This window comes from Peromyscus leucopus, chromosome 3, assembly GCF_004664715.2.
Source record: "Peromyscus leucopus breed LL Stock chromosome 3, UCI_PerLeu_2.1, whole genome shotgun sequence".
NCBI lineage: Eukaryota > Metazoa > Chordata > Mammalia > Rodentia > Cricetidae > Peromyscus > Peromyscus leucopus.
Genome location: NC_051065.1, coordinates 104,951,638 through 105,076,419, shown reverse-complemented (window position 1 = coordinate 105,076,419; position 124,782 = coordinate 104,951,638). Strand labels below are relative to the sequence as shown.

The window sequence follows — 124,782 nt, the reverse complement described above, 5'->3', positions numbered from 1 at the left end:
CTCTCCAGAGCCACCCTCTCCTCTGGGTGTCTTTTCCTATGATCTAGTTTTCCCTCTTGGCTCAGCCTCCTGTGGATACCCAGAAGCTCCGGTGTGACATTTTTACTGTCTCCACTCTTAGGTCAGCTCTGTCCTTTACCGCAGAGGAGCTGAGAGCACAGAGGCTGGTGTCCGGCAGTCTAGATTTTGCCAAGTCTGCAAGGTCCTTGTCTTGTTTCTCAGTTGCTGTCGCAAAATCTACTGACAAGAGCAACTTAAGGGAGAACGGGATTGTGCCAGCTCACAGTTCCAGGTTAAAGTCCATCACAGCAGAGAATTTGGGATGTGGAGAGGGGAGTCAAGGCAATGGGAACTTACAACGACTGGTCACATGACACCTGCAATTAGAAGGAGAGAGCAATGAATTAGCATGTGCTTGCTTGGGCTCCACTTGCCCTCTCCATTGTGTCCGGGATAAGTGGTCCCACCCACAATTAATTGGTCTTCCCACACCAGTCAACCTAATCAAGACAATCCCTCACAGATATTCCCAGAGGCTAACCCTAATCTAGACAACCTTTCACAGGTATTCCCAAGGCTTACCTCTCAGGTGTCCAGTTGATAATACTAACTGTCATGGTTCTAGTCCTGTGAGTGGGTAATTGTTAATCTCTATAGAGCTTCCTCTCCCATTTTATGAAGTTGATAATGGTGTCCACCTCATAGGGGTAAACTGATCAGTAGAAGTAAAGTATGTTGATCTTAATATTATTGTTCACCTGCTTGGCTCTAACACTTTATCAAAGGGCTTTTAAGAGACTCAATAATTTGGAATAACTGAACTTAACTAAAAGCCTACAAGCCCCACCCCATCGCTTCTTCATCTTTCTCTCAACTCCATTCTTGACCCTGGAGAGGGAATTACAGGCAGTTGTGAGATGTCCAACCTGGACACTGGAAACTGAACTTGGGTTCTCTGAAAGAGCAGTACATGCTCTTAACTGAGCCATCTGTCTAGCCTCTGTTGACAATTTATTTTAGACAAGGTCAAATGTAGGCCTGATGGCCTCAGACTCGATGTACAGCCAACGGTGATTTTAACAACCAACTCTATGGTCTCTACCTCCAGTGCTGGGGTTACGAGCATGTTGATATGGGAATATTGGGGTATCTTAGAGAATGATGGAGCCTTTCTCTGGATTTTAGAAACTCAACAGCTATCCAAACAACCCTGAGTCAGTACTTTCAGGTTCTTGTTTCAAGAATTCAAATAATGAAATTCACAGACCACAGAGCATGGGTTTTATATAGAAGTTTGTTATAGTTTTATAGGTAGTCACTTAAATGTGGAAGATATAGGAAGAGAGGAGACAGAAAACACACCCAGAGCTGCAGTATAGTAGGAGGGTCTCAGGGAATAGGGTACAATCAGTTTACTGCTTTAAGGGCTTTATAAAGGACCTCATGGCAAAAACTGGATGTGCTAGCTAGTTTTGTGTCAAACTTGACACAAGCTAAAATCACCTGAGAGGAGGAAACCTCAACTGAGAAATGTCTCCCTAAGATTGGGCTGTATCGGCCTGTAGGTCATTTTCTTAGTGATTGGTGGGGGAGGGCCCAGCCCATTGTGGACATCTTGTCAACTTTTCCAGTTATCTGACCGTCACAAGGCTGTCCCTGTTTCATGCTGGAGATTCAAAGTGCTTTATGATATTGTCAAATATTTCTCTGTTCTAATCACTGTTCAGTGTCCTAAAACCTGCAGAGATGTGTCTTTTGGTCTGCTTATCAACTGATTGAGGGCCCCATTAGCTTCAGGATGGGGCTGCTCAAGGTAAATCAGAGTTAGGACTTTCAGCCAGTCCAAGGGGGAGCAGGCAAAGGTCTAAGGTCAAGTTGATATTTAGCGAATCATGATTGAGTAAATCACACCAATGTAACAAAGCCTCCATAAAAACCCAACAGGACAAGTTATTGCAGGAGCAGTCAGATGCTGAACACACGAAAATTCCTGGATAAGTGCTGTGTTTGCAGCGACAGAGGGGATTAACCACGCTCCTCCACAGCTTCTCCCATCCCTGGCTCAAGGCAACTAGAGTCATATACTTACAATCCGCCTTGTAACTTCACTAAGCAGATAAACTCCTACTTCGTGGGAGCACTAAGGTAGGGCAGTACAATCAGATCGGCTGACAATCAGGCACAAAATAACTCTAGCTGTAACTTGATATCATATCTTGAACCATCACTAAACTGCTGAGCTCAGAGATTCCTTCCTTTAAAAGTTGGACACAGGACATTTCATCTGAAATCCATCTTAATGCTTCTCTATTAAACCTGAAAAGAATTTTTAATATTTAAGAACAGTAAGTGCCTGGGTGCTGGGAGGCAAAACTTGTGCTGAAATATCCAGTGCTATGGAATTGGAGAGAAGGCTCAGCAGTTAAATACTCTTGCTGTCCTCGCAGAGGACCTAGGCCCAATTCCCAGAATCCACATGATGGTTCACAACCATCTGTAACTCTAGTTCCAGGGAATCTAGCACCCTCTTCTGGCCTTCAGAGGCACCAGGCATACACACGATATACATACATTCATGTAGGTAAAACACTCATATGTAAACTGACAACATTATCACTCCATGGTACATTTTAGGGGAAGGTGTTTATTGTGTGTGTGTGTGTGAGTGAGTGAGTGAGTGAGTGAGAGAGAGAGAGAGAGAGAGAGAGAGAGAGAGAGAGAGAGAGAGAGAGAGAACAGCCAGAGGCATCTGGAAGAGTCCAGGGCAGAATGAACATGGCCAGCAGACGGGACCTGTCCAGAAGCAGGAGAAGAGAGAGAAAAGAAAAACCATAGAGGGAGAGTGCGGGAAAGCAGAGAGAGGAGGAAGAGGGAGACAGAGGGGGCAAAATATCAGGGTTATACAGAGAATGAGTAGCTGAGGATGTTGTGCCTGCGTTGCGAGACCCCCGAGCAAGACCACCACAGAGCCGATATCCAGTGCAAAACACACAGGGCCTTATTGATTACATGCAAGCTCTGGTTTGGTCCGCATCCAACACACTGGCTAGCCAGGTGAAGGAGGACGGCTCTCAGGGTGAGGGGTTATTTAAAGGGAAAAACCCCAACCAGGGTGTTACAAGCCTTGGCATCATGTGATTGGGTGAGGGTGTGTAACCTTTGAATTTACTGGTTGGGGGTTACAGTTATCATTTTGGGGGCAGGCCTGAACAAGTCCCAGGCTTTGACCTTGAGCTGCCATGGGGACTGGCTGGCCTCGCACATTCACATTGACCCATGCATATAGCTCTAAGCTGGTGAGGGGGTCCCAGACAGTAAACAACTGGCTGAACCTTGAACAGTCAGAGTACATGCAGAAAGGGAGCTACTGCAAGGACTATGTCTTTTGTTCATGGCCCTCCCAGAAACTGCTTCCTCAAGTCTCAGGAAACTGAAATTGAGGCTCGATCTCTGAGATAAGACTGAGCAGCCTGTTATGGCTGCTTGATCCTTTCAGAGACACCAGCCTTGCTACTGTCAGGCAATGGGATCCTTCCTGCTCTGCCCAGAGAGCAATTGTGAGCAAGTGACATGTTCTCCAGTGGGCTGTCCCAAGGGGCTACACTGGCAGAGCCAGGGGCTGCAGAGAGCTGGAGTCTGGTTGCTGCAGGCTGTAAAAACCAGAGGGTCAGGACTCCAGGTGCTTCGGCTGGGGATTCATCACTCTGGGCTTTAGCCCACGGTGGCCTGGATAGCATGCAGGTTCTGTTAGTGTTGCTGTCTGTCAGCTGGCCAGGGCCCTTCTGCTGAGTCTACCCAGATGGAAACCATAGGAAAGGAGATGCTCTTCATGCGTTGGTCTTGGTTGCTCTTCTTCCCCTGTGATGGACAGCAGCATACAGCAGCAGGTGGTGGCCGCTATGCGTGCAGCCGTGGCTATCAGGACCTGTAGCCCTGTGAGCGGTACAGCTCTGTGTGCACCTTAGGAATCTGACTCCTCCGCTGTTGGCAGCAGCCAGGGTTGCGCTCTTGTGTAGCCTGGCAAATCGAGTACTTTGTGCTTAACACAGTCTTGGCTCAAGATCTGGGACTCTTGGCCCTGAAGCCAGTTCTTGGGAACTCGTCCAGTGACCTGAGCCTGCAGTTTCTCTTCCCTGGTTCCTTCCAGCGTTTGGTGAGCCTCAGTCTCCACTCTCCAGAGTCTCTAGTCCTCCTCTTCCTGCCCTGGCAGCTCTTGCACTAACTGATCAGCTGCTTCTGGTGCTGTGCCCGCCTTGCAGGGTAGCCTGCTGACCACTCGCTTGTCACGGATGCTGCTGTTGCCTCTGCCTTCTCTCTGCTGATTTCTCTGTTACCACCTCAGCCCACACGACTGAGCACAGACGAGACCCCTTTAAAGAAGCCCTTTAAGGGGGACTATCCCAGCAGGGGAGGGAGCACAGGAGGATGTCTCCCTGCCACTCATGAGGGAGCCTGAGCAGCCTGCTTATACAGCTTGAGGAGAGCTATTTGGGGCAACCACAGCCTTGCCTCTTAGCACCAGGCACTGCAGTCTGTCTGCTAGACCACCAGGGCACATGCCTGTAGATGTAACCAACCGTCTTATTAAATAAGAAACACAGAACCAATGTAAAGAAGAAAGCCACGAGGTCAGAGCTCAGAGCTAAAACCTTTACCCTTCCTCCTGCGGTGGTCCTACCTCTCTGAACCAGAGCTACTTCCTGTGTGTTTGTCTTTATAGTCTTTCTATTCTGCCTTCTCATTGGTTGTAAACCCAAACACATGACGGTCTCATCACTGCCTGTTTGTACAGCCCTCCAGGTCTTCTATGGTATTGAGATTAAAGGCGTGTGTCTCCAATGCTGGCTGTATCCCTGAACACACAGAGACTTAACTAGCTCTGCCTACCAAGTGCTGGGATTATGCCACAAACGCCCAGCTCTGCTATGGCTTGTTATTAGCTCTGACCCCCAAGCAACTTTATTTATTAACATACAAATAAAATCACATTTCAGTACAAATAAAATACCACCATACGTGCCCCTTCCTCCTCTGGCTTAGTGGAGATGGCGACAGGGTCATCTGGAGCTCTCCCAGCCTCACACAGCCCTGGCTGAGGCCATGCCTTCGGGAGCTGGGACACTCAGATGGGCCTGGTTGGGAGAGAACTTGTATAGTTGTCTTAAGGTGTCTGTGGAATGTTCCAGATGGCTGGTGCCAGCAGAAGGGAGTGGAGCTGACAGTGCTTTTGTTCAGAGCAGCCAGGCATACTTCAGAAGCAAACTAGCTAGTTAGGGTGTCCCATTGTTTTTCATCGCAAAGTGTCTTTAGGTTCTGCTTATAGGAAAATGAACATGGGAACTTATCACCACTAATAGTGATTTTTTTTTTAAGATCGGTTTCTTTTCTTTCTTTCTTTTTTTTTTTTTAAAAAGATTTATTTATTATCCTCTGGGCTAGTGGTCCTGGAATCTATAAAAAAGCAGGCTGACACCAAAACTACACAGAGAAACCCTGTCTCAAAAAACCAGGAAAAAAAAAAAAAAAGCAGGTTGAGCAAGCCATGGGGAGCAAGCCAGTAAGCAGCACCCCTCCATGGCCTATGTATGCATCAGCTCTGCCTCCAGGTTCCTGCCCTGTTTGAGTTCCTGTTCTGATTTCCTCCAATGATGGACTATAATCAGGAAGTGTAAGCCAAATAAACCTTTTCCTCCCCGAAAAAAAAATTATTTATTATGTATATAGTGTTCTGCCTACAGGCCAGAAGAGGGCACCAGATCCCATTATAGATGGCCATGAGCCATTATGTTGTGGGAATTGAACTCAGGACCTCTGGAAGAGCAGTTAGTGCTCTTAACCTCTGAGTCATCCCTCCAGCCCCCAAAGACTGGTTTCTTTTGAATCTGGGACACATACCTAGAGTGACTTGAAAACTAATCATGTAGCCGAGAACAGCCCTGAACTTATGATTCTCTTGCTAGGATCAGAAGCACACAGCACTGTGCTTAGCAATTTTAACAGCTACCCAGGGTTCCAGGAAGATGATGCAGCCTCCCTCGTCTGCCCCAAGGCTACACCTCCTGAGTGGGGAGCCTAGCTCCACGGCTAGTGTTACAGCTCAGGTCCAGAGTCTGAGACCTTGTAAACCCAATATCACTCCCAGCACAGTGTGCACTCCTGCTTATAGATCCAGAAAGGGACATTTGCACCAATCAGGGCCACACTTTGGCTATCCTTCCATTTGAAGAATTCCATTTGAGTCAATCACAGCTTCCTGTTAACCACCAGGGGGCGCACATCTGAGCACCCAGGAGGGCGAACAGGTCCCTGAGGTCCATTTGGCGTGTAACCTGCTGAGAGCAGCCATGGAGGCCTCAGCTGATGGTGTCCCATTCAGCAGCCCTGGTCAAGGTATGGTCTCAGCTCTGACTCTGCGAGCAGTGTTTCTTTTGAGGGAACCGACTTGGTTCTATAGGACAAATATGTTTGCTCCAGGGTACAGCCCCTCCCTCAAGGCTAACTGCCTTCATCTGAGGGATGGTGTGCCTTGGGAGGTTGTCCTGTCCTGAGGGTTGGCCTGACATGGAGGGGCATTCTATCCTTCTGGGCTCTGCAGTTCCTGGATTCCAAAGTCAGTACAGTTTTGGGGCAATGACTATTTCCGTGCCTTTGAATTTGAAGTGGGATGTGATTATTATGCTGGGGTACAGAGGTGAGCAGCTGACCCAAAGGGACACAGTCACAAAATGAAGGCAGAGGTGCCAGACTGTCACCCTGCTGCTTCTCTGTGGGACCAAATGAGGAGCCAGAGCCTTTTTAGAAAAGCAAGTTTCTAAAGACCTCTTTGAAGATCTGAGGGGATGGAGCTGTATAGCATCTATAATGGGGTTTTAGAATGAAGACACACCTGTCTCTCACCTGACAGTTTGTATGTTATATTTCAGTGTGTTGGAACCCAGGGCCTGCACTCCTCTCCCGAGCCATAGACTAGCCCTTTGGTTATGTACAGAACAGTTTCGAGGCCTGTGCGGTCTGGGGAAAGTGGCTGGCTTCTCTGGACGGACATGAATGGGCCTCTGAAAGTTGACTGGCTGTGTAGGCTGCTCCCTCTCTGCAGGGTTTGTGGGTACACTGTTAGAACACCTATGGTGGGCTTTTTTGGGTCCTTGGGGAGGGGACATCTGTCCAGGTCTGGGAAAAGGGTGGAGGTCCTCAAGCCTCAGTAGTTTTCCATGACGCTGGCCTTTAGGCCTTGCTGTAGGGGCAGAGAAGTGTGTGGCTCTGCCTCAGCTGTGGTTGTAGCAAATCGCTGCACCCTTGGGTTTCCAACCAACCACAGAACCCCACCACCCATGGGGCCATGACGGGGCTCAACCAGTCATTCGTCATGTGAACCCTGCCTCCCTGGGAAGCAGAACCAGAACTCCAGAAAACAGACAGTGAGCATCATGGGCTGACTGGCAGCCTCCTTCCCTCCAGTGGTCACAGAGGTGGACATTCTCTTCTCTCCCGGACCCTGATACCCCTGTCACCTACCTCTTGAGCAGCTTTGTCCCATCTGTCGGACACTGCCGGCTGGGCCCTGGCCCACTGTTCTGTCTTCTCCCTATGCCGCCATGTCTTCTCTCTCTACAGGCCTCCATGCTGCAGGTCATCTGGCAAGAGCCCACCATGTCCCGTGTCTGAGTCCCACCCCTTCCTCTTCGCTGACTGGTGCCTCATGTCCCAGCATCCCCAGCTGTGGCCTTGCCACAGGCAAGTTGGTTCTAATATAAAGAAGTACTAGGTGCAGTTTCTAATTTCTATCCTATTCTTTGAAAGGCGCACGCCCACTTCTCCTTCCCTGGGGGCTCATCCGTTCCCTCATTGCTGTGAACCAAAGTTCCTGGAAAGAAGCTGGCCCTGCCACTGAACCTTCTGCAAGACTGGTGAGAACACGTCAAAGGCTCTAGGGAGGCTGAAACAGGGCAGGGCCAGAACCTAATTACAATTTATCGTGGGCCATCTCTAGCCTCTTTAATGGCCATTCCTTGCCCACCTCTGTGTCTGACCAAACAGCCTTGTGATTAACAGGAAAGCCCTTTGAAATGTGTTAATCTAACAGACCAACAGCTTCCATCAACCAAAAGCTAAGAGTGTCACCAGATAGCACCTAAGGTCTACAGCATAGTGTTGTGGAATGCTATTTTGAGATGTGTTACATTTGTTTATGCTCTGGAATATTTGTTTAATGATGCAAAGATGTGTTGCATTCTTTCATGTTGCATTTGTTTAACTCTGGAGCTGTGTTACTTTGCCTGTCTAAAACACCTGATTGGTCTAATAAAGAGCTGAACGGCCAGTAGCTAGGCAGAAAAGAGAAAAAGGTGGGGCTGGCAGGCAGAGAGAATAAATGAGAGAAGAAGAGAGAAGAAGGAGGAGTGAGAAAAGGAGAAGGAGAAAAGGACACCAGGGGTCAGCCACCCAGCCCCACAGCCAGCCACGGAGTAAGAAGGAAAGAAAGGTGTATAGAGAAAGGTAAAAGCCCAGAGGCAAAGGGTAGACAGGATAATTTAAGAAAAGCTAAACAGAAGCAAGCCAAGCTAAGGCCTGGCATCCATAAGTAAGGATAAGTCTCTGTGCATTAATTCAGGAGCTGGGTGGCGGAGTAAGAGTGAAAAACTGCAGCAGAGGCTTCCCTGGTTTGCTCTCACTTGCTGTATTAGTTACTTTTTGTTGCTGTGATAAAGCGCCATGACCAGGGGTGACTTAGTCCATTCATAGTGACGTACTTCCTCCAGCAAGACTGCACCTCCTAAGGGTTCTGTAGCCTCTCCAAACAGCGCCACCAACAGGGACCAGGTATTCAAATGCCAGAGCCTATGGGGACATTTTTATACAAACCACCACACCTGTGTGTGTCCCTAACGTTTCCCTCAGTGTATTTGAGAAGTGCCTTGATTCATGACTTAGTTCGGCGGCTATAAAACTTGATCCTCTTTGAGGCGAGAACTGCTTTATGTTTTATTTTGTCACTCCCTCTTCCCTCCCTTGTTTTTCATTCACCCCTTTCCAGCCCCCCCCCCAATTCATTCTCACCCGTTCTCACTCCTGATGCTCGTTTGTTTACTTCCTTTCCCTCTGCCCCTCCCCCCACCCATTCGTTCCCTCTCCCCATCTACAGCCCCAGGACACGGTATTTCCGGGGACCCCTCTGGACAAGATGGAACATGCACTTCTCACCTCACAACCCATGTAGGAGACAGAGGGCTGCCCAGAGGGCACGCCGTGTGTCATATCCAATGGCACAGGTGCAGTGAGGGAGAAAGCAGGGACAGGCATGGGGAGGCTGGCTGTGGCTGGCTTGGTGGGGACCCCTGAGGGGGCTGCTGTTCCCTAGCAGTCATAGTGATTAGGTTCTGGGGAAAGTCAGGCAGTCCGAATTTGGTGACACTCTGAAGGCAGAACTGTTAGGTCAGGGAGATTATGGGGAGCAAGGGGAGGTGCCCAGGACACCAGCGACAGATGTTCTGGACTACCCTTGGTCAGGAGGGAGCAGACATGAATTGAAGACGGGGCTTGGCCATGCTGGGCACCCACCACGACCGCAACAGAGCAGCAAGCAGTTAAGGCTGCCTGAGCACGGGGAGTGGGGGCGGGGATGGGGGCGGGGGCGCTTCAGCATGACCTCCCCGAGAACCGATGGGAGAAGATAAAATCCACGCGTCCAGTTGGCATTGGGCCCTGGAAGGGCTGCTGAGTTCACACCAGGTGACTGACGGGCCCATGACACTTCGCTGCTTCCAGCATAAGCCTGTGGTTCGCTTAGCCAAAAGGGGTGACACGCAGCACGCGAGGCAGACAGACACGCGTCTCTCCAAAAGCACATGGTTTATTACTGTGAGCTGTAGTGCACATCGGTTTCTTTAGTAGTTCTAAGCCAGTACAGGTTCCCCACTAGGAGTACACGTGGGGTGTGGCGGAGCGCGGTGACGGTGACAGACCAGTGAGCCACTGTGATCCCTAGATAGTTACATGAGCAATCAGGAGAGAAAGGGAAAGTGTGAGGTGGCCTAGGGGTGGGATATGAGCAGAGCCCTGTGGTATTAGAGCACCCCAACTGCTCTCGTGGGGGTCCCCAGGACACCGGGAAGCTGAGGGGCCCGTGGTGGAGGGAGGCTGTTTGCCTTGGAACTGGGGCTGAGTGGCTGAGACGCCCCACTACCTGCAGGTGGCACCCTTTCCTAAAAAGCTTTTCAGGCGCTAAGTCCAGCCTTGCTGGCGAAGGTGCTAAGTTCTTAAAGGTGCTTGGGTCTGGTTACCCCCTCCGTCACCTGGGGAGGGCTCTCATGGCCCCCTGCTGGCTTCCACCCTCTTCAGGAAAAGCCTTACGTGTCTTAGCATTCCTCCCACACCCCAGTCCCTCTGTGTCCTGGTGATGAGGTGACTACAAAGCCGCTTGTCGGGCTTCCTGAAGTGCCAAGGGCAGAGTCTGAACAAGGCTGGCCCAGCTCTCTACAGGCAGCCCTGCGCTGGCCCTGATTTTGTCATGCAGGACATGATGGATTCATGTCCCTGTCCCCTCTTTCAGGTTTCACAGGACAGCCCCAATTTCAGATCACCCCCCACCCCTTTAGTGTTAGAGATTCTTTAACCAGACACACATGCATTGCTGTAAATGAAGTCACGCATGAAAGCCATCAGCCCGGGTGCTGGCATGTGGTTTGGAAAATGGCATTGTCAGCATGTGCTTCTGGGAGCAGCCCTGGGTGGTTCCTGTAAAGTCACAGATCTGGGCCCGGGGCACAGTAGTCTGGAGTGGGGTCCTTTTTTTTTTTTTTTTCTCGATGGAGAAGAGAAACACCCCATGCCGGTCAGCTGCTGTCCAGGGCTCCCTGAGCAGCCGGAAGTGCTGACTGCCCCTCTTAGCCCACTTTTTATTTTCTGAAGAGACCCAGAGCTAAGAGGAGACACTGCACAGCTCCTGGGCCCTGCCTTCCCTGCATGCAGGGCTCATGCCTGCTGAGGGGGACGGCGTCCTCATGGCCTGTAGTAGGTGGCCAGCTTCTGACTGCCCTGCATGGTCAGGGTCACTGGAGAGGGCAGAGGGCCCTCCCTGGGTCCCAGGATAAACTCCAGAAAGGACAGGGCCTAGGTTGACAGGTGCCTCCTCCGAGACCACAGGGCCCTGGATTGTAGCTTCCTGGAGGATCAAGGGCCCGCTCCCCGCCCCCTGCAGCCGGGCAGTTCTCCCCTGGCAGCAGCACCCCTTCCCAGGGTCCTCCGTGCACTAACAAGACCCCTGAGGTAACAGCAAGCCCCTCTGTAAAGACGAAAGTGCTCCGAGAGGGCGGTGAGCCCCGGTTATTGCTGGCACTAAGTGAGGCCTGGGGCAGGCCTCTGGGCGGGCACCTGAGAGGTCAGGGGGCTCGGACTTCACTGCTCCAGGGCAGCCTCTCTGAGGCCGGGTGGGCCATCCTGCTGTGACCTGCGGTGGGGTGCGGAGGGCTGTGGTCCTCGTCGGCGGGTGGTCACTGAGTGCTCTTGCTGCCCTGGGCAGGCAGCCAGCACCATGGCTTCACGAGAGTCTCCCGGGCCACCAGAGGTAGCTGTGCTACTGGCAGGAAACTCCTAGCGGCTCTGGACAGAGGGACAGCCCAGGCCACAGTCCTCCATGCCCTGTGCAAGAAGAGCCAGCTAGTCCTCAATTAAGGGACTGGGGCCCTCAGCAGACTGGCCCCATGTGGGGTACCAGTTCTTCCAAAGCGGTCCAAGCTCCATATAGTCTTTACTTTAGAATATATCGTATATATTAAACACCTATCTTCAAAGCCACCCTCCTCAGCATGGAGTACTTAGCGACCTGAGAGAAGGGACCTTCCTAAATACATACCACATGCTGCGGGTCACCCCACTCCCAGCAGGGGGAAGAGCTGTGTGGGGAGAAGAGCTTCAGGGCCACCCTCCCTCCCAACAGCCTGGCTTTCATCTGAGACGCCGCTGACCAGGTCATAGGGTGGCTGCCCATTTTGAGGAAGTGCCTTGGAGGGGCACGTGAGCCTACTAAGGAGCTCGCTCTGGGGACACAGGCCACCTCATCACATGCCAGAGAACAGCCAGTCAGAGAGGGCTTGGGACAGGAGGAAAGAGACCTCTGATTATTGCAGGCTGGGACAGGGGACTGCAAGAGAGTCCCTGAACCCCATGGGAGCTGGGAGAGGTGGGCAGAGGCTGCATTTTTTTTTTTTTTAATTCAAAGGACATTCCAACACAGTCTCTGTGTGGAAAATATACTCCCTCTTTCATAAAGTGCCTACCCCCTAGGGTGGTAGAGCCAGTGGCCAGTAGCCTTATATATGACAAATTATCTTTTTTTTTTTTTTCAAAGTAAATTGCACTAGGGGTCCCTCCAATTTGTGATTCTTTTTTTTTTTTTTTAAGCCAGCCGGCACTGCCCCTCCTCTGCCTGCTTCCCCCAGACCACAAGCTGGTTGCCTGGCCAGTACGTTCAGGGTGGGCACCCGGCTCCTGTTGCTGCTGTCCTGTGAGAGACCCACGTATTTATTTCATGGAGGACAGAGTTGGTCACTTCTGGAAGCTCCTTGTGGAGAACGTGGTAGGCACCTTCATACATCTGCAATCAGAAGAGCCAGGGAGTTAGACCTGGTGTGGGGGACAGGCAGAGCACAGGAGCGCACAAGGTCATACTGATGAGCTCACTCGGCAATCATTCCCAATGGTCCCCCTAGTTCATTTTCAGGTGGGACATTGCCATGTTGTTTAGGCTAGCCCTAAATGTCTAGCCCTGAGCCATCTCCCTATCTCAGGCTCCTGGTAGCTGAGAAGGCAGGTATGGGTCGCCTCTAATCACAAATAACAATTTTCCAACAGTCTGGGCATTCCGTGCTGTTCCCGGGGCTCTCCAGTTGCTGGTACAGCTTAGATTCCCCAGAACCTTCCTGCCAGGAAGCTCTGTCCATCTTCACGCCCCCATCACTTCTATCACCCCCCCATCTCTACTCCCCTCCTCCCCACAACCCATAGCAGTGGCCCTTGGCCAGGTCTTCAGGGGTCTCGCTTGCCCTACCCAGAGACACTTGATGTTTGGATAACTCTGGACTTACCAGCAGCGTCCAGAGGCAGATCAGTGGCCCTCAAACACACTGTGGTTCTGTTCTGTCCTGGTCAGCTCCCTCCCTTTCTGGTGGCTCCTATAGCTCCAACAGTCTAGTAACCGCTCATGGCTTAGAAACGTGTACTACGAGGCTGACGAGGATGTCCCTCCAGTCAGCCCTCTTCGGAAGTGAGACTTACATACTTGCCGTTTGCCTTAGGATTTCTCTCTGCGGTCTGCTGGGGTCACCAGTCTCAGAGGGGCACTGCAGCCTCCTTGCTCTTACAGGCCCAAACCCCAGGAGCAAGCATCCTTGAGTACTGTGTGGAACAATCAACACAGCCATTGCCCCCGGTCCCTGACTTCTCTGTCTAAGAGCACTCAACATGCCTCTTCTAGTTTCAGCTAGTCGGTGGGCTGTGTCCTGACACAGCCACCTCACTGCATTTGCCCCTGGCCTGCCTGTCCTCCTGCTCTCCCTCCTCACTCTCCCAGCCTTGGGAATCATAATTTGAACGTTTATAGTGCAGGCTTAGGGATTTGCATGTCCATAAGAGCTTGCCACGCTTAGCTTTCTGAGCCTGGCTCATTTTGCTTTCCAGTACATGTACCATCCTCCAGAAGCCTCCATGTGGCGTGGGCACTAGCTCTCGAGGTGGGATTGTGCTCAGGCATCTCGCCTCTGAAGGCGACGTGCTTGCTTCCTCACCTCGGCTGTGAACGCTTTATCTCATGAGCTCCTCCCCCTGGGCCAGCCTTGTTCTCACAGTTGCTCCCTGTGCCAAAACCAAGAGCCTGCCATCCCCGCCCCTTCCCTTGCTTGGTCTGGAATGTTCTTCTGTGGCTACTCTCCCTGTAAGTTTTTGGATTGCCTGCTTCATGGGAGGGGAGTGCCCAAGTATCCCTCTGACTTACAGACCCTGAACCCTATCCACAGCTATCCCGAGCATCCATTTTCTCTTTGCTCACCTACTGGGGTACGGGCTCCAGAAGTGGGGGAGCCTTTGTCAGGTCGTCCTCGGGACCTCCACAAAGTCAGAACTCAATAAACAGGAGTTGCAGAAGCGATGGATGACCGCTGAGTGAGTAAAAAGCTGATTCTCCTGCGAGTCTGGAGCTAGAATGGGACCCTGCCTCTGCCCCGCCCCCCATGAAGCAAGAGCTCCACCACTGAGAAGCCCTTGACAATTTGCAAAGACACGAGTCTCTGCCAGAGTGCTGCAGGGTTGAGAGGGACTGTGGACTCAAGTCCAAGGACCTCAGTTCAAATACTGACTCCACCACTTTTGAAGCGTCACCTGGCTGTTTTTGTAACACAGTGAGGATATAGCCCAGATCCTGTGGCACCCTCACATCTGCCCAGGTCAGGAGCCCAACAATGTGGGCAAGGGGGTGGGTATGCTTCAGTGTCAGGGTTCCACATTGACTAGTACCCAGCAGGGCCTCACCACCCCAGTTGGGGTGCCTCTTAGTTCAGTGGGACAAAAGGTAAGTCTATCTGGACCCAGAAAGCATCTGTCTTGAAAGCCACCGAGTGGTACTCTGTTCCCTATGTCAAACATGTCCCATCATCAAGTTGTGGCCTGTCCTCAGGGGCTCCAACCACAGAGCCAACCCCTGCAGATGCCCTTGCAGACCAGGCTCGACCAAGTGCCCCAGAACCTGTGCTCCCTGACCCCACGGTCCCTGCGTGTCCTGAGGCCCCAGGACCCGTGGACTCTGAGCTGTGGCAGGTGCAGAGGGCACTGGGGAACTGCAGTGAGCCCTGCAGCTTGGATAAGACATTGTCTCCTGTGCCCAGCTGCAGCTTTCTTCTTGCCCATACCATCGGGTTAGTTTCCTCCTCTGTGAGGTTCATTTTTGTGACGCCACGGGCTGGGGCCCCAGGTACTATCACAAAGTTCATTTGCCTCTAACCTCTCACCATTGCTTCGCAGCCAGGCTGGCCCCCAAGACCCCTTGGGACATGGCCTCCTGCCCCTTACCTTGAGTGTCTTGTCCTGACTCCGGGATGATTCCATGAGCAGGTAGGCACCTTTGCTGTCACACAGCCGGTCAGCAGAACCCTGCAGCAGCAGGAACGGCAGCGTCAACTTGGGCATCGCACGCTCCACCCTGGAGACGGCGTTCAGCAGCTGTATGCCAAAGCACACCTTCACCCCTGCGCGGCAGATGAGTGGGTCGGAGTCGTACAGGTCGACCTGAGAGGAGGAGATTCTGTCAGCTTGTGGGCTCCTGAGAGGGTGTCCTGTGGAGACTGGCAGTGTGTTCAGCTCCTGGAACGTGGGTCTGAACTGTGCTCAGCACCTCTGCACTCGGACCTGAACGTGTTTCACACACAGCTCTGACTCGGCACACATTGGGGGAGCGGGTCCAGGATCCCCAAAGTCTGAGATGATGCTCAGGCACCTCATGGAGCGTGATATATTGTTTGTGTAGAGCCCACACACACTCTTCCCTGCGCTTCAGTCATCTCTAGATGCTTATCAGATGTAGGCCAAGGTCGGTGCTATAGAAATGCTGGGCTGTGCAGGACAGATAAGAAACAGCTGTTCGGATTCTCCCATGTGGAGTCCAAGGAAATGGGGGAGGGCTGTCCACATAAAAGTCTGTAGAGATTTTCTAATACTAAGGTGGATTTTTACAGATATAATCAGCAACATAGCCATGCATGGCGACACATGCTTATGATCCCAGCCCTTGGGAGGCCAAAGTAGGAGGAGCTTAATTTCAAGGTCACATTGACCTTGTCTCAAAATATACATATAAAACAAAGTACAAGAGCCCCATGCCATCTACTCAGGTTATTTGGCATGAGCAGCTCTGACGGTGCTGAGGCGTTACGGCGTGGGGGTGGGGTGTTTGTCCTCCTTCCCAGGGCTGTCTCTATGTGGAGTGATGGGCATGCAGACAGAAGGGCTGGAAAGCAGGGGCTGGAGCAGGAAGTCCTTCCCCTTACCAGTCTCTTAGGCTCCCCGGAATAGGTGTGAAGCCGTGACACCCATTGCTTACTTTTCTCCCTGCAGACAGACTCTGAGCAGACAGACTTTGAGACAACCAGATGGAGGGACCAAAGTGAGGAGAACCGAAGGCTGCTGGGCCTGATTCAAGCTGGGGGTCTCTGAGCCCCGACTTAAGATCACCCACTTCTGTTGCCTGGATGGTGCTCCCACCCCTCCAAAGGCTTTGGCCCCAATTCCAGACCCATGTAAGGAGGGACAGGCTGTCCTGCGGTCACTCCGACATCCTGGATCCGAGCCCCTCCAAGCTGACCATTTGTGATGAGCTGCACGAGACGGATTAAACACTTCCTGCAGCTGAGCTGGCGAGAACCCCACAGAGCCAGGCCATCTGTTCGGCAGGCCAAGAGAGGACTCGAGTCTGACGGAGCAGTGCAGGGGCAGTGTGGGGACAGCTGGCCATGAACCCAGGCCCCCATAGGTCTCTTTCAGGGTCTCCAGGGAAACTTGGAAGAAAGTTATGGGGCCACCAGAAGAGCCCTAGGCTTGAGGTCGGCCAAGTCTTGCTGGTAATAGTGAGAGTGGCAGCAAGGGCTGGGGTACCTGTCAAAAACATGCCTTGGGCATAACCTGGTGTTGGGGGTACCGTTCAGGACCCCATGGGTGGCAGACCAACAGTTGCCGTCTGAGCTCCTCCTACGGGTGCAGTGCCTCACAATGGAATCAAGGCTCTTCTTACCCACACGATACAGGAGAGGAAACCAAGGCACGGAGAGGTCCAGAGGCCCACTGGTATCAGTACCTCAGCTCCTGCTCTCCTTATAGAGCCCTTGGTATTGGGCAGGGCATATAACCTTCCAGCTAAAGAGCACACATCTCAGCCTCTCTTACAGCTAGGTGTGGTCATGTGACCAGATCCTGGCCAATAAGAAGCAAGTAAAGGAACTAGCCACGTGCTTTGGGTCAAGGATTTGCTTTATTCTCTAAGGAGTGAGAGCAACTACTAAGGCAAGGGTCACACCTAGAAGGGTTCAGTAGCAGAAAGGGTGTGTTGACTCTGAGAAGGCGTGGGGCAGGGGAAGGCACCTGATCCCTGTCTACCATACTGCGACTTGTGAATATGTTCATGCTGCATCTGTGCTGGTCTCCTCCAGGACCTGGGGATAATGGCCTTGGGGGCTCCAGCCCACCTGCTGCACAAGGTCCACTATCAATATCCTTCCAGAGGCTTCATCCTGCTCCCTGGAGTGTTCCAGTATGCTAGGTCCCAGAGGAGTCTACTCCTGGGTTTAACTGCTTCCTGGCCCCGGCCACTTCCCAGATCTTGGCTTTGTTTCTATTTCCAGGTCGCATAGACATTGTTTACACACTGGCACCTTCTAGGGAAGGAGCACCAACCATGCCAAGGCAAGTCAGATCCCAGACAGAACTGTAGCAAGGACAGGAGGGAGGGAGGGAGGGAGGGAGGGAGGCACACGTGCCACTCAGGGAGATCGAGGGAGGCTCCAAATCCTTTGGTCTGGTCACTGTTTGCTTTTTTCCTCTCTTGTGGCTCTAAGGGTGGAGGTAAGGACTTCAGGCATGTCTGGAAAGAGCTGCACTGAGTCAGCTCGGCTAGCATTTTGGAGATATTCATGGTTGTCAGGGCTAAGGATGGGATGAGCATGGGCGGGGAGTGACTGACTATGCATTTATATAGGGTCAACACCTGGCTGGACACCTTCCTTCCTGTTGTGGGAAGTAGGGTCCATGAAACGTCTGTGTATCTCTCACAGCTGTCTGCGGCGCACAGTGATTTTAATAAAAGAGCTCTCTCTGTGTTTTGTGTGTGTGTGTGTGTGTGTGTGTGTGTGTGTGTGTGTGCTGACAGCTTTGTTTTTGTTCCCAGTGTATTAGTGTCAAGTGCACTCCAGCCAGAGACGAACCTGAGCTCAAATTCTGACTTCAGGAACTGCTGTTGGGTGAATGATTTGCTCTCTTTTGACCCAAGCTTCCATAACTTCCAAAGTTACAGGGGGACAGAAGGGGCTATGGTGTCCAGAAGGTGTGGAAATAAGGTTATTGCTTCAGGAAGCTCCACAGGGAACAAGACTCAGGACCGGCCACTGTAAAGTGGCACGAACAGTGTTGGGTGGGCCGGAGGACTGTGCCACAGCAAACCCAAGGAAACCTCTGTGGTCTTCCGGCCAAGGGAGCCGCCTGCTTCCCCCGACCCCACCTTCTGGCCTTTCCACCGTGCTAGCCCCTAGCACCTGGCTGCAAAGTCCTCTCTCTAGTCCTCCACCATCCTGAACTAGCTAGTCAGGGGAGCATTGTTGTTGGGTGCTTTGAGGCTTTTCTAGCTGTAGGGCACCATGGGCAATGTGCCCCCTAAGGATGAGCCTCGAGACTCCCGCTGTATGCTACTGGGTGGTGCCTCTTCTCATCATTTCCTTGGGTGGGTAGAGCTGCTATTTTTAATGCTCAGCACAGGTTCAAAGACAGCAGGGAGGCAGAGACTCTCCCGAGGAATGAATGTGGCTCTAGCCACTTGAAGGCTGAGATCTTCAGGCTGCCCGGCACCTGTTCCATGTCCCCTGAGGGAGACATCTTAAGCTCTCTAGCTGGCCCAAAGGACACAGGTGGCAACTGGGAGTTGTGGAACCTGAGAGCGGTCCTTCACAGCACCCTCCATTCTCCATAAGACCTCAGAAATGAGTTGCTGTTCTTCAAGAGAGGGGCTGGAATGACTTCATTTTCCTTTCTTCCTCTTTGCCTTTTGCGTAGGAAGATGGATAAGCTGCTGTTCGGTGCAGATTCCCAAGGGAAGCCCCTCTTTGTCTCTCCTTGATTGGGCTCACCAGCCAGCACCCATCCAAGCTCAACAACACTGAGCAACGTCCCAGCCTCTTACCTGTCTCTTACATCAGCTGGCCTCATAGCCTAGGGGCTCTCCACCCTCCTGCAGGATAATGGCATTATCTGCCCCCTGACCCTGCATGTGCCCCAGGGTGGAACCTGACCAGGAAGCCAGAGTCTGACTGCTTAGGAAAGAAGGCTAGGCCACTGGGTTGTCAGAGACCCCACTCTGGGGTAGGGGGCCAGGGTCTTTGGGAGCCTGTGATTCAAGCTCCTAAGACAAGAAAGGAAACCGAGGCAGAAGAGTGGCAACCAATTTGCTTAGTTGTCAGGGTAATTCTGGTATCTTCCACATGTCCAGGGTTGCTCCTTCAAGCCTTCAGGTTTTCAGGCTCAATCCACCAGTGGGAACTCCCAGCAAGTTCTCAGGCTAGCCCAGCAGTGGGAACTCCCAGCAAGTTCTCAGATTAGCCTAGCATTGGGAACCCCAGGGAAGCTTCTCAGGCTAGCCCAGCAGTGGGAACCCCAGGGCAGCTTCTCAGGCTAGCCCAGCAGTGGGAACCCCAGGGCAGCTTCTCAGGCTAGCCCAGCAGTGGGAACTCCTAGCAGGTTCTCAGGCTAGCCCAGCAGTGGGAACCCCAGGGCAGCTTCTCAGGCTAGCCCAGCAATGGGAACCCCAGGTAGGTTCTCAGGCTAGCCCAGCAGTGGGAACTCCCAGCAGGTTCTCAGGCTAGCCCAGTAGTGAGAACCCCAGGGCAGCTTCTCAGGCTAGCCCAGCAGTGGGAACCCCAGGGCAGCTTCTCAGGCTAGCCCAGCAGTGGGAACCCCAGGCAGGTCTTCTCACACCTATGACAGGGGTCTGTCAATTACTACCTCCACGATGCAGCACCTGCCTTCCTTTCTTTGAGCCCAGAGTCTAGATGGGGCTAGCCCTACCCATTTCCTGGACAGATCCTGCAGGTCTTACACAGCAGACAGTCAGCCTGGGATGTCTAAGGAAGTGGCATTGCCTTGGCACTTGGGTTGCTTGGGTAATAAGGCTAATGGTTTCTTTGCCTTAACTAGGGGACAGCCTGGATGGGGATAAAGCCAAGCAGAGGGGCTGGTCGGGGAGAGACAGAGAGAAAGGGCAGACTCTTATAGAGATGTTGATCCCTGATCCAACTCTGCCTGAAGCCTTCAGTTCCTGTTACCAGTAAATGCCCTCTTGTGCTTAAATCCCTTCGTTTATTTTTTATTTTTATGTGTACATCGTGAGTGTGTGGGTGCTGGCGGAGGTCAGAAGAGGGTGTCAGATTCCCTGGAGTTGGAGTTATAGGCAGTTGTGAGCCACCAGTGTGGGGTTCTGGGAACCTAACTGGGGTCCTCTACAAGAGCAGGAAGCTCTCATAATCACTGGGCCATCCTCTGGCTCCTTGAATCTCTTTGACTTAGGTTTCTGTCACTTGCAACCAAGAGAGACCTAACCATACAGCGTGTCCTCCATCAAGTTCTCTGGTTGTCTGGAGTGGTGCTCAGATTCTCCACCTTCCCCTAACCCCTAAGGCAAGGACAAAACTTCTCACTGCACTATGTCCCCATCTCCCTACCACCCAGAAATGGGAGCAGAGTGACTAGGAGCCAGCTGAGTTCAGGTCTCACTGGGCCCTCCCCGCCTTCACCTGCTTATTGTTCCCAACACCTCTCTGTCCAGCCACACCCACCTCCGACTTGTTCCGAGACAGCACGCTGGAGTCGATGCGCCCCAAGGACATGTTTGGCAGGACAAGGTTGAGCACTTTGGCAGCAAGGACCTGGGCAGGGAGGCAAAACGAGAGTCATGAGTGCAGGCCATCCATACTGGAGGGCTAGGGTACCACCTGGGCAAGGAGCTGACACCCAAGCCGAGCGCGGTGGCCTTGATGCTCAGGACTCAGGGATGCTGCTTGATGCAGGGCCCTGACACAGGGCTGCTTTCCTGCTGGTGCAACCACCGGGTCTGTTTTCTGGCTCTGGATCCTGTGCAGACATAACCACACAGCAGATGTAATTGTGAATTACTTTTGAGAGCCACTGATGGGGCTGTGCCCTTGAATGCACCCCTTCCCCCAAGGCCCCAAAACGACACAGCGGAGTCAGAATCATTGGATCAGTTGTCAGCAAGCGAAGGAAGCAGGGCAGCTTGGATCAGAGAGAACCACTTGCATGTTACGTTCTACCACATGGAAAACAAGCCGCCACCAGCCTGAACAGGAAGTCCTGTGGCAGAGGGAGGGAGGGAGCCCCCTGTCTGGTTCCCAGCTCCGTGAGCCAGGAACACAGGCTGGGACCTCAATACTGAGCTCTGTTGGCACAGCTGCCAATAGGGACCCTGTCATTCCCCCAAACGAACCATAGGGGAGGTTAATACCACTCTGTGTGATAAGCCTGGCATTCTGTACATGCCCAGTGAACACGATGAGCCTGACTCTGGCCTCAGCCCAGCCCCACTTTGGATCTCAGATATTCCCAGGAAGGCAGAAGACCCAATCTTGCACATCTGCCTTCTGAGAGAGACTGTTTAATTTCACGTCTGCAGCAAGTGCAGACACTCGGGGCGAAAGAAGCTATTTCGAAAGTGAGCTGTGAAATGCTGACATCAGAACCCTGGGACCCAGCTGGCAGAGGGTGAGTTCTTAGCAAGTGTGGAGGGCGCTTGGCACACAGGTTGGTCTCTTGATAGTGGGTGAACTGCTTGTGCACAGAGAGCCTCTGTGCTAGGTGGCCCTGCCTTTTGATCTTTACTACATCTTGTGAGTAGGGCTTAACCGTCATCCAGAATTTGTATAAAAAAAAAATTATTGGGACAATGGAGTCTTGGCCTCCCAGTGGTCAGCAGGGCTGAGTGAAGACACATCTGTCCTTTTTGTCCTGTGGCTTGGACTGTCCCTCCTTTCTCTGCCTGTCTCTCCATGATAGCACCTGAGAGCTCTAATTCTTCTTTCTGATGATCACAGCATCCACTGACGTTCTCCAGATGATGCTGTAGCCAGGCCTCCCCCAGGCTCATTCAGCCAACCTGACTTCTCTGTACTCATAGTCAGCCACCAAGGACCAGGCAGAGCAAGGCCTGATTTGCCCCTAACAGACCCTGTGCTGGAATGCACTCTGAACTGACTGTCCCTAGAGGGTACTGCCCATAACTCCTACCTCTGAGAATATCTTAGCTAACTGCACTCTGAACGCACCTTGGTATCCCAGCCAGCAAAGCTCACTGGTGTTGATTGCTGCTGCTACTACTGTGTCAGGGTGCCAGAGCCCTGGACTCCAATGGTGGACAGTCCAGTGTAGACACAGGAGGACTCTTATCTGAACACCACGTGGGGTGTTAACAGGTTTCACTCTGTGAAGCCACCTGGGTGGAAGAGTTGTGTATGAGTGTGTGTGTGTGTGTTGTGTGTGTGTGTGTGTGTGTGTGTGTGTGTGTGTGTGTATTAGTGTATTTGTATGAGTGTGTGTGAGCTGGGTTTTATGCAGCAGCTCAGTACTTAAGCTGAGAGGGAAGGGCTTAGGAACTAGGAATGCTGACAAACACTTGGAGGAAACATCTGTAAAACCCAAGAAGCAGGGGCTTTCTTGGGAGCCTGAGTTCTGGAGCTGGGAGCTGTGCTTTTCAAAAGCTACAAAATCTAGGGATGAAGTGAAAACAATCAGTAAGTATAAGGAAGCTGCGGGCTGCAGCCCTGTGGCCTTCCCTGGACTCAGACTGCAGCAAAGGGGTTGTTCAGGGCCACAGCCTCCTTGAGCATTGGAGTCCAGCAGCAGTATTGCTATGGGGAAATCTTTGCACTATCATAAAGTTTCATGGAACTGACTTCCAGATACTCTGCTCTTCTCCACAATTTCTGGTGGGCTGATGGTTGGCCCACTCTATCCCTGATATTCTCAGAGGTTGCAGCAAGGTCCCAGGCAACAGGAAGACAGGTGTGCTGATGCCACTGTCCCAGGCACTGCCCCCTTCCGCTCGATCCAAATGACTTTTTGCCCACCCTCAATGCCACAGCCACAAGTCAGGGACAGCTGGCTACCCACTGCAGAATCCTTCCTGCCGAATGGACGGATCAATTGACAGATCACTTGATCATCCAGCCTGCCACCGCAGGGAGCATCCGCAGTTGCAGTGGCTGACTGTGTATGGTACAGATCAGTGCTCTCAGCTGCATTCATGGGGAGACAGTGAGAGGGGACCAGTTAAGAGGGACAGCAAAATAGAGGGACGGAGACTGCCTCAGCACTGAGGAAGACCGTACAGTGCCATTTGCCCTTCGACAGATCCACCACCAGACCCCTCTCTTGCTGCCATGTCACCTGGTCCCATGTGGCCCTGGGCACAGTCCTCTTCAGGACTGCTCAATGCACAGAGACACCCCAACCTGCTGCCGGCCCCTCCCAAACCAAAGCATCGATGCCTGGAGGTGCCGAGGCCTCCACCCCGGGGCTCTCAAGCAGACACTGAGGTTCAAGATGGAGACAAGGACTGGGATGGCTGGGGCCACTTCTAGTTTCACAGGGGGCTGCGGAGGAGGGGCCCCGGTGCCAGGGAATCTGCCTCCAGGGGAGAATTACAGGGAAAATAATTCTTTGCCAGTCAGCAGGCTTCTTCCTCCATTAACGAGGAACATTTGGGCAGCTAAAGAAAGCTTTTAAGGAAAACTGAGGGGTTGAGGGAGAGGTCACTACTTTCTGAGATGTGTTGCTTTCAAACGGGCTGTTCCCCCACAGAGATGAACAGTGGACTGTGGTCTCACCTCCCTTCCCAACATAGAGGCTGTGTCCTGGCGACCTCTTTATTTCCCCAGCAGCCTAAAGCCCAATGGGGAGATGTGGTGGGAACACTCCCGGCCTCAGCTGGCCTGTATTGGGGGGGGGGTGCCAGAGTAGCCACTGAAACACAGTTGCTCCTGCCCCCTGGAGTTCCTGTGCTAGCCCTCGGGATGGGGGAGTGCGCTGCTTAAGCACCAGCTCCTAACAATGAATGTCCAGTGCTGGCTGTGTAGATGAAGATGCTGGTGTCCTAGCAACAGGACCGGCTGCCTACTCACAGACATGGATGAGGGCCATCGCCTGCAGGGATGCAGCCTTTTGTCCGGGTCTGCCCCACGGGATGCCACCCAGAGAACAGAAGTGTCTCAGTCTATCGGTGGCTGTGGGAGACCTGGGTACAAGCCAACCCCGGGGAGAGAATGGCGATATCAGCCCGGGGGCAGATGCCCCATTCCTGGACGAGCATGGGAGGGAAAAACTATGGAAGAGGGGTTCGCATGTGTGGTGAGGTGACCGTGTTAGTTGTCAGTTTGACCGAATCTAGAGTCACCTATGAGATGGGCGCCTGGGGTGTCTGATAGGGACCGTCTTGGTTATTATAACTGCGGAGGGAAGACCTGCCTACTGTGGGCGGGGACATTCCCTTTCTAGGATCCAGGGACTGCATAATATGGAGAAAGGGAGCTGAGCACTACTGAGCACTGGCAAGCAGGTTTCACTTGATGCTCTCTGCTCTGTGACTACAGATGCAGTGTAAGCAGCTCCCTCAGGCTCCTCCTGCTGCGGCTTCCTCACCATAACGGACCACAACCTGGATCTGAGCGGGAGGTAAACCCCCTTCCCTCAAGCTGCTTTTGGTCAGGATGTTTTATCACAGCAACAGGAAAAGATATGAAGGGCAGTCATGTCTGAGGACCACTGTCCACAGACACCCAGGACACCCCAAGAGATCTGACACCTGGCAGAGCCCAGCAGATCCCGCCTGAATCTCCTGAAATCTCCTCACCGACCCCAGTGCACAGAGTAGGAGTCATAGTCCAGCCCCTCCTGCTGGGCAGGCTCCCATGCTAGCCCGGCTCTGGTCACCAGCTTTCTAACCCTGCAGAGTAAGTTCTAAGTAACATTTCTAATAGGCCCCATTCAGAGGGGAGAGCGTCTTTGGACAACCCCATGGCTTTAAAGAGATGTAGGTACTATAGTAGCTGCTTCCACCAAGGACTCAAGGCAGGCAGAGGGCTGTTCCTGAGACACAGGGCATCAAGCATCTGCAAGAGGCCCTTCCCCACCTGACTGGATGAAGGACCAGAGGACTGAGCTGCAGACGGACCAAACGACCAAGAGGCGTAGAGAAAGAAGGCATGCCAGCAGATCCCACACCCGGAGGAGCGAGGGGTCAAGGTTCCCAGATGGCTCCTAGAAGCAGCTGTGATCGCATCCCTAAGCCTCAGATACAGTAGCAGGCCAGGCTCCTGATTCCCCCAGGACATGGAGGGTGGGGTCGTGCTCACCCACAGGTGGAATGCATATGGTATCCAAGCCACTGCCACTTCAGCTGTCTTTTCAATAGTGCGCTTCATGATCTTCGAGCTGCTCTGCAGGCATGGACACAGCTGTGGGCCCAGCTCAGGAAGAGGAGACTATGAGCTGCCCACCCTCCCCACAATCCCAACAGGCAAGTCGGACCCAACTTGGTCAACTTGGGTGTAAACTCTGGGGCTGAATCCTTGAGAAAATCTCTAACAACTTTTATTAGCATATATTAACATATAGTCATTATAAGACCTGTTGGATTCTGTAGACATCCCATTCATGTTTACCATGTATTTTGCCCATATTTACCCCATTTTCTCCGTTGCACTTGCCCCCCCCCACCCCGTATTCCTTTTTCTTGCTGAGGCCATTCCTTTCCCCCAGTTTCCACTTCCTCATTATATGTGTTTGCATCCACATGTGTATGTGTGGTACATGCATGCCTGTGTGTATGTATGCATGCATATGTGCATATATGTATGTGCATATGTGTTTATGTTGCATGTGTATGTGTGTGTTATGTATGTGAGTATGCGTGTGTGTGTGTGTGTGTGTGTGTGTGTGTGTGTGTGTGATGCAGGTCTCATACATGAGAGGAAATGTGACATTTGTCTTTCTGGGTCTGGTTTATTTCATTTTACATAGTTATTTCCAGGTCCATCCACTTTCCTGTGAGTGACATAATTTTGTTCTTTGTGGCCGAGTAAAACTCCTTTGTGTGAACACACCATATTTCCTTTATCTGGTCATCTGTCGACAGGCAGCTAGGCCGGTTTCATATCTAGGCCACTGGCTGATCGCAGCGGTGGACTTGGGTGTGCAGATGTCTCTGTGACAAGCTGACTTGGATTCCTTTGGGTAAGTTCCCAGGAGGTTCACGTGGTAGCCTGTTTCTTCATTTGTCAAATGTGGACAGTAAAGCCCACCTTGGAGATTCCTGGGGTGTTTCTCAAGACGGGACCCCTGCAGCGCTTGTCCCTTGATCCTTGCTGGTTAATCCAATGAGAAGCAAACAGCACCCCTAGTGGAGACTCTGGAGAAGTGTGGGGCCTGCAACTTCCGTGCTCTTTTGAGTCAGGATCTTACACAGTAGCTCAGGCAAAGCCTTGAACTCACCACCCTGTCTCCACTTCCAGAGAACTGGGATGGCAGGTGTACACCCCCACAACTAGCTCTGTGGCTGAAGCTCTGAACCCATGACGCAGCCCCTATAAACAGGAACTCCGCTCCTGCCACCGAGGCTGCTCTCCTGATGAACAAGGCCTGGAGGAGGGGGGATGGCCTGAGTCCCTGTCACACCCAGGGGACAGTTCTGAATCAACTGCAGTGCCCATCACCGTAAACAGTAGAGATGTGCATAAATGCCTTTATTGATCCAAAAGGTCTTAACAGCTCCTGCCTGTGAAGAACTTGCTGTGAGAGGTAATTACTGCCCCTTGATTCTGCCGTGGTTCCTGAAAGCTGTCCAGCGTTCAGGAGGCCACAGGATGGCCCATCTGTGATCTGGCAAGGCTCTCTAGGGTCACTTCGGATTGTTCTGGGCAGGAATGCATCTCTCTGGGCAGTTGTTCAATAGAAATATAAATGTCTTGTGCTTCTCCAGTGATTCGGGGCATGCTCTGATGATTCCAGGGTAGAGAGCTTGCTTTCAAGACACAAGTCTAGAAATCTGAGCTCCCAACTCTCAGAGAGCAGGTGCTCATGGGACTGAGGGGGAGTCACACCTAGAGCTTATGGTGGCTGCCCCACTGGCCCATGCAAGGCCACTCACCTGCAACCCCCCTCCCCCCATATTCCTTCCAGTCCACTGGAGTCCAGTGACAAAAACATGCATGGCGTGTTCAGATGGGAAGTAGGATCCGGTCCCAGGAAGATGACCTCGGTCATATTTTAGGATAGAAGGGGCTCCCTGGTTCAGCAGTAATCAAGCTGACCTTGAGGAAGACAATGGACTCACTTCCTCTCCTGTGAATTAGGAGTCACTGCCTGTCCTTACAGGTGGTGTGGGAGAAGCAGTGCTCTGAGACAGATCTCCTGGAGGTAGCCCCTCTCCATACTTTAACTAGAGGCCCTGCAGAGCCAGAAAATAGGGCACCTCAAAGCCCTGGACTCCAGGGACCTCAGGCAGGGGGAGATGGTTCCCACTGATTATGGTCCTGGCAGCCCCAGCCAAGCCCTGCCTAGGAGTTCTGCCTTCCTTGAGGCTCCTAAGAAAAGAAGGGATCTTAGAAGATACTGAGACTGTTGGGGAGAGCCAGGGCAACAGGAGCTGAAACTTGTTCTCTGCAATTTTGGTCTTTAAATTTCTGCTGCTGCCGTTTTCCCTGTGAAAGCACTTCCTCAGCAGAGAGGGCTGGGCGATGCTGTCTTTGTCCCTAGTCTCTTCCTCAGGCTAAATATATCCCAGCTTGTCCGACCGAACACAGCCTCAGTGGAAAACGCAGATGGTGGTGACTGGGCATCCTCCCATCCCAGGGGTGAAGCTGGTCACCTTCGCACACCCATGTGCAAATGAAGGCTGATGTACTATCTGGGGACCAGCTGAGGTTAGGGTGCTGGCTGGAGGATGTAGTCTGAGGACACATGATTTCTCTTCCTCTGTTGGGTTTCATTGTGTGGGTCCACATTCATGCACCGGAGGCCAGTGCCCACCACCAAGCTGCATGTCAGAGCCAATAAATGAGCCTAGAGATCCATGTGGCTCGGGAAACATTCACAGGACACTGTGGGGAAGCTCCTCTCCACCCCATCCTCTAATTCTGAGTCCCAACCTCCTCCACCCCTCAGAATCCCTTCCTGTGAACCCCACCTCACCCCCACAAAAGAGAACAAGGTGGCAAGCAGCCAGTCAGTCATTAAGGCTCACAGGAGCAAGTGACTGGAAATGGGCTGACGTTTGCTTTTCTTTTTCTTTTTTAAAGATTTATATTTATTTATTATTTATAGTGCTCTGTCTGCATGTATCCCTGCAGGCCAGAAGAGGGTGCCAGATCTCATTACAGATGGTTGTGAGCCACCATGTGTTTGCTGGGGATTGAACTCAGGACCTCTGGGTGAGCAGACAATGCTCTTAACATCTGAGTCATCTCTCCAGCTCCTGATGTTTGCTTTGCAGGGAGCTCTAAGCTAGGATCTGTCCCCATGGGAGACTCTGTTCAGATTTTGATGGGGAAAGACCACCAAAACATATAATTAAAATGACAAAACCACACCAAACCCCTCAAAGACCACGCAGACCAACCGAAGGAACACGCAATAATATTCCCCAAAGTACGTGGAAGAACAAACGGTGTGTGTGCACACCAACTGTATCGTGGAAGCTAGCTGACAGCCTTGACTGCTGACCCAATCCCCAAGGCAGGCTTTTCTCCATACCCTTTCCTATCTTTTAGCATTTGAACTCTATGAATTATTCTTTACTATTTAAAATTACACTGAAAAAAAAAAAAAAAAAAAAAGATGTGGTGATCCTCTCTCAGGGAGCCTGTCTGAGGACAAGGCCGTGTGAAGCTGCATGCTCCCAGCAGGTGAGCCACCCTTTGACTGTGTCAGGCAAAGACATCACAGGCTGAAGCCTGGAGGCAGCCACAGACTGGGACGGGGTTGGCCCTTGGCAGGCCAAGGGAAATCTAATTTGTCTTGGTTAATCAGAGGAGACCTGTGTCTCCCTAGAGACCCCGGCTCCTGATTTGACAAGGTGATCTATTAGTACCAATCCTGAAAGGTCACCAGCTCAGAGGTGAGGCCACTGCTGGTCCTAGGTGGAGCCCCAGGGGACCCTGGGAGGAAACCTTGGCGGCCCTCCTCTGGGCACAGCTGCTGTGGTACACTTTATTTAAAAAGCTCTGTGGATTGTCTCTAAGGGAAAACGTGCATTATTTTCTCTGTGAGGGGCAGATCCCTGGGGCTCACATCCACCACTCAACGGCTAATCCTGGCTAAACTACCTCTTCCCAAGCCTCAGTGTCCCTCCCTACCCCTAGCACACTGGTCTTGCCTCTTCCCTGGTCTGGGACTGTGTGGGTGAACACCCAGCTCCCACTTGGCAACTCCTGACACAGTTTGGAGACTTCTTGACGCACTGGCCACAGGTCTCCAGAATGAAGCCTTCCCCTCTAGCCTCTGCCTTGCTTACTCTGCTTGGAAAAGTGCCCTGGACTAACTTGGTCTTGGCTCACAGAATCACAGTCACCGGGGCAGATGTGGAGAAGGCCACACAGCTTTTGCCCCTTCCATGATGCCACTGTACTCAGTGCCTTGTGTGCTGCCTGGGACCACAGACAAGTGCCAGGTTCCACCGACTGGGTCCCGAGACACAGGGGGACATGAGGCGCTGTCATCATTTGGTGGTGAGAGAAGAGGCTGCCTGGAGCACCTGGACCCGGGACACATCACCTCGCCTTCACTCCCCTCCAAGCCTCCTGAGAGCTGGCTCAGGCCACAGCAGCCTCTGCCAGGGCTGGGGCACTCCTTGGGTGCTCCACTCTCTGTGGGGTTCTCAGGCCTCCCAAGGACAGATCTGCACCGAGGCCACCTCAATAGTCCCTCGGGGCTACTGGCTTTGGCTCCTCTCTCCGGGGTGGGGGTAGATTCAGTTCTAGGTGCCTCGTTGCCTCATTCACCTCGTCCAAGGGGGTCAGAGCTCTGGCGACAACGGCAGACACTGATCATACGCGACACATTATACCCAGATTCCAAAACGATGCGTGCATCCACCCACCCGGTCGGGCTGGAGGAGCTCAGGGATGGAATGGAGCCGCCGGGGACAGGATCCTCAGCTGCAGCTCCATTCTGAGTTCGCTTTCTGCTGAGGTTGGCAAACGCTCGGTGACAGACGCTCACACTTGCGTGGGACTTGTCAGCAAACGTGACTCTGCTAGCTCGAGAACGCCTGTGACCTTTCCTCCTCTTAACTTTGGCCAGTACAACATGCACAAACAGGAAGCCTTCTCTTTTGTGTTGGGGGGGGGGGGGCCGGGGGAGACACACCTGACGTCAAACCCTCACACAATAGTGTCTGAAGTTCAGGACCGGCAGTGGGCCCTTTGACACAGACTCGGTCTGTGAAGGGATGCACCATGTTCCAAAAGCTTCTGGGTCCATAAAGACCGCAACATCCTCTTACCTTGAAAGTTGATGCCGATTCTGGATTGGCAAGAACCAGAGGCGAGATCAGGACCATGCCAGAGAAGTGGGTTGGTCTCTCTGCAGCGGCGAGGATGGCGATGGCACCGCCCTGCAAGGTAAAATGCACAGAGTGGCACCGGCTTCTAATCAGTGTGAGCCCGACTCCCTCACCTGTTCCCATGCTGGCCAAGAACCCCAGCGGGGACCTGGAGCAGACTCCATCCACTGGCACATCGCTCGCTCCTTCCTTCCTTCCTTCCTTCCTTCCTTCCTTCCTTCCTTCCTTCCTTCCTCCCTCCCTCCCTTCCTTCCTTCCTCCTTTTTCTTCCTGTTTCTCTCTTTCTCTCTTCCACTCCCTTGCTCCTTTCCTCCCTTCTCTTCCTTTTTCTCTATCCCTCCCTCCTTCCTCTCTTTTCTTCTATCTCCCTGTCCCTTTCCCCTTCCCTATTTTTATTATTATTATTATTATTATTATTATTATTATTATTATTATTTGAGACAGTCTTATTCTACAGCCCAGGACAGCCAGAGATTCATGACAATCCTCCTGCCTCAGCCTCCTGAGTGCTGAGATTACAGGAGTGAGCCACCGTGCCTGGCTCTGTGGGGTTTTTGTTGCACAGTTCTCTTCTCTGCATTTTCCAAGGGCAAACATTTCAGACAGACACAAAGAAGGTTCCTGCGTGTGGGTCACAAATGGAACAACACATTGCTTTCTAGTCTCAAGCCCAAAGCTAGCAGACGCACAATTCATCTATTCTGACAAACTTCAAATGAGTTGTTTCCTTTTTTCAGGGGAGAGTCCAATTATAGTAATGGATGTGTGTGTGTGTGTGTGTGTGTGTGTGTGTGTGTGTGTGTGTGTGTGTGTGTTCAGTAATGATTCCAAAATTCAAGTTCCACAAATAATACCCAGTACTGAGTGAATGTGGATGGTGCAGGAGGAGGAGGTGGCAGAGGCAGTCAGTCTTGTCTGTTTGAAGCCCAGAGGAAATTGATAGCCAGACGTACAATCTCCAACATTTACAGGGGCCAGGCAGGCAAGAGATGGTAAAGACAGAGCCAGGCAGAGAGGAGGTGCCCTGCAGAGCAGCCCCCTGGGTCTAAGCAGTTCTCAGCCCTCTGCTGCTGGCCAGCTAGCTTTCCTGCTAGAAGGAATGGCCTGGGGGATGCTGGGAGGGGGGTGTCATCTGAGATTAAACTTGGTTGGTTCTTGGAGCTAGGAGACCTCAACAGGAAAGGAACTCAAACTGCTTTTAGGAATGCTCCATGAGATGTTCCCACTCACTGCTATCCCTGCAGCCCTGAGCATGAGGAATGGACTCCAGGACCTGGTTCAACTCCTAAGTGCTGGGAGTGCAGGGGACTCCACAGATAGAGTGTGTGAAAAGGACATTCCATCCAGGCCGAGGCAGAGGAGCAGGAGGTCAGGTGACCCTCTGGGAACCAGGCTTGCTTTGAATTCCTCTCTCTGTGGCCTGCTTACCATGGAGTGGCCCAGGAGGAAGACAGGGACCCCAGGGTAGTCCTTCTGAACGGTGTCCACATGCTGCAGCACATCTCTGACAAACACTTGGAAGTCCGAGACCACCATCCTCTCTCCTTCGCTCTGCCCATGGCCAACTGGAAAGAAACGGCAAGAGAGGTTTAGTGCCACCCACCCTCGAACGTCACATGTGCACCACATTTAACCCTGTCCAGTCACGCCTCTCCTGTAAGCACAGAGAGCTTAAGGAACTTGCCTCATCGTGCACAGCGAGCAACACCAGCCAACACCCTTCCTTGGAGGCAGTTTTTTCAAGGAAGAAGTGGGGGACAGGAGGCACACACAGAAAACACCTTAATGAGGCTCAGCTGTTTCCCTGCATCCCCAGCTCCTTGGTCCTTAGAGCTGTGTCTCATTGGTGGCCTTTGGCCGGGTGTGTTCGGTCTCCTGTCTGCAGCACCAGGAGATCACACATCAAATCAAACAAGATGGTCAAGGGTGCTTGACAAGGACCTCAACGCAGCAGCAATAAAACCAGGCCCCATCCTCTGCCTTTTGGGTTTGTCAATCTGTCCCCCATCCTGGCAGCTCACCTCCCCTTTCTCCTCTGCTTGGGGTCGCTGCACTCCCCCCCCCTCCGCCCCGCCCTGGTTGTGAAGGGCATCAGTTGCTATAGAAACGGCTGCTGGCGGCAGTGGGGAAAGTTTGGAAACTCTAAGATGGACCAGTTTACAGAGAAGGTGCCCGCGCAGGAGGCCATGGCTGCACCAGGCTGCCAGGAGCTGGCAGTGTTGCCCACAGAGCCTGGGCCACCTCTTCAAAGGGACTTGGCAACCAGGGAGCAAAACCACCCTTTCCACAGCACAAGTGGGGAGAGGCTAGCGAGCCCAGAACCAAATGGCTGTCCAGACCCAAACTCAGACCCCTATTTGCCACTGAGGTCCCTGGCCTCCCAGCTACTTTTCTGCCAGTGTGCCTGGACAGCAGCCTTCCCACCTTCAGAGGAAAGCCTCCAAGTCCCCTGCCTATCTAGGGTGTCCCCTTGTAAAATGTATTACATCTGCAGTAGATGTGTGTCACAGAAATTGCACCACACCAACCATTTCTAACCAGCTCCAGGGTGTTTACAGCATTTTGAAAGTCTACTATCGACCACCAGGGCATTGCCATCTTCCCAGTGGCCTTTGCGCGGCCTCCCTTATCCCCTCCTCCCGTGCTTAAGTTCTAAGGCTAAGAGTGGTCCTAGGTTTGCAGATGAGGACTTTAAAAGGTGATTCAAATTAAAATGATGTGACCTGATGTGGCTGATGTCCTCATAGGAAGAGGAAATGTGGATGTTGACACACAGAGGGACAGCCATGACAGCAAGACAGTGTCTGCAAGCTGAGGAGGAGCCCAGGGGAGCCCAGACCTTCTTCATCTTGAATTTCTAGCAGCATGGAAAAAGGAGTGCTTGTTTTGTTTTGTTTTTCAAAGATTTTATTTTTAAAAATTCTCTCTCTCTCTCTCTCTCTCTCTCTGTGTGTGTGTGTGTGTGTGTGTGTGTGTGTGTGTGTGTGTGTGTGTAGGGAGTGTACACCTGCATGCAAGTGCCCTTGGGGTTCAGAAGAGGGTATCAGATCACCCCAGAGTTGGAGTTACAGGCAGTTGTGAGCCACCCAACATGGGTGCTGGGAACTAAACCTAGGTCCTCTGCAAGAGCAGCCAGTGTTCTCAATCAATGAGCTGCCTCCCGGGCCCCTTAGTTTTTATTTTCAGGCAGACTCACCAAATCGCTGGCCTTGAACCTACTCTGTAGCCTAAGCAGTCCTTGAACGTGTGATTTTTGTACCTGACCTCCCAAGCAGCTGGAAACAGAGGCATGAACCTCCGAGTCCAGTCTTGGCTGTGTTTTCTATGTCCATTCCTTAGATAACGCACCACATTAATTCACACGTTCATTTTTAAGGCAAACAGTTGCCCTTCAAAAGATCAGTCTCGTGATTCACAAATTAAAGCCGAGTAAAGTTGTGAACATGGAGCGGGGTTCCTCCCAGCCCCACCTTTTTCTGCCCACCCACCCATCTTCCCCTAAATTTTAGCGTTTCTGCCTCTTTGCAACCCCCTGCAGACGTGAGCCTGGTCTAAAGCCTTTTCCTACTCTGAGGCAGCATGAGGAACCCACCTGCAGCTCCCTGCAGAAAGTCAGCCTTGAGATCAGGCCCCTACCCAACCTTTTCCTCAACTTTTCTGTCAAATGTCAAAATTCAAATGTATAAGAACTTTGGAAGAATATTTCCATAAGTATCCACATTCCTACAATCTTTACCCAAAAGTCATTGCCATTTTACTTCCCGTCTGTACACTAAATGTCAGTTTGGAAGAATCTAGAATCACTCTGGTGTGGCTGTCGGGGGTTGCTTTGGTTACATTCACTGAGGTGGGAAGACCCGTCTTAACTGTGGGTGAGATGTTCCCTGGGCATGGGATCCCGGACTGAATAACACGGAGGAAGCAAGCTGAGCAGGTGATGACGATGTCCACTGCTCTCAGCATCTGGCTGCAGATGGGACGCGGCAGCTGCTTCAACTTCCTGCTTCCTTGTCTTCCCCACCATAAGGAACCATAACCTGGAACTGTGAGCCCACAGAAAGCCTCTCTTCCTTAAGCTGATTTCCCCCCCCCCCCCCGACCGTTTTATCACAACAACAGGAAAAGAAGCTGAGGCAAAAACTTGGAAGGACAGTTGAGTCATTCAAGAGTAAGTCACAGATTTTAACAGCTGGGAAATCTGGATAATGACATCAACACCCTTGACCTTTAGACATGGCCTCGAGCCCTGAGGCTTTCCATCTTGGACCTATTTGGGTTGGTATTCCTTTCACATGAAATCACTCAGCTCGGCAGTGTTTACATAAATGCGGTATTCTCCATGGTCCAATCAACCGCTCTGAGTCCCCACACCCGGTTCTCAGTCATCCTAGCAGAAGGCACAAGATCAACTTCCCTCAGATCCTAGATGGTGATGCCGCCCTGGCATTACAGTTCCTTTCCATTTGAATCCAGCCTGTTTCTCCATTTTATTTGTTTCCCCTGATGAGTTCATGATCTACTCTGTCACTGAGTGGTATCTTATCTCTGCCCTCTACCCAGCAGAGCTCACATCCCACAATCCCTCTAAATCATCCCGTCTCCAAACGAGGCTGGCTTTAGCTTTGTGCCTCCACCCATCCCACCACCTTCCCCTGCCCCTTGGTTATTGGACGTCAGCCTCCACGTGACTCGCAGGGTTCCGAGCACAGATGTGTTCCTTGTTCTAAGCTACCCATGCCTGTCCCCTCCTTTTCCTGACCAGCTTCCCAGTGGGGGTTCCTGTGCTCTCGTCTCCCCCTTTGTTTCAGAACGCAGCCCTCATGTTCCAGCCCAGCATTCCTGACTCTGCCGAAGGCTCTCGCTGGCCCTGTGGCCTGCTAGCCAGCACATTCCAAGCCACTTGCCCACAGTTCCGAGACATGCCCACACTTTTCCTGCCCCGCCCCTCTGATCAGGCAGCCCATTGGTCTTGTCATCCTGGCCAGAGATTGAGCTCTTCGAGGCTGTATTTGCTGGAACCCTTCTTAAGAGGAAGGAACACGCACTGTCCACCTATCCATTGCTCAGGGTCTGCACAGGCCTGGCAGGGGACAGGTGCGTGATGGACGTTCAAAGTACTGTAGGAAGAGTCTCCCTTGCCAGAGAGACTCGCTGGTGTGTTTTCCCTAACTGACCTGTGAACAGGATCCTCTGAGCAGCAGCCTCTGAACTGCTGCAATGAGAACTCCTGGCTTGAGCTAGCTCTAAGCTGCAGGCATCCTCCGGGATCCCACGTGCAACCACCACACCCAGCTCAACCATGCTTGCCATTTTCATTTATCATTTCTGTATTTGCAGGCTTTGCTTATCCTGGAGGGCTTGGCCCTGCCCCTTCCAGGACTGGCTGTTACTGGCGAGGTAACCAGTTGCTTGTGGGCTAGCCTTTAAAATGCACCAGCCTGCAGGAAACCACAGCCACAGCCACCACCCTTATCGGCTCCTTACTTGGGGATCTCCTTCCTGTAATCATCTGTAGGCAAAGCGTCAGTTAGGGACAGCCCCAAGCCTGGCAGCCTTGAAGTTATCCTACCCGGCCCATCTGAACCCTGCCCACCCTGGCCCAGCCCTTTTTGTGGAAGCCACAGTGGGAGCTCCCTCTGCCTCCTGACTTCCTGTGGGACCCTACATGGCACATGCTGGTGTTAGGTCTGTGTGCTGGGATTCCAAACTCCTTCCCATAGGCCTGTGTGCAAAAGAAGTTCACCAGCTCAGGGCGTAACCAGAAAGCCAGTCATCCTGTTACTGCCAGAGGAGGAAGACACACTGCCTTATCTCCGTCTACTCAGAGAGCCGCTTCTACCTAGCATCCAGTTTCTCCCAGAAGGAAAACCCGGTAAAGACAGCCTCAGCATGGGAAGGAAGACCCGACCCCACAGAAGCACCTGAGATGTGTTGGGGAGTCTAGGATTCACAGATTTCTTTAAGTCCATGCTACTCAATCCTTGTAAATTTGTATGTCAAGGATCCTTCCATTTGGCAGCTGAGAAAACTGACCCTGGGAGGCTCAGTATGGAGCTCCAGCTATTGGTTGGCAGGAACCTGGGAGCAGGCCGTGGTCTCCCAAGCTAGTGTCACAGCTCAGGGCCAAACCAGGCAGGAAGTAAGAAACTGGGAGATGGGCAGCATTGAGGATGCAACAGGACCTTGCACGCACTAGGCATGGACTAGACCACTGCCTTTCATTTTTTTTTTTTTCATTTTCATTCTCAAAATGAAAATTTATTCCATTGCCCAGGTGACCTTGAACTTTCTGTCCTCTTGCCTCAGCTCCTAGGAGCTGGGACTACCAGCCTGTACCACTAGCCAGGTTCCTCCTCCTCATCTCCAGAGCCTGCAGAGTGCAGGCAGGGAGGCCGCTGGGAATACCCTGTAAGCTTTTGTGCATTTCTGTGGGTCACCATGAGTAAGGGCAGAGGGGATGAGTAGAGATGGCTCCTGGAATGAACTACAGCAAACGACAACAGAGACTCACTGTAGAGCCACTGGTGATGAGCCCTGGGGCTCTGAGCTGCTGGCCAAGTGCCCCTGGGGCATGTGTGGGACCTTGAGGACAGGGTAACTGGGTATCAGAGCTTTAAGATGTCTGATTGAGCTGGAGGACCATTTGGTGGGAGGAGGGTGAGGAAGAGTATTATGGGAAAGGGTGGATGGAAGTCCTGTGGCAAGATCACTGACCTCCACCATGAGAGGTGGAAAGATGACAGATAGGAAAGATGGGGGAGAAGGAAGACAGAGGCCAGACATACCTGAAATAACTGAAATTCCCGTGTGAGGCCTCCCTGGGTTTGGCAGACTACCCAGATCTCACTCTGGAGTTGGCTGCTTGACTTGGTGGTTGCTCTGACTCTTTGCTGCTTTCCCCCAAAACCAACCTTGACCTTGCCTTACTTATACAAGTCAGAACAGAGACAGTGTGTGTGTGTGTGTGTGTGTGTGTGTGTGTGTGTTTGTGTGTTTAATGGAAAATGTAGGTATTCTAGTAGGCTCTCCCACCTCCAGAGGCAAGCCTGGAGCAAGAAGGGTCCCTAGGTGTCAGAATATATTACTTAAAATCCACTGTCTTCAAAGTGAAGGCCTCATCCGCTGACTATGGGACTCTGCAGTGGACCTACCTCCTTTCCCGGACTCCAAACCCAAAGCTCCTCTGCTGGGCATCTGCACAAACCAGTGTCTCCTCATCTCTCACCTCTGTTCTTCTAAAGGGTCCCACTGGACTCTGCAAAGTGGCCTGTCTCCATCTGCCACCAAAGCCAGTGCCACGGACAGATGGAAGGGCTGATGGTGGAACAGGCTCTGGGCTTGGCCTTGTCCCAACTGGACAACTCAGAATAGAGAGAGCCATGTGCCATGGGCTCCCTTACCAGGCTGTCATGTCTGCGTACTTCGCCCCGGCCCAGGCCTCCTGTCTGGGTTTATTTTGGTGAAGTCCACAGGGCTGGGGCAGCACTACAGCTAGCTGGCCTTGGCTTCCAGAGACCATCTGGTTGTCAAGATGACAGGCATTTCCTGCCCCTACGGTCTGCATTCCCAGACGTCCCACAAGAACAGCAGGCACCAGAGGATGGGATACTGCAGGACACAAGATCAAGCCAGCGAACTGGTCCTGAGAACTTCAAGGGGGACCTAGAAGAGATGGGTATGGGACTCCTTCAACCCCAAAGGACAGTGAAGTCCTTTGTCCACGAATATTACAGTGTTTGAGGAGCACAGGGGAGACTTGAGTGTGTCCCTGCTTCTAAATCTAAGGGTTGCCACAGACTCATGAGTGTCCCAGGGATGTACCCACTCCACAAATGCATGGTGTCTCATAAGCTTGATGTCCAACCTGGCACTTCACCCCCACCCTGAGATAGTCATCCAAGGGAACTTCCTGGGCATTGGCTACTAGGACTGAGAATAACTCACAGGCTGCAGTTGTCCCTGGGGCATTTAGACACCACAGCAAAATGATTACTAGATGACGGCCAGGAAAGATAAAGGGAAGATGCACGGGGGAAAATCTCAGAGGAAAAGCATAAGCAGGTAAAAAGCCATCAGAGAGAACTGCAGATGTCGTTCTCCATGTTAGAGAAGCTAAAGTAAAGAGCCTGTGGCTCAGACCCACGCCTCTGAGGAAGCTCGGGGAACAGAAGGCAAAGGAGCCAGCCATGAACTTCCGGTCACTTCCTATATTCGTCTGTTTTCTGTTATTGTTATGAAAACCAAGGGTTTGTGTCATCTCACAGCTTAGAGTCCACTATGAAGGGAAGTCAGAGAGGGAACTCAAGGCAGGTACTGAAGCAGAGGCCATGGACAAGCACTGCTTACTGGCTTGCTCAGCCTGCTTTCTTATGCAGTCTTGGACCACCTGCCCAGGAGTGGTACCATCCACACCAGGCTGGACCGTCCCAAATCACCATTAAGAAAATGCCCCACAGACTCGCCTTATGGTTCAATCTGATAGAGGCAAGATCTCAGTTGAGGCTCTCACTTCCTAGATGACCAAAGCGTGTGTCAAATTGACAAACAAACAAACAAACACTATCTGGAACACTTCCTTGTCTGTAAATGGGGAGATGTCTACATATGTCATAGAGCCACTGGGGGACAGGGCATGGTGGTACACACCTGTGCTCCCAGCATAGTGGGTCTGAGGCTAGCCTGGGCTCCATACAAACAGATACAGTCTGTGAAGCAGTAAGTGAAGGTGCCCAGCCTGGCTGGCATAGAGCAGGTCTCCAACAGCGACAGCTTTTGGCCCCTTCACACTGCTTTCATTCATGAGTCATGTTAGTGGATAGCCTTCTCCCTGGTCAATAGTCTCCTTTCTCTGGCTTGCATTTCAAACACATCAAGTATTTTCCACTTGTTCAGCTCTCCAAAGAGAAGAGAGAGACGGCCCCTGTGTCGTCTGAGTCCTTGGTCACCCTAGCAGCCTTCTCAGATCCACCTATCAGCTCTATTCCCTCACAAGAAAAGTGCCTGACGGATCGCAGAACAGATCTTTACGGGTTTTTCCTTCATAAATATCACTAGATGAGCTGTATTGTCCACAAGACTACAGAAATTCCCAACTAGTGCTAATGTGGTTCAAGTTTAGAATTGGTAAAACATAATACACAAATGAGAAAATAAGAACACAGAAGCTGGACCAGGGCATGTTAGCACACACTTTTATTCCCAGCACAGGGGAGGCAGAGGCAGATCTCTGGGAGTTCAAGGCCAGTCCAGTCTATCAGTTAGTTTCAAGCCAGCCAGGTCTACATAGTGAAATCCTGCTGTCATTCACAACAACAACAACAACAACAACAAGGATGCAGCAGCTGGGACTGGGTATAGTGTTGAACACCTGTAATCACAGTACTTGGGAGGTAGAGACAGGAGGATTTCTGTGAGTTCAAACCAGCCTGAGCTATAATGTGAGATTCTGTCTCAAACAAACAAGTAAATAAAAGTACAGAAACCCAAGTTTAACCCCAGTTGAAACTGTAGTAAATGTGGCATTTGAAAAAACAAGGCAGGCTTGAATGTTCCCAACACACACACAAAAAACTATATTTATCTGAGGTACTAGTGTCTCTGCTCCGATTATTATGCCCTGTACCCATAATCTGCACCACTATGGACAATTGCTACATGCTAATTAAGAGTATTAAGAGACGATAGAGCTGGGAGATGGCTCAGCAGTTTCAAGTGTGCACTGCTCTTAAAGAAGACCCGAATTTGGTCTGTAGCACACACAACTGCCTGTAATTCCCGGCCTCTAGGGATCTGATGGCCTCTTCTGGCCTCCAAGCTCACCTGCATTCAGATGTTTATACCCACAAAAGATGACACACACACAATTAAACATAGAATAAATACTTAAATATATATTAACGAAGGGCTTGTATTTCGTGGTGGAGCACTTGCCTTGCAGGTGTCAGGCCCTGGGGTTCATCCCCAGCATCACAAAACACAACTTCTACTAATACTATTAACCAAGTTCACTTCCAAAGAGGGCACATGACTTTTGTCTTCTGTAAAATAATTACTTAAAAGGGGCAGGGTGGGGGTGGGGGGCAAGGGAGATTTCACACAGCAAAGTAAATTGCTTTAGAAAGAAATGCAGATTTGATATGGCAGTCCAGATGGGAGACATCATGGCTTTAATAGTTTAGTAGAACTTTCAGAAGGCCTAGGAGATTCTGGCAGCTAAACCCAGTGAGGTCAGGGCTATCACTTTTTCAGTCAGAGAGACTCAAAGGACTTTCACATGAAAAGCAAGGAGACCACAGGCAGGGCATGATGGGAAACAGAGTATTGGGGTTAAGGTTAGAGGTCTCTATGGGGCCTTGGGCCGGTGACTCACAAAGCCATGCCATGGATGCTGTGAGATTAACAAGCAAGCGAATGTGAGGTGGTTATTATGATGTATGGCTCACAGTAAATGCTCAGTACAGTCACCACCCTCCTAAGAGTTCCTGTGAAGATGTGGGGCTCAGACAAGCCCTGCATGTTCTGTACTAAACTCAACTAAAAGTAAACTACTCCTGTCCTCCATAAGGCTGGGTGACATCCATGGCCTGGGCAGGTCTCCACTGTAGGAGGAAGGAGCCTGACATCTGACTACTTATGCTTTTAAAATCCACAGGGGGAGGGGGAAAGCATCCATTTTCAGTGGGTTCACATATATTGTATATCATATCGCACACAACACCGAAGGCTCAAGAAGTCTGTTCTCAATGGTCATAGAGGTGACCCCCACCCACCCCCACCCACCCTCACTTTGAACTGGAGATTAAGCCTAGGACCTCGACTACTCTGGCAAGTGAGCTACTTTTGGGTTATATCCCAGATATAAAACAAACAACACAAACCAACTGTTTATTTTGAGACAGGGTCTCAGTTACTTGCCCAGCCTGGCCTTGAAGCCACTCTGTCGCCTAGGCGGCCTTGAGGTTGTGACTGTCCGGTTTCAGCCTCTGGAGTGCTGGGAGTCCGGTTGTACATGGAGTCTGGTGCTCCATGCCTCCTCCTTCCCCTCTACCCCCTTCTTCCCCCTTCTTCCCTGCTCTCCTTCTTCTCTGAGGTGCCTTGAACATGCTAAGCAAGTGCCCCGGCCAACACTAAGCCACAGCCCAAGCCCCACCTCTCTTTTTTTTAAAAGGCAATCTATTTCTTTGCCATTGGTATGGCGAGCGAGCTATAGAATAAATAAATATGACCCAAATAATGGGTCATGGAATACTCCCAGCTTTGGGCCATCTGACCTGAAGTCCTGACGCAGGCAGACCCACAGGACTGACTGCCTGAGCCACATCAAATGCCCCCAAGAGTGTTTTGACAGAAAATCCTGCCTACGCACCTTCCAGCTCCAGGCATGGCCCGGTGACTGTTTTGATTGCTGACTCCAGCCTTTAATCTCAGTGCTTTATAGGAACCAGGACACATCCTGTGTGTCCTTTCTTCTTTCTGTGGTGACTTAGTACTAAGCTTTCAAAACATCCGACGTCACAGTTTCCAACTAAGTTTTCCATTAAGGTTTGGGGTGTCTTCTGACCTTCTGCAACATTCAAAAGTGGAGGTTCCAGGAGCAGAGGGGGTTACCCACCAATATGTGAGCCACTAAAACCAGCAACAAATCAAAATGCGAGGGGTGCCATATATTCCTTTTTTGCCACCAAAAAAAAAAAAAAAAAAAATAGCAGTCATCAGAGGACACATTCAAACAATACTACAACCAACATCCTGTCAGGTTCCAAGAGCAGGGTGTGACTCAGAATCATAGATCAATGGGATAGGAGAAGGGGGTTGGTATACAGAAGGCAAGAACTGTGTGCCCGTGTGTGTGGCCGTCCTTCTTGCCAGGGCAAGGGATGTTGCTTAAGCAGGCAGGTTGCTTCTCTCTCTCTCTCTGGCTGAAAAACACGCAGATGGCAGAAAGACCAAGGCCACAGCTTGTCGGCCTGGAAAAGGATTTGTTTCCCTCAACAAAAGCCATTTCCTCCTCTCTGTCTGCTGATGGTCCAAGTTTCTGTCCTGGGGCACTCGGCACAGCCCGCTTCAGTCTCTCCATCCACCGACTGAGGTGCCTTTGCTGGGAGAAAAGTGTGTGGCCTTGGGCATCTCCCCACAGCATCCCAACACAAGCTCGGATTTACAACAGAGATCAAGGCAGAAATTAATTTCTTTACTAATTGACAACAGCTTGGGAAAGGTATAAAGATGCCAGAATTCAGCATATGGGCTATGGAAACACATCTCGACTCAGATTTTTTTTTTTTAAGCTGTTACAACATGCTTTATAATGTAACCAACTAAAAGGCTGTTATCGGTGCGCATTTTCAGAGTCGTGCATTCTCAGAATTTCTTATTTAGAGGATTTATTTGAAAACATCCTACATTCCACTGTATAAATAAGAGGAAACAACATGACAAAAAAACGTCACAACTGCCATGCTTGGTGTCTAGCAGGACCAGCTCCCTTTTGTGTCGTGCTCTAGGATGGCGGTTTGGAGAACAAGGGAGACAGGATCTGTGGGATGGGCATTCCCATCCCCACGTGCCATGCACGTCCAGGCCTCTCTCCCATTAGGCCTCTCTTTCGTGGAATGGTGAGGCTCTGGGAAACCGTGTGGGCTGGCCAGAATCACCCCAGAAAGCTATCCCTTTGGCTCACGTCTCTCAATGGGAGTGGCTCTGGCTTCGGAGCCAGCAGCAGCTGGGAGGTGGAGAGGCGTGTACCGCTAGAAACTTCCAGGATGCGACACACCAAGGAATGAAGTCTGCAACAGAATAACAGGATGCTTGAAAATCCCAAGTGGGGCTGGAGGCCAACTGCAACATTTACTGTGAGCAATCCCAGCGGCTTTTAAAAATTCAGGAATATATTTAAATATATATATATATATATATATATATATATATATATATATATCACAAACAGAACTGAATGGGGGTGTCAGAGGAACAGGCAACTTAGCATGACCCTTAGGCGACTCACATTTGCAGGGTGCTTCTTTTAAAGTGGTTTCTCGATGGCCATTATCTGTGTCAGGAGACCAGCTAGAGACTATGTTTTGAATATCTGCCCTATGCTGTGAAGCCACTGACTGGCAGTGGCTGGCAGGGCAGCAGAAAGAATATAGGGTTTGCTGTGAGATGCGGGTTCCATCCGCACGGCCGCCTTTTCGCTGTGTTACTTGACACATTTCTTTGCCACTGAGATCCTTGATATTTCTTTCCACCAGTGACAAGTGACATCAGGGGTGACTGTATTTGTTTGACAGATTGTTCAAAGGGTTAAATGAGAAAGCGCCCTCCACAGAGCACCCTGCGAACCTACCTCAGCGTTTACTTCCTGCAGGCAGGACTGAGGAAGCCTGGCCGAGCACTTCTGAGTTCCGGCTGTGGTGGACATACATAATCCAAAATGCGATCTCACTGCTTGGGCCAAACCAGTCTTTCAGCGAGGTCTGGACCCAGAGCAAAGCCCAGCCTCAGGGCACCGTTTCTATGGCAACCCACCCTGTGTGCAGGCACAGGCAGAGCAGGAGAGGATGAAAGGGGAGGGGGTGCTAACCCTTATGAGACTGAATGGGGAATGTAAACTTTTGCATATCATGTCAATGAAATCATTTTGACTTTTCTAGAGTAAGGGACAGAGACTCAGGAGCCAGGAGCTGAGAGAAGAGGCAGCCCAAGACTGGAACAAGAACATTAAGTAGCCAGGAGCTAGCAGCCCACCAGGGCTGACAGAACCAGATGAGATGGGGGACCCTGTATGGTGGGGGTGAAGCTGGATCCAGACGGGTGGTAGAATCCCCCTGACCTTCCTTCGGTGGAAAACACAAACCACAGCTGTAGCCGTAAGCACTGTTTCTAACGTGGACACGACATGCACGTCTTTCCTACTTTTCTGGAAGTTGCTCCAACCACTCACCCTAACACTGCTCTGAGCACCCTAGGTTCCAGGCACTGCCCTACTAGGTACACATGCATGGCTGTTCGGGTATTCTGCCCTGTCTGAACCTCTTCTCGCCATTTTCAAACAACCTGCCTCCCCCCACCCCTGGTCCTCCCTCCACACTCTTCTCTGGGCACCCAGAGGACACAAACCTAGTGCCGTCCCACCTCTGCTGCCTCTGGTTCCATGACACCACGTCTCACTTGACTATTCCCAGGGTGTGGACAGTACCAGGAATTAGGCCAGAGAAAATGAGGCAGCGGTCACCAGACAAGAGTTCACTCCAGGAGGTACGGGCCTCAAGTCCAGGTCCACTCCCATACAAACCCACCTCAGCTCCATCGTCTCACTGAAGACTCCAGATACCACATCAGGGCTGCAGCCTCTGCCCCCTCTGGGGTCCCAGAGGAGGCCCAGCCAACTGAACCCAAACAAACAAGGCTTTGGTCACAACCCTGGAGCCCTGGGGCCTGATCCTGAAAACCAGCTGGAGCTCTTATCTTGTAGAGACACTTGAACTCCACAGGGGAGGGGCCCTGGGTCAACCACTTTGATGGAGTTAAAAGTATCGGGGCAAGAACAGGGTGTCTGTCCTCCGTGCTTGGGTTTTGTTTTCCCTCAATGCTGGAGATCAAACGCCTGGCCTCACACAGAAGCGCTGCTGTCCCTGACAAGAGTCGGGAGTAATCTGAGACAAATTCACACTGGGTGGGGGTCCCCAGGGCAGCAGAGTCCCTGCTTCAGTTTTCTCTGTCAGCAGGTGGTCTCCATAGCATTCCCATCAAGATGCATTCCCATTTTCTAATCTCAGAACATTAAAAAAAACAAAAAACAAAAACAACAACAACAAAAAAAAACCTAGAGGTAATGCAAACATGAAGGAAAATGCCCCAAACAGCAAGTGGAGGCTGGACCCCAGGGCCTCATAAGGGGCCATCTGTCCATATTGTGTTCTCTCTCTCTCTCTCTCTCTCTCTCTCTCTCTCTCTCTCTCTCTCTCTCTCTCTCTCTCTCACACACACACACACACACACACACACACACACACACTTACACACCATGGCAAATTGGACGATTAAAACTATCTTATTTCTTGGTCATTCCCCCCCCCCCATATTTTTCTATTCTAAAACGAAGTGGCAGTTTCTCGTTAGCGGGGGATGTGTACGTCTAACAGGGCATGAACCCGAGGGGCCATCAGCCTGCAATCAGAGCTGCTGGGTGGCTGTCACCGGAGTCCGATCATTTGTGCACTGCACTGAGGTGCAGGCTGTGGCGAGGTGTTGAGCATATGAAAATGAGCCAGCTAAGTGAATGTGAGGGGAGGGAGGGCAGGGGAATGGCAATCAGCGTCAAGAGCCCCTTAATAGAGGCAGGATGCTGCTGCTGGCCTGGATTGAAGCCATCAAGACAATTCCCTAACTGCCACAGAGGCATGCCTGGGACAGAAAAGGCAATTATCAGGAAGAGTTTCAAGAGACACCTCTTGTGATCTCAGCCACCCCGGCAAATGCATCATTGGGCATTTGGTGGGCTGACTGCAGAAATGGCTCAGGCTTTGACCCCCCACACCGCCCCCCCATACACACTTCTCTGCAATGTGCCCCAGCAAGGCTAGATTGGAGCTTGCAACTTTAGCCTAAGCCAGTGGTTCTCAACCTTCCTAATGCTGTGACCCTTTAATACAGGTCCTCATGCTGTGGTGACCCCCAACCATAAATTATTTTCGTTGCTACTCCCCCACTATAATGTTGCTACTGTTATGAATCATAATATAAGTATCTGATATGCAGGATGGTCTTAGATGACCCCTGTGAAAGGGTCATTCGATGCCCTAAAGGGGACAGGACCCACAGGTTGAGAACCGCAGGGAATGTAGCATGTTCAAGCCTCTACTGAGAAGGACTTGAAACTCTTGTGTGGGCTCCCAAGACACTGTTATGCCAGCCCGGGCCCTCTCTGGTGATCACAGGCGCCCCCATTGGCACTACCCTGTCAGCAAACCCAGGCACCCCAGAACACAGAGCTGCCCCGCCCAGCTGCAGCTGACAACACACATGTGAAGGCCTGGCTGAGACCCCCAAATTATCCATCCAAATCCTGATACAGTCACTCACTCATGGCATCAAGGGCTAGATAACTAGCCTCCAGCTACTAAACTTTAGGGGTAGCATGTTACACAGCTAACTCATTAGCTTACTGTTGCACAAATAAACTGTGCAACATCTCATTCTGGAGAATTTCATTCTAGACTATGACAGTCTGGCCAATAGACTATCCTCCTGTGACGGATGTCTGGGGTTTCTGATCTGCAGTGAAGCCTTTCAGAAGTCAAGTGCAAGGGACCGTACGTGGCAAGTGGTCAACAGGCACTGTTGCCTACTCATATAAAATCGGTATGCCTTTTAAAAGACAATGTACCTGGGTGGGATCTGGCTACCTCTCTGGCGACTGACCCTGCCGCTTCCTCAGATGTTTCTGTACACGCTCACACCCCTCTCTGACCTCCATGTAATCCTGCTAAGTGGTCTGCTGCTGCCTTCCACAAGCAGATCTACTTTTCCCCTTAGCTATATGTCTTGGACACCTTTTTTTTTTTTATAGCAAAATCACAACTGAGCCAGACATGGTGGTGGACACCTACAATCCCAGCCCTCAGGTGGCGGAGGCAGGGGGGCTGCTGTGAGTTTGAGGTCAGCCAGAGCTCCACAGGAAAACCCTGTCTCAACTCCTTGTTTTGAACCATGGGGAGATGTAAGCTTGCCTTGGTGTGGCTGGCTTCCTCGGCTGGTCAGCGTGTGAGCCATTTCCAAAGGTTCGGTAACAGAGGGGCTCTCCAGAGCAGAAGTGGAGAAGAAGCATCAGTAGCCGGGGGATGTTTTGAAGGGAGCCTGACAGACATGCCTCCCCCAAATGCATGGATCAATGAACAGAGGCATCCACCCCAAGCCCACTGAATATTCGTGTTTAATAGGTTTGTCTCTTGACTCCCACTTCCCTCTGGGCTCATCCCGCCTTTCTGCACCCACCCCCACCAGCCTCGGGTAGCACAGCTTATCAAGAAAGACTGCTCTTTCCAGCTTTAATCTAAGAGGAATACATAGCCCATGGCTACCTTTTTTCTTGTTTGTTAAATTTTTATTATTATATATGTGTGCATGATGTATGTGTGGTGGTGGTGGGGCATATGTCATATGTGTTCAGGACAGAGGACAACTCTGTGGAACCTGTTTTTCTCTTTCCACTTTCACATGGGTCCCAGGAATTGAATTCAGACCTCCACAGCAAGCACCTTTACCTACTGAGCCAACTCACCAGCCCTGCTTCGTGTTTTAAGATTTTCTATGGAGGCCCGGAGGCTGGAGTTTCCTGTGTAGCCCAGGCTGGCCTTTGAGCTTACTGAAGTCCTTCAGCCTCTGCCTCCTGAGTGCTGGGGTCACAGGTGTGCACTACCATGCCTGGCTCCAGCCGCTGCTCTTTGCCTTGCTCTGTCCATGGTTGATTTTTTTTTTTTTTTTTTTTTTTTTTTTTTTTTTGACCCAAGGCTCTTGTATTGAAAAAGGATAGGAATTTCCACTGATGTGTTACACAATGAACAGCAGGTGCCTGTGGGAGGAAGATGAGGGAGTGATGGTAACAAAAAAGGAGGCACCCACTCAGAAAGAAAACCACAGAGGAGGGGAACCAGAGAGCAAACCTTGATGGCTGATCCTGGTAGCCAACTTCACATATCTTGGAAGAGGAATTGCCTCCATCAGATTGGCCGGTGGGGCAGCGTGTCTGCGGGGCATCTTCCTGATTGCTAACTGGTGTGAGAGGGTCCAGCCAGTTCCATACCCTGGGCTGGTGGGTCTGAACTGTGTAAGAAAGGTAACTGAGCCTAAGCCGGACAGAGCAAGCCAGTAAGCAGCATTCCCTGATGGGCTCTGCTCCAGTTCCTACCTCGAGGTTCCTGCCTTTAGCGCCTGCCCTGGCTTCCCCCACTGGTACATGCAAGCTGAAGTAAACTCCCTAAGTTGCTTTTGGTCTTCACAGAAGCTGAAAGGTACCTAGGACACAGCTCTCCTTGTGTTTTCAGATATCACACAGAGGACAGGTGAGTCCTCTGCTCCACATCTGGATAAGGACACGTGCTCAGGGCAAGCCAGGGTCTGCAGGCACTGAAGATGAAGGACACTGTCACCTCTGGTGGTTCCAGGATAGGATGCCTTCACTTTACATTCTCTCAGAACACGCTGTGGGGTTGTGGCCTCCCCGCAAAGTGACCTGGGACCCTGAGTTCTCACGCTGCACGGAATCTGCCTGTATTTCTAGAAAACACAGCAGAGCAGGCTAGTGAGCCCCAAGGACCTGCTGGGTCTGCCTCCTCAGTGCCAACTTTAAAGGGAGGCACCACCACGGTGCCCAGCTTTTTCATATGGTTGCTCAGACTCAGGTCCTCGGGCTCGCCAAGGAGGCAAACTTATACCATCTGAGTCATCTCTTCTGCCCTCCCCAGCCCCACCCTGTGGCCTTTTCTACACTTCTAGGCCACCCCAGGCCTCAGGGAAGAACTGGTTTACAGTTACCAGTAGTGTGCAACCTCAGAGAGGAAAACACAACAAAAGCTGATTCAAACCATCCAGGGGAGGGCCAGACCAGACCAAGACTGCGCTCACAGTGTGGTGTCTCTGAGAGGAGAGAGGATACACAGGGAAGGTTTCAGAACTCGTGCATGGCTCTCCCAAGAGCAGGACAGACACTTCTCCCTCACCAACCCACTTGGTGGCCTCCCATGCCCAGGAGGGACAGGGAATGACAGGTATATGTTATAGGGTTTCTTGTCTGTTGGTTTGTTTTTCCATAGGGTCTCATAGGAAGCCATAATTGGTCCAGAACGCCCTAGGTAGACGAAGCTGGCCTCAGACTCACAGAGACCCACCTGCCTCTGCCTCTGCTGCTGGGACTGAAGGCGTGTGTCCCATTACCACAACAGCTGTGGCTGTCACCGGGCTTTTGAACAAGCTCTAAGCACAACAGCTGCTTTGGAATGTATGTAGGTGGAGGCATGGCCACAGGGTGGAAGCTCTCCCCTGGGAGTGGGGGCTCAGCCACTAGGGTAGAGGCATGGACTAGCAAGTGGAGGCACAGCCATGCAGGGAGGGGATGTCCACAATGGCAGCCCTCACCACCCTGTACTCAAGGTCACCGAGACACTAAGTCCTACTATTGACAGAGAAAAGGAGGCCAATGGAGGAAATTTTCAGAAAGGCGTCTTAATTAAGCAGAGGGACATCACCTCTAGTTTGAAAAGTGACGGTGACTTAATGGCTTAAACTCCTCTACTGTCTTTGGCCAAGATGGAAACAGGGGGCTGGATGCTCTCAGGCGGCCGAGCAGAGGAAGAAACTATCTCCCTGATGACGCTGTGGAGGCATCATCCTAGGCCGGGTGACACGGGTCTTTTTAGTCGCTTTTGAATGTCTAGGGTCTATGAACACTGGCAAAGTGCCAAGGCTTGCGTAGAAGCATACGTCTCGTCTTCAAACCAGTGTCACCGCAGGGCAGGAGCCCAAGCCGGCTGGCCCTGCCCCTTCAGTCCCTCTCATGAAGATCACAGACAGCCTCCTGCACAAGCGCCCTCTGCCCCTCCGACGCCTGACCCACCCAGTGCTCTCAGAGGTCCTGTGTAATACGTCCCTCGGGGAACTGTGTGTACCAGACTGCCCTGTATTGTGCTCTGACCCCCGGCCTTGCCACATCTAAGCAATTCATGCTCCTCGATTCTCTCCAGTGACAGAAACCAACTTTTTTTCTGGTTCAACTCACAGTTACATACAAGAGCAGCTGTCTGGGCAGGAGCTACGGTCACCAGGACGCTACCTATGGCGGTCTGAGTAGGAACATCCTCCGTAGGCTCAGCTATCTGAACACTTGGTCCTTCTCGGTAGGTGATGCTGTTTGTGGAGGTCATGGAGCCTTTAGAGAGTCCAGGCTTTCTGGAAGAAGTCCATCGCCTGTGGGTGGGGGTGAGTTTGCAGCAACAAAAGTAACCAATGCACCCCCTTCAATGATGACAGAGGGGGAGATCAGCAGCGGGGCAGGCCCTCCCGTCTTCTTCATGCACGCTCTGTTCCATCACCACAGGCCCTCCCTGCCCCTCCCCCATTAATGTGGCACGTGGCCACGTGACTTGTTTTCAGTGGGATGTGAGCAGAAACAATACAGTCTGAGCCCCAGCTCGGGGAAGCACCACTGGGTGACTCTGTCACCCTTAGTGGCTTTTGCCATTGTCCCAGAAAGAGCATGACTCAAGCCACCACTGGTCCAAGCCAAATGGGAGACACAGAGGGAGCAGGACCAGCAAAGGCTCAGCGCTGAGCCCAGGCGAGTGACTAAGTCAGCAAGACAAAGAAGACATACCTGTTGTTACAGAGGAATTTGTTACACAGCGTCCTCCTGCTCGTGACTGACCGAGTCAGTCAGCAGAGAGCAATCTACTAATACCGACTCATCTCTAATTGCTTCATCACCTACCCAGGGTTCTCTTATTTGTTAGAAACTGCTAGGCATGTCTCAGCTGTGCCTTGCAGCATGCATGGCCTCACTGTGCAGCCGGAGCAGCAACCTAGGGCCTTCCCTGGGGGCTGCAGCTCACTCCCTCAGCCCTGCCATTTATCTGACACAAAAATCACAATCCACAATCCGAACTGTAGCTCCTCTTGGGTGCAGATTGCCTTCCCACCGTCATCACAGAGCTAAAAAAAAAACAACAAAAAAACCCTCAAGGAGAACCACTGTGAGTCGGGGAGCCTCTGTGACACAGACATAGGACGGTCACACGGACCCCTCTTCGAGCAGCTTTTGAGCTCTCTTGAGTCACTTGGTACCCAAAGCATCCTCTGACAGAGCCAGGTAGTAGACCCGAGTCTAAGTGCAATGTCACCTAATTAAGCTGTGTCAGCAGAGAGCTGGATGAGCACCACCCACACACGTGTGAACCTGGCACGTGTTAGTCAAGGTGTGTGACACTGGCCTGAGGTCCTCTGTTCCTATTTTATAGACGGGAAAAAATGAGGTTTGTTGGGCCCCGGGGTGGTTCAGTTTCCCATCACCCCATCCCATCTCCTACCACGTTCTCCTTTTCTCACCCCGTCTGCAGTATCTGGATTGTTGCTTTCCTGAGCCAGGCAGCGCCCCCATCCCCCCTTCACCTCCCCCCCCCCCCCCCCCCGTGAACCTCAGGACCATTGCACTGGCTGCTGGCTCCTCTCATCTCCTTCTGGGCTTTGCTCAACTGTCACCGTTTCGCGGAGGGGCCAGAAGGAAGGACGGTACCCAAAAGGCTTTGTCGTCCCTGGTGCTGTTTTCCTTCCTGGCTCTTATGTCAGTGGGAAGGACCCTGAAGTCACATCTTCCAGCCGTGGCAAGGGCTGGGCTTCGCGCCTGTCAGGAGCCTAAGGCCGCCTGCAGCCATGGTAGGTGCCCAGGAAATTAGAGAATGAAGGAGGCTCAGGGTTGGTGCAGGAACCTGCAGAGTCACAGCGAGCCCTGTTCAGCGTGAGGTGGCGCCTGCGGGCCCAGCCTCTGGCAGCAGCCTGCCTGCACCTGTAATTAACTAGCAGTCCGGCTTCTCTCTGCTGGCGCTCTGAGCTGAAAGACACCGTGTCAATCTCACCTTAATAGCTCCGTTGTAGGGAGCGAGGAGGATGGGGGAGTCACCTACAATTTTCTCTTGCTCTTTCAAAAGACCGTCATTAAAAAAAAAAAAAAATCAGATATATATTATAGCAAAACAATGGGAGAACCGGTCAGCCTGCCATGTCAAGTCAATGACAAGCATTTGTTGGAAAAAGTGCAAAAAAACGCTCTGGCCGTGAGGGCAACATCATTCTGGGGGTGTGGGGGGGGGGCAGTCCTCGAGACTCTTCATAAGCCCCATTGCAATGAACCAGCCCTGTTTATGGTCCCAAGATGCAGTGTCTGGGGAGCTCAGAACCATCCGCATCTCTCACTCCGTCCCCTCGCCCCTCACAGATATGGCCAAACATCCCAGACTGTGCGCCGCACACCCAGTACTCTGCAGAGCTGGCGTGCCTCCTTCTGGACCACGTGTCATGGGCATCAGTGGTTGTCACTGGCACCCAGGGTCCCCTGCTGGCTGGCAGGGGTGGCACTCCCAGGAATAATTGAGGTCACAGAAACAGCACCTCTCCACAGAGACGCTTCGCTCCAGGGGACTGATGACCCTTGGTTCTGGGTGGGCCCGGAGCATCCATCAGTGCCGTCTGAGTACCCCACAGACGCTGTAGCCCGCCCTGCCTCTCCATTTGACTCAGGGCTGCAGAATCTCTCCCCCTGCCTCCCGAGAAAACACAGCAAAGGATTCCTCTCCTTTTTTGGTAAAGAAAAGTTTCTACTGAATAAACACCCTTAGCTTCTCCCAATCTGCGCAGACAAGCAATTGCTAGAATAGTGCTACATGGCCCTGTGATTCTCTGATGGGGACCCAGGAGCTGATCACCCCTGTGGCTCACCGCTGTGGGTCACCGCTGTGACAGGCCTCACCCTAGACACCAGGTCATGCCCGAAAGCCACAGCCAGCCTGGGATATGGGTTTTGGAAGCCAGGCAGAGTCCCTGGCAGACTTCAACATCTGCCCTGCTGGGTTTGTGTTGTGCTGTCAGAGCCTCAGGAGGAAGTGCCGGGCCCGTCACACAGATGGCCACTAAGGCACAGAGGCCCTGATGCCCCCATCAGCAGAATCAGATACCAGAGAGCCTGAGTGTCAATAGGACAACGGGTCCCCCTGGGGCGCAGGCCATGCAACTGCCATGGGATACAAAGGCGCCGAGGAGGAGGATCTGGGGCGAGGACTAGCTTTTCCTTCCGGAGATGGGCCCCGCCTCTGTCTCTGCCCCCCAGCTGGGCTCAGGTGCCACCTCGGAGAGTTGGAACATCGACAGAGCCTTGGCAGGAGATGGGGAGCTGGCACCACACCTCACCAGACTGCCTGTCATGAGCTATTCCTGGAGTTCTGTCACATGGTGCAGAAACCCAAGGCCACTTGCTTGAGGACGGCACCCAAGCCAGGCTTCTCAGAGGCAAGCCCTTCGCGGGGAGCTGTGGCTTCTACACCACAAAGCAGCTTCCAGAAATCGATTATAGCAAGGTGAAGCAGTGTGGAGATTTGAAGCTGGATTTGCCACACTACGGCTGTGTCTCCTGGGACAAGTTACTTAAGGTCTCTGAGCGTGCTTCCTGAGTAGGGATATTGAAGGAATAAACAGGCTGATTTGTGGACAGAGTAACTTGTACCGTATGATGGAGTTTCCAGTCAGGAAATAGTTGTTGGGTTTTCTTTAAACACAGGCCATCTCTGACCCCAATTTACACTCACAGGTGTTTGGTTCACAAGTCTGACTTTTGGCACAGCCTGGGAGAACCCTCAGCTCCAGCAGCTGCCCTCTAATTTAACAGCGGTCACTTAACAGCGATTAGTGCTGGGGGCCTGGAAGGCAGAGAGCAGCAGGCCTTGGTCACTGTTCCCAGCACGGTGGTGTCGCTGGTAGTGAAGGAGGTGGCCCTGAGGCCCACCGACACTGAGGGAGCAGCTGCAGCGTGTGGGAGGCACCCTGGAGGCCGGTGACTGACTTCCAGGCTATGCTGAGCCCACCGGGCAGCCGGCTTCTCCCACAGGCTCTGTTTCCCAGAGCACTGACTGGGGTGCTGGCCTGCACTGGGGGTGAGGTGCTTGTAGTGGGGTGAAGGTCTCTCCAGGCTTCTGCTGTACCATCCTCTATGGTGCCAGAGCCTACACAGGAGCTGTGAAACCCTGAGGACATCAGCCACTCGGGTTGCCTGGGGGGCTGCCTCTAAATTGACTGATGCAGGCCCGAGTTAGCAAGCGGCTTCTCAACTTTCTACAGGCATGCCTGCGTTCATACTGAGCAGGGAGAGGCAGCTCATGCCAGCCTGGACTGTCCGTGATCCCCATATGTCCTCCTCAATCCCATCTCTGGCAGGGACCCCCTAGGGTCAAGCTCCCTGAAGGCCTTGAGTGAAATCCGTGCATGTCGCTTCTCTCTCAGATGTCCAGTCAGGCACTAAGGAGGGCTCATGGCACCACAGAGTGTCACACCTGAGCCAAGGGTCCTCTTCTCACCATGGGAGCAAGAGTTGTGGCCCTAGGAATGCAGCTGCACTGACAGCTGGTCCTGCCTTGACCTGCTGGTCCTTCTCTCCTCCTCCTCAGGTGGAGACAACGATCCTCCATCTGACCCCCAGTCAACTTGTGGAATAGAAATCAAACGGAAGCTCTGAAGACCCGCAGAGCACACGTCACAACAGTGCTACCTCCAAGTTGGTGACAATATCACCAGAGGCCTAGGAAGCACCCTGCCTGCCCAGATGGCAGGCTGTTCCACTTGAGGACCAGCTGGGTACCACCCCACCCCCTCTCTCCAGCCCTCCACTCGCTCCTGCTTGTCCTGAGTGTTGGCAGAGGCCCAACTATTTATTTTTAGTTGTGGATGGGCTGGCCACTTCCTGGTCACATGTCGCAGTCTGGGCCTTGCCACAGAAAGGCTCAGCTCATAAACACCCTATCCCCCAGCAGGTCTTCAGTGTGCACCCCACACAACCATGTGGGCTCCTCAAGGGTGTGTTTAAACAGAGCCAGCCTCAGCATGTTCTTTCAAAGTTCCTGTGAGAGGCTCAGGGCCATCTGCAGCAGAATCTTGCTAAACCTTTACTTACCAGAGGGGAAGGCAGCTGTGGAAAAGCACGGAGCCTGGTGCTCATACCCAGGGCCAAACCTGTGGCTTCAGTTGTTAGGGACTTGAAGACCATCCTCACCCCCCATAGGATGAGAGGTGGGGGTGTTCCTTGTGGATCTACTCTGGGGAGGGAGCCGTACACAGAACAACTCCCCCTGACCTACCGGAAGTAGGGATACAGGGCCAGGCCTTTGCCTGGTGACAGGGAACAGTGGGATTTTCTCCCAGTTTGGGCCTGGGAAGCTGCCCCCCACCCCATCACCTCAGCAGCTCCTCCCCACCCCACCCCCACCCCGGCCTCCTCCTCCTCAGCAGTGCTAGAAGATCACACTGTGCCCCACTGATTGGTGACTGAGGACAGACACATGCTCCACCTTCTGTGACTGTCTTTAGGAAAATACTCAGAATGTAGAAAGCAGCAGCAGCAGAGTCCAGGTCCTCGTTACCTAACCAGGATGCAGGGGATTTAAATTTAGACAGTGTCTGTGCATGGTGTGGAGCCAGCTCTGTGGCGCTGCTGGGGTACACGTGCAGACACACCCAGAGGATCTTCTGAGCCATCCCAGCAGCCAGGGGACAGCACAGTGCTGCGGGAAAGGGCCCCACGGGGCACGGGGACCTACAGAGCATGCGTGTTTTGCCTGTTTTTAATTTGTATTTTAAGATAGGGTCTCACTCTGTAGACTAGACCAGGCTGGCTTTGAACTCCTGATCACCGCGCTCTGGCCTCCCGAGTACCGGGGTTGTAGGTGGGCACCACCAGGCCACCACAAGAAAGCTGAAGCCCGGCCCCATGCTACACCACCTCACTCCCTCACCCACGAAGCAGCTGACCAGTGCCCCACTGCTATGGCTGCCCAGCCTCCTCCAGAACGAGGTTAGCTCGGATCTGGTCAGCACGGGTGGGCCCAGAGACACACCCAAGAACTCAGCCTCTGCTTCCTAAGGCTCCCCGTAGCCAGACTGTCTGATGAGTTTGGGTCTCCTCTAGAGACCTATGGACTCTGCCAGAGTGACTCCATGTTGTTCAAGTTTCAGCTAACTTCATCTTGTACTTTGCCAAATGCTCCCCGGGCTCCGCCGACCACATCCTGCTGAGCAGAGCATTCTCACACATCTGTACTTGAAGTTTTTAAGAGGTCCATTGTTTTACAACATAAATTGTTTTAGTCAACTGAACCGAAACTTTTTAAACTTCTGCCCCTGGCCTGCCTCTGGGGTGATGCAATTGTGGTTTTAGCTTTATAAACCCTCCCCTCCCCCTCTCTGGAGTTGAGATGTCTTTCTGGGATGAGCCAGCTCTTCCCACCTAACTTTATCTAACGACGTTCCCCGTGTCTTGCGTGGACACTTTTGGAGGCCGAGTGAGATTTCTGCCACTCAAGGGGGTGGGCCTCACTCTGCACCTCTCTGGCTTGGTGACATGTTACAGAGGAGGTGACCCCTGAGACATTCCAGGTCCCTGTAACTCTCATACCAGGGCCAGACACTTCCAGAATGACCACTGTGTTTCCTAAGACCCAAACTGACCAAGTCCTCTGGGCCTCATAGGAAATAGGTTTTGACATTGTTATCCGGGTTAGTCTCTAGTTCTGGAGTGAGTACTGACGGGGACCCCTCCCAGCACCTTCCTCTAGGAGTCAAGACACTGAGGAAGTCCTGGCTGCGAACTTTTGCTTAAATCCTTTTCTTACATCTATCTCCTTGGATGCCTGAGTGAGTGATTACACAGTCCAGCCTGTTTATTCTCTCTCAGCTATTGTTCTGGGTCTTTCCTTTTGTCATTGTATTTTGTCAGAGTTTTCTAGAGGACAGAACTTATAGAACAAATCTCTCTTTCTCTCTCTCTCTCTCTCTCTCTCTCTCTCTCTCTCTCTAGTAAATCCATAATAAATCCATAATAAATCATATAAATATATATGTGCATATAGCATGAGCACACATACACACACACACACACACACACACACACACACACACACACACACACACAGGATTTATTAGAATGGCTTACAGGCTATGGACCAACTAGTCTAACAATGGCTGCCTATGAATGAAAAGTCCACGAATCCAGTAGTGTTCAGTCCACAAAGCTGGATGTCTCAGCTGGTCTTCATTCAGTAAATGCCAGAATCCCAAAGAAGTGGGCTCTAATGCCAGTGAAGGACTTGCTAGCAATGTGAGAGCAAGCAGGCAGAGAGAGCAAGCTTCCTTCTTCATGTCCTGCATCCAGGCTGCCAGCAGAAGGTGTGGTCCAGATAAAAGGTGGATCTTCCCACCTCAAAAGATTTGGATTAAAGATATGTCCTCCCACTTCAAAGATCCAGTCAGATTAGAAGTGGGCCATGCGGTGATATTTTATTTGTGTTGAAATGTGGTGATTTTTTTTTTTTTTTTTTTTTTTTGTGCTTTGATAAATAAAGCTTGCCAGCTTGCCTGGAGATCAGAGGAATAGGAACAGCCATTATAAGTAAACAAAGAAGTCAAGCAATGGTAGCACACGCCTTTAATCCTATCACTTAGTGGGCAGGAATCTGTCTGGATCTCTGTGAGTTCAAGGTCACACTGGGAACAGAGCCAGTTGTGGTGGCACACGCCTTAAATTTCAACACTAGTTAACCTCTGAGGTCTGGAGGTCTGTACAGACAGACAGGAAGTGACAGAGCTGAGCAGGAAGAGGAAGTGATGTAGCTGGACACAGAGAGTATATCAGAAGGCAGAACAGCAAGGTATATAGGTGTGGGTAGACAGAAAGTAGTTCACATTTGGAAGCTGCAGAGTTGGTGAGGTGAGGTGAGGTTAGGTGGTGGCTTTCCCTATCTCCATGATCTTTCCCAGGCCTTCACCCCTATATCTGGATCCGTGTTTTTTTATTTAATAAGACCATTCATAAATTCATCTACAGGGTCATCCCAGCCAGGTGGTGGTAGCACACACCTTTAATCCCAGCACTTGGGAGGCAGAGGTAGGCAGATCTCTGTGAGTATGAGGCCAGCCTGGGCTACAGAGTGAGTTCCAGGAAAGGTGCCAAAACTACACAGAGAAACTCTTTCTCAAAAAACCAAAACCAAAAAAAAAAAAAAAAAAAAGGAAGTGGGTCATCCCACTTCAAATGATTTAATTAAGAAAAAAAAACCCTCACAAGTATGCTCAGCCATTTGAGTTTTAGTTAATTGCAAATGTAATCAAGTTTACAACCAATAATAGCCATCACAGTCCCTTTCCCTAATTTCCCTTGGGGACCAGAGAACCAACTCACTCTCTGAGTTCACTTTGGCTTAAAAGCAACTGGAAGCTGACCCATGGTCTCCTCTCTTCTTTGGGAAGAGTTCCCCTGCCCTTGTGGCCTATATTCCATGAGTGGTGCCAGCCTCTTTGCTGACATTGTATTAGTGAGTCTGGTAAACTCCAAGTCTTCCCCCTCAGCCCGCTTCTCACTTGGCTCCTCCTCCTTTTCACTGTCCACACCCCTCTCTGATCTCAACCCCTCTCAACCCTGGCTTACGATCCTGCCTGGAGCCCAGACCTAGTCAGCTCCTGCCCCGTTCTCCTAAGGGCTTCTCCAGCCGTCTGGGAGTGGGCCATGCAGTCTTGAGGCTGACCCCTGTATGGTAAGGGTCCCAACCAGGGCAGGACAGCCTGGTGTGCAGGGCCCATGGTGGCTGTGGAAGGTACTGGGGCAGGAGCTGCAGAGGGGGCAGCTGCTAAACAGTCCTTTCCCCTTTCTCTACCCGTGGGGAGACCCCAGACATCCTGGCAGTCCTGCCAGCTGGTGAGTATATAGGGCCCCACCTCAGAGTGGCCAAGGGGTGTGTGGCCAGTTTTTTTTTGGGGGGGGGGCGGGGGAGAAGAGTCCCTTGGCTGCATGGCTTTGGCAGGAGACTGGAGATAAAAGCTGTGCTGGGTCCTTTCTCCTGGGTCTCCAGCTGAGCTTCCTTTGAGATTGGATGTTCTTTCTGTTCTTGGCTCGCCTTTGCCCTCTGCCTGCTGCCTGCCTCTGTTTCGGCCCCATCAAGCCTGGGTACTCTTGCTTTTGTTCCCACCAGTTTCTGGGGTCCTTAGGTGTCTGTTTTTTAGGATTTTCGGTTTAATGGCCTAGGTTACACAGGTACTTATACATTTAAAAGGGCCAAAGCGAAATATATATATATATATATATATATATATATATATATATATATATATGGTTTGACCCACTGAAGAGCCAAGATCTCGCTGCTTTACAGAATCATTATGTTATCCTGCAACTTGCTATCTTTTTAAGAGGGAGAAAACTTACTAAACATCTGCAGACGCACATAAAATTGGTTATGGATATGTAGATCACTGGGTTCAGTCTTACAGAGAAATAAATGCCTTTCAGGTGTGGATGATACTGAAAAACTGTCACATGCTGATTCAGATCACTGAGGAGCTGGCTCTGCAGACAGGATTGGACCTGCCCGCTTCAGACCAAGTACATTTGTCTTAGTGTCCTCCAAAGGCCCTGTCCTGCTGCCCCGACTCTGTGACAGGAAAAAGGAGAACAACAGAACAGCCTGGGGAGTTGGGGGGGGGGAGCACTGTGCATTTGAGAACAGCTACAAGGCTACTGTTGCTCATTTCATGTTATAAAGATGCCTATAACAAAACCAGCTAATGAGAGGCTCATACACAGAAAGGATAAAAGGGGTCCCATGCCTAAAAACTCTCAATAATAACTCCAGCGTAATAGCCAAATTCTGTGAGATGCTGTCAACATCAATGATGGCTGTGATAACCAACCACATGCTGCGTAAGTCATAAAGCCTGTCTTATGTTTTCTATAAGGTTTATCCAGAAACTTACAAGGCCAATGGTTTAACAGTGCATACGGAGGTAATACTAATGTATCGCATTACCCTATGTTCAGAATCTGGATTCAGCCTTTTATTATTAAGATGATATTGCCTAGAAATCTCTAAGCTGCACAACTGCCATCTTCCTAACTCCAGCTGTGCCTGCGCAAAATAATCACAACCGGGCTTATTAAATATTAATATTCCTTTAGGAAAGGAGTAGGTAGGCAAGGTCACTGGACCCTCACCTGAGTGTCCTGTCACTAATGTAATTTATCCCAAAACTGCACAAAGCCCCAAGGTTTTCTGGAAAAAGTAGGGTTTACAGGCTAGAAAAGTAAGAACAGAGGGGGTGTGTCAACCTATGCAGCTGTGGGAAAGCTGCTACACATACTGGGAAAAGGCCTCCAAAACAGATATTACCTAAGTTCCTACCCACTTCAGGGAAAACTTCTTAGAGCCAATGGTTTTTTGTTAATGTTATTATGCCTCATGGTATTTATTTATTTTTAATTGTTTAATCAAGGGGGCTTTATATGTAAAGGTTAAGATGTAATTACAGATGTTTAGCTCTTTGAGTGACCCCAACCTCTTCTTGGCTCTTGCTCACAAAAATGACCTCTCATTCAAGGTCATTGGTATTGCTAAATCTTACTGAGAAGTAAACTTTCTCTCTCCAGATCAGTGAGACCTTAAAAAAAATGTTAAATTATTTCAGATGAGATAAATTATGTAAATAAAGATAAAGACAAAACCATAAAAGCTTGAAGTCAAGTCACAAAAGGTATGAATATGCTGTACAGGGTTTATTGGAGATGAGATTTAAGGTTAAAATGTTTAATGCTTAAAATCTGTTAATGTTCCCAATGTTATAATGATATATTTATGTAATAAAAACTGACTTGAAAACGCCTGGTCTTTTATGTCTTTGCTAACTTTGTTAAACTTTAACCATTTGGAGATGCTGAGTCATAACAGCAACTGTGGTTAACTGTACACCTTTTTATTCTTAGAAACATCTCCTTATGAAACCCCCCTTCCTGTTCTCTACTGTAATTACATTTTTTTGTGATAAGATGAGCTACTTATTATAGTAAAGGTCTGTTAAATTGAATTAGATTTTCTAACAGTGCACTATGAGTGGATCAGGAAAATGAAGTTCCCAGTTATCCATGGACTATATATTTGGTTTAAAGTTTGTTTTGGTACTAAAATAGCATCAGTTCAAACTTTGTAACTTTCAAGACTCAAAATCTTAAAAAGGATAAGTAGTGTATAAAAATCCTATCCTGTGAGAGTTAATAATTTATCGTAAACCATTAAAACAAATAAAAAATAAAAGTTAATTATCACTCACCCTATAAATGACTAAATGCCCTTAATATGCCTAGAATTATGTTTGTGGTCAAGTGAAGTAAAAATGTAATTCATTTACAGGGTGAAAACTGGAGAGAGACAACAATTTATATCTCCTATTATATATCTTCTGCATATGCTATCAAAGTTAAGCCTAAAGCAGGTAACTCAAAAGAAATTTAAAAATTTGTTTAATATAAAGTAATATTTAAAATCCAGTGTTTTAAGAACTGGTTATGGAAATTTTAATACGTGAGTAAAATGGGTAAATTCTATAATACACTTACATGACAGACCATCCCCAAACTCAAGAAGTACCATCTTCCTAGTTTGGGACACGGGCCCCATCAGAGTAAATGGCATGCTAGCCTCCTTTCAGGACAGGGAGGCACAGGGAGCTAAGACTTGCCAGAATCTGCTGTCTCTGGCTGCGTAGGCCTGGCTAGGAAGCCTCCTCCTTATCTATGGGGAATATAAATGACTCCCCACATCTCACACAGCATGGGTAGGGTGGAGGGGAGGGGAGGGGTCATGAATTCTCCCACCCAGTGGAGGGTCTGCATCCACGTCCTAATGTCTCAACAGCAGAGAGGTGGAGATCACTCTTCACTGTCTCCTGAACATGAGGTTGCTGTGAACAGGGGGGCCTGTGTCCAAGCCTGCTGCCCAACTGCTATGGGAAATGCTATAGCCATGCTCTTTACCCTGGCTTCCAATTCTCCTCCCCTTAGCAAAGCTAATCCCAGGGCTGAAAAGTCAACACCTGGTTTTGTAAGGAGTCCCCAGGGGAGGTTTAAATAAAAGACAAGAGGCTCTGCCACCGGGCACAGCTGGCTGAACCTGGGCTCTCACTAAAACACTGTGTTACAGTTGTTATCCTGTGGCTCCACCACATCCGGCAGAGCAATGCCATCTGAGGGGGAGGCCTGGACTGTGGATCCACCCAGACCAGCCTCTCCAAGTCACTCTTCAAAGATAATGGGGGGTGGGGGAAGGCAGCTCATCAGCCCTGCCCCCCTGCAAACCTGGAAGCCAACAGGTCTATGCATGGCTGAAGCTTGATAATGCTTCCTGTAGGGTTAGTCACACCGGCTCCCCAGGCCTGGACTCTGACTCAAGAATTGTTACTAGCTCTGCTCTATCTGGGAATAATAGGTCTGTTTAAAAAACAAAAAACAAAACAAAAAAAACCCCACCTCATTTCTTTAATGAATTATGGCTGGCTATGCATCCAGATAACAGCTGGTCCTTGTAGATGACATAAATATTTTCCTAAAAATAAACAGAGCCTTACAACTCCTGCAGGAGGCTGGAATCTACTAGCTGCTGAGAAGGAGAGGCCAACCATTGCTGATTCCATAGCTGGCTTGATAGGAACCACGGCTGACCACCTTAGGGGCCTCGCAGGTCCTCTGCTCCTTCTCCCCCATGTCTAATGATCGGCCCCTCCTTATTAAACTGGCGGCTAAACTCTGTCAAACAATGAACAGCATTTGTTAATATTTAACAATATGGACCTAAGGGCCCAGTGTAACCCCTTGTTATAATGAGTCAACGATTTGATTCTTCCTGAGACCAGTGGACAATGCCCGGAGTGACTCCATTTTGCCCTAGCTTCAGCCAACTCCATCTCGTGCTCCACGCAACTGCTCCCCAGCCCCTGCTAAGCACATGCTGCAGAGGAGAACACTCTCATGCAGCCGCACCTGCAGCTTTGGGAGGCCCATTGTTTTATAACATAGAACAAATTGTTTTAATCAACTCAACTGAAACTTCTGCCCCTGGCCTGCTTCTGGTGTGTGTGATGTAATTATGCTTTTGGGTTTAGAAACCCTGTCCTCCCTCTCTCCTGGGTAGAACTCTTTCTGGGATGAGCCTGCTCTCAACTTCGGATGAAGGTCTTGTCACCTGACTAATCACCTGACTCTTATCGAGTGGCATCCTGTGTCTCAAGTGGATGCAGCACCTGCCTGGACATGTCCAGCTGTATGACTCTTACCGGGCCACCCAGCCCCTGCTCTGAGCTCAGCCCCCCAGAGTCCTCCCTGCCCCTTCTCTCTCATTGCTCCCCCATTCTCAAACTCATCCAGAAATGGAACCCCAGCTGTGGGAGAGTTGGAAATGAGGGTAAACTGAGGACAGTGTTCCTCATTCATGTCACAGATGTCCTTGTCACACCTGGCCTCGGTGGCCATATCTCAGTGGTGAGGGAGGAGACAGAAAGTTAAAAAGAGAATCGGGTCCAACACCGGAGAAGCCAAGTTTAGCTGGGAAACGAACACATGGCCAGGACACTAAAAATACAGCCTTTGGTAAATGCCGTCCTCAAGCAAACTATGGATGTGAGAGTCAGGAGCAGGTGTGGGGGTGGGGGTGCTGAGAGAGGTGTGAGCTGGACCCCACTATGCTGGCCAGAGCACAGGCGTTTCAGGGTGGCCGGGCCACCGGAGAGGCTGCTGCCCAGCCACAGCCAGTGCTCAATTCTCAAAAGTTCTGACACTTGCACGAAGCTGTGTGTTTGGGAAAGAGCCGGGGCACCCTGGTCAGGCACCCCAGCCATCACCAGCAACTGCGTGAGGTGAAAACAGGAATCCATGGCGGGGACAGCAGCCAGCATTCTCCCTGACCCCGAAGCCTTTTCTCTGGGACATCCTGGTGGGCACGCCGCCGCCGCCGCTGGCAGAAGTTGGCCAAGCTGCTGGCATCAGCACCATTCTCCTCCCCGCCGCCTGGGCTGGTTTAGCCGTCTCCAAACTTTGGCCACACCTGTGGTCAAGCCCACGCTTTGGCACGTCGCCCCTGCAGTGGCCTCCATCTCACACGTCCTTGGGAGAAGAACCCCGTCTAACCAAGGGGCTTTGGCCTGGCCTTGTCTCTTCCCGCTGAACTTTCCCACTTCTGAATGGGAGCATACCCAGGGTGTCTGGCTCACCGCACTGTCACCAGCTCCGGGCCCGCTCTGGGCTGAGAGGCCTCATGCTGTCCTTCTGAGGACCCCTGTCACCCCGCCCTCTGCAGCTCCTCCTCATTCCTCACATTTTCACCCTGTGTTTGGCTATGACTTCCAGTACTCAGCAAGCCTTCCAGGCAGCACTCTGGTTGAGGTTAGCAACCCCTCCCCGGTTAGGCCTCTCTCGACTCAATGCAGAACCCACCTTTGACGTGCCCTGGGGAGAGAGCACCCTTCTCTTTTATGGATGGATGGATGGCACATTGCTCCGTCAATTCTGAGGGCCTGGGGGAAGGGAAGCAGAGGAGCTGCCCCGGCAGGGGCGAAGGGGCAGCGGAGTCGGGGTGGCTTCTCCAGTCTCCTCCACCACCTGGGGGATGGCTCCCTGTGCTGCACACTTGGCCCCTGAGTGTCAGCCACAGGCCTGGTATGTAGGGTACACCGACTGAAGGATGGGAAGTGCTAGAAGAGCCGGGGCCACACCAGGCCATAGTTAAGTGCTGAGCACTGCTGTGGGGCATGTATTTCATGAGCTGTGTATGTGCCCCTCTGCCACAGCAACTGGACCTTCTCCAACGCGGTCATAAGTCACACCAAGCAAGGTCTGAAAGGCTCCTTGCCAAGATAATCAGGAGTAAAATAACCATTAATGAGAAAAACCATCGGGGGCTGGAGAGATGGCTCAGCGGTTAAGAGCACTGGCTGCTCTTCCAGAGGTCCTGGGTTCAGTTCCCAGCACCCACATGGCAGCTCACACCTGTCTGTAAGTCCATTTCCAGGGCTTCTGGCAACTTCACATAGACATACGTGCAGACAAAACACCAATGAATATAAAATACAAATAAATTACATTAAAAAAGAAAAATCATCTGTGCTATGACAGCTCTTATTTTTAATTAAAACTCAAACTCCAGGGTTCAAGTGATTCTGCTGCCTCAGCATCCTGGGGTGGGTGGAGAACAGCCCCCAGCTGAGGAATCATGTAAGGACCCACTGCGGTAGACACCCTTGCACAGACTTGAAAGGGCAGGCACCGTAAGGACTACCACGTTGTCTAAACCGGTGACATGGCAATGGTTTGGCTGAGGGGATGGTTTCTACTGCAGATGTGAGGGAGAAACAGGCAGAGGCATCTGGAAGATTCCAGAGCAGAGACTGAACACGGCCAGGAGAAGCAGGAGCAGAGCAGAAGGTAAGAGAGAGGGAGGAGAGAGAGGGAGGAAGAGAGAGAGAGGGGGGGGAAGCGGGGCAGAGCATGGGGAAGACAGGGAATGTGGGCAAAGGAGAAGGTAAGAAAGAGCCTGGCTGAGAGAGCAGGGCTCTGAGGAGACCGAGAATCAGGGAGAGCCTGTGAGCCAGGGGAGCTTAGGGCAAGGAGAGCTGGGAAAAGCAAGCATGCCAGCATGAACTCTGAACCGTGTAACGGGTACTGAGGGAGCCTGGAGGCCAGCCTGAGCTCTGGTATGCTAATAGGCACCACAGATAGCCATTGGTCCCTTCTGCCAGTGATAAGGAAAATGGCTCCTTTGGTAGAGGAGAGTCTGCTTCACACATTCCTGAGGGATGCTGGCTTTTGTCTAGCCGCCAGGATTTGGGGCAATGGACTTTCCTCTAGACCTGACACACATGGCTTCCAGAAAAGGGGTCAGACCCCTCCAAGCCTAATAAGGAATCACCAGTCATAGTCAGTATCAGAAAGGTTTCCTGGGTTCTGGGCATGCTCTGTGAATTAGTGAATTTAACTCCTTCCTAACCTGCTACTGACCCCAGGGGACTGAAAGAGACTTGGAGTCCTCTGCTGCAGAGGGCGAGAAAATAGGCTGATCTCCTCAGGGTCCCAAAGCCAGTAGTTTAAGGGAACCCACCCTGAGTCTCCTAGATCCCAAAGTCTGTGTTTCTCCTCTACACCTGGATATAACCCATAATATGCACAATAATAGATATAACCCGTGATATATAAAAGTATTGTGGGTATAACCCATAATAGGCAAATCTTTCTCAGTTCCAGAACCACAGAGAACATCATCTCTGGAGCAGACATCCTTCCCTACTCAATCTTTCTTTTTAATACAGGACCACATGTAATCTGGCTTTCCCCCCCCCCCTTCAACAAGTGACTCATTTAAACACTTCAGAAACTGCCTCTTCAAGAGCCCCAGAGTGATTCTGTTCTCTTTTCGCCAGGAAACCTTAAATATTTTCATCTGAGGGACCACATGAGTAATTCTGGACTAGTGACTATGCCTTCGGGGTAAATTCCGCTTGAAACACTACCAGACAGAAAAAACACTTGGCAGCTCCCACAGCCTCCGGGGAAGATGGCCTGTGCCCCCACCTCAAGCTCCAGCTGTCAGAGCCCAAAATCGCTGCCATCAGACACACCCTGCAGGTTCCTGTCACTCCCATGTAGCTGAGCAACAGGTACCTGACTCATGTGCATCTCAAGGCTCACACTGCACCTCTCCTCAGAATCACTCGCTATGCGTGTGTGCTCCAACAGAGTTGACGTGGCCAGGTTCGGTGGATACAGGGGATGAAGACACTTGCCACCAAACCTGACACCCAAAGCCCTGGGAACTAAGTGGTGGGAGGAAAGAACTGACTCCCAAAGTTGTCCTCTGACCTCCACGTGAATGCCATGGCATGTGTGTGCCCTGGCATGAGTGTGAGTATGCGTAAGCACAAATAAATGCAGTTATTGTAATAACAACAACAACAACAATAATAATAATAATAATAAAGTTTGTGCCAGGCATAGTGGCACACACCTGTAATCCTAGGACCCGGGAGAGTGAGGCACGAAGCTGTGAATCTGAGGTCAGGAAGGTCTACCTAGTGAGGTCTAGGCCAACCACCACCGTGACAAAGGGTAGGGCTGGTGACACAGGGATGACAGGGCGGTGAAAGCCCGCAGGAATGGTGCCCTCCTGGTGGGCCACATCTGTAGCCGGAGTCTTTCTGCCTTGCCCACAGTCAGGACAAATCTTTGTCACCCGCCAGTCCCACAGCCGCTCAGACCCAACCAAGTAAACACAGAGACTTATATTGCTTACAAATTGTATGGCCGTGGCAGGCTTCTTGCTAACTGTTCTTATAGCTTTAAGTAACCCATTCTACTTCTTATACACAACTAGTATCTTTACTTCTTATGAGCTTATTACTACTCTATACCTCGCCCCGTAGCTGGTGGCTTATCGGCGTCTTCACATGCTGCTGGTCATGGCGGCGGCTGCAGCGTCTCTGGTCATTGTGGCGGCTGCAGCGTCTCCTTCTGCCTTTTTGTCCTTTTATTTCTCCTCTCTGTTAGTCCCGCCTATCTTTCCTGCCTAGCCACAGCCGATCAGGTTTTATTTATTAACCAATCAGAACAACTTGACATACAGACCATCCCCCAGCACAGCCAAGTGCAGACCATCTCAAACACCTGCACTCAGGCCCATGGTCCTAATCATCCTCTATACGGACCCGCTGGGTAAAGCCACAAGGAACCCAAGAAGGGCTCCCACAGGACATACAGAACATCCCACAGCACACATCACCTTCCAGGTCAGAAGCAGCAGGAGGCTTCAGTAGCTTTCCTGCTTCACTTTCAAAACACACAAGAAAGGTTTCCGTTTAGAACCAACAGAAACTGTCACTCTGAGGAGCCTGCAAGTAGGAAAAACAGTTCCTCTGGGTAAAGGCAGTGCCTAAAGTGTGATAAAGAGAGAAGGGCAGAGGACAAGCCTTCTGCTGGCTGTTAATCAGTCCCTTAGTCCTCACAGGTACACACAAGTACTTCAGAGGCCCAGGTAGGGAAACGGAGGCCTGGGAGGTCACCATCATCAGGCCCTGTGAAGACTTCTGTAATTCCCCAGCATGGCCAAAGCCCAACTCAAGCTCTGCCACTAACTTCCCTCCTGAAGTCTGTCTGTCTCTTCTGTCACACTGATGCTTTGGGGTCTCACACCCTGCCACTGGGGACACCTCCACCTCCAGCTCTACCCCACAGTGTATCCACTCACTGCAGACCCTACACAAGGCTTCCTGTGGAGACCTGACCAGCCTCTGGGCTTTGGAACCCACCTGCCAGATCAGCCCTCTCCCAACAGTCTCCTTTCTGGATCTCCCCAGCTGCCCATCTTGGGCTCTTTCTTGGTCATCCTGACAGACAAGATGGAGCAGTGGCTCTGTGAGGTCCCCAGGGAAGGTTCTGGAAGTCAGCTGGGCCACAGTAACAATGTACGGTAGTTTTGTTGTTAATTTTTAGACAAAGTCTTACTATGTAGCTCAGATTGCCTGGAACTTGCTATGTAGAGCAGCTGGCCTTGAACTCACAGAGCTCCACTGACCTCAGCCTTTAGGGTGCTAGCATTACGAGTGTGCACCGTCCCCTCCCAGGGCATGGCAGTCTTTGTGGTGAGGTTTTTGGAAGGAGCCCCTTTCTTTCTGAGACAAAGCCTTGCTTTGTTGGGCTGGGGGCTCTCTGCCTCCGGGGCTTCTTTCTTTACCACCATCATGGTCATGCGGCCCTCTGTGAAGCTCTGCATACCGAGTGCCACTGTGTATGCACTAATGTCCCATCTTAGGAGATAAAGCAGGGAGGCTCTGAAAGTCATCCTGAGGTCACCCAGGCAGCAGGCAGCAAGGTCAAGGTTGCAGGGGCTGCCAGCAGTTCACACACCAGAGAGCAGCCATACAATTCCACATCTCAGAAACACATGGGAATGGGATCGCAGACTGCACGGTCCTGGAGGGCTCCGGCCTAGTCCTCACTGCCCCTCATGGAAGGCACTGACTGCATGGGTTTCCTGAGTGGGCACATGAACCGACTAAAGAGATTTGAGACCTTCCGAGTCCTCAGGGCCTCTGTTTTCTAAGACAGAAAGCGGTTCCCCAAAGAAAGTTTGCAGCCACTCAGTTTAGCTGTAGAAACAGAGCAACACCAGCAATCTGTAACTTAAGAACTTCGGAGCCATGCCAGCTCAGGCAAGTCTCAGCTGTTAAGAAAGAGCATCCGATGCTAGATGTGGTGGTGAATGCCTTAAATCCCTGTGCTGGGCAGGGCAAGGCAGGGAGATGCTGAGTTCTGGCCAGCCTGGACTACATAGCAAGGCCGTGACTCAGAAAAAATCACATACATTACAATTCAATGTTTAGGATTCGTCAGTTGCCAAGTAGCTGAACCAGGGGCCCTGAGGGTACCAATAACCGCTAATGCTGGAATACTGTGTCCCTGGGGCCAAAGGCCCCAGCTTACCAACTTACGAAGAGGAGAGGCTTACTTGGGTTCCTGGTTATGGAGGGTTCAGTCAGTCTCTGGTTATGTGGCTTTGTTTTTTGTCCTATGGGAGGTAGCACGTCATAGTGGCAGTGTGTGATGGGGCAAAGCTATTCACCTCCTGGCTGGACAGCTAAAGAGAGGCAACCCTTATTCCCACCCATGACCTCCCACTATTCCCCGCCCTTAAAAATCCCCACCTCCCCCAAGCTGAGGACCAAGCCTTCAACACATGGGCCTTTAAGGACACCCTGGAACCTAACAATAGCAAACACTGTACCAGAATCTCTGTTAACAATTCCATCGGCTCTAAGAATGGAGATAGAGCCTGCCACCTCGGGAGGCTGAGGCAGGAGGATTATGAATTCAAGGCCAGATGGTACTATATATGGAGAAACCAAAACAAGAGCGCCCCTTCCATTTATGTGACAGCTTTATCAACACTCTAATTCAAGACGACATTTCAACATTCCATTCTCTGATGGGGAAACTGAGGGTTAGCACCTTCCGCTAACTTGTCTCTGTTCACCAGCTGGTGCTGGGCATGCCGTCGGACAAGTAGTAAGTTACCACAGAATGAAAGCCTGGGATCCCCACCTGAACCCGCCTAACCCACCTCCTCCATGAGGCATCCTTTGAAATCCAGCCCCAAACTCTTCCCTGCGGCTCCTCAGCCGGCTTCTTCTTCTTCGGACATGTGCTGAGTCTCATAGACACACAAGGTGTCCTTGTACAAGTTCATGAGCTCAATGGTTCCCACAGTGGGTCCCGGGCCAGCAGCACTGGCATCATGGCAGCCTATGCCCATTGGCATGCATGTGCCCAGATCATGACAGGCTGGCTGAATTTGAAAATATGGGGGTGCTGGTGTCCCCTGAGTTGCAGAGCTGGCCTCACTCTTGTTTCCTCATAGACTCAGCACTGGCGATTTTTCTCGGTTTTGCCCCCGTCTTATGGATAAGCCAACTCTGGCTGGCAAGGACTTCATCTCTACCAGGGAAGAGGCAAATAACCACATTTCCACACAAATTCACATCAGAGATTTACACAAAACTGAGGGTCTGGATATGTGCAATTGAATAATGCAGATGGACAAGAAAGAGCGGGGTAGGAAGGCTAAGTCGCCAGGGGGCTGGCGGCTCCTGATGCTCTGAGGACGGCAGGTTCAGGTTCCCTGCGCCTCATCCTGTTCCCTGTCACCCCAAGTTGGCCGGGCCTCCACAGCATCAGCAAGCCACGTCCTCTGTTATTCTCACTCTTGTATTTACTAAGGCGTGAAACGGTGTCAACACATTCTCAAGCATTTCTGACAGACATGGATGACTTGCAGCTGGCGGCCACCTCCTTTATTAACAGAGCACATCTCAGAGAGGCCCGAATCAGCGCCGACCCCTGCATGGAAACCACCACAGGTCACCTTCGGGCTTGCCCCTGAATTTTCTCAGTACTGTTTATATCCACGCGGGGCCCACCCCTGAGTCATCACCAACACCCACGGTCATTCCCTCAAAACTTCCTCTTTTCTCACACCCCAGCTGAGGGCTCGGTGGTTTTTTGTTTTTTTTTAATCTTCCTTTAGCACTTTCCCTCAAATATTTGCAGATAATTAATTCACTGTTAATTTGCCGAGGATGCTTTCTTTATATTTTGTAAATAGAAAGCTGGGCCCAGCAAACTCCCTTAAGTTTCCTTCCTTCTTTCTACCTTAAGTTTCCTTCCTTCTTCCTTTTCCCCTCCGTTCCTTCCTTCTTTTCTCCTTGCCACCTCCTTCCCTTTCTTTCCCTCTCTCTGTCCCTTCTCCCCCCGCCCCTTTTTGGGGGGTGGGCTAGATGGAACCTAGGGCCTCCACACGGTGAGCAGGTGCTCTGACATTGAGGACACCCTGGCGACATGTCTTTATTTTTAACAGCACTGCTGGGAAATGCTTTCGGAGTGAGACATGATGGCCATGGTCTAGGGTGCCATGGGTGGTGGACCTCCCTCCTCCTTACGCCAGATGTCCGGGATGCCTGCGTGGAGGGCCGAGGGGTTTCTAGCGAGTCATGGGAGCAGCTGCAGACCCAGTGACTGCATGCACACCCACTAATGGCTTTCTTACGCTATGTTTAGAAAGTCACAGGAAACTCCCTTCTGGTGCCTCTACCTGCGCAGAAGTGGCTGGAATCCCCCTACCTCTGCCTGCCTGCACTGCGTCTCTCATGGATCCCCTCTCCTCGGGAGGGAGCCTGGCCTCCAGGCTCAGAGCTCTTCCCAGCAATAAGCAGTCCTCCCTGCTTACTGCTCCACAGGGATTCTTTAGAGGCCTGAGCTCAGCAGCCCAGGGCTCGGCTCTTCTCTTCTGCCTGCTCCTCTCTGCTTAGACTCTGGGGTCCGGCTACATCAGGAGATGCATGATAGTGCAGATCTGAGAGACTTTGTGGCCTCCCCTGCCCTGGCTCTCAACCAGGACAGCCATAGACTCACCTAGAGTAACTAAGACGTCTGGGCTGTGCCAAAGACCAAAGACAGGAGGGTCTGAGGATGAGGGAGGCAGACATCACTCTCCATCCAGGCTCCCCAGGGTTTTCAGAGGTAGCCAAGGCAGAAGCAGGGTTCCCTGTGGTCAGTATCCTTCTGTGCTGGCTAATTTTATGTCAACTTGACACAGTCTATGGAGTCATCTGAGAGGAGGGAACCTCAATTAAGAAAATGCCTCCATAAGATTGGGCTGTAGGCAGGTCTGTAGGGCATTTTCTTAATTAATGATTGATGGGGGAGGGCTCACTCATTATGGATGCAGACACCCCTGGGCTGGTGGTCCTGAGTTCTATAAGAAAACAGGCTGAGCAAGCCATGAGGAGCAATCCAGTAAGCAGTACTCCTCTATGACTTCTGCATCAGCTCCTGCTTCCAGGTTCTACCCTGCTTGAGTTCCAGTCCTGACTTCCTTCAGTGATGGACTGTGGTGTAGAAGTATAAGCCAATTAAGTTCTCTCCTCCCTAACTTGCTTTTGGTCATAGTGTTTCATCACAGCAATTGTAACCCCAACTAGGACACCTTCCTTTTCCAGTAAGATCCTACTCGTGTGGTATGACCTGCTACCCTGCCCAGCCCTGCAGGATCTGGGGATACCTGTGTACCTCAGAGACACTGGTCATTGCCTTGGCATCCAAATATCAGGTTCTGTGGTTCCCCTGTTCAGGACACACACTCACATCATTTACAAGCTCCCCTGGCCCCCAGCCACCGGACCCACTCCACAGTGGTGGGTCCTGACAGTGATCAGTCCCGCTCCCACAGATACTCAATCATTTAATGTGAATTACAAATTCCTCTGGCCATTCAACAAACACCAGTGATGCTTCCAGTGCCCGGGCTATGTGTAGATGATTGGGGCGATTCTGTGGCTGAGAGAGGGACCAATGAACAGGATGATGAAATAGTCCGTGCTTGCCTCACCTGAGGGAACCCATCGCTCCCAGCATGACAAGTACCACATGCTTTTGGAGAAGGGCTGCTGGACTGGGGGGCAGCCCGGGCTATAAGTCACTGTGCCAGTGTACCCCTCTTGGCACAACACCCTATCCAGAGCAAATGTACAGTTAGGAGCTTTGAACCCATATTACTGTTGACGTTTGTAATAGCTGTCCCCTCCGATCTTATAGAAAAGTATGTGGATGGATAACATGAAAAGACGGTCTTGTGACTTAGTAGAGCATCCTGAATGCATCCACAGTAGCAATGCAAGTGTGGCTGTGGCCCAGAGAACCGCCAGCCATGACCATTCTCTCCCTCTTTCTTTCTCAGGCTCCCTGCCTGGCTTGGATCAGCAGTTGACAGTTTCGTTTTCTTGCCTCCCTTGCAGCTAGCTATCACCATGGAAGCAGGGTCTGGCCAGTGGGATCCAGCTGGGGCCTGCTTCAGCTCTCTGAGGTAGGCCTGAGCTTAGTCCCTTCCCTTTTCTGGCCTCCTGCTCAGTACTCCTTGTGGGAGAACATGTGGCTGAAACAGGGCCCGTGGGCGTGAATACTACAGACAAGTAACACCTGTGGGTCAAACCTCTGGACAAGGTCTGGGGTGTTTACAATGCCTTGCCGTTCTTGCCCTGCCTGACTCTGTGGCACAGGAAAAACCAGACTTCTCTTCTTTAGGCTGTGGTGGGGTTTCTGTCTTTCACAATGGACCCATATATGGTTCCAGTGCAAAGGGAATAGCATCCTGGGTTACCCTACTTTAGTTCCTCCACATATGAGATGGAGCTGGTAACCTCAATCTTCAGGAGGAGTTTGAGATAACACCGGGAAAGTGCCTAGAGCAAGGCTGGCAGGCAGCATCAGTGATGGACAGCATCATGGTTTTCCTTCTGGTAATCTGTCCAAACCCACCAGGCCATTTGGGAAAACTCCAAAGGCTAAAATAGAAAAGCAAAGCTAAATTTCTGTCTGCAGGCAAGCTGAGAAAAACGGACCGATAGATAGCCACAGCTCAGCCGCGGGGGATGCACCTGATGAGAAGCCAGCAAGTGGCTGAGCAGAGGGAACTATGGCATCATTTAGAGACACCAGCACTTCTGCAGCTAGCACCGTGGAGGGCAGCGCTGAAGCTGCTGTGGGTTCTCTGTCCAGCTGCTCCATCGAACGTCTCCTGTCTATGCCTTCACTTTATCTCCCCCTGGCCTCTGCAGGCCTGAGACGACCCAGCTGAAGGCAGCAGGTCCAGGATAAGAACCTCCCACCCCCAGCTGAGCTGTCTCTGTTCAGAGCCTTGGGGACATGCCCATTTGGGGATGCAGCACAGCAGCTGGTCTGCCCTGCAACTTTAAGAGTCCTGGAGGAAAGGTCGTCCCCCGTCCCCTCCCCCCCCCCCCCCGCCAACTCCCCCCCCACACACCGCAGCTAGGTCCTTCCTCTAGGTTATCTCAGCAGTCTGACAGTATCATGGCCCACGTGGAAGGTGAAAAGAATGAAGGATGGGGATGACCCGATAAGGTTCAAGTCAGATGGCCTGGACCGCCATCCAGAGGGGAATTGGACCCACTGTGTTCGAGGCTATGCCCCTGTGTCTGGAGAGAAAGCACAAGTGTGCATACACACACACACATGCTCAGTTGGGTTCATTTTTTTTTTTTTTTTTTTTTTTTTTTGGCACATGCAGCAGTATTTCCAGTGTGTCATTCTGGGAACTTGGAACAGGTGAACACAGCCACTCCCGCCCTCCATTTAGAACATCACAGAGCTCTGCCTCAACTTCAGATTTATTTATTTATTTTTGCTGGCAACATCAAAAAGTGGGCTGCTTCTTTTCTCCCTGGACTCTGAAAAAAAAGAATCCTTCAAAAATGGTTTTTCTAAGCACCTCAGTCAGGCAATATAAACAAAGCCTCCCATTGACTTCATCTGGCCTAGTTTATCTGATAAGCAGGCTGCTGCTGAGCTGTAAGACAGATGCCTAAGATTCAGGGTGCTCAGTGCAACAATTCTCTCACGATGTCCCCCAGCACATAGCGACAACCACAACTGATTTTAATGGAGACGGATGCAGCAGGACAAAGCCTTCCTGTCTTGGGATTTTCTAGTGAGCAGAGTGTTGGGCTTAATAATGACAGAGTCCCCACAGCAAAGGCCTCGGGGATAACCCTGGAATATTATCTCCCAAACAACAGTCTCACCAATATAACTAGGGCTGACTGCAGAGCAGCAGAGAACATCGCGGCCATAATGGGGAAGAATTTAGTTAATAATCTCAATTACTGGGACATGTGCATACATCTAGCTTAAGAGGGGCTCCTGGCAAATCAAATTCACAGATCTTTGTGGACAAAAATCACCTAGCAGCCTGTCTATCTCACGTGAGCGTCTCTGTGTGTGGCTGTAGCTCTCTCTCCAGGAGACTCAAGCCACTGCCACAGCTCCCCTGTCCCTCCTTCCAACGGCATCACTTCATTATCCACTCTCATATCAGAGAGACAAAGTGGCATTTCTGGATCTGGGCAGTGGCAGAAAAGCACACTGGACTGTGGGGAAATGACCACGCTGTCCCTGGGAGCCCAGCTTCAGAGGCCAAATCTGGAGACTTTCCAGCCACAGGAACACCACAAAAATAACTCAAGGGCTGCATCCTGGGTTGGGGGTATAGCTCAGCCATAGAGTGCTTGCTGACTCTAGTTCAAATCCTAGTACAAGAAGGACTGGAAGTTGCATACTGACCTGGGCAAGAAGCCCAGCACTGTTGGCAGTACAGGTTTTGTCATGAGAAAAAAAAAACTTTATTTAGCCTGGAGGTATCTATGCACGCCTGTTTGTGTGTAAGCCCGTAACCTGTACATACATGTGTGCATATGTAAATGTGAATGCATGCATGTGTGTATCCATATATGTGTGCTTGCACATCAACACTCCCACACACACATGGATGGTAAGTGTGCATTGTGCTGATGTGTTTACATGTGCACACCCATTTGTGGTCACTGATCCTCACTGTCAACTCACCTGGCTTGAAAAACATCTAAGAGATGATCACAGTACAACTCTGGGTGTGTCTAAGGACACTTCAGGAGAGGATGAACTACGTGGGGAGACCCCACTGGGATGTGGGCGGTGCCATCCCCTAGGCTGGGAACCTGACAGGACAGAAGGGGAGGAAAAAGAAGGCCCTCTGTACAGACTTGCTCTCTCTGCTTCCTGGCTGCTGTGAGCTGCTCTGCTCTGTTCCACCATGAGGGACCAAAACCTCTGAAGCCATGGGCCAAAACTGTTCCTCCTAATCTGTAATGGTGCTGTGTATGCACAGCTGTGCAAACGTGTGTGTGTGTGTGTGTGTGTGTGTGTGTGTATACACATCAGTAACAGTGCTGTGTATGCGCAGCTGTGCATATGTGTGTATACACATCTGTAACAGTGCTGTGTATGCACAGCTGTGCATATGTGTGTGTGTATACACATCTGTAACAGTGCTGTGTATGTGCAGCTGTGCATACGTGTGTGTGTGTGTGTATACACATCTGTAACAGTGCTGCATATGTGCAGCTGTGCATACGCATGTGTGTATGCATACACACGCATGTGCAGACATATTCAAGACTTTTCCTATGTGCCCAGCTTGAGGCACTTTATAACCCTCTGCTGGTTCACATAAGATTAAGATTTGACTTAAAGCCGGGCGGTGGTGGCGCACGCCTTTAATCCCAGTACTCGGGAGGCAGAGACAGGCGGATCTCTGTGAGTTCGAGGCCAGCCTGGGCTACCAAGTGAGCTCCAGGAAAAGTGCAAAGCTACGCAGAGAAACCCTGTCTCGAAAAACCAAAAAAAAAAAAGAGACCACTGTATTCATATTAGCCGGGCGGTGGTGGCACACGCCTTTAATCCCAGCACTCAGGAGGCAGAGCCAGGCGGATCTCTGTGAGTTCGAGGCCAGCCTGGTCTCCAAAGTGAGTTCCAGGAAAGGCGCAAAGCTACACAGAGAAACCCTGTCTCAAAAAACCAAAAAAAAAAAAAAAAAAAAAAAAAAAAGATTTGACTTAATCTGACTTACTGCATCCACCTGAAGTCCTGTGGGAGAGAACCAGTGTCCACCTTGAGAGGAGGCACTTTATAGTCGTACCCTAGGACTCCTTGGCCCAGGCGGGCTCCTGGATAAACAGGCCCAGCTTTGGTTTCTCAACCACACTTCCAACAAGCCTGCATGCAAACTCTGATGTGATAGTGACTCCTGGCCAGACACACTGTCCCATTCATATAACCACATGTAAATTTTAATCCAGAGAACAGACTCAGACAAGACGATGGCGGCGGCGGCGGCGGGGTTGGGGGTGGGGTGGACAGGACAGGACAGAACAGCCAGGGGCCTTTCTACCAGCCTTTGTGGTACACCAGAGGTACTCACCATGGTCATGGGCAAACACCAGCATGTCCAGCCCCTTCAACATCTGAGCCAGCTCATCATAACGGCCGCAGTGCTCTCCAGCGCCATGGGACACAAAGATGAGGGCCCTGGAGGATAAGAAGGGAGCAGTTAGGAAAGCCACAGATAAGGCTGCTGGAGCAGCTGGGGAGCTCACACCCAGCCAGCAATGAGTCAGAACCCAACTCCCAGCAACCCGAGCCACCCAGGAAGCCAGGGCTGGTGTTAAAACGCAGTTCCAGAGTTGATGGGAGGGAGCCCACAGCCTGGCCCTCTCTCTGGGTGGGCGCTCAGCAAATGTCCCGCCAGGAAAGCCAGTGCCTGAGAGGTTAATGGGAGCTGACCTATGGCAGGGTCAGGCAGAGAGCTAGCACGCACCCAGGACCACTTGTTTCTAGGTCCCCTTCAGGTAAGGAGTTCCTGCCCATAATGATGACAGGGGAACAGTCGCAGGCGCCATTTTACCCGGCCCCCCTGCTGGCCCGTCCCTTTGATTACGAGTGTGAGAGGGCTGTAGTCCTCTGTTGTCATTGTCTGTGTTGTTGTCTCTACAGAGGACAGCGGAATCCAGAGAAGCTACCTGTCCAAGCTTCACAGTAGGTTAGTAAGATCCCAGTCAGAATATGTCTCCTGGCTTTCAGGTCTCCAGCGTACTGCCACAGGACTCAATACAAAACCCACCCAGCCCCTCCTGCCCAGCCCAGCCCCCACATTCACCACAGGGTGTGGCAGCATTGGCCACGAGTTTGCCTCCTGGCTTCCCTGCCAGCAGAGCTCAGCTCTGAGGCATGGACCTCAGAGCTACCCCAGCCTTGCACCCTGGGCCAGGCCCTACACCCAGGCTGGGTGAGCGACCAACCCACTCAAAAGCTGTGTTCTTTCCACAATCCCTCCCAGCCAAGCCATGCAGGCTGCTACCAATGTGGGTCTGTTTCACCCTGCTTCATATTTTAATCCTTGGGAGAACCACCTTTGGCCTATGTGTTTCCCGCCTCTTCCTAAAGACACAGGGGACCTGCTTCCCCGACCTGCTGTGCTCCATGGATATGCAAGCTGCTGGGTTCACTTGGGCATCAATGGGCAGTGACACCTGCCTGCTTGACATCCCTGGGGTAAGCAGACAAGTGTCTTCCACATTTCCCTCAGCTGCTGGGCAGTGTGCCTGGGACCCCAACATCCTCCATCTTCATAGGGAATCCACTTCCCAAGGGATGGCTCAGGGGTGCCCATCCTTGGGACTGTGGGCTTCTATGGTGACTCAGCCCATGGTTACTAACAGAAAAGTGGTCAAGCTGGGTTTTGCAAGACTGTCATCTCCTTACCAGGGCCCGCAGCAGAGGACGGACTCCAGAGGGGTCATTTGGGGTCGAAGAGAACAGTGCAGGCACTATTTCCATGCCCGTGATCATATCTACTCCTTGGTCAGTATGTGACACTTGTTCTGCACAACTTCCCGTCACTCCAGCCACTCCTGGCCTCAGCCCTGTCTGAGGATCACAGGGGAGCATCTGAAACCACTGGTATGTGGGCCCCCCTCCGGAGATCCTGGGTTTGATTGGTCTGGAGGTGGAGAGGCTCCTTATGGCTCACGCACAGCCAAGGCTGAGAAACACCTGCTCTGGTCAACGGTCACAATGTTGCTCAGAGGCTCTGTGAGGCTCCACAGAGGTAAAAAATGCAGCCACTGTGGACACTCAACAGCTACTTCTAAGGCACAGCATTTCCGGGGTGCATGCACAGCATTCCCAGGGTGCATGCTAGTTGAGCCATGGCTTCTCGTCTGTCCACTACGGCACGAAGCCTTCAGGAGCTTACGGCTGTCACCTCTTGGGAAGGAACTGCCTGCACGGCTGCCCACAGTGACTTCTCTGCATCTACCAGCTCCTCCACAGTCCCAGTGGGCATGCTCAGCCTTACTCTGTTACAGGAAGTGGGCTATTGGTAGCTCCAGGTTTCAGATCTGGCACGGTCCCCATTTTGACAAGTTAGCATACACACACATACCATGCACACATGCACGCACATATGTTCTATGTTCACTGGGTCTGTCTGTCTGGCTAAGTGAAATTAAGTCAGGCTGCTTTGCTTAAAGCTCTTTAGAGATCTTCTCCGAGGCCAAACAAAGCCTCGGAAACACCGTCACCGTCCTTCTCTTCTTTACTGCTCAGGAGCCGTCTGTCAGCTTCCTTCCTGTTCCCAGACATGCCAATCGGGGCACGCTACCAGATGCTTAGCTGGGGAGGGCTCGTGTCTGACCATCTCCTTGGTATGAGAACACTCCCCATGGCTGGTGTCTAGCTATGAATGGATGTCCCCGGACACTCAGTTTGGAAGATAACCCGACGTTCCCTCTCCCAAATAGGTCTGCGCTGGCTTGCCGAGAATCCTGCCTCTCGGCTTCCTCCGTCCTGAGGTCTCTGAATCAGAGGTCCCCTCCAGCACGTGTCACCACTGTCTGTCACTTGCTTTCTTTTGTCTCCTCAGTCACCTCTGGGCACGGAGGTCCTGCCTGTCTTTCTACTGTGGTCTCCCCAACTAAGATGTCAATGCCTGAGGTAGCAAAGCCGGGACCTGGCACCTTGCAAGAGGACTCCTCCAACATGCCTGGTTTGGATTTCCCTGTCACGGCAGTCTCAGGTTTAGAAAGCAAGACAAAGCAGGACCTGCCAGAAGCCCTGAAGTTAGCCATCAACTGTACCCGTGGCCCCCTGCCCTCTGGCTTTCTCGGGGCACTGCCCCTCTACATACACACCTGTGGGTGCCCCTAGGACTCCCTCTGTATGCCCCACTAAGCCTGGCGGTTGTATGCCCCGGCCCATGGTTCTTCTTTTTGTATGATCATTTGAAATAAAGGGCCAGCCCCTAGCTCCAGGATTGCTAGAGGCACATCCACAGTCACCCCTCGGAAGCATCTCCTTCGGGGTTTCACAGAACACTGGAACTGAACTTCTGCTTGGAGGAATCTGTGACAGAGCTTGAGAAGCTCAGACATACAGTTAATATCATCCTGGAGGCTGGGAGGCCGGCGTAAGAGCGACCCAGCACTGCGGAGCAGTACCCTCTGGGCCCACAAGACGGGGGTGGTGCTGAAATCAGAGGAGCACTCATTACCCGAAAGATGCCCTCACAAGATCAGGCCTCTGACCATTTCCTTCAGACCCTCACCCAAGAGCCTATGTCCTTCCTGCCATGTCCACACGGCTGCATATAATGCTGCCCCAGCTACGTGTGGTCTCGGCAAGTGCCAGAGTACAGAGGGGGAAGGTTACCTGAAGGGGGGACGCCATGACGCAGCTCCCGTGAGGTCATCATTCACAGTTGGATGGGACTCCGGGGTGATGCAGTTGTTTTAAGGTCCCCTATACACCTTTAACTTCTCACACAAGTTCTAGTAACTCCCATAAATTCACTGGTTCTCCAAGCTGGAGTCTGCCTCTTGTGGATACCCTACTTAGATGATTGTTCACATCTCCCCAGGAAAAGTCAGTGGGTTTTGGTAACCACTCATGATGCCGGGAAAGTCCTCTGTGACCCTCAGCATGGATAGAGAATGGAAGGGGCTCTTGCTCACAAGACAGACGTTACCACGGTACCTAACATGGCTCAGAAGTATGGCTGGGAGCTTGTTAGAGCTGGACCCTGGGGACTTTGAGATAAAAGCATAATGTTGCCCCAGCCTGCACACAGCTTCTTAGTCTAGCAGGAAAGATGCTCAGCAAGAGGGGACATACATATACACACAAAGAGGGAGCAGGCAGGGGAGTCCTACTTGGTCTTGATGGATTGGCCTTTGAAGGAAGGCCTAGGACAGAGTATCTGAGGAGCAAAGTCCAGGCCTGACGAGAGCTTCCCGATTATGGGGACAGGTGCACCAAATCCAGGCACAAGAAGAAGGCCCAGCAGCAGCCAGGCATTGCTCAGTGGTGGTGGTGGTGGTGAGAAAAGAGGGTCTCCCAGGTGGGCAACATGGGGGAGCTGGGAAGAGAAATGGTACCAAGCAGGGTGGTGACCTGATATGACTTCTGTGCTAAACTCTCAGGGCTACTGTGCATCATGGAGCCAGGAGCCAGGAGCCAGGAGGATGCTTGTCAGGGAGCTGATGCAGCCAAGCCCTGAACAGGTGCCAAGGGAAGCGGTCCAGTGCTGCCCCTCCTCCCCTGGCATCCCATATCCCCAACAAAGGACCAGAGCTGAGCATCAGCAGAGCTGTTTGTGCAGACAAGGCAGGACCCACAGCAACAAAATTTAGGTTGCAGAAGAGGCTGCACAGATCCTTTCCCTGGAACTTCCCTATGGCTGCAGCCAGACGGGAGCCAGGCGTTCAGGGGGAAGGCAGTGGCTGTGGGAGGGGCAGCCGGCCCCAGAAGCAGATGGCCTGCCTGGCACCCAGCCCTGAGAGGAGGGGCCACCCTGGAAACCATTTGGAACCTGAGATAAAGGAGGCAGAGGCTCAAAGCTTTTCAGAATGAGTGAGCCCTCACTGGGTGGCATGGCTCTTCCTCCCAAGCAAAATGAACTCGCCCATTCCTAACGGTTCAGGTGGTCTAGTCTTGCTGAGTCTGTTTGTCTGCTTGTGAAGTAGAGATGAGGCCACCAGCACACACCTCAGATGGCACTGCCGGTAAATGAGACGTAGGTGTGCAGCCCGTATGCAGTAGGAAAGCCTACGTTCAAGTTCAGGGCTCTCCACAGCACATTCCTAGACCTCCATAGACCTTGATTTCTACACCTGTGAAATGGGAATCCCACAATTTTTGAGATGGAAGGAGATAAGGGCTCTGTGCTGGCTAGGTTTTTGTTGTTGGGTTGTTGTTGTTGTTGTTTTGGTCAACTTGATACAAGCTATGGTCATCGGAGGGGAGAGAGCCTCAACTGAGAAACTGCCTCCATAAGAGCAGGATGCAGGCAAGCCTGTAGGGCATTTTCTCAGTGATGTGGTGTGGAAGGTCCCAGAGCATTGTGGGTGGAGGCACCTCAGGCTGGTGGTCCTAGGCTCATAAGAAAGCAGGCTGAGCCAGCCATGACGAGCAAGCCACTAAGCAGTGCTTCCCCTCCATTTCTGCTTCAGCGCCTCTCTCCAGGTCCCTACCCAATCTGAGTTCTCGCCCTGGCTTCCCTACAAGGGACTGTGTGGTGCAGGATGTACGTCTGTCTTTATAAACCCTTTCCTCCCCAAGTTGCTCTTGATCATGGTGTTTTCTCACAGCAGTAGTAACCCTAATTAAGACAGGCCCAGAAATGAGCCCAAAGGCTCTGAGTGCCCTCAGTCTTTGAAGTGTCTCCTCTGCCTCGGCTACCCTGGATGGTAAAAACCACCTGTGACCACAGACCTGTCACATTCTTATCTTCCCGCACCAGTCACCTGCTCCCCGAGGCTGAGCAAGACCCCTGGGAAGACAGGCAGGCAACAGGCAGCAAGCACAGCCATCTGGGGACACAGAGCCCAGGGCTGAGAGAACCGGGACTCTCCCTTCTGTTCCCCACAGGACTTTGGGCTTGTGGGCCCTGCTTCACTTGCTCCGACTATCTGCGGAGCAAGGCCTGCTGCCCCCTCCTAGCACTGGGCGGGGAGACTGGGCTCCATCCTGCCCATCCATGTGCTCCAGGACATCAAGGGGAGACACAGTAGGATGGAAGAGATGCTCTGCTCATTCATCAGGACAGAGGCACAGCAGAGGGAATGTGGAGGCAGAGGGACGCAGCGCCCATTCCTACCCGCAAGCCACTCAGGCTGGGGAAGCACAGACACCCTGAATACCATCCATAGTGCCCCCAAGGGCTTCCCCTGAGGAGGGGCGGTGTGTGCTCTTCCTTCTTGTATGTCCCTAGCACCCCACTCACGTAATTGCCTGCTTCATCATTCGCCTCTTACATTGCAGCTGCCAAATCTTACGGCTGTAAAACATGTAAAAGATGCATCTGCTGGTCCCCAGAGGGCCTGTGAGAGTGAGCTGGACCCCTTCTGGGCTCTGTTGAAATCCAAATTTAACTCCTATCCCCTTTGGGGATCAGGAGGGCTGGGCTCCTCCCTGCCTCTGGCAGGGCTTCCCAGTAGAAACAGGTCAGGAGATAAGGACAGGCTGGCACCTGCCAAGGGCCACACAATGTAGAAGAAATAGAAATAAACATATCCTTTGCCATATGGATCAGTAATGCCGATCTCACTGAGATGTGCGACCACTGATTGAGGAGCTGTGGGGGAAAAGCCCAGCATCATGGCCAGAGCCGAGGGATGGGTCTGTAAAACAGCCATGCTGACAGCCGCATCTTGTCTGGCTGGATGCTGGTCTAAGAATATCATTACAAGTTAATTCATTGAGCCCTCAAAAAAACCACATGAGGTTTTGGTCTCTATTCTTCAGATGAGGAAAGTGAGGTTCAGAGGTCTAACCAGCTTGCCTAAGCTCACATAGCCAATAAGCAAGCCAGAGCCAGAGAGACTTGCAAAGCCTGCCCTCCTGACCACCATGCATACAAATCACAAGACGACATCATACATGTGGTCATGCCACAGTTGGTGACCAGGTGAGGCTACAACCCTCTCCCCCGTCCCTGCCTTACCACTTACTCCTCTGGCCTCCTGTCCCTGCTCTCCCCTTTCCCACCCTGTCCTCCAACCACACGAGACATATTGGCTCTTCAGTGCACCAACTCTATCTATGCCCTCTGACCTGCTGTGGGCTGACCTCTAACCCTACGAACACTGAAGTCCTCAGCAGCTTCCCACACTAGCTGATCACTCCCTCCAGGGGCTCTAGAACCTCTGTCTTTATTTGATTCATTCAGCACTGTCAGGACCTGGTATAAGGGGATCCTTTGTTCCTTGAGAAGAAAGACCACACTCCACAGATTCATCTTGATATCTCATACCCTGGAGCATGGCCTCTGAGCCATAAATGCCATGTGGGTGGATGGATAGACGAATGGGTGGACAGATGGATGGATGACCAGATACGAGCAGAAGGATAGTTAGAAGGAAGGTTGGATGGATATATAGATGAACAGATGGATAGAAGGATGGGTGATGAATGGATGGATAGATGGATGGATAGAACTCTCAGAGCACCCCCTAGAGTCCTGGAGGCCTCTCCTACTGCTATTTACTCAACTATGCAAAAAAGGGCCCAATTCCCTTCGGCCCCTCTGTCACAAATGGCTCCTGTCACCATAGATGACCCTGTTTACCACACAGACAAATACTTCTATGGAAATCTGAACAGAGTAAATGAGCAGGTGGGACCCACAGGCATCAGGGCATTCAAGGCAAGTGTGAAGCTGTGTGGAGATGGGGGCTGGAGCAAAGAAAGGCAGAGAGAGACCTTAAGGGCTGGCAGGGAGGCCTGAGATTTTGCAAACACGACAGGAATTACATGAATCATCTGATTGAAACCCAACCTTCATGTCTTACTAAAAGGCAGAGGCGTTTTTCAAGAAGAAAACAAGATTGCAATGATAGCAAAAACCGCAGCCAGTTTTCTGAAATCATTCCACCACTTAATACACTTTCAAAACAGCACTTGAAACCCACAGCAGCCTGGCCTCGAGGATTCTGCCTCTAACACTCCTGTCCACCCAAACTGCCACCAAACACTGACACAGAAAGCTGAGCAGGGTCCAAGGCAGGGAAGTCAGCAAGGGTCATTAGAGAAGACACTGAACAGTCACCCTGACAATGGTGCTAACAGGTGCATCCTGCTGGCCATAGACGTCACCCCTCTACCTACATCTGCATTGATAGTGACCTGGTTCCCAGCAACAGCTGTGTGAGTCCCCATGCCCTTTGTCCACTGGAGAGCGCAGCTGAGGTCCCTGTGTATCTCCAGCCTAGTGCCCAGTAAGTCAGCAGTGGGTGCCTCAGCATCTAGTGAGGTGCCCTTCTTCTCCCTGAGATATGCACACACTGTCCTCACCAAAGTGCTCCCAGAAAGAGAAGACAGGGGTGGTTGACATGCATCCTGCCTTCTGGGCTGGACAAGACACCCCAAGCCTCCCTGGAATCACTGAAATTCTAGAAGAGTCTATCCATGGTGCTAGAGTGCTAGAGAATGCTTGTCTCCTCTCCGCCTCCTTCTCCCTTGGTCCCCAGGGTGATCTGCCAGCTCGCTGCAGTTCACATTCCATCTCCCTGTGATTCCACATGGCCTCAGGTGGCTGGCTTTGTATTGTTACTGGAAGCTCCTGGGCCTCTCTTGATTATTTCTACATTCAGCAAGGGGTATTCTGACACATGGGCGCGGTGCCTTGATGGATGCTAGTCTGATGAATGACATCACTGTAGACTCCTCTCAAGACCAGGGAACGGGACACTCATCTACTTGGGTCAACTCGAAACTCACAAGACTAGTAGAGTCTCCCTTCTCACTTTTTAGAGAAATCCTTTATGCTGCAACTGATTTGCTTTTTGTCAAAGGAGAGCATGAGTCTCTCACCTTTGCTATACCAGGCCCTGGAAGGCACTCACTAAAGCCCCATCTGTTTCTCTCCATAGAGCTCTGTACCTGTCAGTCTGGCTTTCAGACACTTATGTGGGCTGGGCATGAGCCAGGTGGGACTCTGCAACACACTAGCCCTGGTGGCTCCCATCTAAGAAACAAGGCCATCAGTGTGCCAGGTGACCTGCACCTGACTCAAAGTCCAGCTGCCCTCAGTGCTACCTTAGCCTCCATCCGCACCCTATGGTGTCTGGGGAAGCACAGGGCAACCAGACTAGGTAGGCATGGCGGCATCAAGGGGGTGATCAGAAAATGCAGGTGGCTTGGCTCTTAATAAACCACAATTATTAAAACACTAGAAATCCAGGTATGTGTTACACCAAATACAATTCCAATTTTAAAATGATACCGTGTCAAATGCTTGAGTATATACCAACTACTGGGGTAGGACTTCCATGGGCACAGTTCATTTCCCCATTAGGAATTCCACATGCTTGAATATGCTTTAAATAAGGGTTGTCCCCTCTGAGGCCACAGTGCCAAGGAGATGTTAGTACTATGTTCCTTGATGCCTGCAACTATGAGCTGAAATAAACCTCCTTCCATTACAAAATGTCCAGGCTTTGGTATTCTGCCGCAGCAACAGGAACCAGACTAAGGAACCATGGGGTCCTTGAGATGTCAGGTATTCTGTCCCCGTTTCCTGACAGCTTGTTCCTATTCCATGGAAGCCAGGCCACCTGAGTTGTGCTGGAAGTGACTGGGAAGTTTCTAAATGTCCTCAAATGAGATTATTTCATAAGCAGACGCTGCAATGCTTCAGCCCAATGCCCCTCTTTGAGGCTTTGGTGTTGAGTAAGCTTCCTGGTACTGTAACAAATGTCTGAGGTAATCAACTTATAAAGAAAAAAGGTTGATTTTGGCTCACATTTTGGAGGTTTCTGTCCACCGGCTGTGGCCCCCACTGCTTTCAGTCAGTGATAACACATCACAGGAAGAAGGCAAAATAGACCAAAGGCATCTATTTACCTCATGGCCATGGAATGACAGAGGAAAAGGAAGAGCTGGAGTCCCACTATCACCCTTCAAGGGCATGCTCTCAGCCCAGAAGACCTCTCACCACCATCCCCAGCAGTTCCCACAGCAGGGGGCTGAGAGAGGTGGAGGAAGCCTTCCCTTCTCTGGGGGGACATTGATTCAAACCATAGCAGGTGCCTTTGGATTTCCAGTGAGCTCTCTCACCTTTTGCTCACTCTTTGAGATCAAGGCTTTAGAACGGGAGGAGGCGACAGCAAAGGCTGATGTCCAAATCTCTCAGCCCCAGACAAACCAGCCTTTGGAGCAGCCCTTAACAGCTATTTCAAATCTAAGTCAGGAGGAGTAATTAATAACTCCTGTGAATTTATGAAGTAAAAAAAAGCATGCCACCAAATCCCCAAATATGCAATTTTTTTTAAATGCACACACCCACTCACACTTAATTTATGTATGCTTGAAAAAGGAATGTGGGTCACTGCAGAAAAATAGAGACAAACAAAGAAAAGAAAATCTACCCACTGTGAGCATCAAGATCTATTTCCTTCCAGTTTCGTCCTTGCTATATATATATTTAAATTTGTTTATAATATTTTATGATTCAATTACATAGTCATAAGTAGAAATCATCATGTAATTAATTGTAATTATGTTGTGTGTTTCATTTTTGGCTCCTGCTTTCAATTCCTTCACATCATTCCATGAACATTTTCCTGTGGAAACAGCATCATTACTTATTTCCAGAGTTGCTGCCTCTGGGGACAAAGGAGAGAACATTGGAGAAAGCCCCCCCTAGCACGGCATTAAGGAGCCCTGGGGGGCGGGGCTAGAAAATAGTTAGATTACTGAGATGTGACACCTGAGTCACCAGAGCGGACACCACTCACCACAGCCTCTTGAACTCAGAACAGACATCACTAATCTCTCAGAGCAGACCTCACTAATCTCTCACAGCCTCTTAAGCTCAGAGCAGACATCAATAATCACTCACAGTCTCTTAAACTCAGAGCAGACCTCACTAATCACTCACAGCCTCTTAAACTCAGAGTGAATATCTCTAGGCAACCACAGCTCCCTTTCCTATCCACCTCCTATCAGACAGCCTAGGAGCCTTTTTCAGCCCTGTGCTCCAGACAGCCATGCGTTGCATTCCTGCGCTGGGCCCACCTTTGAAAAGGCCCCTTTGAAGCAGCTCCACGTTACAATCTCCCCTTAGGACTAAGTGACGACCATTGCTCAGAACATCCACCTCTAGCACACAATGAATCCACAGTCAGGCCTTTTGTATTTTGCTTGGCCCTTCACTAAAAAGCTTCATGGAACAGTGGGTTAGGGCCGTGGAAGCCAGGGTCTTGTGGTATCCAGTGGACAAGACTCGCCCCCCCCCCCCCCCGCATGACTGGCAGCAGGGTCCTGTTTCATTTGGATCCAGTCCCTCCCAATTCCTAGGCCTTCGGGACATAAGAACGCCATCATATTACATTCGAACCAACCGCGGGCTGCAGGTAATGGGCCCTGTGGTGACCGTCGCGGTGTCTGGTATTGTCCATTCCTCTGAGCATGGACTTCAGTAGAGCTTCCAGCCCACCGGTAATTACATTCCAAAGTAGGCCCACCCTGAAGCCGTTCAGCTAGAAAATTACAAGCCACTGCAAGGACGTGCTTCCATTTGAACGAGCAAAGGCAAATTCAGCATCCAGCAGCCTGAGGTGCCCAGCAGCTCCATGCATTTTACCACATGACCTAGCATGCTGCCAGCATCTCTCAATGAACATTTAACTCACTCCCCACCATGGTCTGCCTGCCTAATCTAGCCTGCTGAGCCTGCAGGTTCTGCAAAGCTGATGGCCCTCCCCACCGCCCCCCAACCCCCACTCTCAGCTCTCCAGAACTAGCCCCAGGAGGCCTGCAGTCAATTGGTATGCCTGCAAGCAGGGTAGCAGAGACCACACCAGACCCACAGTCCCCAGGCATGGGAGGCATACTGGGTCACACTCATTCCTGCCACCATTGACTGTGTGGTACCTATCAACACCATCTCCCTACCCACTTCAGTCTGGTCCCTGCTTCCTTATGGAACACCACTTTCAGGGTGGCTACCCACTAGGATCTTGGGACAGTCATTCTGATCTCTGATGAGCCCTCCTCATTGGTTGCTCCACTACTCGTGGCTGTCCTGGGGAAGAACCAGGTACAGCCCCCAGTCTGGCTTTCTGCAAGCAAAGGAAATCCCTAAGATGCCCAAGAAGAGCACTGTGTCTCCCAAGAAGTATTTTATCCTGACTGTCCCATGCTCAATCCAGGATTACGCTGCACACAGTGTGCTTCCTGAGCTGAAAAGTTGACAGTAGGTCATGGACCAGCCTGCCTCCATCTTAGGCTTGAAAGCCATCTTACAGTGAAGACAAACTAGGTTTCTTCCTACTTAAGATTAAGTCTGTTTCTCAAGGATTGGGCTATGCTGCTCCCGTAACCTTGACTACAAATGGTTCTGTACTGCCTATTCCAGATAACGGCAACCATGTCTTTGTTTCTAAAAGTTGTTATAACCATCTTGCCACCCTACCTTTGTTGCAAATGTCATTATAACCATGTGTTGTTATGACCAACTTATGTTGTGCTCCTGTAACCCCACTTATTTGCCTGACAGCCCCCCACATTTGGAACCCCCCACCACCATCCCTGAGCTATAAAAACCTTGCCTTCCTCACATCCAGTGATGGCCTCTTGAACCCTGCCTTAGAGGGAGGCAGCCCATGTACACGAATAAAAAAAAAAAAGCTTGCTTTAATTAATTTGGCCATGATGATTTGAGTCAATCATTGAATCTTTGGGATTAACACAGGGGCAAAGACCTAGGGCAAGAAGATGGAGTTTTAGGGGCCGCAGAGACAGCTCGGTGGTTAAGAGCACTTGCTGATGTTCTTGCAGAGGACTGGTTCCCAGCACCCACAAGGCGGCTAACAATCATTGTAACTCCAGCTCTAGAGGATCTGATACCCTCCTCCAGCCTCTGGTACACGCATACATGCAGGCAAACACTCATGCACATTAAATAAAAACATTTTTTAAAAGGTAGAGATTTAGCACAATGCTTTTGTTAAAGCTGTAATTCCTTATCTACATGCCTAAAACTTTACAAATACCCTAAAGCATTTCAGATTAGGAAAAACAACATTAGGGTATCAAAATTCAGCAAAGAAGATGAATCCAGGGTCTTCTATATGCCGGGCATGTGCTCTACCACTGAGCTACATCTCCAGCTCTCTGTTTACTAAGTTGGCCAGGGTGGTCTTGCCCACCCACAGCCCAACCAGATCCTGACTTCATGATCCTTCTGCCTCAGCCTCCCGAGTAACTAGGCTTACAGGTTTGTACCACCAGCTCAAAATTCCTTATGTAGCCTAGGAGAGTCAATGTGTCCCCAATCCTTATCTCCAACTACACACAGGTCATTGTCCCATAGACTGGCAGGCCTATGTGATTTCTCAATGTGAAACAGCCATGACTATCAAAAAGTACAAACAGTCCAGATACCCTGCTTGAATGAGCATGACGCAGTAAACACCACCCTCCATGCCAACTGAAGAACGACACAGGCCCATGCACACAGGTGCCTCTGTCTCCAGCTGGAGCAGCCGGGTCCGTCTTCTGTGACAATCGTTTTCCTGCTTTTCTTCAAAGTCTCCTCTAGGTATGTAGGTAGATAATAACATGTTTAGGGCCACCTGTATTTAAATTTTCACACCCAGAGACTTATCACAAGGGCTGTTGAAGCCAGCTTCCTTTTAACATGCTTTGGGATCTTGTGCATACTGTAGCACATTTTTTAACATGGGGCAGTATTCACTCTGTAGGAACAGTCTACAGTTTCTCTCTCCATCTTGCCCTCTTGGGACACATGAACCATGTCCAGCTGGGTGTGATACAGGTCCATGGCTCTAGACATTTTTGTGTGATTTCACCTCCTGGTGGTGGGGGCAAGGTTGGGACATGCTTACCATGGAAGAATCAGAATGAAGGTGCTTGCTTTGTTAAAAACCAGGGTGTAAAGCTAAAAGGTTATGAAAGAAGGTTTCTTAACACCTTGCTTGATAATGACTATCCCAAAGACTGCCAGAACCACAAGCTTCCACAGTGGACTGACCAGCCTCATGCAAAAAGAAATCTTCAAGGATTTCTGCCTATCAACTGTTTGTTCAACCTGGAGCTGATGACACATGGGTATTGGTCATTGTGACCAAGGATTATTGCTTTAAAATACCTAAGGTAATCCTCATTCTTATCTTTAAAAATGTGCCCTGTCTTTGCCTCCTGAAACACATACATGGTCCCACTGTAGTGTTCTGTTCTTCCCAAATAAATGCCGGTATCCTCTCGTTGCTTTTTATTTAAGGTGAGGTGTAGCAGAATGGTCCATGTGACCAGGCCCTGACAACGGCTTTCTAAAGAGCACCAATTTGCACTGCCGAGGTGAGCATGCCCTTCACTCTCAGCATCAACACCCAATGACACTAGACATTCTGCTCTGATAGTTGCCCCCCCTGAGGACAGTGCCACATGTGGTCTGAAGTCCCATTTCCCTAATGCTCAGCGAGGTGGGGCATGCAAGAGTCTTCGGGGCCATGCTATCTATCTAGCATTGCACTATCCTGTGCATCCCAGATCTTGGCCTCGGGTACCCTTTCTTTCCTGTGCCTGGTGAGCATCCACTCAAAGAGCAACACCCAGGGCTCTGGGTAACAACATTCCCCTCCATCTCTCCCAGACAGACCCAGACTCTCTTGCCTCTGGGATCTCATGCTCCTGGGCTTGTTAGTACCCATCGCCCTGGCTACCCTGGCTATTCCCTGTTCTTCTTCCTCATTCCTCACTTCCCCTGTACAGGATGATTCTGGGCCCAGAGCAGCTGCTCAGAGTGCTCCTTGACTGATTTCATGAGGTGCAGAGAAAAGTGCTTCTCCCAGCAGAGAACAGCTCAAGTAGAAGGAAGCGTAGATTAGATACCTGGGACACCTTCCCAGGTCCGCATCAGCGTGATACCCACAATGAATTCTTGGGCTGCCCTGGAATGGACAGTATGCCTCCTTAGATCCTGTCTTGGGATTTTAGCTCTGCTTCACTTTGAAACCCAAGTCCCAAGCTCCCGGGTGCCCTGTCTGGACTATGCCTTCTTCTCCCCTCTGTGCCCCAGGTCTGCCCTTCCAGAGCCCACACTTGAGTTCAGGGCTTCCTCCCCACAAAGCTCCTCCCCAGGTCCTCACAGCTCCTGGATTCATTCTTTCAGTACCGGTGCTCACCGCCATCCCTCCTCACCAGAGCACACAGCAGCCTCCTGACTCTAACCCTTCCCTGCTTCTCCCACTCCAACCCAGACTCCCACAACTCCGGCTCTCCACCCAGCACACAGCCAGGCATGGCCAGCACTCAGCTCTGCTCTGGCTTCGCTGCGGCCCTCCCCCACCTAGCCTGCCCTTCCCACCCTCACCTGCACAGAAGCCGCCTCCCATCTTAGAAGGTCCTGCCACTTGCCATCCTAGGTTCCTTGGCCACTGAGGCCCTGCAAGGGGGAGGGAGGAGGCTAGTGGTCCACAACGAGCAAAGAGGGTGGGCAATGTGTCCTTGCGGGGGGAGGGGTTGGGGAGGGGAGGCAGCAAGGCGCACCAGAGAGAAGCTCGGGACAGAGCGGGCAGGAGGCGAGATGTGAAGGACCAGGAATTCTCATGGCGGACTGAGCACCTCAGGGCCATGCAGGGCCTCCTGCCAGCTGCCCCCAAGTCCACAGACCCAGGACTCATTCAGCAAATTCTTGGGACATCACAGAGTGTGTGGTGGAATTGCCAGGGACCATGAGCTCTGAAAGAGCCAGAAGGGAAGGAAAACCAAGGGAGCATCATCATCTTAAAATCAACCTACCATCCCAGAAGATGTGCCCAATCCTGCCACTGTACACACTGTGGGGTGCCTGACTAAGGTGACTTAGGAAGAAAAGGGTTTATTTACTTCACAGCTTTAGAGTCTGAAAAATCAAACAGCGTGGTGCAAGCCCTGGCAAGGGCTCCTGGGCTGCCCCACATCATGGCGGCTGGTGATGGTGGGAGAGGAAAGTTTATGTCTCAAGCCAGAAAACCAAGGGCTGGTAATGGCCGGGCTTGCTCTTTTTTCATCTCTCTCACGAGAAGGCTCCAGGAGTCCCATGAGAACTACCATCCTAGAGCACACCCCCACGGCCTACCTCTTCCTTCCACTACCCCGCTGGCCCCCGAGCCTTCAACACGCAGACCGTTGGGGTAGGTAGACTCAACCAGAGAAGCCCTCAAACACAAGCCACTTTGGCGCCGACCTCACAGATGGGGACACCGAGGCTCAAGAAGGGACGATTGAGTTGCCGGTAGGCACAGGAGCTGGAACCGGAACCTGGATCCGCCTGGCCGTGACTTGGTGCTTTGATTGCTTTGACCTGGGAGATTTACCAGTTCTCGCCCACACCTGTGGCTCTCTGCACCTGCCCTCCCATCCTTAGGGTGAGTGAGAGTCTGAGGGATATAAATGTGTAAGGGGCATTTATTTCGGCGGTCTGTGTCGACAGCTCTGTTCCTCAAGCCCTTCCTACAGTGAGGCATATGCAAATAAATGAGAGCAAAGGAATGATCAGAATCCATAAGCCAGCTCTGTCCTGTCTCATGGCTGCTGTCCCACCTCCCCACCATATCACACAGACTCTGCCCACCCCAAGGTACTGCAAAGGAAAGCCTTTTGGTATTTATTAAGTGAAGAAAATGCCCACATGCATACAGGAGAACAGTGAATTCATAGCACTTTCCTGGTGGCAGACCTTGTCACCAAAGAGGAGAGGGCCCTTTGGGTAGCCTGCCCCAAACCTGGTTTCTCCTCTCTCCCATTTGCTAGCCTCCTTTGTAGACAGGTGTGACCTCGAGACTAAGTGCTGACAGCGAACGGACTGTGAGCCGGAGGAAAGGCATGGTTTCCACAACCCCTGCTTCCATGCTGCCGAGGACCCGTTCATTCCTTTCACCATGGTTAAGACCAGCTGTGGTCTTTGGGTCATACCCTAAGGAATGGCGGGCCAACACAACAGAAGGAAACTGGGTCCTGAGCGAGTACACGGGACAGAGGTATCTTTCCAATTTCAACAGTTCACCTAGTGAGATTCCCTCAGGTGTGAAGGAGCTAGTGTACCCAGGACCACAGGCTTTCTGACTCCTGACAACGACAAGTGGCTGGCCCTCTGTTACCTCACATATGACATGAGGGTGACGGTAGACACTGCATTGGGAACTACAAGACAGGAAGCACACAATGACCCTGGCAACCGCTGTGTCCCTGTTGATGAAGCCCTGGCCCCTGTCTCCCTGAGCCAGAGGAAACAGCTCTCATGCTGTCACATGTGATGAGTAGCATGTCTTCCTGCACAACTGGCCTGACCATCCCTTTATCTGTTCCAGTGCAAAGCACTATCAAGTGTGGGAGTAGAAGCTACTCACAGATGGGTCTGGGAACCAGCGAGAGCTGGGCTTCACCCTGAGGAGCCTGAGCACTGCAGCTAATAAGAGAGCCCCAAGAAACCAGAGCTAATCAGACCCTAGCTGGCCTCAGTCGATGAAGAGGAGAGGGGAGCAGAGGCAAGGGAAGAGGAGGGCAGGGGAGGAACCCTGGGACTATGATTGGGGGGTATGTCTCCTTGAATCTTGTGTGTAAACATGCCGCCCTGCAGAAAGCTCCTTAAGTAAGAAGGCAGTAAACAACTAAAACAATCTTCAGGAAGCCCCTGAAACTGACCAGACTCACTAGGCTCCTCCCAGTCAGAGCAGGCAATACAAGCCAAGAGTACCTCTCAGACGGAAGGAGGCTGAGCTGTACTGCAGACTCTCAAAAGCTTCAAGGATTCCTGAGACCAGACCAGCTGCCTGGAAGAGCTTTAGGCCAACTGAGGCACCTGGGACACTCTCCGAGCTGCCTGCAGGCTGTGCAGTGCGCTCCAGGTTCCCAGCTTTGTGAGCTGTCACTCATACTGGGGTGGGCTTGGTGAGGCAGCTGTCTTTGAGTCGCTTCTGCTGCTGTAAGTGACCCCTCACCCATGTTCCTGTAAGCAATCCCAACAGAACTCACTGGTTCTCCAAACTGGGACTTCGGTGGTGTCCATACTTTGGTCTGTCTTGGGATCCCTATCTGGGGTGAGCAGACGTGTGTGTGTTGTGTCTCCCCAGGAAAAGGTGTGTCACACAAGAGTGAGGTACTGACTGGGAGGGTGGACACGGCTCCATGCTGGTGTTCAGTTAGAGGAAGCAGGCGATTAGCTAGGGCAATGGGGTGGGATGAGCAAAGCTTAGGGTCCAGAGACAGGGATGCTCCCTGGCTCTGACCCAAAGCCCGAAGCAGAGGCAGCCCTTGACCCTTGGCCTGGAGCCATAAGCCAAGACAAGCCTCCTGTTTAATAAGGTTTGCAGCACACAGTGCTGCAGGATTAGCCACAGCCACATACTACCGAAGTTAATTAAAAAGGGTGATGCTTCAGAGTAAAGTTCAAGTGCAGGCAAGGTTTCCTGAAGCAACTATTTCCTCTTGAAAAGATAAAAATACATACATATATAACATTGTCTTAAGTGCAATATATGTTCTAATATGGCAAACACATTTTTCAATTATATATATATATATATATATATATATATATATATATATATATATATATATTCCTTATTGGAAACAAAGCCTCAGGCAAGTGACCAGAAGTCTGCTCTGACCCCAACTGCCACCTGACACTATGAGCGGGAGAACCCATCCATGTCACCAGGCCAAGCCCTACAGCTCTCAGCCCTTTATTTCCCTATTAATAAAAACTGGCTGAAGGGCTAGGGATGTGACTCCATGGTGGAGCCTTTGCCTAGCACGCTCGAGGCCCCGGCATCCATTTCTATGACTGAAAGGGGAGAAAATGAGCCACCGAGGACTTTGTCTGATCAGGAACTGGCTTAGGCTCTAAGAACGTGTTTGAATTAGATAAAGATCTTACTGTGTGGGACGTCACAGCCAGGAAGAGGAGAGCTAGCAAGCTGAGTGTGTTAGGATACAAGGACGCTGTGTCCTGTCCCTCAGGACACAGTGCTGCTTCCTAGAGTAGCAGAGACACCAGAGTTTAAATTTAAAACGACACAGTGGGTATCAAGACACAGAAATTAATTCTGTGGCGGGGAAGGACTGTCTGGCTCAAAAGCACTAGGAGAGAGGATTTAAATGCATTTCCCCACAAAGAGACTCTTAACTGTTTTAGGGGAGGGTGTCCCCACCTTGAGTTGAACACTATACAACATATACATGCATCATGTGACATCTCGTAGTTTTCATTTCTTAGTGCTTTAACTTTAGAAAAATAAAAACAGCAAAAAAAAAAAAATTTAAGAGATTCCGTCATGTGTCATTTTACAAGCAGTCCGTCTGAGACAGACCACAGACATGATGGTGTCCCACAAGGAGGCATCACTCAGTGCCACGGTAGCCATGTCTCTTTTGTGAAAGTACCCATGATGAAGCCAGCTAACAGGTACTTCTCAGAACACGCTCCGTTTGTTAAGCAGCACATGGCCGTACCAGGTCTGAGAGTTTAGTCAGAGGCATTTCTCTCCCTTCAGGGTCCACCTAGTCACCATAGTAAAATGCAAAAGGCAAGGAGTGGCCCTAGAGTGCTGGGGCCCAAGAGCTGTAATACAGAGAGGAACTGACATCCGGGTCCCCTCATTAAGCTTAATTATCCTCTCCACATTTCTTTCCTCCTGTAATCTCTGAGAGGTGCAAAAAACACGTCAGTTCCAGTGAAGAGAGATGGGTAATTGCCTTCCATAAATCAGAGTTAGAAACTTCTCTGGAAATTATTCATCTTCCAGTACCAGGCGTCTCCTGCCTCAAACCCATTCAGTGTGTTTTGGGGATGCAACCTCCAGAAGTGGTCTGTCTTCATCGAAAGTGGCTGTGCAACTGACTGAGGCTAGGAGACCAGCCCCCTCATTAGCATGTGGGGTCTCTTCAGAGGGCTCACCAGGGCCCTGGCTGGTTCCAGAAAGGACCTGATGCCACAGGGCTCCTCAGAGCCGCATCCAGATCGATATCGGGAACTGGCCTTCTGGGAAATCACTAATGGGCTGTGGAAAATCACGTGGTGCATTAATGAAGAGCTTCACAGCTGTCCTAGGATCCCGAAAAAGGATAGCCAGAGGCCAAGTGTTTGTGGGACTGACGGGCCCCAATGCCCTTACAGCTCTTTCCCAAGCCAAGCGTCCTTCTTGCTGCATGGCAGGAGAGTGGCCCTTGCTTCTAACGGTAGCTGCCCATCTTCAGGCTAGGAACAAGGGGTGTCCTGGCCCAGCTGTACCTCATTTTCACCAGACACCGGCCAACCTTGCAGCAAACCACAGCTGATGTGTGACGTATCTGAGATGCTTCAACCCGTATGAACCACATGGGAAGAGAACAACGCACTCACGCGGAGGGCAGCTTTTGAGTGGAGAGAGCTTTACGAGGCAGAGCAGAAAGAAATTTGAGGCTCAATCACTTGGAGGGCTCCTGAGCTCTCCATTTTGTCTCGCCCATGTAATGAATCCATGTGGGCAGAATACCATCTCTCGGCCTATAAGACGCCCACAATGGGCTGTATATTGATAGGACATGCAATGACACTGCCACACAGCAGAAGAATGCTGTTTATGGCCAGGTTCACCCAATGCCTAGGCTCCTAGAGAGAGGGGATGGTGGCAGGTGCTAACCACCAGCCTGTCTACTTTCTGGATGAAAGGCCTCGGGCTTGGGGGAGTCTCACACGAGTCCCCGTGCTGAGCTGGAAGCCAGCTCCAGGGTTGCCTTTGTTCCTGTGGTCACCTATTTATGGCTGCCCTCTCACATCCTGCATTAGAATACAGTTTATTTTTAAGATTTATTTTTAGTAATTTAATTTACGTGTATGTGTGGGGGTTCTGTGCACCCCAGTGCGCTGTCTGCAAAGGACATGAGATCCTCCAAAGCTGAAGTTACAGGTGGTTGTGCACCACCCAGTGTGGGTGCTGGGAACTGAACTCTGTTCTTCAGCAAGTATTCCTACCACTGAGACATCTCTCCAGCCCCATTATTTCTTTTAAAAATAGATTTAAAGGGGCGCGCGGGGTGGGGGTGGGGGAGACAGAATATAAAAAGCAAGCAAAGATGTTGAGCACTGAATCAAAACAGCTGCTGCAAAGGTCACAAACAGGCAGGTGAGTGCTAAGGTCAGGGCAAAAGCCACGTGGAGCCATGTGACAAAAATGATGTGTAAGGGGCTGGACGGGAGTCAAGCCTACCAAGTGGCCTCCCTCGGTGACCTCAGTGGGCCGAGGAGCCAGAAAGCCTCTTTGCCAGTGGACCTCAAGGTCTTGGGACCTGGCTCAGCTCTGGCCAGCAGGTTCCTGTCCAGAACCAGCTCCAGTGTCACCTCTGCTCAAAGCCCACCTGGCTACCACAGCTATCAGCCGGCCCTCTCTCCCTCTGCTCGCCCGCCAACCCCTCTTCTCACAGCCACCCTCTCCTTTGCCGGCTGCCACCTCCCTGGGGACCACTCCCCTCCCCGGCCACTGCCACCTGTTTGCATCTCCATGTGTACCTGAGCAAGCCAGGCTATCCCCACGGCACCGCTCTCCCACTAGGGATTGAACTAGTGCCCAACCTCTCAGAGTGTGGGGCATCAGCAGTCACTGCTGGAGCCAGGGAGTCTGCCCACTTATCAAGGGTGTGCGGTGAAAATGTTCAGGAAAATACAGAGGTGGTTCTATGAAACCGCCCCAGAGAAGCAGGTGGAGGAGGAGCCTCTGGAAGAGGAAGACGGGACAGCAGTTGGGCCAAGCCATCCTCAGGAGGCCCTGGGAGGAGGTGGGTTGGAATCTCTGGATCTCTTGGCCCCTGGAGGCCATCCCCACCCCCAGAGAGGACAAAACATCCAACACAGCTCAGAGGAACGCTGGGGAGGGCGGGTCTGTGGGACACAAGGACAGTGCACAGATAGATGCTGCCTGGCGGTTCTGCCGGGGAGGCCGGCCCAGGTCACAGAAGCAGTGCACCTCAGAACCAGGACAACAGGAAAGCAGGTACTGAGCCCCATCTCTTCAGCAGGAGGCTCCCTGCCATCCTATAAGAAGGCGCTGGGCTTCATCTTATGTAATTTTTTTTTTTTTCCTGGAAGGAAAACAGCATGAACTCCCCAAGGCTGCAGATGGCTCCAAGTTCTGGGTGGTGAAATGCCAAGCGGATGGCAGCGAGCAATTAGGAATTTATGGAGCATGCCGGAGAGGTGGGGAAAATGTCCCCATCTAGACATGTGATGGAGCCTCTGAGCTCAGCCGTGACCTAAAGGGGCAGCTGCATGAGGCTGGCCTGGAGAGAGCAGATGCTGGATCTGGACACTCATTCAGGGTGGACAGTGTGGACAACAGGTTGTCCACACCTGCCCTCCCTAAGCGTGGGCCCGCAGCCACCAAGCCTTTCCAAGCCCCAGTCTTCTATGCAAAGGGGCTGGAGGACCACAACTAGAGGGCTGGCTTGGCAAATAAGAGCACTGGCTGCTCTCCCAGAGGACCCGGGTTTGATTCCCAGCACTCCCAAGGTGGCTCACAACCACCTGTAACTCCAGTCCCAGGGGACCTGGCACCCTCTTCTAGCCTCTGCAGGCTCTGCACACATGTGGTGCACAGACATATATGTGGGCAAAACATCCATACACATAAAAATAAAAAAAAAATAAGAATCTTAAGTGAGACTGTAGTGCCCACTTCCCGTCTTGAGAAGAATATGACCCACAGTGGGTCACACACAGCTCTGGGAATGTTTTTAGGAGGCAGAGCCTGGTGTTAGAGAGAACAGGGCTTTTAAAGCTGGTAGGCTCAGGCAATGTTGCTGCGACTTAGTAGCCTGCGTCTGAGACTTCCTTCCTTCCTTCAGCAATAAAATGGAAAAATTATGTTAATCACCTGACAGGCACTGTGAGAGCCGGAGCCACGAGACCCAAGAACCAGCCGGTGGCGCAGCACACACTGGCCTCTGCCGTAGCTTCTGTCACTTTGCCAAAACTAACACAGGTTTACATAAAAACTGATACAGAAGGAGCCTAAGAAAGACATGCCTTCAAGGGACGCATGCCTTCTGCATCTCGCTGAGGTGAACTGTGGGGGCCCTCTGAAGTTGTTAGCTCAGTGCGGAGAGCTCAGCCATGCCCGCTTCTCGTGTGCAATGCACCAGATAGGCAGGCAGGGGATGAGTGAGAGGCTGCCAAGAACCCTCCTCTGTGGCGCTCTCCAGCCTCTCAGGACAGATAGCTGGTCTCGACCCCAATCCTGGCACGGGCACCAGGGGCCTCTCTATCTGCCTTTCTCCTAGCCGAGGGCTCTCGGAAGGTAGGGCTGTGGTCTTTACGGTTTCTACATCCCTAACAAGAACAAGGTTTGTCATATAGTGGATGGACCAAGAAATATTTGTTAGAACCTGGTGGCAAGGATATATGTCCATCCACCTCTGGACACATCTACATTAAAATGGCTGCTGGAGTCCACTGAGGCTGTGATGGGGAAAATGTCGAAAACCGTCCTGACTAGGCACTGCCTTCCAGAGCCAGGGTTGTGCTTAGGCAGCAAGCAGCTGTGGCCGCTGTGCAGTTTCCTCCAAGTGTGAACAGCAGCAGTGAGAGGGTGTCTGGAGGGCTCCAGAGAGCAGCTGGGCCAGGAACGACACAAGCAGAGCCAACAACAACCAAGGACGGCAGAAATAGAGGGAGAGCCGAGAGCTGAGAAGTGTTCAGACCAGCAGGCTGCCACCACATCCATACAACTGGCTCCCCACTCTCTGCTGATGGTGTTCCAGCTGAGGCATCCGGGCATCAGATACGAGTCTAACACTCATCAATTATGGAGTCAAACTGTTCCAGCTGCCAACCTCTTAGCTCAAAGAAAACACAAATATCAAAGGAATGCTTATCACAGAGGCTAATGATTAACATTAACAGGGTTTTGACAGTATCTAACAATGTTTTACTCCTAAGCAAATACACTTGGGGAGAGTTAAGCAGGCTTATCTGTCTCAGATAGACAAATGGCTTGAGGGATGGAGTGAGGGGGGTGGTGGTGGTAGGCACACAGATGAATGCTCACAACCACCTGTGCATCTCTGCCTAGGACAAGGCAGCAGGCCATCCAGGTGTTGTTGTTCAGAGACCAGATACTGGAAGCCTGTTGATACCCAACACCCTTCTTTCTTCTGAGAGGCCCTAAATCATTTGGGAAGAGTCACCCAAAGGAGTGTTGTGACCAGCCATGCTAGCAAACCCACACTGCCTGCTTCGTAGCTAAGGAGAAGAGGCCACAACTAGGTCAGCTGCTGGCCCACACGGGGTGCCATGTTTGGATAGCCCCTGGTTCCTAGTGATATTCTCTTCGGCCACCGTCCATCCTCTCTGCCTCTTGGTTTTGGTTTATCCAGCACATGCTCTGGATGTTGAATCTACTGTGGCCTCACAGTGGGATCTCTGCTCTTCTCTCCTCATTCAGTTCCCCTGGAAGTCGCCAAGGTCTTCCCAACACCGCACAAGGCACACGAAGCCACGTCCAGCCAATCGCTGGCTCCAGCCCTTGCTTCTGCCCTAACCAGGCCTTCTGCTGCTGCTGTCCAGTCCCCAGAGGAGCACACATGTCCTTTCACTCTGATCTTACCATCCTTCAGACCTGCTTCTCCTGGACTGCCCTTCAAAACCTTCCCCCTATCGTGGTCCTTCGCCAAAAATGTTAGAAATACGGAAAAGTCTAAAAATCAGAGTGAAAATTACCCATCAAATCTCTACAGCCCAGAGCGGACCATCTTTGCATTCCCTGCCCGTCCCGCTTGTATTTAAAGCACAGCGACTGTCTTAGACGCACCAGGACAGTGGATGAGGGGGCCATGTTCCTGAAGCAGTACTGACAAGCTGTAAGAGATGGGCAGCCATCTCTCCTTGCTCCTCACCTCAGGGGAAAGACATGGGTAGGTTTGACATCAGCAGTGCGGTTTTGTGCTGTTTGCTATCAGGTTGGGGCAGGGCCCTTCTTCCTCGGATTTTTGGTGTTTTTAAATATTGAAAAGTTATCAGATCTTGTCAAATACCTCTTCCATATCAAGATGACTATGAAGTTTCTGTTCAGTCAATCTGTTTAGTTGTTCTTTTTCAGATATTAAACCATCCTTGCATTCCCAGGACACACCCCACTTGGTGTATAGATTTTTGTCTGCTTATTGTTTTTCTGTGTTGCTGGATTCAGTTTGCTGGTTTTTAAAAACATTTATTTTTATTTATTATATGATATATATTATTATAATTGTATGTGTATGTGTTCATGCTATGGCACACATATGGAGGCCAAAAGACTAACTCTAAAGAGTTAGTTCTCTCCTTGCACTTTTACATAGGTTCTGGGGGGTCAAACTCGGGTCATTAAGCTTGCATTCTGAATTTCATTTCATTTTTTCTTCTATCTTCATAGGAAATGTTGACCCAGGTCTTTCTAGGTGACGTCTTTGGCGGCAATATCAGCTACTGGGAATGAGTTAGGAGAATTCCCTTTCCTGTTTTTGTTGGTGGTGGCTTGATGTTCCTTTTTAGGAAGGTTTGTGAAGGGCAGGCATTGATTCTTATCTGTTGATTTCAATAGTGAAGCCATTTGGGCCTGGGCTTTTCTTTGTGGGTAGATACTTGTTACTTGTTATAAGTCTACTGGGATTTCCTGTTTATTTTTGAGTCAGTTTTAATAGTTTGCCTCTTCCTATAAATTTCTCCATTTCTGCCAAAGTTATCTAGTTTACTGTTCTATTTTTTTATAGTTATCTTACATTTTTGAAAAATTGGTAGTGATGTCCCCTCTCTCAATCCTCATTCCATTATTTAAGTCTTCTCTCTCTCTCTCTCTCTCTCTCTCTCTCTCTCTCTCTCTCTCTCTCTCTCTCCCTCCCTCTCCCCCTCCCCCTCCCCCTCCCCCTCTCCCTCTCCCTCTCCCTCCTCCTCTCTCTCTCAATTTAGCTTAAATTTTGTCAGTTTTGTTGACAGTTTCAAATAGCCAACTTTGGATGTATTTTTTACCCCTTTCTTCCGGTTTATCATTCTCTGACCGAATCTTACTGTTCCCCCTCCTCTTGCTTTGGTTTGCCTTGCTCTTTGCCCGGTGTCGACGATAGAATTTCAGTCCCAGGAGTCTCTGGTTAGAGGCTCTGTGACAAGTGACAAGAGAGAGAAGGAAAACACAGGAACACAGACTGCTAGGGAGGCTCCTCGGGGCCCCGCAGTGGCCTCAGCGTTGACCTCCCCACCAAAGCCAACAGCCTCAAAGCGATTCTCTCCACACCTGCCGGCTCATGGAACTGTCAGCTCAGTCCTGTCAGAGGTGCGACGCGACTCTGACCTGCTTTCCCTTTCCTCCGGCTGGCAGACTCTCCTCCCGCAGAGAGCCATGGGGTCGTCCCACCAATGGCTGCCTCACACAGGAGACTTGCCCATCCCTGAACCCATTACCATGGCCAGGACAATGAAAAATAGGAAAGGCTAATTTTGTTACATGATGAGGCTCTGAGCAGGCCGGGAGTGGAGAAGAGACGCCCGCCCGATGTTCTGCATGGCTGTGGGAGAAGGATCAATGAACAGCAAGGTCAAGCATGACCCGCTGGAGTCTGTCCTCAGTGTCTGGCATCAACCTGGTTATCTGTGCTCAGCCTCTGACACACACCAGCTGTGCCCTTCTCCTCGCTCATGCTCCTGGGTGCGTTAGGACCCCTCTGAAACACTTCAAACCCCAGCAGTTCAAACACTCCCCCACATCTCCATCACTTGGCTATACCTGGTGCAAAGCATCAGATGCACAGCTGACTTTCTCATGTCAATCAGCCTGTGCCTGGGACCTTTTCCCACTCTACATAGCACATCAGCCATGTTCTCTTATGACTGTCACATGGCTACTGCGGCCTCGAGCGGTATGGGACAACCCAGAGACGAGAAGGAAGGCCGTGTGTCTGGGAACCGTCCAGAAGGCTCTCCTATGTCCTGTCAGCTAGCCCTGAGCCTGAGATCTAGCCCTTGGCTGCAGACGACACTGGGAAAAAGAGGAGAGAACTATGCCTCCTTAAGAGAAACCCTAGAGTCTCACTCAGCCCCGGGGCTGAGATAAGTCAGAAGGGATGGGGGAAGAACCCCGGGAAGGCCAAGTCAGGCCCCTTACTCTCTAGAGACAGGGCTGACTTTTGGAACCTTCTGTCTGCCGCTGCCCTTGTCTTGGACTGAGACAGCACAGCCAGGGACAGCCCCACAGGCTGGGGTTTCCCCCAGGGTCCCCCAGAGAAGCACAGATGTGGGAAAGCAGACTGCTCATCCAAGTCTAAAAACTCAGCCATATGGAGCTGGGAAGATCCACCCAGTTGCTTTGGATGCACAATGCCATCACAACATCCAACCTCAAGTGCCCCGAGACTCTGATCGCTTCCACCAGGGCCCACACACCAGGCCCAAATCACTGCACACGTTAAACGGGCTGTGAAAATTAAGCAGAACTAACCAAATGTGCAGGGCGAGGACACAGCAAGAAGGCTGCCGTCTGTACACGGGGCGGTGGCCTCGGAGAAGTCAGGCCCGCCCACACCTTGATTTTAGACTGCCAAGCTCCAAAACTGTCAGGAAATCAATTTCATTTTTTTTTTTTAAGCCAACCATTGGTGGCATTTCGACAGTGGGATCCAAGCACACAAATGCATCAGCTGTTCCATTCTGGCCCCTCACCCCCAAATCAGCCACTCCATGCTCAGCCGCTCCATGCTCACCTGCCCTGTAGTAGGGCTCGTTCCCAAAGCCCCTTTCAGTTTCAGAGCGTCCCAAATCTTTTCCCACCTCCATGCCGGTACAAAAGTGGCTCCCTGTTGACTAGAAGGCTCCTTTTTACCTCTAAGACCCAGCTGAAACCTGCCTGAATTTCTCCCTCAAGACCCAACACAGAATTCCTGACTCTTCTTAGCAGACTCCCCAGGGGCCTGGCACTGCCTCCCTGACCAACATGTAGGGCATCTTCACGGCAGAGATGGCATCTCTTGTCTGTCTCCACGGAGACACCAGACACAGGTGAGGAGGCTGGAGGAAGCTGTGCCATAGAGAAGGACGGTCCTCTGCTGTCCCGGGAGTTACACGTGGAGTCCACCCTCATACTGAAATAGGGAAGCAAAGTCCACCCCCAGGTCCTGGCATCCATATGGCTCCCAGGCTGAAATGGAAAGCAGCTTCGATCTGCAGATCCACACCCCCTGCACCCTCCCTGGCAGCCTCCCACACGCGTCATAGCGAGGTGGGTCAAAGTGCTGCTGCCTGGTGCGGGGCTCTTCTGGATGCTTCCACTCCTGACACGGCACCCACCCGTGGTCTAGGCCCTTCTGGGGACAATGTCTCCTTTCCTAAAACTCCACTGGGGGCTCTGGGAATTGCCCTCCCCAGTCCTCCCACTGAGAACACAGGGAGGCGGGGCACGAGTTGTCACAAACACTTTGGTGTCTTATTTGTTCCAGAAGTCGGGGGGTGGGGGGTGGGGGGTGGGGGGGTGGAGAACAATGGAGAAGATGGAATAAAACATGAAAGATGAATTCTTCCCTGGAGAAGCTCATAAATGATGAGCCCTGTGATCATCATGATGCTCACCCTGACACTCTGTGCTCTCACGGGCCCACAACAGCTAGACTAGGGAACCCTACACTGAAACCAGGGTAAGCCATAGTTTTCCAAACCTTTCCTCTTTTAATTTTACTTGCCTCAGATATTTGACACAGCAACAGGAAAATGGCAACAGACCATGAAACACTGCTCTTTCAAGCACAAATCTGAGCTAGACTGAAGGATAAGGCCAAGTGGGGTAGCACTGGGGTGACCCTACCACAGCCCCCCCCCCCCACTGCTGGGCCTTTGGGTAAAGTCACCTGTGGCCACCAAGCACCTTCCCAGCCTGCCATACTCACACTCTAGCCGCCATCACAGACCCCAGGGTCCAGCCAAGGGCAACAGAGACCTGCCAGGTGGAGCCCTCACAGACCAACACCCTCCCGAAGCATGCACTGAGTCGCAGTAACAGAGCATCAGCAAAGATGCTCGCCGACACCCTGCCCACTCGAGACCCGGTGAGTGGCGCTGTAGTGACAGTCTCACCCCACGCATCCCGAGCATTTCCAAATAATGAAGGAGAGAAACTCATGCTGACTGAGAGTGCTCAACACTGGGACCACTAAAAACCAGTCTTGTTAAAGCTCGAGTTGACTGCTGCGTACAGTCCTCTGGGAGCTGTCCAATTCTCCTTCAGGCAAGAAGGACCACACTGGACCTAACACATGGGACAAACAGCAATAACAACAATGAATAAAAATCAACAAAAATGCAAACGCTAGCCACATGCTCTTGGTAGGAATATAAACTAGTGTGGCCAATAGAAAATGATCTGGACTTCCACAAAACACTAGAAATAGAACTACCATATCACCCATCTACAGATCACTCCTAGGTATATCCCTGAAGGAGGAGAAATCAGTACAGCAAAGTGAGATGCACAGCAAGCTCCTGGTTACTGAATAGAACGGACAGATAAAGAAAATATGAACGTGATTCAACCATGAAAAGGAATAAAATTGTATCATTTGTGGCAATGTGGATGGAGCTGTGGGACACTAAGCCAGGCACAGACAGACAAGTTCTGAATGTTCCCACTCACATGTGGAAGCTAGGAAAAAATGTATTTCCTAAAATCACAGACGGGGCTCACTAGAAGCAAGCAGAGGGGGGCAGAGTACGGCGAGAAGTGAGCACCAGGGTTCTTCAGCACCTAAAAACCACGACAACACATACAATTTTACAAAGACCCACCAGAGAATAGTCACTACTGTGGTCTCTTTAGGTCTGTGACCAGTGCCCTGGAGGAAGCAGAGGATGATGGGGGGCAAATGTCTACAGGCGGTGATGTGTGTGAACAACCCGGGAACTGACCTGCTCTGACAAGGAGACTTTAACCAGAAGCTACAGGTGGCCAACAACGTAGTTTCCTCATTTCCTCCACCTTCCTCGCCATAAGCTACAACCCCTAGGTCCTGCTTCACTTTCTATTGCTGGAATAAACTTCAAGACCAAAAGCTTGGGGAGGAAAGGGTTTATCTTTTCTTAACTCTCTGGTCACACTGTTAGAATTCCTAGCCACTCCCCCAGCTACATGACTCTGTGTGCACTGTCCAGGAGCCAGGTAAGATGCTTAGTCATCCCAGGGCCCATGTCCTATGTAATCCGTGTGCTTCGTGATCACGTAATCTACGTGCATGCGTGGTGTAGATAACGTAAGCCCATATGTGCATGTGCAGGGGGAGGGGGGAAGCTGTAAAAGTAAGTTCCACCTATTCCTTCCCTCTCTTCCTGCACGGTCGTCCCATAGGCCCATGCACACCCCTTCTATTCCCTTCCATTAATAAACTCTTATAGTGGGTCTTGTCGTGCCTCGTGGCTTCTCTCACACAGTAAACAGTGCCTCTTAATAAATAACATTTCATGGCTTCCCTTGCACGGTAAACAGTGCCGCTTAATAAATAACACACACTCCATCACTGAGGGGAGTCCGGGCAGGAACTGAAGCAGAGGCCTTGGAGGGAAGCTGCTGACTGGCTTGCTCCCCATGGCTTGCTCGGTTTGCTTTCTTATACTTTCCAGGACCACCTGCCCAGGGGGTGGCACCGCCCACAGTGGGCTGGGCCCTCACCAATCATGAATCAAGAAGATGTCCCCACAGACTTGCTTATAAGCCAATATCATGAAGGCATTTCTCAGCTGCGGTTCCCTCTTCTCAGATGACCCAGTGCGTGTTCAATTGACAAGCTAACCAGCACACTCTATGACTATCCAGAAGCCTCTGGAAGTCCGCAGTGATTACAGTCAGTGCTCAAATCTGTTGTTTTTCCAGCCTTTATGTCCCTTTTTCCCTTCCTCCTTCTGCATTTCCTCCCTTTCTCCCTTCCCTTCCTTCCTCATTTCCTCCTTCCCTCCCTCTTTCTTGCCCTTCCTTACTTCCGGTAATGCTGACACTGCTAAGATCAACCCAAGAACCTAGTGTGGCTCTCACTGGGGAAGGCGAGGCACGCTCTCTCATCACCGCGCCCACAAGGATCTGTTGAATGAAACTCGAACCGGGTGGCCAGCAGCACCAAGGGATTGGTTGGCGTGGCAGTAGATGCCAGTTTAGGACGGCGGCAGGTGGAGTGGCCTGTGGCAGATGGCGCTTTCTGAGGCCCTCAAATACACAGAGCACAGTGTCACCCCAGTTTCACCCATGACCGCCATGTAGTCCCATCCCGCCCCCGCAGTAACAGAGCTTTGAGAAGTGAAAGGAGCCACCTCCCAACAGGAACCTCGGAGGACTCTGAAATATGGGGCAAGGGTCATCTTGTAATCTCAGCTGTGAAAACTTGCACCGCTAAAGACCATTTCCCCCCTTTACACAAAGACATCAAGAGCCTGGCTCCCGGGCACCAAGTGCTCCTGGGACTGCAATCTGAACCTAAAGGTGCCGAAGGATGATGGCGGACAAGGCTTCCATTCACAAAGGGGCTTATTTTGCTATCTGCCCTCTCAGGCTCCGTCACCAAACAAAGCCAGATTTGTATCTGCAGAACATTCTTACAGCAACTGGGAGAATTTATCCCTTAACGAAGCCGTTGGGAAAACCAACCCCAGAACAGCAGCAGCCTCTACTCTTCCCACCAGAAAAATCTCTGCCATTCAAAGAGTCTTTTAAAAAACAGCCCAGAAGGGACAGCCTACTTAAAAGCAAGATGGTTTGCTAACGCACAGGCAAACACCCCAGCAGGGAAATAACAGCTTCCTGCGAGGGAAAGAGACTTGTGGAAATTCTTAAAATAGGCCAAAGAATAGAGAGGTGCTTCTAAACGGAGGTAAGCGATTAAAAATAGCGGCGCTGCTGGTGGAATGTGCACAGTAGGGCCCAGGTTCTCGGGGCTGTGGGGAGACAACAGGTGTTAAGTCAGAGGCGCTAAGTCTTCGCTCCTGTGGTGAGGCGGCAGCGGGAACCATGGTGGGCGATGCGGGGCCCACACTGTTCTCCAGTTCTCCCACCGGTTCATTCCAGATCTGCTCTCCACATCCAGCCGAGTGTCCCAACACTTTCCGAACAGGGACTGGACTGAGTGGCCGGGTGACACTTGCAGGCTCTTCCTGTCAAGTGGTGAGACTCTGTGGATGACCTTTCCTCCCTCCGTGCCCTTGGCCATCAGGCAGGGACAGCCGTTGTCTTCTTCGTCTCCATCCCCTCTGGGGTGGCCCTCCTTGCTTCTCACTCCCATCCCCACCGCCATCGCCAGCCGGCCAGCAGGGACGGCAGACCTGTGGCTCCAGCTCTGCCTTGCTGCTCCGCCTTTCTGTGTGACACCTCTGCCCTGTCTTTCCCCCTGGAAAGATGGACAAGGCAAGAGCTGAGATCCAGCCCACACTCTGCTTACCAGCCTTTGGAGTGGAAGCCCGGCCCCCCATCCCCACACCCCGTGGCATGTGGCTTCTCAGGGCCCCTGTCCCTGGCCTTTGCCACATGGTAGCTCTCCGCACACACACATACCCAGCCTCCTCTTCGTTTGAAAGCCTGCCGTTGCCCCCCTCTCCCCACCTGCTCACACGCCTGGTGAGTGGAAATGGCCATGCTGAGTGACCTGTGAGGGGGAGCCTGGCAGGCAGAGAAGAAAAGCAGAGAAGACCCAGTGCCAGCCTGAGCGGCCGATGCACATCACAGAACTCATGTGCCAGAGCCGAGCTACGGAAACCCGGCCATCTCGATTCTCGCGCAAGTCGCCAGAAAGCAGCACAGAGCAGCCGGGTGAAGGGACCCCCGGTAGGTGTCAGCTAAGTAAGGAGGGTGGAGTGGGGGTGCCTAGCCGCAGGGGGCACAAGTTCAGAGGAGTGCAGGGAGACATTGAGACACAGTCTGGAGGCAGGCGCCATGAACACAGAACAAGCAAACACGGAGGCAAGAAAGGGGTAAAGACCTGGCCCACATCCTTCTTGGAAAGCCCAAAGGGAGAGGAGAAGGCCGACTCCTGAGAACAAAATTTCTACAAGGCAGATCTCCCCATCTAGCTCCAGATGGCTGGGAGGGACCCTTATCCTTGATAGCCACATACCCAGTGTGAGGAGGGTGTTATGGGGCGGGCGGGCGGGCGGGCGGGTGGAAGGACTGTGACATCTGAATAAGCTTCCAGCAAGTGGCTTCTTCCCCAGATACATTTGCATGGGTGGGAGGACGCGTTTCAGGTTGGCACTGGCAACATCCCAGAGAGGGGAGGCAGAGAGAGGAGGAACTAAAGTGGTCCGGGAAAGGGGGCACAGAGGTCCCTCAGGAGAGCCCCACTCTGGGGAGCCGGGGAAGAACAGCCAGCAATCGAGCGCCAGCTTCCCACAGAGCCAATCAAGGAGCGTGGTGTGCAAACACAGGCAGTGAGCAAACACCCCCCCCTTGTCAGTCCATCACCCAGGCCCCGCCCCCCACAGCCCCACCCTACACTCCACAGCAACAAGGAAAAGTCTTGAGCATGGTGCAGATAGCGCACGGTCTGAGTCCCTGAGAAGCACCCTGGGTGGGGGCGGGCGTGTCTAGCTAGGACACTGGAAGGCTTGGGTTCTGGAGTCTGAGTGTGGTGGACATCTAGAAATACTGATAACAATGGGAAGGTTCAGCACTTGCCAAAACCCCGAGGCTTGGCTTTCCAGCCAGACGCACTGGCCTGTGCGCCTCGGGACATCTGGGGCTAGAGTGGTCACCCGTGGAGGCCCTCTCAATTAGGGTCACAGTGGCCACAGAAAGCCTAGAGACCAAGTGCATTGAACCCGTGGGGGAAACCATTAGGCTGGAGGAGAGGGTGTTGGGGTCTGACTCAACCTTATCCACTTAGCATCTCCTCCCGGCAGACGAAGAGAGGCACTCCTGCCTGGAGCCAGCAGGTCGGGGAAGAGCTGGGTAATCCTGTAATTACAGAGTACACTGCAGCCTCAGTCACAAGAAGCAGATGATGAACATTTTAGGGGCGTCTCCATCACCAAATCGGCATTGTTCTTACAACAACAGAACCACCACCCTGTGTGCTGTGCTCACTCTTCTGGAGAACAGCGATGGGACTCTCACTCCTGATTCGAAGGTGCACTCTGTCGGGACTGAGGGCCACTGGGTGAGAGAACAAAAAAAGGTAGCCCCGGGGCCCAGAGCAAACACAGATGCCCAGTTTGGGAGAACTCACAGCCTCCTGACCCCATCCACAAGCCCGTCAGCGTCTGTGACCCTGCCCATCAGAGGGAGCTTGCCAAAGAACCCGTGGTTGCCGGCGTATGGAGTCGGAGCGAAGCAGCTTGCCGCTGGGACCATCAGTAGGAGTGCTCTTTTCTGCTCTTTCTCCACAACAGACGCATGAGCTTCAATCAGCACGCCACTTTCAGTGTGTAAATAATGGTGGTGAATTACTTTCCCTTTTCTTTTCGCCCTATAAAGTGATCGTTATCCTAAACTGTAAGAATGAATTAGGAAAACACTACCTGGAAGGACAACGTCGGCCATGACTGGTGGTGTGTTCAGTAGCTGACAAGGTCTGAAGAGTCGGAAGCAACCCAGCAGGGACATTCACCACACGGGGTGTGTGTGTGTGTGTGTGTGTGTGTGTGTGTGTGTGTGTGTGTGTGTGTGTGTAAACGTGGGTGGATATGCACATGTGCACATATGTGTAGAGGGCAGAGGCCAACTTCAGAAGCTGTCCATCTTCGCTTTTGAGACACGGTCTCTCACTGGGACTCAGGTTCAGTGAACAGGGTGGGGCTGGTTTGCCTGTCTCCGTCTCCCAGCACTAGGAATACAGGGGCACTGGCCACTGCCTTGCTCCCAGTTTTTCACATGGGTTCTGGGCCTGGAACCCAGGTCTTCACTCACGCTTGCACAGCAAGCGCTTTATTGACTGCACCCTCTCCACGGCCTGCTGGGCGCTCTATAACCTTGTATCTCCGCTCCCTCCTGGGAAAGCAGCCAGAGCAGCAACCACACTGTTTCCCTTCGGATTGGTGTGGACATTGCAGAGATCAGGCATGGACAGGGCCTAGTCCCATCTCTGAGCCTTACTAGGTCCTCCGCAGAAATGAGATCCACGGTCAGTAACACGTATTTTCATGGCTGTAACTACATCTGTTATGATGAGTTAGGCCTGCCTGGATGTGGCCAAAGGGAGTAATGATTAACCGAACCCAAGATTCCAGACTACCGTATTAAAAAACAGCGTGTCTGCACGTTCACCCTGCAACAACTATCCCGAGAATGCTCTCTCCTCCCTTAGGTTCTGGGGAGTGTACCGTTTGTAAAGATATAATCACCGTCCGCTGTAACAACTACCCCAAGAACAGCTAGCTCTCCTCTTCCTTGCTCCAGCGTCCAGAAGCAGGTTGGACCGGTTTGCCAGCTTGTGGCCAGCAGACACCTGTAACTGTTGCCTGGGCGCCTGTGGGAGACGGGCACCTGTGGGAGACGGGCACCTGTGGGAGACGGGCACCTGTGGGAGACAGGCCCAGGGCTCCAGGGGCAGTCGTCTGAGGTTCAGAGTAACCAAGACCCAGGTGCACACCATGTGGCCAGTGGGACAGGCATGGATGGAGATTCAGCCTCCTTGTTCTTCTATTCTTTCTTCCCCTCTCTCCTCCGGACTGAGAGGAGGCTTGTTATGCAAGGGGAGGCCCAGATTGCAATGAGGGAGGGGAAAGGCTCTGGGGTTGGGGTGGACTCGGGTACCCTCTCTTCCTACTGGCAAGTGGGCGGTGCTATGTGGGCAATGGTATTTTTGGGGTCTCTCAGACCATGAGGGCCAAAAGCTTGCCAGGCAGCTCCTCCTGTGATCGAGACCTTGAGACGCCTGGCTACCAGCGGGCACAGTCCCGAGCCCTAAGCCGCTGCCATTCCACCACTCTGACTGCCCTGACACTTCCTCAGACACCATTAAGACCTCTCCAAGGCCTGTCAACTACAAGGATATCTCTCTCTCTCCAAAGGAGCCTCCCAGGGCAGTGTTTGTCCCAATTGGTCTGAGCAGGTTGTGAAATGTTTCCAAGCCTGGATCCATCAGCGGCAGACCCCAACCCCAAAGGTAGTTTACCAACTGAATTCTCTCTCAGAGGCGGCAGCAGGCCCGGCGGACAGAGGGCTCCAGAGACAACTGCCTGGGTTACTTGTGAAACCATGGCGGGACCCCGGACCTGTCTATCCTCTCGTACAACACAGAGCTCACAGTAGGGGAAGGGGCCAAGCCACAAACGCTAATGGTTCCGTGGCTTTCTCTAGTTCACGCCTCCTGCCCTTGGACTTGGTTTTTCCTGGACACATGTTTCTTCCAAATCTCTGAGCACGGTAGCTGCCGCTGTCCGGGCCTGTTCCTATGCCCATCAAATCCCTCACAAGGCAGATGCTGACTTCCAAGAGCTAGCTCGGTTGAAGCCAAGACGTTGGGCTGCTGTCTCTAACTAGAGCAAAAGCGAGTGAGCCAGGGGCTGCCCACAGCGCAGCTTCGGTGGAGAGATTGTGAAAACCACCCACAGCCAAGGCGAGGGCAGCCAACTTGGCCATTCCTGGCCCAGTCCACCATCTCCCTTCCCCCCTGCCCCGCTGAAGACTGCAGGCCCTCTGTGTCTGACTGTGAACTGGGGCACCGTCACTACCCCATCAACAAAGCCTCCAAAGGCCGAGGCTGGACATTAGCAACGGCTTTCATTCCCTGTTCCCCTCCTGTCGCGATTATAAACCGCTCACTGTAGAGGGACTTGCTAGAGAGTAAAAAGAACGTAAGCAAACAGACTGTGCAGTGCTGGTCTCGGTTAAGTCAGAGTCAGAATTAATGATTAATGAGGGCAGCAGTGCCACACACCGCACACCTGCACACCCCAGCGCACTCTCCTCTCCAGCACATCGCTAACAGGCAGGAACACTTACCGGCCTGTGCGCCACGGCCCACTGTGGAAACACAGGAGGAGACGGTACAACTGGTGGAGTCGCCCTGAAGTTATGATATTAAAAGTCTCTACCTCTGTACTGTTAACAGGATGCCAGCGGGATTGCACATACCTGGTTGAGAAAGCCACTCAACTAGGTAACCCTAGAGCCCCAGGGGGAGACACAACACATACCCACCAGGACCCCTAAGACACAAGAGGCCCATGGAACAGGTAAGCCTCCTCTGAAACAGGGAACAGGAAGCAGTGACTTCACCAGGCCAAGGTTGCCACAAACACTCTCTTCCCCGAGTAACACAAACAAGGCAGGGCTTTTCCCCCTCTTCACCCAGGAGGAAGAGGGCGGCAAGAGAGCAGCTGTCTGGCTGTGCGCAGCCCCAGCCCCTGTTTCTAACAGCAAGGCAGATCCTGGATGGGAAAAGTGAGGAAGGGCCAGAGGGACTGATTGGGAAGGAGCCAGAAGGGAACACCAGACCCCTCTCACCCCAGCTAGCTGGGCGTCATCTCCGAAACTCAGACTTAAGCAGGAATAGACAGCAAAGGTTAAAAGGTACATATGCACACATATAATTTTAGTTTTCTTATGAATTCAGTGGCCTTTTAAAAAAAATTGTTGGGTTTGCTTTTAAATTGAAAGCTTCCAACAGGAAATTAATTCTGGTACCAAAAAAAAAAAAAAGTCACGTGAATCTCTGAAGACAGTGGAATCCTCTCCTAGTGGTAGTGGAAGAGAACTCTTGATTCCTCGTTTTTAAGAAAATCATATGTTAAGTGCCGCTCTCAACTTCACTAACACCACCGTGCCAAGGGGTGTCAATGGCATGGGAGGTAAGTCACAGAAAGGGTGGCCCCCACGATGATGACCAAGGAAGAGAAGAAGCAGGTGCCACAGAGGAGGAGGCGCAGGGAGAGGACTTACTTGGGTGTGCCACTGGGCTTCCAGTACCTACAAAAGAGGTACTGTCCGTCCGCGTTGACCAGGTGAGGCAGGTCCTGGTAGGGAACATTCTGTGGAGTTCTCCTGGGAGAATTTGCCTCAGGCATCCTGTAGAGGTCTTCTGGCCCTTGGGAGAAAGGTGGACATATTCTAAAGTCAGAAATACACTCATGTCCATTGGGGAGGAAAGGAAGCCTTGTTCAGTGTCAGGACTGTGGCTTTTTTTTTTCTAAGCAGTTAAAAAAAAAAAACACCTCAATTTGATATTTATTTTTAAAATTACATACATCTCTTGCAAATCTCTCCCAAGACTGAAAAATCCCATTTGTCCTTAAGAAAATGCTCACTTTTATTTTTTTAAAGTGCCTCATTGCAGCCCCCTCCCATCTGTGTTTATTTTAAATCATCTCAGGAAACTTCATCTTAAAGACGGTTTTAGCTGTAATCAAGCGGAAATTACAGTCAGTTCCGTGGGTACAAAGCCCCAGCTGCAAGGACCCATCTCTCCTAAAATCTCCACGGAGTGGATTCTAGGGGGCATAATAAGTAGGTGACGCGCCCCCGAGCGATTTCTCCCTTCTGAATGCCAAAAGATGCCATGACAAACCTGTTTCCATTCCGTCCTGGCTTTCGCATTCCACTACCGCCACAGCCTCGAGTATCAGCGCCAGGCAAACGAGGGCTGTTCCCTCATCGCGGCCGCAGGGCAGCACCGCGAGGTCTGCGCCCTCCCCGCCTGGGCTGCAGGGGTGCGAGCTGCTCCCTCCTGCCGCTCCAGCGCTAGCTCATGTCACCACTTTTCCAGAACACACCCCTGAAGGGGTTCCGGGAGCGAGGGACAGCCGGTCCCCAGCCCGGAGCTGCTGCGAGACGCGCTCCGCGGCACCGCGCATTCGCGCAGATGCGGGTCCCCGAGCAAAGTCACCCCGATTCTCCGACAAACTTTGCCTCCTGCCCGCCCGCCCGCGACCGCTTGGGGAAGGAAGCCCAGCGGCTGTCATCTGCGCACCACACACGGCGGGGACTTGGCCGGTGTGTCCCCACACCGGGCTGGGAAGATGCAGTTGACGGGCACAAGTCGGTTTGGGGGTTGGTGCGAGGGCGCGAGGGGCGCGCTCACGTGCACACGCTGACACGCGCGCACACTCGTGCGCACGCACACGCGCGCAGGGGACCCCTGGCGGCCGCTCCTATCCTGAGGCAGGGGCGGGAGGCAGTTACCCGGGCCACGAGCGCCGCTGTCACGTCCCCCGAGCACCACGCGGGTCCGGGTCTGCGGCGGGCTAGAGCCAGACTACTGCGCGCGGCCGGCGATAGGGCGCGGCGTCTGCGCCGCCACTTTATCCCCAGCCGCTCGGCGGCGGGGGCGGCCCGCTGGGTGGGGACGCGCGGGAGGCGGCGCCGGGGGCCCACGTGTGCCCGGCCCCCGGGGAGGAGCGGGGCGCCGCCCGCCGACCTGCCACGCGCCCTTCCCGGCCCTACGCGGCAGCCGCATGGGGACTGTCACGAGGCCCTGCACCGAACTAAGGGGCTCTTCCAGACCAGGCGCACAGGCAAGAGCACTGACCCACACACAGGTGCCCAGAGCAGAAACATGCTCACAAGTACTGAATGCACATGTTTACAGATGCACAAGTGCGAAACCCACATTCAGATATCACAGGTGCGGGCACACCCAAACTGAGATAAGGAGACATCCTCAGGATCCCTCCCCCAGATGTTAACTGCACCCAGGGGCACACATGACTGCCACAGTTACTACGTGAATATAGACACACAACAGCATGGACTCACTCCCTAGACACTATGCACACAGATAAAAACAATACACCACATGCACAGTGTAGACACAAAAACCACAGCTCCCATTTTCAAGGGAATAAGAGATTATTCTGGAGCCATTTTGAGTGACCATGGCCTGGGAACACAGACTTAGGTTGCCCCAAATTTCATGTTCCAATATGGAAGCAGTTTCAGGAAGTTTTTATAGTTTTTACAGAACAGAGAAAGTCATCAATCAAGGCAAGTTTAAAATACATTGGAGGATACACCAGAGAGGCAGGTACAGTGAGAAGGGTGAGGCTTTTCTACAGGTTCAAGATGCTATCTGATGACATTCTTAGCTTTCGGATTGGCAGAAGCCAGTTGTCCTGTGAAGTCAATAGATTCTAAAAGGTTTTTTATCTATTGTCACGTGATGTTAGTTCGACAAAGAGGGGCAAGTGAGGAATGGCTATTCCGGAGGGCCAGAATTTAGCTCAAGATGAGTTAATTCGCCTCTGGACCTGCAGCATTTTAACCTCTCCACAGTCCTGAAATTCTAATCAGTCAGTCTCTGCAGACAGAGATTCCTTTTTAGTTTTCCTTCACAGTCAGATGCAGCTTCTTTCCGAAAGTTGTTGTTCACAACAGAGATGAAAAACACACCACACACACCAAGACAGGTAAAGACATAGGACATTTCCACACAAGTGCTTAGAACCCTGGAGAAGGAAACAGATGCATTGCACACACACAAATACTACATGAAACCACTTCCCCTAGGGGCCTCCAGCGTCGGGTCCTGGGGCGCAGCTGGCTGTGTGGCTGTGGAGTCTGGAGTCCAGCCCTAAATTTAGAGCCTGTCCACTGTGTCCTAAGCCTGACACCTCGGATGACAGGTGCAGAGGAGCAGGAGGGATGACCCTGACCCATACCCACCTCCACAGGCCTTCCAGAGCTTTCTTCTTAGCCAACCACTTTGCAGAACAGCAGTACTAAATAGTCCCACTATCGCGGTGGCACAGTGGTGGTGTCCACGGAAGTGAGGCTGCCACAGAGCCTACAATCTAATTTAACTTGAAAAATAAAAGGAGGCCATCTAAGAGACAGTCTGGTTGCAGGCCATGCTGAGGGACCTAGTCCACCTGCCTTAGGCAGGTCTCCAGGGCTTGGACACAGAAGGAGCAGCTAAAGGACTTCTTGCAGCTGTTTTTGTATTTTCTGGCAGGCCAGGATGGGGGGCAGCAGGCTCAGAGGAGGGGCTGGGAGCCTGGTCTCAAAGTGGCCTGGGCCTGCTAAGCACGCACCCCTGTTCACTTCAACTGCGGTTTGCTGAAAGGAGGGTGGCTGAGGCGCTGTCTCACTTCTTGGTGCATAGCGATGTGTGTTTACAAAAGCCAGAGCGAGCAGTTAATTATCTTACGGCACTTTTACAATTTTGGGGAGGGGGGCAAGGAGTCAGAGTTTCTGGGAACTTATCTCTTAGGAACTTAGAATGGGTGCATAGGACAAACGGAGTCTTCCTTAGCCAGCCCAGTGGGACCTGGGGGGAGCAAGGGAGAACCTAAGCTAGGTGCTTCTAATGGTAACTTCTTTTTACAAAACTACAGAGCAATAGCACAGTGATATTGGATTTACTTTTTATTTCTTATTTTACTTATTTTTTTTGAGACAGTGTCCCACTCTCTAGCCTGGATGTCTTGGAGCTCATAGATGTCCTCCTGCCTCTGCCTCCCAAGTGCTGGGATCAAAGATGTGTGCGGCCATGCCCGCACAACATTGGATTTATACAATCAAGAAATGGTATTTCCATCCACTGGGACCCCTCACGGCCACATTTCCTTCCCTTCCCTTTCCTCTTTCCCCATAACCTCTGGCAGTCTTGGCTTTGTTCTCTATTTCTAAAATCTTTGTCATATCAGGTTGTTTTGTAAGTGGAATCATGAGGTAGATATGCAACCTTTAGTACTTTTGTGGTTTAGCACAAACTGGATTATCCGGCTTCATGTTTCATGATTAGATGTGCCACAGTACCCTACAGTTCACCTGGTGAAGGACATTTCATCTGTGTGGTTTCCAGTTTGCAGCTAGTTCTGAATAAAGCCTCTGTTGAACGCTGGCTAGGCACAGTGAAGCATGCTCTCCGTCCCAGCATGCAGGACTGTTAACACATGGTTACTTGTGGTTCAAGATCAGCCTGGTCTGCAAAGCTAGATCTTGTCCCAAATAAACAAGAAAGGAAAAGGAAACAGCTTGCTTAGTTTTCTAAACAGCTGATAAAATGTTTTCCAAAGTGGGTGTATCTGTTTACATTCCCACTGTTGTTGCCAAAAAAAGAATGTTAAAGTACTTTTTTAATTTTATGCATATGTATGTTTGTGTGCCTGGGTGCATGTAATGTGTATCACATATATGCAGGAGCCTAAGCAGGTCAGGAAAGGGCATTAGGCCTCCTGGAACTGGAGTTATAGGCGGTTGTGAACTGCCATGCGGATGCTAGGATGACTGTTGAACCATCTCTCCACCCTCCCCTCCCTGATTTTTTTAAAGCCTGACTGTTGTGCACCTTGTGTTTTTATCTGCATTTATGTGATAGCTTATGCTGCCGAATGCCTTTCCATGTGCCTGTCTTCTCTATCTCCTAGTAAAATGCCTCATGGTGCCCTCTGACCACTGTCTTATTGTGTGTTGTTTAACAGTTGATTCTGGGTGTTCTGGATGTATCATAGATGCCAGTCCTGTGTCAGGGGTGTGACTGGCAAGTCGTATCCTCTCCTGGTTTGTAGTTGTCTCTTCAGCCTCTTCAAAGGGTCATTTGCAAACCAAAAGCTTTAATTTGGGTCACAAACAAATTGTTAGTGCTTGCTTTAATGGATCATGTGTTTCGTGTTAAGAGAAATCTTTGCCTAGTCCTGCATTTGAGGAAATTCATTCATATTCAGAGTTACATTTTTTTATATTATATGTTTAACCCGTTTACAGTTAATTTTGGTTAGGATGTGAGATTTAGTTCAGAGGTTTTTGTTTTGTTTTTGGTCCACATATCAGTTGTTCCCGCACCTTTAGATAGGGGACAGTTTTTCTTCCTATGAATTGTTTTTCCACTTTTCTCAAAATTCGGTTGGTCTTTCTGTATGAGTCTGTATCTGGCTCCCCATTCTACCCTGCTGGTTTGTGTCAGCTTCTGTAGCAATACCATTGGCAATACCATGGTCTTGATTATTGAAGTTCTTTAATAAACCTATAAATACTATATGCTGATACTCACTTCATATTTCACAAGACTGGTTCAGCTATTCTAGTTCCTTCACCTATTAATATAATTTTTGAACAGTGTTGTCTATACTTATTAAAAAATCTTGCTGAGATTTTGACAGGAAATACATTGGACCTGGATAGATATTTGCTAGCCTTGATGTTTTCAAGGTTAAGTTTTACAAACCATGAACATTGGTATGGCTCTCTATCTACTTCTTTCTTTCAACACAAGGTAGGACTTTTAACAACATACAAGTCTTACACAAATATTTTAGATTTATACTTTTTTTTTTTTTGAGACAAGGTTTCTCTGTGTAGCCCTGGCTGTCCTGGAACTCACTCTGTAGACCAGGATGGCCTCGAACTCAGAGATCCCAAGTGCTGGGATTAAAGGTGTGAGTCACCTCTGCCCCACTAAATTTATACTTATATTTATTTTAAGTAATTGTAAATGTCATGTGTTGCTTCTCTCAGTGTGCCTAGGTTAATTTCTAGTTTTTGGTGATAAAATTGACTTTTGTTTCCTGGACTTGTAATCTGTAACCTTGCTCAACCTACTTATTAGATATAATGTAGGGGGCTTGAGTCTTATTTTGTTTATAGCTTCCTTGGGATGCTTCTACATATACCATCATTATATTTGGACTGAGTTTCTTGTAGTCAACATGTAGTTGCATTTGGATATATTTATTTTACTTTTATTTATTTGTCTGTTTATTTTTGATGCAGGGAATCAACAGCAAAGGATTGGTCAGCTGTAGAAATTCTCTTGGACTGTTTTTATCTCACACATCTGACATTGTCTGGGGCTCCTTTCATTCCCGAATGATGTTTTCACTGAAGCTGGGATTTTACGATGACAGTTCTTCCCCAAATTTTAATGATTAATTAATTTAATTGTTAATTTGTTTTTAAAATGTTGGTTACTTCTGGCCATGAGAGTTGATGCTGATGGTGCTCATTTCCACTTGAACCCCTCTGTTCTCACAGAGAACATCATTTCCCTCTCATTACCTTCAAGATGGTTTTGTGTTTTTAGTTTTCAGAAATTTCACCATGTGTCTTGGTGTGGATTCCTCAGGTTTGTTCTGTGTGGGGTTTGTTCAGCTTCTGTAATCTGAAGAAGTCAAGGTTTATGTCTCTTGACAGATTGGGACCCTTTTCACATCAGCAGCATTATTTCTTTATATACACTTTAAGTCCCACCCCCTTTGTACTTCTTCATGTTTCTTGGCTTTCCTTTTCTTAGCCTTTTGTGACTTTTGGCCAATTTTCGTGTTCTTATCTGTGGCTTTGGCATTTCTGGGTTACTGGATTCATTGACACCAAGGGATTTAGAAAGCAAAACCAAAGCTGAATGATGTTGGTTTTGCAGACATGGCCCAGGGTGTTCATATTTAACAGGAAAAGTGGAGCAAGCACATCCCCCACCCCTTTGCAGAGTGCAGCAGAGAAATCACTCCCAGGTCCTTGACTCTCTCGTGCCCACAGAAACCTCTAGAACAGGACAGCTGCAGATACAACCAGGTCAAAAAAAAAATTTTTTTTTTCCTGTGGCAGGTTCCTCTGCAACTATCAGGAACCGGCTAGGTGTCACCGGCTAGGTGACAGTTGGGGAAGTGGCATCTCTCTACCCTCTCAAGAGCTCTTAGGTGACCTGAGATGCACCGAGGCTTGAGGAGAGTGGTCACACTGGGAATCCCAGTGGAGAAGGGGGAAGAACACATTGGAAGGCAGCTCCTCCCGTAGAAACTTTAGACTTCCGCAGTCTTCAGGGTTTGGGGTATAATCCACACTGTAAGTCGCTTGTGCTAGGAGGAAAGTGGAGATCGGGAGTAGAAACTGTGCTTAAAGAAAACAACAGAAGGAATGTAAGACTTCGCACGGGTGAAGCTGGGGGAAATGAAGCTGAGTAATTTGGGCCTCAAACCCAGCAGTGCTGGCTAGCTGGGTCACTTCCTGGCAAGTTTCTTCACCTGAGACCGGGGGTACCCTAGCCACAACTGTGACTGTGGTGCTGGTGGCTCAGCTCCATTAACTGGAGCCAAACCTGATACAAGCAGAAGACCTTTGGCATACGAAGTTTTCAATGTGAACTTTAGAAATTGTTGATTACACGTTGCAAACCTAGATTTCCTATCCTGGGCATGTGGGGCATAAGATGTTGGGGGGACAGGGGACTTCCTGCTCTGGAACAGAAAGAGGATGTGGCTCTCTCTGCCGAGGCAGGAGGTGCTAAAGCGGCAGCAGGTCTGGAATGGAGTGAGCTCAGGGTGGGGACCTAGACTGAGATGAGCCAGAAGCAGTCCCTGTGGCCGGGAGGGAGAGCAGCATGCTTGATTGAAGGATAGCAGCAGAGGTGTGGCCTGGTAGCCTCCACACCACACCTATCCCCAGGGGACTTGACCTATGAGCACTTTTACAGTATTTGCATTGCTAGCCAACATCTAACAATCATGACATCTCACCCAGTAATGCTGGGCTGGGTTTCCTCTAAAGACAGAGGCCTCACAGCAGGGCACGGCTTGCCCACCCACCGCTAGTGGGAGGCCACTGAATTTCAAGCAGTGTGTGTGTCTCTCTCTACTTCCATCCCTCATCCAGCCCACCTCCAAAATAACCAACTCGGATTTCCGGGTCACTGGACTGGGTGGTGCTTTCCTGAGTTGCCTACATGGAGGAAGGGAGGCGGCTTGGGAAGCAGGGTCAAGTTCAGTGTGGACTTTTGAAAAACAGTGTTGGTCTCTCGGGGAAGCCAACCCTGAAGCCCTGATGAAGGCTACAGTAGGAAGTCAGAGTGGAGGTGAAGGTTTAGGAGTCGCCATTTGTGAGGCATGATGTCAAGAGCCTGCCTGACACAGGGAGTGTGATCTGGAAGGACAAAAGGGTCCTGGGGAGCTTCTTGTGAGAAGGGGAAGGAGAGGGGAAAGAGTTTGTAAAAGTGATGGAGACAGAAGCCACGAGAGCATGATTCACATTCCAAAGTCACTGCACGCTCCCAGAAAGAGCCTTAAAATCCCTGGAAGCCAAGCAAAAAAGAATGGAGATACACCGTAGGGTTGGTGACACTGTGAAGTTGAAGAGAACCCAGTTCGTGGGTTAATGAGGAGAGACATCAATTTGCATTATTTATGAAGTGATTGGAGGGTAAATCTGTGAAGAAGAGGCAGCACAGGCAGTGTGAGGCCACTGGACCCCAGAGCCTGGTCACTTGGGTTAAGATCCTAGCTCTGCTGGCCTGGAACTCGGAGATCACAAGCAGGTGAATGCTGTGGAATATTAGCTTATGTGGAATATTAGTTTAAGACGTGTTACATTCATTTATACGGTGGAATATTTGTTTAATGATTCAAAGGTGTGTTGCATTTCTTAACTCTGTGAAGCTATGCTACTTTGCCTGCCTAAAACACCTGATTATCTAATAAAGAACTGAACAGTCAATAGCAAGGCAGGAAAGAGAAACAGGCAGGGCTGCTAGACAGAGAGAATAAAGAGAAAAGAAAAAGAACGAGGAGCGAGAAAAGGAGGAGAGGAAGACACCAGGGGCCAGCCACCCAGCCACCCAGCCACCCAGCCACATAGCCAGCTATGGAGTAAGAAGGAAAGAAAGGTACATAGAATAGAGAAAGGTAATAGCCCAGAGGCAAAACAGTTAAAGAGAAACAGGATAATTTAAGAAAAGCTGGCTAGAAACAAGCCAAGCTAAGGCTGGACATTCATAAGTAAAAATAAGTCTCCATGTATTTATTTGGGAGCGGGGTGGCGGGCCCCCAAAGAGTAAAAACAAACAAACAAAACCAACTCCAGGTGAATGGCCCACTTCCTGTCCCTATACAATGACAACGGTGGTTTCTGTCTCTTTCGTGAACTAAATGGGACACTCAGCCTGAGTACCAAGCATAGCGCCTGGTGCATGGTGGGCAGGTGGAAAAGAACTCTGTTAGGCTCATAGGCACAGTGGAGTGGCAGGGAAAGGCTGGCCAGCTGGTACAATCGGAAATCAACGAGAAGTACACTGGTGGGCTGCAGTAAAGCGGGGTGATGCCGAGTAATGTGTGGGGTACGTGTCCTAAAAACACTGGACATGTTCTGTAAGTCTCATAATAAAGAACTGATAAAGGTTTGCAGTGACAGGTATGTTTAACCCTTTTTAAACATTACACAATGCGTACGTGGATTGAAACGTTTCGTTCATGCAAATTTGGTTGTTTCTGTTTCCTTTTGTTTTGCTTTTTGAGATGGTCTGTAGCCCAGGCTGGCTTTAAACCTCCTGCCTCGGCCTCCTGATTACAGGCATGTTCCCCCGAGCTTAGCAATATGCACAATTTTTATGTCTTTACGCACTAGTTAAAATACACTGATGGCTGGGGATGTAGCTTAGTGGTAAAGCATTTACTTAGCATAAGCAAAGCTTCAGTTCCATACCCAGCACTACACATACACAGAAAAAAAAAGATCAAAAATAAAAAGGCTGTGGCTGAGGAGATGATTCAGTTGCTAAAGAGCTTGCTAGGGAGTGTGAGGACCTGGGTTTGATTCCCGCCACCTACCTAAAGAGTCAGGCATGGTGGTGCCTGCTGGGGAGGGAGTGGACAGGACTGCTGGTGCTTACTGGCTGGCCAGTCTAACAGCAACCAGTGAGCCCCAGGTCCCAGTGAGAAGCCCTGTCTTCCCCCCTACCCCTCCCCCAACTCCCAGCCCCCCCCCCCCACAGCCCCAACATCACCAAAAGAAAACCAAGGTGAACAGCCCCTGAGGAACAACACCTAAAATTGACCTCTGACCTCCACATGTACACACACACCTGTATGTACACCATCCATTCTCAGGTGATTCCCCTTAACACCTACTCACACTCACCTATGAACGCACCCACACGTACATACAAAACAAAAACAAGAAATGAAAAGTCTAGAAGTTTACACATCGAA

The 124,782-nt window shown here is 51.2% G+C and overlaps 1 protein-coding gene and 1 long non-coding RNA gene across 4 annotated transcripts; one reads left to right on the top strand and one right to left on the bottom strand.

The window, feature by feature from the left end:
* Window positions 1–9,832: 9,832 nt before the first annotated feature.
* Window positions 9,833–116,182, bottom strand: Mgll (monoglyceride lipase). 3 transcript variants are annotated; one of them, XM_037203907.1, is made up of 9 exons: window positions 116,054–116,182; window positions 114,815–114,959; window positions 77,335–77,441; window positions 31,796–31,932; window positions 30,308–30,418; window positions 25,161–25,244; window positions 20,574–20,663; window positions 15,058–15,273; window positions 9,833–12,592 (listed from the first exon to the last, which is right to left on the bottom strand). In XM_037203907.1, exons 2-9 carry the CDS (start codon window positions 114,937–114,939, stop codon window positions 12,467–12,469), a joined length of 996 nt encoding a protein of 331 aa, XP_037059802.1. In that variant the 5' UTR covers window positions 114,940–114,959; window positions 116,054–116,182; the 3' UTR covers window positions 9,833–12,466. The 3 variants fall into 3 exon arrangements, with proteins under 3 accessions (XP_037059802.1, XP_037059801.1, XP_028710106.1); XM_037203906.1 differs by lacking the exon at window positions 116,054–116,182 and adding an exon at window positions 115,440–115,887; XM_028854273.2 differs by lacking the exons at window positions 25,161–25,244; window positions 116,054–116,182 and adding an exon at window positions 115,440–115,887.
* LOC119087639 lies at window positions 58,597–60,816 on the top strand. The gene is made up of 2 exons (XR_005091128.1): window positions 58,597–58,862; window positions 59,454–60,816. It is a non-coding gene; the product is annotated as an uncharacterized LOC119087639 (long non-coding RNA).
* Window positions 116,183–124,782: the final 8,600 nt, after the last annotated feature.

Coding starts and splice junctions, on each gene's coding strand:
- Mgll (XM_037203906.1), bottom strand. Junction 31,933..77,334: donor GGTGTTTGCCCATGACCATG/GTGAGTACCTCT, acceptor GTTTCTTTCCAG/TTGGCCATGGGCAGAGCGAA. Junction 12,593..15,057: donor GTCAGGACAAGACACTCAAG/GTAAGGGGCAGG, acceptor TTCTGATTGCAG/ATGTATGAAGGTGCCTACCA.